This window comes from Monodelphis domestica, chromosome 4 (assembly GCF_027887165.1).
Source record: "Monodelphis domestica isolate mMonDom1 chromosome 4, mMonDom1.pri, whole genome shotgun sequence".
Lineage (NCBI taxonomy): Eukaryota > Metazoa > Chordata > Mammalia > Didelphimorphia > Didelphidae > Monodelphis > Monodelphis domestica.
The window spans coordinates 381,625,830-381,770,008 of NC_077230.1; the positions used below are offsets into that span (position 1 = coordinate 381,625,830).

At 40.9% G+C, this 144,179-nt stretch overlaps 4 protein-coding genes and 1 non-coding gene across 10 annotated transcripts; 3 read left to right on the plus strand and 2 right to left on the minus strand.

Annotated features, from left to right (window-relative positions):
- The first annotated feature begins 9,099 nt into the window (after positions 1-9,099).
- Positions 9,100-48,747, plus strand: LOC100013496 (RH-like protein). Of its 2 annotated transcripts, none has more exons than XM_016422091.2 (10): positions 9,100-9,329; positions 17,965-18,151; positions 19,998-20,148; positions 23,945-24,092; positions 30,655-30,821; positions 31,055-31,192; positions 32,188-32,321; positions 35,484-35,563; positions 41,475-41,548; positions 47,265-48,747. In XM_016422091.2, exons 1-10 carry the CDS (start codon positions 9,185-9,187, stop codon positions 47,289-47,291), a joined length of 1,251 nt encoding a protein of 416 aa, XP_016277577.1. In that variant the 5' UTR covers positions 9,100-9,184; the 3' UTR covers positions 47,292-48,747. The 2 variants fall into 2 exon arrangements, with proteins under 2 accessions (XP_016277577.1, XP_016277578.1); XM_016422092.2 differs by lacking the exon at positions 9,100-9,329 and adding an exon at positions 14,142-14,302.
- On the plus strand, positions 30,463-30,520 carry MIR7300 (microRNA mir-7300). The gene has a single exon (NR_127508.1). It is a non-coding gene; the product is annotated as a microRNA mir-7300 (primary transcript).
- A 1,876-nt stretch (positions 48,748-50,623) lies between the features above and the next one.
- Positions 50,624-81,678, minus strand: TMEM50A (transmembrane protein 50A). Of its 2 annotated transcripts, XM_001363014.5 has the most exons (7): positions 81,546-81,678; positions 75,762-75,876; positions 62,304-62,416; positions 60,017-60,084; positions 57,794-57,886; positions 56,249-56,309; positions 50,624-51,148 (listed from the first exon to the last, which is right to left on the minus strand). In XM_001363014.5, the coding sequence occupies exons 2-7, from the start codon at positions 75,852-75,854 to the stop codon at positions 51,103-51,105; spliced, it is 474 nt and encodes a 157-aa protein (XP_001363051.1). In that variant the 5' UTR covers positions 75,855-75,876; positions 81,546-81,678; the 3' UTR covers positions 50,624-51,102. The 2 variants fall into 2 exon arrangements, with proteins under 2 accessions (XP_001363051.1, XP_056651504.1); XM_056795526.1 differs by lacking the exons at positions 75,762-75,876; positions 81,546-81,678 and adding an exon at positions 69,187-69,373.
- Positions 81,679-81,784: 106 nt separating this feature from the next.
- Positions 81,785-88,010, plus strand: RSRP1 (arginine and serine rich protein 1). 4 transcript variants are annotated; one of them, XM_007491322.3, is made up of 5 exons: positions 81,785-81,909; positions 82,392-82,918; positions 85,066-85,220; positions 86,842-86,925; positions 87,502-88,010. In XM_007491322.3, exons 2-5 carry the CDS (start codon positions 82,402-82,404, stop codon positions 87,667-87,669), a joined length of 924 nt encoding a protein of 307 aa, XP_007491384.2. In that variant the 5' UTR covers positions 81,785-81,909; positions 82,392-82,401; the 3' UTR covers positions 87,670-88,010. The 4 variants fall into 4 exon arrangements, with proteins under 4 accessions (XP_007491384.2, XP_056651503.1, XP_007491383.3 ...); XM_007491321.3 differs by having other exon boundaries at positions 81,834-81,997; XM_001367762.3 differs by having other exon boundaries at positions 81,849-81,986.
- Positions 88,011-90,748: 2,738 nt separating this feature from the next.
- SYF2 (SYF2 pre-mRNA splicing factor) lies at positions 90,749-105,604 on the minus strand. The gene is made up of 7 exons (XM_016422090.2): positions 105,470-105,604; positions 105,164-105,343; positions 100,555-100,680; positions 98,163-98,280; positions 95,222-95,312; positions 94,175-94,273; positions 90,749-91,012 (listed from the first exon to the last, which is right to left on the minus strand). Exons 1-7 carry the CDS (start codon positions 105,491-105,493, stop codon positions 90,847-90,849), a joined length of 804 nt encoding a protein of 267 aa, XP_016277576.2. The 5' UTR covers positions 105,494-105,604; the 3' UTR covers positions 90,749-90,846.
- Between the last annotated feature and the right edge of the window lie 38,575 nt (positions 105,605-144,179).

A 144,179-nucleotide genomic window follows, 5' to 3' on the forward strand; every position in this document is an offset into this window, starting at 1 on the left:
AGAGAGAGAGAGAGAGAGAGAGAGAGAGAGAGAAGGAGAGGGAGAGAGAGAAGGAGAGGGAGAGAGAGAGAGAGAAGGAGAGGGAGAGAGAGAGAGAAGGAGAGGGCGAGGGAGAGAGAGAGAGAGAGAGAGAGAGAGAGAGAGAGAGAGAGAGAGAGAGAGAGAGAGAGAAATCGATCTTCATATATAGCTAAACTCAGAGGACCTGGGTTCAAATCCCACTACTGACATTTTCTTTCTACATGACCTTGAACAAATCTCCTTGGGTTTCAGTTTGTAAAATGAGGGGATTGGACTAGATAACCTCTGAGGACCCTATTGGGTCAACCTCTTAAAAAGAGCAGTTCTGAGGCATTTTGTCTGCTTGTCCATTTTGTCCAAGTAACAATTTAAGAATAAAAAGCCTTCCCATGTGTATGGAACACTTTGTAGCTTCCCAAGGGACTTTGCTATAATTCTTCTTCACTTGAAGAATTAGGAGGTTGATTATCAGTAAAGCAAGTTTCCAAGCTCATCACAAGGGACACGTGATGAAAAATGCTATCTACAGTCAAAGAAGGAGCTGTTGGAGTCTGATTGCTGATCAAAGCAGGCCATCTTTTACTTTATTTCCTTCATGAGTTTTTTATTGTATGTGTGATAATGTGTCTTCTGTCAAGGCATGAGCAATATGAAAATATGTAATGCATGAAAACACTGGTATAACCTATATCAGATTATTTACCACCTTGATGGGTGGGGGGAAGGGAGAGAATATGAATTGCAAAATGACAGAAAACAGTTGTAAAAAATTGTTTCTGCATGTAATTTTTAAAAAAACGTGAAAACAAAGAGAGGATAGGGATTTGTCCTAGGACCATTTCTGTCTCAACTCGCTTGAAAAAGATAGGAACAAAAGAGATAAGAAGAGATGTATTGGGAAATACAGGTGATATAAAAACAAAATATATCAATAAATTCATTTAAAGAAAAAAAAAGAATAAGGGGTTTAGGGGAGTAGCTAGGAAGTGTCTGAGGCCATAATTGAACCCAGGACCTCCTCTCTGAGCCAGGATCTCCATCCACTGAGATTTGAACTCAGGGCCTCCTATCTCTCTCTACACCTAGCACTCTTTCCACTGTTCTACCTAGCTGCCCTCTAACCCTCTTGTTGTCCCTCTTAAACCTTTACTTTCTTAGTATCAATTCTAAGACAGAAGAACAGTAAGGGCTAGGCAAAGAGGGTTAAGAGCACTTGCCCAGGGTCACACAGCTGGGAAGTGTCTGAGATCACATTTGAACCTAGGACCTCCCATCTCTGGACCTGGTTCTCAATCCACTGAGTTACTCAGCTGCCCCCATTGTGGTTTTTTGTTTTTTTTTTTTTTTGGCAGTATTTGGAGTATTAAACAATAAGGTTTAAGAAAAAAAATAAAGAGGTTAGACTGGATGACCCCCAAGGGGCCCTCCTGTGTTTTAGTAATTCTAGAGTTCTGATTTAGTAATTTAGAGTCCTAAATCCTGTGATCCTTATGACAGTTCTAGGAGGGAGGCTGGTCAGAGGCTCTTACATTTTACAAATAAAGAAACCAAATGGAATGACTTAGCTTGGGTCATTCAGGTAGCCAACAGAGGCAGTACTCAAAGCTAGACCATTTCCATCATGCCATTTGGCCTCCCTGGTGAGTGGTGATAGTGAAGATACCTTCCTCTGAACCACCCCTATTAGATGCAGACTCCTGGGCTCTTTTTGCCTTTTCTTTCTTTCTTGTTTAATTTCAAATTTTACAAAACTAAATGAAACAAGTATTTCCACATAAAAAGAAAAAGAACAGTACGCAAATGAAATCACAAATCTCCTATGTTCTTGGCTTACTTTCCTTTATATTTTAAAAATAAATCCTTTCTATTAGTAGCCCATCCCTCTCCCCACCTTCCCTGCCTCACAGAAGTTATCATCAAGGTGGCCAGCATGTACATATAAATTAAGTCTTTTATATTTCACTTTTCTGTTCACTTTCTGGAGGGAACATTTACAGTTTCTTCTTCCAGGCTTAATTCTGTGGCTGTGTATAATGTTCTCCTGGTTCTATTCATTTCACTATTCGTTATCTCTTGTAGTTCTTTCCCAGCTTTAAAAAATCAGCCTGTTCATTTCTTATGGTGTGGTAGTATTCCATCAGCATCATATACCACCATTTCTTCAGCCATTCTCCACTTAATGGGCATCCCCATAGTTTCCAATTCTTTGTCCCCATAAAGAGAGCTGTTCTAAATACTTTGGAACATGTGGGTTCTTTTCCTCTTTGCCTGATCTCCTTGGGAAATACACCCAGCAGTTTATAACTCTTTAGGTGTTCCAAACTGCTCTCCAAAATGTTTGGATCAGTTCACAGTGCATTTGTGTCCCCATCTTTCCACACCCCTCCAACATCTGCCACTTTGCCCTTCCATCATTTTAGTCAGTCTGGGTTCTTTGACCTATAACGTGGCCCAGGGAGGAGGAAAGGGAGGACTTCTCTTGTTCCTATGGACGTGACAGCAGAGACAGAGGGATGGGAATGAGTGGGTAGGGAAAATTCAGTGCAAACTAGTACTGGGCCCCCAAATCGAGGTTTCTCCCAGATCTGGGATAGTATGTATTCAGACTGGAGCAGTCCTAGGAACCCAGGATAAGTGTTTACCAGGAAGGGCAGGTTTTCAACTTTAGCCCTTTGAAGTTCATTTCTGCCTTCATCTCCAGCACCATGGACAATATCTTGTTCCTTCTCTCCTCCCTTCCAATGGGAATGCCCTCTATCTGTATCACATCTGCACTCCCCTCCCTGAAATAGTAGATTTAGAGTGAGAACAGGTCTTAAAGCTCATCTAGTCAGACTCTCTCATTTTACAGATATGGAAATGTAAGATTAGAGTGCTTGAGTGAGAAGTGACTTGCCCAAGATCATACCTTGGGAAGGCAAAGGAAGAAAAGGAAAAGGAAAAAAGAACTATTGGACCAAAAAATAAGACTAGGAGTTAATTCTATGGAAAAAAATTAAGTAGATAGAGCATTGGTTGATTTGATTTTTTAAAAAAGGGAATAAAATCACCAGTATCAAAAATGAAAACAGTAAATTTACCTCCAATGAAGGTGAAATAAAAGCAATCATTAGGAGCTATTTTGCCCAATTATATGGCACTAGATTTGACAATCTAGGTGAAATGGATGAATATTTGCAAAAATATTAATGGCCTAGACTAATAAAAGAGGAAATAGAATACTTAAACAATTCCACATCAGAAAAAGAAATTGAACAAGTCATCAGTGGACTCCCTAAGAAAAAAATCTCCAGGGCCAGATGGATTCACAAGTGAATTCTATCAGTCATTTAAAGAATAATTTATCCCAATAACTATATAAACTATTTGGAAAAATAAACAAAGAAGGAATCCTACCAAATTCTTTTTTATGACACAAATATGGTGCTGATACCTAAGCCAGGAAGACCAAAAACAGAGAAAGAAAATTACAGACCAATTTCCTTAATGAATGATGTAAAAATAATAAATAAAATACTAGCAAAGAGACCACAGCAATGTTTCATAAGGATTATTCACTATGGCCAGGTGGGATTTATACCAGTAATGAAGGGCAGATTTAATATTAGGAAAACATCAGCATGACTGACCATATCAATAATCAAACTAACAGAAATCACATGATTATCACAATCGATGCAGAAAAAGTCTCTGACAAAATAAAACACTCATTCCTATTAAAAATACTAGGAAGGAGGGCAGCTGGGTGGCTCTGTGGATTGAGAGCCAGGCCTAGAGACAGGAGTCCTGGGTTCAAATTTGACCTCAGACTCTTCCTTGTTGAGTGACCCTGGGAAAGTCACTTAACCCTCATTGCCTAGCTCTTACCATTCTTCTGCCTTGGAACTAATATGTAGAATTGATTCTAAGGTGGAAGGTGAGGTTTAAAAAAAAACACTAGGAAGTCCAAGGATAAAAAGTATCTTCTTTTAAAGTAATAAGTAGTATCTATCTAAAACAATCAGCAAATATCATCTGCAATGGAGGTAAGTTAGAAGCCTTCCCAATAAGATCAGGAGTGAAACAAGGATGCCCATTATCACCTCTGTTATTAAATATTGTACTAGAAATATTAACTTTAGCAATAAGAGAAGAAAAGGAATTGAAGGAGAGTTACGATAGGCAATAAAGTAACAAAACTATCACTCTTCGCAGACAATATGATGGTGTATTTAGAGAATTCCAGAGAATTGACTAAAAAACTTGTTGAAATAATAACTTTAGTAAAGCTGCAGGATACAAAATAAACCCACATAAATCATCAGCATTTCTATGTTTCCAACAAAGCCCAGCAGCAAGAGATAGAAAGAAAAACTCCATTTAAAATCATTCCAGACAATATAAAATATTTAAGAATCTATTTGCTAAGACAAACCCAGGAATTATATGAACATAATTACAAAACACTTTTCACACAAATAAAGTTAGATCTAAACAATTGTAAAAACACAAATTGCTCATGGGGAGGCTGAGCTAATATAATAAAAATGGTAATCATGCCTAAATTAATTTACTTATTCAGTGTCATATCGATCAAACTACCAAAAAAACTATATTATAGATATTAAAAATAACAAAATCCAGCTGGAAGAACAAAAGGTCGAGACAGATTATCAAGACAATCTGGTAGTGGCTAAGAAATAGAAGGTGGGTCAATGGAACAAACTAGGGGGAAATGACCTCAGTAAGACAATGTTTGATAAACCCAAAGATCCCAGCTTTGGGTCAAGAACTCACCATTTGACAGAAACTGCTGGGAAAATTGGAAAACAGTATGGGAGAGATCAGGTTTAGATCAATATCTCACACCCTACACCAAGATGAGGTCAAAATGCATATATGATTTAGATATAAAGGGTGACATAAGTAAATTAGGGGAGCATAGAACAGTTTACCTGCCAGATCTGTGGAGATGGGAAGAATTTATGACCAAACAAGAGATAAGGAATATTCTAAGGAGTAAAATGAATAATTTTGATTATATTAAATTAAAAAGGTTTTATACAAACAAAACCAGAGCAATCAAGATTAGAAGGGAAACAACAGAGGAAAAAGTTATGTAACAAATTTTCACTGATAAAGGTTTCATTTCTCAAATATATAGAGACTAAATTAAATTTATAAGCATACAAGTCATTCCCAATTGACAAATGGTCAAATGACATGAATAAGCAATTTTCAGATGAAGAAATCAAAGCTATCAATGATCATATGAAAAAAGAGTTCTACGTAATGGACTTCTCCATTAGTGGCGGTGTAATGTCCCTGAACAACTTGCAGGGATCCAGGAGAAAAAAACACCATTCATAAGCAAAGGATAAACTATGGGAGTGGAAACACCAAGAAAGGGCAACTGCCTGAATACAGAGGTTGAGGGGACATGACAGAGGAGAGACTCTAAATGAACACTCTAATGCAAATACTATCAACAAAGCAATGGGTTCAAATCAAGAAAACATCTAATGCCCAGTGGACTTACGCGTCGGCTATGGGGGGTGGGGGGGAGGAAAAGAAAATGATCTATGTCTTTAACGAATAATGCTTGGAAATGATCAAATAAAATATATTAAAAAAAAAAGAGTTCTAAATCGCTCTTGATTAGAGAAATTCAATTTAAAACAACTCTGAGGTACCACTTTACACCTACCAGACTGGCCAATATGGTAGCAAAGAAAAGTGACAAATGTTGGAAGGGATGTGGCAAAATTAGGTCACTAATGCACTGCTGGTGGTAAACTGATCCAACCATTCTGGAGGGCAATTGATTAAGTTTACTTGGTTGTTTTTTTTTTAACATCCCCCTTCACCAAAAGAAGAATTAGAAAATGAAAAATGAAAAACAAGACTCTTCCAACAAATATATAATCCAGCAAAACAAATTCTCATGTGAATTATGTTCAAAAATAGATGCTTCATTCTTATGGCTAAGTCCATCAGCTCATTGGCAGAAGGTGGGTGGTGTGAGTCATCCTAAGTCCTCTGGACTTGTGGTTTATGATTGCATTAATCAGAGCTTTAAAGCCTTTCGGAGTTGTTTTTCTTTATAATGTTATTGTCACTGTTTAAATAATATTCTCCTAGTTTTGCTCAGTTCACTCCACAGTAGATGATAGAGGTCTTTTCCAAATTTCCTCTTCAACCATCCATTTCACCATTTCTTACAGTGCTATAATATTCCATCATATTCATGTGCTATAATTTGTTCAGCCATTCCCCAAGAAGTGATCATTCCCATAGTTCTCAATTTGTTGTTACTACAAGAACTGAAATAAATATTTTTGTATAAATGGGTCCTTTTTCTTTTTTCTTTGATCTCTTTCAGATATAGACCTAGAAGTGGCATTACTGGGTCAAAAGATATATACAATTTAATAACATTTTAGGGCATAGTTGCAAATTGTTTTCTAGAATTACCAGACCATTTTATAGCTCCACCAATAATGTATCAGTATGCCTTGTTTTCTGGAGCCTCTCCAACATTTGTCATTTTCTTCTTTTGTCATTTTTGCCAACTGATAGATATGAAATAGAATCTCAGAACTGATCATTTTCATGTTTCTAATTATTAGTAATTTGGAACATGCACTTAGTATGGTTATTAATAGCTTAGATTTTTGACATTGAAAATATCTGCTGATATCCTTTAACCATTTACCTATTGGGGAAGGCCTCCAGACTTATAAATTTGAATTGATTCTTTCCATATCAATGATATGAGGTCTTTATCAGGGAAACTTGATACAAAGTCCCCACCTACCCCTTTTACCCTGTTTCCTTCTATTAATATTATTATTATTATAACATTATTATAATGTCTCTTTATAAGTGCTTTTCAATAAGCACTTTATTGTTTTTATACTTTTATTATTATATTACTTTATAAGTATACTTATTAATATTAAGTGTATTAGATTTGTGTGTGCAAACATTTAAAATTTTTTTATCATCAAAATTGTCCATTTTATTTGGAGGGATCTTCTCTATAGCTTGTTTAGTTACAAACTCTTCCCCAACCACAGATCTAAAATATTTTCTTCTTATTTCTATAATTAGTTTATGATGTTATAATTTATGTCTAAGTCAGGTATCTATTTGGAATTTTTCTTGGTAAATTGTGCAAGATGTTGGTCCATACTTGGTTTCTACTAAACCACTACTTTTTCTAACAGCTTTTGGTCAAATAGAATCTTTTCTCTTGAGATAGGTCTCCCCACCCATCTCAAAAGAAAAGATTCTATTGTTGTGGGTTTATTGAAAACCATGACCTGTGTTTGCTTGTTTGATTCCTTAGTTTTTTAAGTTAAGCATCTTATCATCTATAAAAACAATGATCTTGTTTTCTCTCTCTATGCTCATTTCTTCCATTTTTCTTTTTGTTACTGTTATAAATAGCATTTGTAGGACTAAATTAAATAGTAGTGTTGATCATAGGAATCTTTGCTTTACTTCAATCTCATTGGAAAGATCTGTAAGTTTTTCCCATCATATCTAATGTCTGCTTTTGTTTTAGATAAATCCTATTTAATATGTTATGGAAAGGTCCATTTATTACTATTTTTTCTACTTTTTTGTGTTTTTTTAAAGAAACTGATGTTGAATTTTGTCAAAAGCTTTCTTGCCCATAGCATCTAATGATATAATCATGTGGTTTAATTATGTATATTATTAACATGATTTATTATATACATAGTCACCCTTATGCTAAACCAATCCTAGTCACAAGTGTATAATCTTTCTAATGTGTTGGTATAGCTTATTCACTAATGTTTTATTTAAAATGTTTATAGACTATATTTACTTGTCATAAGGAGAGTTTCTATCTGGTGGTAATTAGTGGATAATGGTAGGCCTGCAAAAAAGCAAGAGAGAGAGACAGAGAGACAGAGACAGAGACAGAGAGACAGAGACAGAGACAGAGAGACAGAGAGACAGAGATAAAGGAAGGGGAGAGAGAGAAAGAAAGAAAGCCGAACCAATAACACATTTAAAAATTTCACAGAAAAAAACAAAAATAAATTCAGGAGACTTATAGAGCAATTTTGTAACTACTCTAAAAAATTTAACATATACTTTAAATACAAATTATGCATAACATAAACTCACAGTTTCATATACAACCCTCCTTTTTAATACTAAATATTTATATTTGTCGATGATTTTTTTTTTTAAACCCTTACCTTCAGTCTTGGAGTCAATCCTGTGTATTGGCTCCAAGGCAGAAGAGTGGTAAGGGCTAGGCAATGGGGGTCAAGTGACTTGCCCAGGGTCACACAGCTGGGAAGTGGCTGATGCCAGATTTGAACCTAGGACCTCCCATCTCTAGGCCTGGCTTTCAATCCACTGAGCCACCCAGCTGCCCCCTATTTGTCGATGATTTTAAAGTTTGCAATAAAATAGAAAAAAAAATCTTTCAAAGAAGACACTAATGAAGATAGACCTAGCTTACTCCAGAGCCCAAAAGAAACTGGATACAAAAGAAAGGACCAAAGTTAATATCCCAGGAGATCTCACTTTGGAAGAAGGTAAGACTATTGAAATTGACTCCAAGCTAGGTCTATGGTCCATTTTGCCCAGGATGTTGCATCTGGTGGAGTCTCCAACAGATGGTTGGAGGAATCTCCAACCATAGATCCTCTCTTTCTTCCAAGTCATTATAGTTTCTGCTCTGTTTCCTCTAGGGTCTACTTTGGTCTCAGAAGACTTTGACATCCATTCTAGTTTTTCATCTTTTTTTTTTTTAATCTTTGCCTTCTGGCTTAGAATCCATACTAAGTATTGGTTTCAAGGTAAAAGTGTGGTAAGGTCTAGACAATGGGGGTTAAGTGACTTGCCCAGGGTCATACAGCTAGGAAGTACCTGAGGCCAAATTTGAACCAATACATCCCTTCTTCGGATCTGACTCTCTGTCCACTGAGACACCTAGATGGCTCTCTAGTTTGTTATCTTAACTCAATGGAGACAGACTCATTGGTGGCCTGAGATAACAGAGCTAAAGGAGCTCAGGGCCTCACCAGATCTCTAGTCTTATCTCCTCCTCAAAATTATTGCCTTTTGAAAAAAGCGAGGATAAGCAGAGGAGGAGAAGAAAAAGTTATACCTCAGAAAAGTTCGACCTGGGGGCAGGATGGGCTCAAAATACCCCAAGTCCCTCAGGATATCCCTGCCTTTATGGGCCCTCATATTGGAAATCGTTTTTATTCTGGTTTTCTTCTTTTTTACATCTTATGAACAACCTTCCGAGAAGTCTGAGCTTCTGAAGACCTATCCAGGTAAGTGTTGTGAGCTATGCAACTGGCTTTTGTTGGCAAACGTGGATTACTCCACAGCCTGTGTACTCCCTCCCCAGCCTGATCCCCCACCTCCAGTCCCATAACATCACCACATGGATGGATGTCTGTTTTCTTCTGAAAGGTCTCAAGGACTTAAAGGTCTCCTCTCTCTTCTTCCCCCAAAGTTTATCTGAACAGTCAGAGACCATGAAGTAGCATTCTAAAAGTTGGAAGAGATCTTGAGAGAATTGTCAGAGGAACTTGGATCATAGAATGTTGGGACTAGAAGAAGCCTTGGGAGTCACCTACTTCAAACCTCTCATTTTTACAAATCAAGGAGTAGCCTGACTTGTCACAGACTATAAAGCGAATCAGTAAAGATGGGACTACATGTGGGCATCCTAAATCCTAGTTCTGAGTGTGTTCTAAGGGTCCTCCCAGCTCTGATATCCTCTATTATAAAGCCCCCTTCACTTCTAATATTCCATGTTCTAAGATTTCTCCCAGCTCTGACAGTCTCTGTTCTAAGATCCCTTCCAGCTCTGACAGTCTCTGTTCTAAGATCCTTTCCAGCTCTGACAGTCTCTGTTCTAAGATCCCTTCCAGCTCTGACAGTCTCTGTTCTAAGATCCCTTCCAGCTCTGACATTCTCTGTTCTAAGGTCTCTCCTAGCTCTGACATTCTCTATTCTAAGGTCCCTCCCAGCTCTGACATTCTCTGTTCCAAGAGTCCTCCCAGCTCTGACATTTTGGGTTCTAAGGACTCTCCCAGCCCTGACAAAATTCTCTGTTCTAAGGTCTCTCCCAGCTCTGACATTCTTTGTTCTAAAGTCTCTCCTAGCTCTGACATTCTCTGTTCTAAGGTCTCTCCCAGCTCTGACATTCTCTGTTCTAAGCTCTCTCCCAGCTCTGACATTCTCTGTTCTAAGTTCTTTCCCAGCTCTGACATTCTCTGTTCTAAGGTCTCTCCTAGCTCTGACATTCTCTGTTCTAAGGTCCCTCCCAGCTCTGACATTCTCTATTCTAAGGTCCCTCCCAGCTCTGACATTCTCTGTTCCAAGAGTCCTCCCAGCTCTGACATTTTGGGTTCTAAGGACTCTCCCAGCCCTGACAAGATTCTCTGTTCTAAGGTCTCTCCCAGCTCTGATATTCTATGCTCTAAGGACTCTCCCAGCTCTGACATTCTGTGTTCTAAGGTCTCTCCCAGCACTGACATTCCCTGTTCTAAGATCTCTCCCAGCTCTGACATTCTCTGTTCTAGAATCTCTCCCAGCTCTGACACTCTCTGTTCTAAGCTCTCTCCCAACTCTGACATTCTCTGTTCTAAGGTCCTCCCAACTCTGACATTTTGGGTTCTAAAGCCCCTTTCAACTTACTCATCTTCCATGATGTTTTCCTCGACATCCCTCAGCCTTAATGGTGATCCATTTTTCTTTTCAAAAGAACCTCTCTATTTTCCCTCTTTTAAGAACAAATCTTTCCTGGGTGAGAAGCCCATTCATTAGGAAGCTGCCATCAGGCTTTCTCAAATGAGAAAAGTGAAGCTGGGGGAAGTGAAATAACTTGCTCACTATCCAAGATAGAGGATTTGAAATTAGGTGCTCAGACTGCAGAGCCAAAGCTGTTCCCACTGCTTGGTTGGTTGGACCAGATGACCTTTGAAATCCCAGGAACCCTACCGTGGTATTAATGACTTCTCATGTTTATCTGATGTGCAGGAACTTAAGATGCAGCTTCGATTCTTCAGCTTCTGCATCTCATTTGACTCTCACATTCTCCACCCGAGGAGGGAGGTGGAGTATCTTTGCCCCCATTTAACAGAGAAGTAAACTAAGGTTCAGAGAGATGGAGAGGGAAGTGTCCCTCGTTGCAGTCAGTGAGAGGCCAAGCCAGCAGCCCAGGCTCAGCTCTCTGACTTTTAATCCAATGTTCTTTCCCCCCCTGAGATGCTGAGACTCTCTGAAGCAGTGTTATTACCCAGCAAAGAACAGTCCTCCAAGTGTAAGAACAGCAAAGTAAACGAGACAAATAGCTCCACTTTTCCTTATTGAGATGCATTTCAGGCTTCTCCCTATATTTATCTGATGTTTATGACAACAAAGGAGCCATTTGCCACTCTTCATGGAGAAAACCCAAGATTGGATTTGGTTAAATGTTTATACAAAAGTGATATTAATTTAATTGCTGCAGAGCTGGCGATGGGGTGATACCTCAGTCACGCTGGAAGGGTTGAGGGATGGGGAAGCAGGGAGGGAGACATAATTAGCCACCATTTCCAGGGCTCAGCTGCAGGCATGCAAAGTGTTTGCAGCAGGTGGTGTGAGGGAAAGAATGGGTTTCACAGAAAATCTGTATGCTTTGCTGATTTGGCCAGGTGCCAGAGCAAGGACACCTGGACCCAGAGGGTGGCAGGCCTAGGAACAATTAGGGCTTCTGAGCAGTCATCGGATATTTGAGATGGAAGGGATTTGAGAACCCACAATATCTGAACTCCGAATGCTTGGATTGGAAGAGGTCTTGCTTAGAACACAATGTTAGAATGTAGAACGTTAGAACAAAGAATGTTAGCGTTGGAAGGGACCTTGTTCCATAGAATATTGGAATATGGAATATTAAAAGAGGAAAAGAGCTTAGAATATAGAATGTCAGAGTTAGAAAGCACTGTTGAAGATAGAATTTTATAATATAAAATGTTAGAACACAGAATTTCAAAGGTTAAAAACTTAAAAGAATTTTATAATATAAAATGTTAGAACACAGAATTTCAAAGGTTAAAAACTTAAAATACAGTATGTCAGGACTGAGAAGGACCCTAGAACCCAGCATTAGAGATAGAAGATGTCTTAGAACATAGAATGTCACAGTTGGAAAAGATCTTAGACCATAGAATGCTAGAACATAAAATTTTACAATATAAAATGTTGGAGTGCAGAATTTTAAAAGTGGAGACAACCTTATAACTTAGAAGGTTAAAATATGAGCCTGAGAACCACCTTAGTAACACAACATTAGAGCAAGAAAGTGCCTTAAAATGTAGAATGTCAGTAGTAGAAGAAATTTTAGAATCTAGAACACTGGAACAATAATGTTAAAATATGGAAGATTAAAACATAGGTCAGAATTAACATTGACCTTAGACCATGGGAAAACAGAATTAGAAGGGATTTTGGAACACAATATGTCAGAATTAAAAGAGCCCTCAGAACAAAGAATGAAATAACTAAAAGGGACTTTAAAACATCAGACATTAGAGCTAGAAGGGAACCCAGGCCAAAAAAGCCCAACTGTCAAACCTGGGGAGAACTTAGAATATAGGATGACGTAAGAGCTGGAAGGTAGAGAATGAACTAAATGTCCTTTAAGGTCTCTTATACCTACAAATTTGTGAACCTTTGATCTCCATTAAAAATAGAAATCGCCAGAGCTAGAGAGGACTTAAGAACATAGGCTGTTAGACAGGAAAGGACCATTGGAGACCAACTTTGTCCAATTACCTGTTTAATACATGAGAAAAGTAAATCTCAGAGAGGTAAAAATAACCTGGTTATTGGCAGATCTAGGAAAGGAAACCACATGCCTTGCAGAATTCTCAGTATAGTGTTTTTTTTTTCCACTCTTAGTGGATGAGCCAGTTAGAGAAGCCAATCCCTTCTCCCACTCCCACTTGGGAAGAACAAAAGGAAGAGTCAGAGGGAAGGGGGTGAGAAATTAGGTATCACAGAAAGAATGACTATTCTATTAAATTTGGGAGAGAAGGAGAACAAGGAGGAAAACCATCCTTGTAAACAAAGTAGGAAGCTTCATTCTGGGTATATTTTGATGTTGTTCAGTCGTGCCAGTCCTTCCTGACTCTTAATAACTCCATTTGGGGTTTTCTTGGCAGAGATACTGGAGTGGTTTGTCATTTCCTTCTCCAGCTCGTTTTACAGATGAGGAAACTGAGGCAAACAGGGTGAAGTGACTTGCCCAGGGTCACACAGCAAAGATACTGAAATGGTTGGCCCTTTCCTTTTCCAGCTCATTTTACAGATGAGGAAACTAAGGCAACAGGGTGAAGTGACTTGCCCAGGGTCACCTGGCAAAGATACTGAAGTGGTTGGCCCTTTCCTTCTCCAGCTCATTTTACAGATGAGGAAACTGAGGCAACAGGGTGAAGTGACTTGCCCAGGGTCACACAGGTAGTAAAAGTCTGAGGCTGGACTTGAACTCAGGAAGATGAGTCTGACCCTAGAACCAGTACACTCTGTCCATTCTACTGGTTAAATGGCTCTATGCTGGGATTAGTACCTGCTCCTAAAGTCGGGTCCTGTCAACCTGCCTCAAGAAATCTCATTATTGTTTGGATTTAGGCATCAGGAAGTCTCATTTAAATGCATGTCATTCCTGATTGGGATTGAGGCAGGAAATTTGTGGATGAGGAAACCCCTTCTCCCCAGGGTCCGTGGGCACTTTCTCTGAAGTTTATAATCTGAGCGAGGGGGTCCAAAACACAGAAACGAAGCCCAAAAGGGTCTTAGGGAGGATTTGAATCCAGGTCTTCTTGGTCCAGATCCACTCCTCCACCCATTCCCCTGAGGCAGGCACAGCTAGGACGGGAAGCTTTACTCAGAAAACGAAGCGGCAGAACGAGGAAAAGAACCCTGGGCTCCTGACGCTTTGGGCCGCGCTGTAGGCTGTTGCTTCCAGACCCATTATCGCTCAGGAACACCTTAGAGCGGAGCCCATTATCAGCGGAACTGCCTATCTGCTGGGAAAGTAGGGCAGAGCGCTGAAGGAGGAGACCCGGAGTGGGTCCAATTTAATTAAGAGAAAGAAAGCAGGGGAGGGCAGAAGCCTGGGCGGCTGCCAGGAGATGGAGAGGACCCAGGCAGCCAGGGGGTGGCCTGAGGACTCGGAGGGCCCACTAGGGAGGCTGAAGAAGGCACCTGACGGACAGGGGCGGCTGGAGGAGAGGGAAACAAACTCCCTGCCCAGGTTCATAAAGGGCGGGCGGATGCTCTCGGAAACCACAGGAGCCTCCCCAACGGGGCTCCCACTCCCGGGCGGTCCCTCCCTCCCCCCTCCCCATCGTCCACCTCCCATCCCCCATCGTCCACCTCCCATCCCCCATTCCAGACTCTGGCCGGGCACCAGACTGGGTCTGCAGTGCTGTCAGCAGGACACTGGGGCGTCCTCATTGGCCAAACAGCTGAGAGCAGGGACAGCTGGGGAGGCGGATAAGTCTCTTCCCCTGCTGGGGCCGCCCTCCTCTTGGTCCTCCCCAGAATTGCTCCTGGAACTCCTCCACCTCTTGCTTATCCACCAGAGTTTACATAAACCTCTAAGAAGGGGTTCCTCTCCAAACTTATTTCTTCCCCCTTTCAATTTTCGTACCCACAGAGGGGTGTCAAAATTGGGAGTCGCAGCGTGGGCAGGGGCGGGAGGAAGCCTCTGAGATCGGCACATTTCTAATAGAATTATAGTTAGAGACTCCACGGATGGAGTGCCAGGTCTAGAGGTCCTGGGTTCTAATGTGACCTCAGACTTCCTTGCTGTGTGACCCTGGGGAAGTCACTTAACCCCCACTGCCTAGCTCTTGCCACTCTTCTGCCTTGGAATCAATACACAGTATTGTTAATTATTATTAATTAAAAATTATTTTAAATAAATTTAAACTAAATTAAAAAATAAACAATAAACATATATTTATATTTATCATATATTACAAATATATAAACATGAATTTATATTTATATCATTATATATTACTAATATACAAATATATTGCAAATATATAAACCTATTTGTATGTATATATAGTATGTTATAAATAAACATATTTATAAGCATATTTTATATAATATTTATATGTTATACTATATTTTGTATACTATATTTATATTGTATAACTATAATATAAGATAAATATAAAACAATTTAATATAATATAAATATATGATATATTTATATTTTGATAATTACATAAAATATATATTTTGATAATATAAAGTATGAATAATATTTAAAATATATTTAAGTATAATATAATAATAAAATATATTTTAAAAATACATGTAATTTTAAAATATATATAAAAACCATAGCATATGGACTGTTAGTTCTAATTAGGGACCTTAGAGCATTGAATGTCAGAACTGGAAGGAGTCTTGGAATATAAAAAAATAGAGGTGGGGGGCATCTGGGTAGCTGATTGAGAGCCAGACCTAGAGACAGGCTGTCCTAGGTTCAAATGTGGGCTCAGACACTTCCTAGCTGTGTGACCCTGGGCAAGTCCCTTAACTCCCATTGCCTAGCCCTTACCACTCTTTTGTCTTAGAACCAACACATAGTATTGATTCTAAGGCAGAAGGTGAGGGCTTAAAAATATATATAGAAGGGTACTTAAGACATAGAAGGTCAGAGCTGGAAAGAAACAGGATGCCAGAACTGAGAGGGTCTTTAGCACGAATTAGGTCAGAACCGGGAGGGACCTTAGAACTTAGAATGGCAGAGCTGGGAGGAACCCAAGACCATACATTTTCAGAGCTGGAAAGGCTCATTGTCAGAGCTATCATTTGACTGTGAGGTCCTTAAGATCAGGGACTACTTCCCCCCCCCCCCTTCTCACCAAACCCAAACATTTTTCTGTCACATATGACTTTTTGTGACCTCATTTGGGATTTTTTTTGCAAAGATACTGGAGTGTTTTGTCACTTCCTTTTCCCATTCATTTTACAGATGAGGAAACTAAGGCAAAAAGCGTTAAGTGACTTACACTGGGTCACACAGCTAGTGTCTGAGCCCACATTGGAATCCAGGCCTAGCATTCTATCTATCTACTGTGCCACCTATCTGCCTGCCTGGCACATAGTAGGTTCTTAATAAATGTGTATTGATTGACTTCCTAGAAAGGACCTTAAAAGATCATCTAGTTCTCATGTTTTTCTCATTAAAAAAAAACAAAACCTCACCTTCTGTCTTAGAATTAATACTAAGTATTGGTTCCAAGGTGGAGAAGTGGTAAGGGCTAGGCAATGGGGGTTAAGTGACTTGCCCAGGGTCACACAGCTAGGAAAGTCTAAGGTCAAATTTAAACCCAGGACCTTCTGAGACTGGCACTGAGTCATCTAACTGCCAGACAGTGAACTCTTAATAAATGCTTTCTTGATATATGACCTAGGCGAGTTAGCTTTACCATGCTTCTCCTTTGGAACCAGTACACAGTATGGATTCTAACACTGAAAGTAAGAGTTAAAAAAAAAAATAATTGCTTGTTGATAAATTACTTGCTTGCTTTGTCTACCTAGCCTCCCCGGATCAGTGCTGTTGAACTAAAGTAGAAACTGATCCCTGTCTTAGAAAATCACAAATTAACATTATCTTTATTTTATTGTTATTGTTATTTTATATATATTCACTACCTAGAATTTATGTTTATTATATAGAACTTATATGTATATTTATGTTTATTATAGAGAATATAGATGTTTATTATAGAGAACTTATATATGTATTTATTTTTATATATATTCATATGTTTATGTGGAAATTATATATGTATTTATATATTTATTTAAAAATAATATTTTAAGAAATATTTTAATATATTTTATATATATTCACTACTTAGAACTTATATGTGTGTTTATATATTTATTATAGAGAATTTATATATGTATTTATAGATTTATTATATAAAACATATATGTATTTGTGTTTATTATATAGAAATTATATATTCATATGTTTATTATATGGAGCTTATATATATTTATTTATTATATAAATAATATATAAATATTTTTATATATTTTACATATATTCACTACCTAGAACTTATATGTATATTTATATGCTTATTATAGAGGATATATATGTATTTATATATTTATTATATAGAACGTATATTTATATGTTTATTATATAGAAATTATATATTCATATGTTTGTTATATGGAATTTATATATATTTATTTATTATATAAATAATATATAAATATTTTTATATATTTTATATATATTCACTACTTAGAACTTATATGTGTGTTTATATATTTATTATAGAGAATTTATATATGTATTTATAGATTTATTATAGAAAACATATATGTATTTGTGTTTATTATATAGAAATTATATATTCATATGTTTATTATATGGATCTTATATATATTTATTTATTATATAAATAATATATAAATATTTTTATATATTTTACATATATTCACTACCTAGAATTTATATGTGTATTTATATGCTTATTATAGAGGATATATATGTATTTATATATTTATTATATAGAACGTATATCTATTTATATGTTTATTATATAGAAATTATATTTATATGTTTATCATATAGAACTTATATCTGTATTTATTTATTTGTTATATAAATATTTGTACTAAATCTTTTTATATATTTTAAATATATTTATTTTATTTTAACGCATTTTGTTAAACCTCTCCAGGACATTTTGATCTGGTTCAGTTGGTCCTCCAGGGCTGGGGGCAGTGGTTTGGCACTTCTGACTTAGATGAGAGTGTCTCTGGGTGTGAGGGAGGGATTGGGGAGGGGCCAAGTGAGAAAAGATGAACCAGGTAGATTCCCTCCTTCCTCTACCTTGTCTATCTCCCCTCCCCCCTTCCCCGGAGCAGCCTTCCAGGATATCAACGTCATGCTGGTGCTGGGCTTGGCCTTCTTCAAGGCCTCCTTGTGGAGATACACATGGAGCAGCGTGGCCTTCAACCTCTTCAGCCTGGCCGTCGGGGTGCAGTGGGCCATCATTCTGGATGGCTTCCTGTTCAACTTCTCCACAAGGAAGTTTGCCATCAACATTCACAGGTACCTGATCTGGGCCCGCCCCCGGGGGATGCTGGGAGGGACTGGGAGGTTCAGGCTCTGCTCAGCCGCCATCATTAAATCTCCTCATGTTCCTCTGACCCAGAACTGCCCAAATACTCAGTGCCGTCATGGCCTCATCCTAGAACTCGGAAGTGGGGTTGGTGAATGGGATAATGGATGGAGGGTTGGCCTTGAATCCAGGAGGATCTGAGTTTGAATCCTCATGATTTTTAGTTTATTGTTTATTTATTTTTATTCATCACTAGCTCTGTGACCCTGGGCAAGTCACTTAGTTGCTGTCTGCCCCAGTTTTCTAATGTGTAATTTAGGGATGATAATAACAACACTTAGCCCACAGGACTACTGTGAGAATCAAAGGAGATGATCTATTTAAACTGCCTTGCAAACTTTAAAAAGATATGTAAATGCAAGCTGTTATTATTATAGTTGGATGATTATATAGATATAATATCTTATATTATAATATATAATATCTTATAATATATATTATATATTATAGATATAATATCTTGTACTGGCTGAAAATCCTTTTTTAGTCCTAGGGAGCTGGGTTTCCCATGTCCATGGGATAACAAAAGCTTATCAAGGGAGTCTATTTGGCAAATAGTTATATTCTATTATCAAAATACTTTTAAAAAATCAAACTCTGATGTAAGCACGGGAAAATATTCTAAATAAAAAAGGGGAAAAGAAAAAGAAAAATCACAGGGTAAAAAAAAAACCCCAATTCTGAAATTAGGTCCAGTTAATGAAGTTAAAACATTATTGGTATATTCTTGAAGAAAATTGAATGGACTTAATTGATTTCTTATATGCATACATGTCAAAAATTCTAAGGGTTATCTCGTTTCATAATAAATAGATTTTAGGAAAATTTGCTTGTATAATCATGTCTGACTCTGCAACTCTTTGTGGGTTTTGTTTTGTTTTTTCAACCCTCACCTTCCATCTTAGAATCAATACTATGTATTAGTTCTAAGGCAGAAGAGCAGTAAGGGCTAGGCAATGGGGATGAAGTAACTTGCCCAGGGTCACACAGCTAGGAAGTGTCTGAGGTCACATTTGAACCCAGGACCTCCCTTCTCTGGGCCTGACTCTCAATCCACTGAGCCACCCAGCTGCTCCCATTGTGGGGATTTTTTGGCAGTGATACTGGAGTAGTTTGCCATTTCCTTCTCCAGCTCATTTAACAGATGAGGAAACTGAGGCAAGCAAGGTGCAGTAATTTACCCTGGGTCATATGGCAAAGATACTGGAGTGATTTGCCATTTCCTTCTCCAGCTTATTTTACAAATGAGAAAGCTGAGACAAATAGGGTTAAATGACTTGCCCAAAGTCTTTGAATTGTCAAATATCAGTTCTAAAACAGGAAAGCAGTAAGGGCTAGACTAAGGCTTAAGTAAGGAGGTTAAGTGACTTGCCCAGGGTCACACAGTTAGGAAGTGTCTGAGGACAGATTTGAATCCAGGACCTTCTAACTCCAGGTCTGGCTCTCAAACCACTGAGCAGCCCAGCTACCCGGAAGATAAGTGTTCTTGATTCAAAGCATGGCACTTTATCCACTTCCCCACCTAGCTACCTACCATGAGAAAGTTTACTGAAAAGCTAAGGAGCATGGGGACCATAAAAAGGTTGGGAACCCCTGAAATTCCAAACATTTTCAGAGTAATAGCTGGGTGAGTGTAGGCAACTGTGGAAGAATAGACTACTCCATAGTGGCCAGGAATAAAGGCAGCAGAGCTGAGATGGGCATCCTTTGTGTCATGTTTTGTCCTCCTATCTGACCCTTGACCACATCTCAATCGTCACTCTTTCTTTTCCTCAGCATCATAAAGGGTACCATGAGTACTATGGTTGTCCTCATCTCCTCAGGGGCCACCCTAGGTAAAATCAACTTGGTCCAACTTATAGTAATGACCTTGCTGGAAGTAACAGCATTCCAAGGAACCAAGAAGCTCATGCAAGAATTCCTTAAGGTATGGCACTGAATCCCAGAAAGTAGGAGCTGAAAAGTACTTTAAGGATTTCCTCTCTAATTTTAAGGATGAGGAAATGGAAGCCCCAAGAAGAGAAAAGAGGGAGTATGGTACAGTGGAGAAAGCACTGAACCTGGAAATCATTGGAGCCTTCGTTTTAGATCCTGCCTCCTAAACTTCCTATCTGTGTGACCAAAGATGAGTCACTTGACCTCTCTGAGCATCAATTTCCACATCTGAAATGAGGAGAATAATTCCTCTAGAATATTTACTTTCCAGGGTTGGTGTAAGTCTCCAATAAGATGATAAGGTACTTTGTAAACCTTAACATGACATCCTAAATATCAGTTAAATAACTGTTATCAAGCAATTTGACTGTTAGTTGCAGAATTGGTATTATTCAGTTTAATTTAAACAAACTTTTATTAAGTGCCTATCATGTTCTAGGCACTGTGCTAGGTATTGGAGATAGTACAAAGCCAAAAATGAAACAATCCCGTGCCTCAAGGAGGTTATATTCTGTAGCAGAGCCTAGCATCTTTCCCAACATTGGTTTGCTCTTTACAGGGTACCAGGCTCTCTACTAGTTAACTTGCTTATTCTTAGATCAAATGGGTTGGGGCAGCAAATGCATGTTGGCTAATCTATTAGGGGAATTGATTTATAGGTAGAGCTGAAGGATTTCCAATACCTTCCTTCTCATCTATCATAAGAATCATTTTGCTATAGTAGAAAAAACACCTAATTGGCAGACCTAGATTCTAATTAACTCTTATGTGCTCGGATAAGTCACTTCCTTTTCCTGGAATCTTAGTTTCCTCATCTGTATAATAAGGTCCTTGAGCTAAGCTCCAACATTCTATGTCTTTGAAATCTCTTTTCACTCTAGTGTTTGAGGTCTAAGTTTCCTTCCAATGCTGACATTTTGTGTTCTAAGGTTCCTTCCAGCACGAATACTTTCTGTTCCAGTATTCCATGTCCTAGTTTATGTCGAGCTCTTATACTCTGATTCTAACATTTTGTTCTGAGGTACCTTCCAACACCAACATTTTCTGTCCTAGCAGTTTATCTTCTATGTTTTTATTGTCATAGTTGAAATTAAGGTAAACTGGGGCACAAAGTTCTCAGCACATTCAATTTATTGGTAAGGCTAGCAGTTATCAATAAAAGGTGTCTTTGGATCTAGGAGAGCAGACGGATCATTTTTAGAAATGAAAGGAGAGGCTTCCAAAAGCTAGAAGGCAGCATCCTAGATGGGGAAAGCAATGTGACTGGTTACAGAACTAGAGCATCATAGGCATAGGAAGCAATAAGACTGACTGGAAATTGGGAATACTGAGCAAGTATCTTGTCACTATGGAAAGCTTATTGACGGTGTCCACCTGCAAGTTTAGTTAGTGTCACAGTGTGAACAGACCAGACTCTCTTGAAGGACAGCCAATGTTGCAGAGATAACAGACCAGGCTCCCTGGCATCCACCTGCATCCTTCAAGGATAACAGATTTCCTTGACACAAGAAGAGAACAGTGATTAGCAGGAAAATGGAACATCTAAACTTAGAGACGATGAGTGATTTATAGGATAAGTCCAACTTTTAAATTTAGAGACAAATGAAATGCGACTTAGGTAGGTACACAAAATATTGGTACCGACACAAAGTGAAATCAGTTATAGAATAGAGTTCATCTGATTTTCTCCACTTTCAATGTTCAATATTCTATGTTTCTGGCATTTGTTGTTCTAGAGTTCTTTCTAGATCTAACGTTTTCTGTTGTAGTATCTGATGTTCTAGGGTTCCTATAAGCTCTAATTTTCTATCTTTTAAGATCACTTCAAATTCTGATATTCTATGAAATTTAAAAGGTTCCATTAACCCAATTTTGAAATTGAGAATGAGCTGGCTTTGGTAAATGAAAATACTTTATATACTTTATTTCTACAGTGTAGGAAGTCAAATGGCAGAACTGAATGCTGAGGGAGGAAAGACCAAAGAAGCAGAGAAAGGGAATAGGAATGGGGGACTGGGAAGGGAGAGGAAGAAATAATTAAGAGGGCCTGTCCTTGAAGGGGAATAGCTATAGACTAGTACAGGGATGGTATGCCAGACCCATGGAGTCAGGAAGTCTCATCTTTGTGAGTTCAAAGTCAGTCTCAACACTTACTAGATGTATGACCTTGGAAAAGTCATTTAATCCTATTGACCTCAGTTTCTTTATCTGTAAAATGAGCTGGAAAAGAAATGGCAAACCATTCCAGTATCCCTGCCAAGAAAACACCAAATTGGATCATGAAGAATCAGACATAACTGAACAATTGAACAGGGATAGAGAAAGAGACATAGACAAAAAGGTAAAGGATGAAAAAATAATAATATTCATATAATGTTTTAAAGTTTATGAAGCACTTTCCTATTGGCCTCAAAACAAAACAGCCCTGTGAGGCAGGTGCTGTAAGTCTTACTTATCTTTTTATAGGTGAGGAAGTGGGCTCAAAGAGATTAAGAGATTTTTCTATGGACACATAGTCAGTGTCAGAGATGGGATTTGAACTCAGGTCTCCCAACACTAAACTTAATTCTACCCTGCAGAAGAGTAGAAAAGAGCTATGCAAGAGAGAGAGAGAGAGAGAGAGAGAGAGAGAGAGAGAGAGAGAGAGAGAGAGAGAGAGAGAGAGAGAGAGAGAGAGAGAGAGAGAGAGAGAGAGAGAGAGAGAGAGAGAGAGAGAGAGAGAGAGAGAGAGAGATGGGTTCTGAGGTCAGTCAAGACAGATATTACTCTTTTCTCTGATTTCTTTTGGGGGAGGTCAGTACAGGTGAAAGATATAAAGTCTGTTATTGATGTTGCTAGCACTTCACAGTTTGCAAATACTTAAATTATTTCTAATCTGTGTGATCACAGGCATGTCAGAATCCTACCAAGCCTCAGTTCCTTTATCTGTAAAATGAGGTAATCATAACTGAGGTCCTCGATCAGTTGAGGTTCACAATAGTCCCATGAGTAGAGACCTCAATTATTATTATTATCATCCCATTTTGCAGGTAAAGAAACTGAGGTCCAGCATGATTTGTGACATGCTCATGGTCCCATGAATGAGAGACATCTGAGGCAAGATTCAAAATAAAGTCTCCCTGACTCAAAGGCTAGGGTTCTAATGCCTGCCACACACCTGTACTAGCTTGTGTTCTTCTAGAATGTGACAATTTCCAAAATATTTTCCTCCTAACAATTCTATTAGAGAGGGAGTAAAAATGGGATTGTTACCTCCATTGTACAGAGTAGGAAATAGAGAGGGAAAGGGGCCAGTTTCCCACAGGTGGTGGTAGGCTGGAGATTTGAATGCTGGTCTTCTGATGTCCAGGATGGTATTCTTTCTTTCTACTTAATTGCATTTCCCCAGTTGCTCTTTATCCATAAAATCCCACTTCAACAATTCAAATGGGAGAACCATAAAACAGGAAAGAAATAATTACTTGTGTCAAAATTCCTTGTGTGCACCATAGGAAAGGAGAAGAGGAAGAAATTAAGGTGAGAGTGAGAGACTCAGGAGCACCACTCCTGGAACTGGGAGGTCCTGGCTTCAAATATGGTCTCAGATCCTTCTTAGCTGAGTGACCCTGGACAAGTCACTTAACTCCCATTGTCTAGCTCTTATGTCTCTTCTACCTTGGAATTGATCTGAAGTATTGATTCTAAGATGGAAAGTAAGGGTTAAAAAAAAAAACAAACAAAAACAATTGACCTGGAAATCCAGATACTTACCAGCCTGGTCTCTAAGAATGTCCTGAATTGAATTGCAGATGTATGAATATGAAAGCCTGATGCAAATCCATATATTTGGAGCCTACTTTGGCGTGGCTGCAGCCTGGCGCCTCTCAGAATCAGAACTGAATATGGCCAAGGAGAAGGAAAGGAGAGCTGTGGCTTCCAATCTGTTTACTGCTCTGGGTAAGGGGAAGGCTGTGGGTGGCCTCCATTCTGGGCTCTAGTGTACTTGGGAAAATCCTACCTAAAAAATACCTCACTCCCTACAGTTAATGTGGCTAAGCCATTCTTTCTGGATGAGCATTGACCAATAGGGGCACAAGTCCTAAGATGCACATACATCTGGGAAGGACCACAATTAAGTCCTTAGTTACCACTGATGCTTCACAGCTATTGAGAACAGAGGATCCCAAGTTCCCCAGAGCCCAAAGGTCAAAGGTGCTGGGGTGGGGGTGGAGGGCTTCCTAGAATATTAATGATAGAAACAATCTTAAAACATCAGTAAATGGGATATCAGATTTGGAAGGGGTCTTAAAAAATAATGTCAGAGCTGGGAGAGCTCCTAGAACCGAGAATGCCAGAGCTGGGAAGATCTTTAGAACAGAGAATGTCAGAACTGAGAGAGACTTTAGAACAGAGAATGTCAGAGCTGGGAGAGATCTTAGAATCATGTCAGAGCTGGGAGAGACCTTAGAATAGAGAATGTCAGAGCTGGGAGAGACCTTAGAACAGAGAATGTCAGAGCTGGGAGAGACCTTAGAACAGAGGATGTCAGAGCTGGGAGAGACCTTAGAATAGAGAATGTCAGAGCTGGGAGAGACCTTAGAACAGAGAATGTCAGAGCTGGGAGAGACCTTAGAACAGAGAATGTCAGAGCTGGGAGAGACCTTAGAACAGAGGATGTCAGAGCTGGGAGAGACCTTAGAAAAGGGAATGTCAGAGCTGGGAGAGACCTTAGAACAGAGAATGTCAGAGCTGGGAGAGAGCTTAGAACAGAGAAGGTCAGAGCTGGGAGAGACCTTAGAAAAGGGAATGTCAGAGCTGGGAGAGACCTTAGAACAGAGGATGTCAGAGCTAGGAGAGACCTTAGAACAGAGAATGTCAGAGCTGGGAGAGAGCTTAGAACAGAGAAGGTCAGAGCTGGGAGAGACCTTAGAAAAGGGAATGTCAGAGCTGGGAGAGAGCTTAGAACAGAGAATGTCAGAACTGGGGGGAGGGTCCTTAGAAAACTGGCTGTCAGAGCTGAAACAGCCCTTAGATTCTAGAATATAATACAGAATATGTCCACCCCTCTCATTTTACAGATGAATTAACTGAGTCACAGAGAGGTGAAGCTACCTACCCAAATGAGTTGTAGCAGAATCAGTATTAGAACCTGTGGCCTCCAAGTTCCATATCAAGTATTTTTTCCTTTTTCCTCTACGGGCTAACATATTGGTCTTGCCAGATAAACATGTGTGGGCTGTTCTTTTTAGTGTGTGGGCATGGAAGGCTCTCTATGTAGTTGTGTTAAATTGGTTATGCCCATTTATGCCACCTATCATCAGTTATGCCACCTATTACAAGATAGATCGGAGTGGAGTGAGAGGCCTGAACGCCTGGGTCCCAGGGACAACTATTTCTGACCTGCTCAGGGAAATACAGAAGAGAAGACTCAGTTGGGGCAGGCGCTGGGAGTGAACAACCCAGTTGGGTGACAGCCCCCACACACATTCTCGTTTTTATCTTTGTATACTCATTCCCTAGCACCATGTCTGGTACATGGTAGGTACTTTATAAATACTGGGTGACTGATTGATATAACTAGTTATATAAAGTAACTTGTGAAATCAATCAATAGTTACTGAGAAGCAGTGTGGTATAGTGGAAAGATCAATAGATTTTTGAGTCTGAAGAACTGAGTTCAAATTCCACCTCTGCCACTTAATTCCTCTAGACCTCATTTTCCTCATCTGCAAAATGAAGGGTTGAATTAGATGGTCATGAGGTACCTTCAAGCTCTGAGTTTATTGGGTTTCTACTAGGTGTCCAGGGCAGTTAGGTGGTGCCATAGTGCGAGTCAGAAAGACCAGAGTTCAAATATGGCCTCAAACACTTGCCAGCTGTGTGACCCTGGACAAGTCACTTAAATCTGTTTGCTTCAGTTTCCTCATCGGTCAGATGAACTAGAGAAGGGAATGGCAAACTATTCCAGAATCTTTCCCAAGAAAACCCCAAATGGGGTCATGAAGAGTTGGACGACTGAAACCACAGAACAATAAGGTGCCCATGAACTGCCCTAGGTGCTGAAGTCTAATTCCTATAAGAGTTTTAGCTAGAGAAGATGAGATTTTAGGGAGGAGGAATTAGTCTTGGGTTATTCAGCTCTAGAGAGTCTAACTAAAAGCAATCCAACAAGCATTTATTAAGCACCTGCAGTATTCCAGATGCTGTCCAAAGTTCTAGGGATTCAAAACAAAAAATGAATCAGTTCCTGACCTCAAGAAGCTTACTTTCTTAGAGTAATAGGTAGAAGTTGCAGGCAGGGAGATTTCAGGTCAGGATAAAGATCATTCCTGATGATTCCAGTTGTCCAAATCCCCCTCAAGAGGTAGTGAATTAACTATCTACCACTGACGATCTTCAGGTGGATACTGGGTGAACATTTATTGGATATATTGTAATGGGGATTCTTGTTTGGACGCTGGTTGGACTAGAAGCCCTCTGAGGTCACTTCTATCTCAAAGATTCTATGATCCTAATATTCTATGATGATGTAGCTTGGTGGGTTAATGGATTGAGAGCCAAGCCTGGAGACAAAAGATCCTGGGTTCAAATCTGGGTTCACTCTCTGGCTGCGTGACCCTGGGTAAATCACTTAACCCCAGTTTCCTAGTTCATGATCCTCTTCTGTCTTAGAACTGATACTAAGACAGAAGGTAAGGGTTTAATAACAAAACAAATAAAAAATCAATTTGCTCTTAGCGGCTGCCAACACCATCTGATGATCTGCCCGGACACCATGTTTTTGAGACTGCCTCCTTTTGCCATGCACATTCTCAAGCGGCCAGGCAGGGAGGGAGGCAGGTTACCTCTGGATTAATTTTGGAGTAAAGCCAGGATGCCAGATGCACCAGTGCCTGATAACAAATGGTCCCCTCATTCCTGATGTGGCCTTATCTACATTAAGCACTCAATAGGGCGGAGAGCTTGAGAGGCCAATGTTTTTCTATGGAAAGGGAACTGTATGCTAGTGAAAAGCGATAGTCCAAGAAGAAAGTGGGGATTCTGGAGCTGTTAATGACCATAATAGTAGTTATAGAATCCAACAAACTGCTGTAGTCAGATAAAACTGTTGCCTGTAACTGTCCAGACACAACAATGATTCATAACAATTTCAGAATCGGGCTTTAATTGATTTCACCAGACCAAAGACTTATAATCTCCAAACTACAGGGAGTAGTAATAGCCATTAATAACAGCTGGAATTTGCATCGTGCCTTAAAGTTCTTAAAGTGCTTTATATACATCTTCTAACTGGGTTCTCAAAACAACCTCATGATATAGATGGTATTATTATTCCTCTTTGGAGGATGGGGAAACTAATGGTCAACCCTCTACTTTGAGGTGGGATTTGAACTCAGGTCTTCCTGATTCCAATGCTGGTACCAGATCTATTGTATCACCTAACTTTTAAAATGGAAGCTGGGTAGCTCAGTGGATTGAGAGCCAGGCCTAGAGATGGGAGGTCCTAGGTTCAAATCTGGCCTCAGATACTTCCCAGTTGTGTGACCCTGGGGGCAAGTCAATTAACCCCATTGCCTAGCCCTTACCACTCTTCTGCCTTAGAACCAATACACAGTATTGAATATGGAAGGTAAGGGTTTAAAAAAAAATGCAGTGGGTGGAGGAGCTAGGTTGATCAGTTGATTGGGTCAGTTCTAGAGATGGGATTAAAATCTGGCCTCAGACACATTTTAGCTGTGTGACCCTGGGTAAGTCACTTAACCTCCATTGCTTACACCTTACCACTCTTCTGCTTTAGAACCAGTAGACAATCTTTATTCTAAGATGGAAGTTAAGGGTTTAAAAAACAGACCATCCCATGTGTCTACCAGTGGGGTATATGTTCCAAGATCTACCAGAGATGGCTGAAAATACAGATAAAAGCAAATCCTGGCTGACCCCCCTATATATGTCCTCCCTCTCCCTGCTCCTGCCATTTCTCTCCACTTCACCCCCAAGAAAAAACAGGGTAGGCTGCTCTTGCAAGCAGACCTCTGACACTTTAAAGCTAAAGAAAGTGAAACTGCCCTACCGTACAGGAAAATATGGAAGGAGGTTGAGGTCAATGTCCTCTCTATCATCCTGTCTGCTACTGTAATCATCCTAAATATTCCTTCTTGGGGCCTATGGAATATGAGGTTAGAGTCTGAATATAATTCAGCTCTAAAAAGCAAGTGTGTGGTAGTCTGCAGAGCCTTCCATGTAATCAGGATGATAGCAGGATAACAGCTTGTCCCAGGGCTGGTTTTATCTGAATCCATCAAAAGAGAGAGGAAGAGAATAAAAAAAAACAAACTAGCCTCTCTATGTGGTTTTATGGCTTAATTTGTGCATTCTCATATCTCATTCAATCATCACTAGAGCCCTCTGAAGTAAGCGAGGGCAGGAACTAGTGATCCCATTTTACAGATATAGAAATGGAGATTCCTAAAGAGGAAGATACTTGTGGGATGTCACAGGGCTAAACTGTGGGCAGAAATCGGGTCTCCTGGGCCTGGGAGCAGGGCTCTTTTCATTGTACTAACTGGGGCAAGTTACTGATGAAAATGATTTGAAGATCGTCCTCAGGGCAGGTGAGGGTCATAATGTCATAAAAAAGCACACCAGTTTTTAGGATCTTTTTGACCTCGGCCGCCTTGTAGGAACAAGACTGTCCAAACTTAGAGGATTTTCACTGGTTGTCCCCAATGCCTGGAATGAACTCTCTCTTTATTTCACCTCCTGGCTGTCTTGAAATGCCAGCCCAAATCCCATCTTTTACAGGAAGACTTTCCCAATCCCTCCAGTGCTACTGTCTTCCCTCTTTGGCCGTCCTTCATTGATCTTGTATATATCTTAATAGACAAAGTTGTTTGCATGTTGTCCACCTCCTCCTCTTCCCTTTGATGTGAACTCCTTGAGGACAGGGACTGTCTTTGACCTTTCTCTGTATCCCCAGGACTTAGCACAATGCCTGGCACACAGTGGGGTGGGGAGGGAGTGAACCTCCCCCTTTTAATTGTGTTTAGAAGCTGGGTCATCTCAGGGAGGGGAGTGTGCATGATGGAGGCAGAGGGAGAGCTTATTTCTAGGTGAGAAGGAACACTAATTGTGGCCATCTTCCAAGCTATTCTCTCCCACTTCAAGGCAAGTCCACATTGGAGGAAGAATCAACAGATTTAAAGGACTATTCGAATGCAGTGAAGAGAGCCCATACTAGGAGCCAGAAGACATAGGGTTGAGTTTAGGACAGTGACCATGAACATTTTAGAGACTATAATAATGCCCTTCCCCACCCCTGTGCCAGGCACACCTCCCCTTACCCCACACAAGGGAGGGAGTAAGTGCTTCCATTGGGCTGCTGGGCAGAGAGGTTAGTGATGTGAAAAAAATGTCAGGCACAATGGAGAGGGGGAAGGAAGCAGCTCCAAGTCCCTGTGTCTTTCTAATAATGAACTCTCAGGGAGTGGGGAATGGAGGTGACATGCATGCCTACAGAGTATGCTCTATGTGCCATCTTTGCCACCCGTGCCATAGGTTTGCCATCACTGGCTTAGGACATTGACTCTTTATCTTTCTGGATATTCTTGACTAAGCCACCTCATCTCTCTGCTTTCTTATCTGTAAAATAAGTAACTTGGACTAGAAGAATCCTAAGGTCTCTCTCCCAGCTCTGAAATTCTGTGTTCTAAGATTTCTCCCAGTTCTGACATTTTCTGTTCTAAGCTCCCTCCCAGCTCTGACATTCCCTGTTCTAAGCTCTCTCACAACTCTGACATTCCATGTTCTAAGCTCCCCCCCCTCCAGCTCTGACATTCTGAGTTCTAAGGGTCCTCCTAGGTCTCATATTATTTGTTCTAAGACCCCTCCTAGGTCTCATATTATTTGTTCTAAGACCCCTCCCAGTTCTGACATTTGTGTTCTAACACAGGGATCTCCAGATTTTTTTTTATCACTTACCTGGTCAGCCAAAATGTTTTGAGCATACATTTCTAACATATGTGTAATTATCTATTCATTTATAAATTGTGTATATTTACTATTTTTCCAAAGCAAAGCTGGGGAGGAGAGGGACTCTTGCTCTGGTTGGAGAGCAGAATCTATCCTTCAAGAGGTGTTTGCTTCCAACATGAGGTGACTTGGGGGCAGAGGGGACAGTTTTCCTAGTGGTGATCTGGGTGCCTGTCCAAGTGGTAGTTAAGTTCTAACTTTCTTGAGGCAAAAAACTTTAAGGAAGGGAATAGTAGAGGATGGATGGTGGGAAGGAGGCTGGGAGCTTGCATAACATTGATTTTCTGAGGTTCCTTAAGACTCCAATATCCTAAGGATATTGGGATTATACATATATCATAGGATATTGGAGTCTTAAAGAACCTTGGAAAAATGGCCTCTTGCACCTCTAACATTCCATATTCAAATGTGCCTAGTAGCCTGGGAGAATGAATTAACCTGTTTCTATAACAAGAGACTCTCTCTGTCCATCACCATCTCTGTCTCCCAGGTACCCTTTTCTTATGGATCTTCTGGCCAACCTTCAATTCTGTCCTATTAAACTCCCCTGGTGAGAAGGAAATTGCTATATACAACACATATTATGCCCTTGCTGTCAGTGCAGTGACTGCCATGTCGTTTTCAGCTGCCACTCACTCCAATGGGAAAATCAGTATGGTAAGAGGAGGGTATGTAAAGCCTGCCTCAGGGGAACTCCACCTCAAGACTTTTTCTCTTTGTCAGAACATCACCAAATGCTGTCCCCATATTTCCATTCCTTGCCTTAGTCCCAGCTGACTTGAGTAGCTAGAATAAATACAAGGGGTATTTGAACCTTGCCCATGCTTTGTGGCATGATGTTGGGTCTCCCTGTGCCTCAGTTTCCCCATGTGTGAATCATCTTTCCACAGACCCATGTCCACAGAGCAACACTGGCTGGAGGGGTTGCTATTGGAGTCAGCACGATCATCATCAAATCACCTTGGATTGCCATGGTGCTGGGGTTTTCTGCAGGCACGATCGCAGTAATAGGAGACAAGTATTTGCCGGTAATGGTGCTACAGGTTATGGACTTGAGATTGAATGTCCATGAAGGAATTGTTTGTTGATGTTTCCAGAATCTTAAAGTTAGTAGAGACCTCAGAGTCCAATCCCTTCTTTTGACATATGGGGAAACTGAGGCACAGGGAGGTTAATTACAGCATTAAAGATCACATAGGTAAGTACATTATTATAGATTTGGAAAGGCCATAAATGCCAATCTAAGAAACTTGCCTTTTCATTTTTGGGGTGCTTTAAGGTTTTTAGAAAATCAAATACAATTTTATGGCTACTACATTTCTCAGTGTATTCCATTCCCCTCCCCTTTCAAGGGAGCCATCTTTTATGACGGAGTTAAAAAGGTAGAAACAACAGTTCAGTGAAACCTACCATCATATAGAAAAAGTCTAACAGTGGAAGCATCCATGGTCCACTTCTGCAAATAGTATTGGGGAGCTGCCTTCCCATAGTTCCTCTTGGGACCAAGGTGGGCCATCATAATTTCTTAAAATATATTTGTTTTGTTGAATATTTCCCAATTACATGAAAAAAAACTAACACTCATTTTTTAAGAATTTGAGTTCCTAATTCTCTTCCTCCCTCTTGGCTCTCTCCCACACCTCGAGAAGGCAATCAGAATTTGAAATCATTGCAATAACCATGATTTCATTGTTTCCTCAATTTCCATTGCTATAGTCATCACTTGTACCATTTTCCAAGTTCTGTTCACTTTGCTCTGCATCAGGAGTTTGCCTCCTTAATGAAGTAGGCACTGGGGAGCCCTGGAAGGTGTTGGGACAGAGGAATGAGTGACATGATTCCACCTGTGCACCCAGAAAACCAATCTGGTTTTATGTCTAGGGCAGACCAGAGGGAGAAAGGACTGACTGTAGGCAGGATTCTGACTGGGAGGCTGGGCAGATCTGTGAGTCTAAGGACATGTGACCTGGCAGGGCAGGGCTCTCCACCTTTCCCAAGGATCTGATCTTTTCTCTCTTCCCAGAGATTCTTTAACCAGGTCATCAGGCTTCATGACACCTGCGGAGTTCATGCCACCTTTGGATTGCCAGCGCTGCTGGGACGGTTGATCTACATTCTGTTGATAGCTGGGCACAATGGCTGGACCAACTTGTCCGAGTAGGTCCTTTGGCTCTCCCTCACCCATGTGCCCCTTAGACCCCGAGGATGGCAACCATGCTGCAGATCTGGAAATCCTTTGTGGTTGTAGGATCAGAGAATCTGAGATTCTAGAGTGGGAAGGAAATTGATCCATCGGAGGCAGCCAGGGGAGGGGAGCAGATCAGGAAATCCCTCCTCCGACACTTACTAGTTGGGGGACGTGGGGCAAGTCATTTCCCCTCTCCTCAGGAAAACGAGGGGCTTACACACCCAGACACAGACACACACCTAGAGAATGAAACATAGACACACCCAGACACACACATACACAGGCACACACGCAGAGAAACAGAGACACCCAGACATAGATACACACTGAGAGAAAGAAACACAGAGACTCCCAGACACACACAAACACACACACATATACACACATACTCACACAGACACACACACACAAACACAGAGACACACACAGAGAAACAGACACACAGACATAGATACACACTGAGAGAAAGAAACACAGAGACTCTCAGACACACACATACACACACATACACACACTTACTCACACAGACACACACACACAGACACACACAGAGAAACAGAGACACCCAGACATAGATACACACTGAGAGAAAGAAACACAGAGAAACCCAGACACACATACACACACACATATACACACATACTCACTCAGACACACACACACAAACACAGAGACACACACAGAGAAACAGACACACAGACATAGATACACACTGAGAGAAAGAAACACAGAGAAACCCAGACACACATACACACACACATATACACACATACTCACTCAGACACACACACACAAACACAAAGACACACACAGAGAAACAGACACACAGACATAGATACACACTGAGAGAAAGAAACACAGAGAAACCCAGACACACATACACACACACATATACACACATACTCACTCAGACACACACACACAAACACAAAGACACACACAGAGAAACAGACACACAGACATAGATACACACTGAGAGAAAGAAACACAGAGAAACCCAGACACACATACACACACATATACACACATACTCACACAGACACACACACACAAACACAGAGACACACACAGAGAAACATAGACACTCAGACATAGATACACACTGAAAGAAACACAGAGAAACCCAGACACACATACACACACACATATGCACACATACTCACACAGACACACACACACAAACACAGAGACACACACAGAGAAACAGACACATAGACATAGATACACACTGAGAGAAAGAAACACAGAGACTCCCAGACACACACAGACACACACTTACTCACACAGACACACACACACACACAGACACACACAGAGAAACATAGACACACAGACATAGATACACACCGAGAGAAAGAAACACAGATAAACTCACACACACACACAAACACACACATACACACACTTACACAGACACACACACACAGACACACACGGAGAAACATAGACACCCAGACATAGATACACACTGAGAGAAAGAAACACAGAGACTCCCAGACACACACAAACACACACACATATACACACATACTCACACAGACACACACACACAAACACAGAGACACACACAGAGAAACAGACACACAGACATAGATACACACTGAGAGAAAGAAACACAGAGACTCTCAGACACACACATACACACACATACACACACTTACACAGACACACACACACAGACACACACAGAGAAACATAGACACCCAGACATAGATACACACTGAGAGAAAGAAACACAGAGAAACCCAGACACACATACACACACACATATACACACATACTCACACAGACACACACACACAAACACAGAGACACACACAGAGAAACAGACACACAGACATAGATACACACTGAGAGAAAGAAACACAGAGACTCCCAGACACACACATACACACACTTACTCACACAGACACACACACACAGACACACACAGAGAAACATAGACACACAGACATAGATACACACTGAGAGAAAGAAACACAGAGACTCTCAGACACACACATACACACACATATACACACTTACTCACACAGACACACATACACACAAACACACACAGAGAAACATAGACACCCAGACATAGATACACACTGAGAGAAAGAAACACAGAGAAACCCAGACACACATACACACACACATATACACACATACTCACACAGACACACACACACAAACACAGAGACACACACAGAGAAACAGACACACAGACATAGATACACACTGAGAGAAAGAAACACAGAGACTCCCAGACACACACATACACACACTTACTCACACAGACACACACACACAGACACACACAGAGAAACATAGACACACAGACATAGATACACACTGAGAGAAAGAAACACAGAGAAACTCAGACACACACACAAACACACACATACACACACGGAGAAACATAGACACACAGACATAGATACACACTGAGAGAAAGAAACAGAGACTCCCAGACACACACAAACACACACACATATACACACATACTCACACAGACACACACACACAAACACAGAGACACACACAGAGAAACAGACACACAGACATAGATACACACTGAGAGAAAGAAACACAGAGAAACCCAGACACACACACACAAACACACACATATACACACTTACTCACACAGACACACACACACAAACACAGAGAAACAGAGACACATAGACAGATACACACTGAAAGAAAGAAACAGAGACACCCAGACACACATATACACACACATACACAGGCACACACGCAGAGAGACATAGACACACAGATCCACAGGCACACAAAGACACACAGAGATACGGTCACACACAGACACACACAGATACACAGACTCAGACACAAATGCACACACACAGACACACAGGCACACAGATACACCCACAGAAAGTCTGTCTGGTAGTTGCCCTGATAGGAATCTCCCCTCCCTCCCCCTCTCCCCAAGTTCTGGTTGCTCTTGGCTTCTGGGATGGCAAATGTCCAGCCGCCAGCTCCCTTCTTAGCCCACACCTGGCCCCTAATCCTCCTGGGTCCTCCATGCATCACCAGCAGCAATGCCCCAGACTGGGTTTCGCTCGTCACTGAAGACACGTGAGGCTGCCTGAAACCCGAGTGTGAATGCATCTGTTTTGTCCCTTCAGGACTGGCAACAAGATTCTGATTTCAGCCGGCTATCTGGGCCTGCCCATGGCCATGGGGCTGGGAGGGGGTGTCCTGACAGGTCAGTATGACCCTCACTGGCTTTTTCCTTCTATTTTCCAAAAGATCCATTTGGTTTTGCCTTGTTCATGATTAAAGTGTGTTATGTTATAGAACGATATCATCACAATATACTGTTATTATTTTGGAAGATACTATGTTATTCTATTACTTCTATGATAATACGTTATTCTATTTTATATTTTATATATAACTATATAAATACAGAGAGAGCATCTCAAAAATCTTAGTACAGTTGTAAGCTTAGCAATCTTGAACACTTCCCACTGCACTAAAGCATTGCAGATGACTAAACTTGGGGGTAGCTGGGTGGACCAATAGTTAGAGCACCATGCTTGGAGTTGCGAGGTCCTGGGTCCCGATGTGGCCTCAGACCCTTCCTAGCTATGTGACCCTGGGCAAGTCACTTCACCCCTCCCCTTGCCTGGCCCTTACTGGACCAGTCACTTCACCCCGTTGCCTCAGTTTCCTCATTTGTAAAATGAGCTGGAGAAGGAAATAGCAAACCCCTCCAGTATCTCTCTGCCAAGAAAATCCCCAAATGGGACCATGTAGCATGGCAAGAACTGAACAAAGAAAGGAAGTGGTCCAAGCCTCCACTAGCCACCAGAACTAGAACCAGAAGGACAATTCCTCCCAGAGGAGGCTCTGCTAGACCCTGGGAGCAGCTCCCAGCTGTCTGCCACAGGCTGCAGAAGCCAGACCTTTGGAACACGGTGAGGCGAGTCTCTTTCTCAGAGTCATTTTGGGAGGTTTGGAGCCACCATCTGGGAATCCTGGCCCCTGAGAGGGCCTGTTGGAAAGGCTTCTGCCGCCCAGAGCCTTCACGGCTCGTTCGCTTCCTTCTCCTTTGTCTTCGCTCAGACGTGTGGGCTTAGTCAGACTGAGAGAGCGACCACCTACTAAGTGCATCCTGCCAGCTCAGCCTGTAGGAAGATGGGAGTTCTGAGAGGTGGAACGAGACCGAGCTTTGCTGCCCTCTTCCGGGAAGGGCCCCTTAGACAGGGGGGGCAGCAGGAGATGGGAAGTCCTGGGTTCCCATGTGACCTCAGACACTTCCTAGCTATGTGACTTGGGCACATCCCTTAACCCCGATTACCTAGCCCTTACCTCTCTTTTATCTTAGAAGTTACACCAAGACAGGAGTTAATGGTTTAAAAAAAACCATATGATTTTGATGGGGAGATAATAGTTATAATACTAAGAACAGCGGCAATAATACCGACAGCTGACACTGATTCCCACTACCGCAGAGTAGGGCGAATTGCCGTTATTTGATAATGCAACTATTATCCTGCTTTATTTGGATTTTTTATCTTTTAATTATTTTTTTAAAAATTAATATTTATTCATTATTTATTTGCTAACTTTATTTTTTGAAGTTTTTAAACCCTTACCTTCCACCTTAGAATCAATATTGTGTATTGGTTCCAAGGCAGAAGAGTGGTAAGGGCTAGGCAATGGGGGTCAAGTGACTTGCCCAGGGTCACCCAGCCAGGAAGTGTCTGAGGTCAAATTTGAACCGAGGACCTCCTGTCTCTAGTCCTGGCTCTCCATCCATAGAGCTACCCAGCTACCTCCCCCCCCCCCCCAAGGATTTTTTATTTTAGTAACAAATTTCCACACAGGTTCTCCAAAGTTATAGGGTCCCTATTTCTCATGATCCTACTTTAAAGGAAGGAAAATTAAACCCAGAAAAGAAAGGAAACAAGAAATTGGTTAAACACCTCTTATACCTTTGACCTCTATAACGATGATCCTGAAAGGCAGCGACTTACTCGTCATCACCATTTTATAGTTAAGGAAACCAAAAGAAAATTTGGTGGTTTGTCATATAGCTAGTAAGGGTCTGAGGCTGGATTTGAATTCAGTTCTTCTGCCCTCCAGGTCTGTGGCTCTCTCCAGCAATTAGGCATTAAGCGATGGGATTTCGAGTCAGAGGACCAGAGTTCCAGTTTTAGTTCTTGCTACCAGCACTTACATAGGACCTGGCACTTTGTGGAGGCTTCATAAAGCCTTATTGCCTTGAGTCACTGCCCCGGGTGACCTTAGGCCAGTCACTGGACGTACTGAAGTGTCAGTTTCCCCATCTCTAGCAGGAGGGGGTTAGATTCAGGGGGTCCATTACAGCAGCAAATACGTAAGTACCCACCGGTCCAGAGAAGTTCCTCAGACCAATATATATCTGCTGGCACAGAAGAAGCTCAGGGTGGGGGGAACCTGGGATCGGAGCTTCCATTCCAAGCAGGCATGTTAAGAAAGCCAGCAGCACTCCTGCCTGGGGAGGATCTGAAAAGGCGGGCGAGGAGGAGATCTCTGCCAGATCTCCATCCTAGAACCTGGCGGCTGGCCCAAGGTCACCAAAGCAGAAAACCTGAGAGCAGGGATGGAGAACTCAGGGCTCCTCCATATTCATTAAGATCCATATTCATTGTCCCACAGGCACCAGGGAAAGGCTAAAACTCTATTTGATAGTCTCTGACTTGTTGTTCAGTCCAGAGAGTGACCCCATTTGATGTTTTCTCAGCAGACACTGGGGTGATTTGCTATTTCCTTATCCAGTTCATTTGACAGATGAGGAAACTGAGGCAGCCAGGGTGAAGTGACTTGCCCAAGATCACCTGGCAAAGATACTGGAGTGGTTGGCCATTTCCTTCTCCTGCTCATTGACAGATGAGGAAACTGAGGCAGCCAGGGTGAAGTCACTTGCCCAAGATCACCTGGCAATGATACTGGAGCGGTTGGCCATTTCCTTCTCCCGTTCATTGGCAGATGAGGAAACTGAGGCAGCCAGGGTAAAGTCACTTGCTCAGGGTCACCTGGCAAAGATACTGGAGTGGTTGGCCATTTCCTTCTCCTGTTCATTGACAGATGAGGAAACTGAGGCAGCCAGGGTGAAGTGACTTGCTCAGGGTCACCTGGCAAAGATACTGGAGTGGTTGGCCATTTCCTTCTCCTGCTCATTGACAGATGAGGAAACTGAGGCAGCCAGGGTGAAGTGACTTGCCCAGGGTCACACAGCTAGTGCCTGGAATTAGATTGGAGCTCAGGAATATGAGTCTTCTTGACTTCAGGCAGGGCACTCCATCCACTAAACTGGCACAGTATCTGCCCAGGTACTTGAGACATACATTTTAGAAAGATTTCCTGCCCTAAATAGTTGAGACTACTTTGGGGGGAGGGGAGACAGGAAGGAAGATAGTTAGCACTGCTGAGCTTTGGTTACCTGGATTGTGAGTCCTCTGAGGACAGGGACCGTGGCTTGTCTGACTTATTTCCCCAGTGCTTGGCACAATGCCCTGTAAGACGCAGGCGCTTAATGTTTCTGTTTGCCAAATTTATTTCTTTTTTTTTTTAACTCTCACCTTCTGTCTTAGAATCAATACTATGTATTGGTTCCAAGGCAGAAGAGTGGTAAGGGCTAGGCAATGGGGGTCCAGTGACTTGCCCAGGGTCACACAGCTGGGAAGTGTCTGAGGTCAGATTTGAACCCAGGACCTCCCATCTCTGGGCCTGGCTCTCAATCCACTGAGCCACCCAGCTACCCTCTGCCAAATTCATTTCTGATGGAATAGCAACTCTGATATGCTATGCCATTTGTGGGATCCTTGCTAATGTGTTCAAAGATATTTGCCCCCTCAATGGGTAGCTAGGTGGTATAGTGGGGAGTCAGGAAGACCTGAGTTCAAATTTGACCTCAGACATTTACTAGCTGTACCACCCTGGGAAAATCACTTTGCACTTTTGGCCTCAGTTTCCTCTTCTGTAAAATGAGCTGGAGAAGGAACTGGCATTTGTGCACACTACTCCAATAAAAGCTATCACTTCAAATGAGGTCATTGAGAGTCTATGGAAACGACTGAACAACAAACATGCCTCTCATCCTGGCCTAGAGTAGACCAGTAGGCCAAGGACACGCCTGCCATGATGAATCTAATTAATTTGCACAATGGAACTAATTCATGTGAGAATGGTCATTGAGTTTCTGAGAAAATCAACAGGTTTTGGAAACCTGTGGAATGAAATAGCACTAACCAACCTGAGGCCAGGGCAGGGCAGGGCAGGAAGCAAGTTCTTTAGAAATCTCTCTCTCCTCATATAAGGTTTAAATGGAATCTCTGTAATTCAGGCTCCTGAAAACAAGTAGGCCAAAGGCTGCATTGGGTGATGGGATCCAGTAAAGTCTGGCAACTAGGCGGTGCAGGGGAGAGAGGGCCAGCCAGGAGTCAGGAAGACCCAAGTTCAAATCTGGCCTCAAATATCTATATTTATATACATGTATTATATATACATATGTTTATACACACATATATATACTTATAAGTATACTATACTCAGCTACTTATTAGCTGTGTGATCCTAAGGAAGTCACTTCACTCCTATTTACCTTGGTTTCCTCATGTGTAAAACAGGGATAATATTAGCACTGACCTCGCAGGATCACTGTGAAGATCAAATGAAAAAATATTTATAAAAGTGCTTGATATATAGTAGGTGCATAATAAATGTTTGATTGTTTCCTTGCTCCGTTAAAGAATTTTTACAGTGAACCCCTTAGACCAGTCCTGGTGAATCTTTTAGAGACTGCATGCCATGCCATGCTGTACCCCTCCCTCAAGTGCCTTACCCTAGAAAGGGAGGGAGAAAGTGCTCCCATTGGCTGCTGGGCAGAGAGGCAGGGGAAATGAGAAATGTCCTCAGGCACATGGATAAGGGGAGGGGAGCAGCTAGTAATGAACTCTGGCAGGTGACAGCACTTGGGCCCACAGAGAGGGCTCTGTATGCCATTTGTGGCATGAGTGCCATAGGTTTGCCACCGTAGCCTTAAACCATCATCATGAATCTGTTGGAGGTTTGTGAACCACTAAATGGGCACCACTATACTAGATGGCTCTAAGGTCCCTTTCAGCTCAAGAACTATGATCAAGTTAAACATTTATTAAGCACCTATTGTGTACCAGGTACTGCACTAATCATTGGGGATATATAAAGACAAAAAATAGGCCCTGCTCTCAAGGAGCTTCTAGTCTAATGCAAACAATATGTAGAAACAAGAGATCAGGCATGCCAAGTTAGAGATAATCAGCAGAAAGTAGGCACTGGAATGAAGAGATCTTAGAGAAGATGGGAGATTAGAAGGAAAGCTAGAAAGCTGAGAAGGTCCAAAGCCTAAGCTTTGGGATCATGTCCAGGAACCCTTCTAGCTCTGAATCCTAGGATCCTATGGCCTGATGATCAATGGAAAGATGGATGGCAGATGCAGAGGATCTGGCATTTTCCCTGTGGTGCCTTGCATCAGAGAAGTGGTGTAATTGATATTAGAGATGAGTATGACTGGGAAAGGAGGTGGCCCATCAGAAAGACAACAAGGAAGGGGCCTGGCGCTTCAGCAGTGCCCCTGAGGATCATAGAAAAGCCTCTGGAGGGGCAGGGAAGGGTGGCCTCTACAGAGCATTTACCAATAACAAGTATGCAAGAGCAGGATGAGAGGCGAGGGGAAGGTTTGGGGATCTCCACACCCATCAGCTCCAGGTTTCAGCAAGGCAGCCATGGAGAGAATAGCTTCATTGAAGTTTGTCTTGTCTCTTAAATGGGTCAACTTGTAAATGGTCCACCCTCTAAAGAGAACTTTTTATATCTTGTCCTTGGAAGGGTGTCAGATACATGATTTCCAAAACCCTTTGGGTGTAATTTGAACCCCTTGAGACAACAGCTTTTGCCAGTTTCTTTTAGAAAGAATTAACCTCAACCAAGTAAAAGCAGGGCTTTTCCCTGAACCAGCTGGTTGTAAGAGATGGAGCTCCCCACCAAGATGCCACCTAGGGGAATTTAATATTTTCATTGCTCTAGAGAGGATGGATATTAAACCACGTAGAAGTAATGTTTAATTTTTCATGACATGTTTTTAACAGGTTTAATTTTAAGTTTCAACATATGGAAGTCACCACATGAAGCAAAATACTTTGATGACCAGGCTTTTTGGGAGGTAAGGCCTTCAATGAACCTACTGTAAAAGTTGGAAACAGGGGAGGCCCTGTGCTTTCCATTTTGGGTACTCCAGTCACTTTCACTGGCCATTTGTGAAGTCTCAGGGTTGTTCTTCTGTGTTCTAAGGGCTCATCCAAATTTGAATTTTATTTCCTAAGTACCCTCCCAGCTCTGACTTTCCAAGTTTTAAGGATGCTCACAGCCCTGACATTCTGTGTTCTAAGGTCTCTCCCAGCTCTGACATTCTCTGTTCTAAGCTCCCTCCCAGCCCTGACATTCTGTGTTCTAAGGTCTCTCCCAGCTCTGACATTCTCTGTTCTAAGCTCCCTCCCAGCTCTGACATTCTGTGTTCTAAGCTCTCTCCCAGCTCTGACATTCTGTGTTCTAAGGTCTCTCCCAGCTCTGACATTCTCTGTTCTAAGCTCTCTACCAGCTCTGACATTCTCTGTTCTAAGGTCTCTCCCAGCTCTGACATTCTCTGTTCTAAGATCTCTCCCAGCTCTGACATTCTCTATTCTAAGGTCTCTCCCAGCTCTGACATTCTCTGTTCTAAGATCCCTCCCAGCTCTGACATTCTCTGTTCTAAGGTCTCTCCCAGCTCTGACATTCTCTATTCTAAGGTCTCTCCCAGCTCTGACATTCTCTGTTCTAAGATCCCTCCCAGCTCTGACATTCTCTGTTCTAAGGTCTCTCCCAGCTCTGACATTCTCTGTTCTAAGGTCTCTCTCAGTTCTGACATTCTGGGTTCTAAGGGCCCTGCTAGTTCCAACGTTCTATGGCCTATTTTGGGGGGCTAAAGCTTTCAGCTTTGACATTCTATATTCCAAGGTCCCTTCAAGCTAACATTATATCTCCTAAAGTATTTTCTAGCTTGAAACTTCACTTTTTCTTTTTTGTGCATTCTATGTTCTCAAGTCCTTTCCAGTTCTAAAATTCTTTCTAACATTCTTTGTTCTGAGGTTCCCCATTAACTTTAACTCCCAATTTGATAGCCCTTTATAATTACAAACTATATGAACAATCCATCCTCCATTCAGCCACTAAAGTGATTTTTCCTAAAGTTCACTATGATCACGTGCCCCCCCCCCCCTTCCCTCCCACTCAGTAAACTCCAGTGGCTCCCTATTGCCTCCAGGATTAAATACGAAACTTCCTGTGTGGTATTGGAAGCCCATCCTGACTTTTCCTGTCCCACCCTTTCAGTCTTCTTACACCTTATGCCCTACCACATTCTTCTTGGTCCAGGGACATTGGCCTCCTTGTAGCCCCAGGGCCTGCTCTGTCTGTCCCCCAGGCCTGGACTACTCTCCCTCCTCTGCCCTGCTCTGAGGACTTAAATCCCAGCTACAATCTCACTTTCTGCAGCAAGCTTTTCCCCAACCCCTCTTAATTCTAGTGCCTTCCCTCTGCTGATTATTTCCTATTTAATCCTGCATAGAGCTGCTTGTTGCTCGCATTTATTCACTTCTTGTCTGCATTAGATGGTGAGCTCCTCAAGGACAGAGATTGTCTTTTGCCTCTTTTTTGTCTTCCATAGCACTTACAGTGCCTGGCACACAGCAGGCACTTAATCAATGCTTATTGCTTGGTTGATTCTAAGGAATGCAGGGGTGATTAGTATTGAATGCTGGACTTGGGGTCTCAAAGACCCAGGTTCCAGTCCCTCCTCAGATAATTACTGGCGATGTATCCCTGGGCAAGTCACTTGATCTTCCCTGAGTCTCAGTTTCCTTGTCTGTAAAATGGGAATTGTGATAGATTCTCCCAGGGCTATTGTGGGGATCAAATAAGCTAGTATATGTAAATCATTTTGCAAATCTGAGAAGGAAACACACACCAGAGTACTAACATGCTGAGTGAAAAAAAGGCATTAGAGGCCTTTACTGTGTTCAACAAGATTTCTGGGCAAGCAAAAAAGGGATCGAGCACTGACCTTGAAGGCCCTTTCCACTTTGAAATCCTATGATTTTTTTAACTCTAATCTTTTAATCTCCTTCCAAGGGAGGGTTTCATTTAGCCAGATGAATGAGATTGGAGGCAGCAGAGCACTGTGGGAAATTATGGCCTTGGAGTTAGGAGGTCTAGGTTTGAATCTTGCTTCTTTGGGTAAATAATGATAACAATAGCTAGCTTTATAATGTGCTTTCAATTTCAAAGTATTACCTTATTTATTATTACCAAATTTGCCATTTATTATTATCAAATTATTATTAAATTTCAAATGTTACCTGATTTGATGGGGAAACTGAGGCAGGTAGAGGCGACATGATTGGCAGAGGCAGGATTTGAATTCAGACCTTCCTGACCCCAGGCCCAGTGTTCTATCCATTACCTGCCCTCACTGCCTTCTCAGTTTCCTCACCTGTAAAATCCATATATCCATACTATCTACCCTAGAATTGCATTGAGATGAGGGGGCTCATTGGATAGAATGTTAGGCCTGGAGTCAGGAAGACTTGGGTTCAAATCTGACCTCAGATACTTTCTAGCTCTGTGACCCTGGGCAAGTCACTTAACCCCAATCACCTAGCTCTTGCCTTTCTGTCTTAGAGCTATTACTAAGACAGAAAGTAAGAGTTTTAAAAAAAATTATAGTGAGAGAAGTTTTATAAACTTTAAAGCACTCTACAAATAATAATAACTAGCATTTATATAGCACTTTAAGGTTTGCAAAGCACTTCACAACTATTTTATCCTCACAATAACCCATGGGTGCTATCATTATCCCCATTTTGCTGATGTGGAAACTGAGGTACAAGTCTTTAGTGACTTGCCCAGGGTCACATAGCTAGTAAATGTCTGAATTTGAGCCTAGGTCTTCCCCACTTTGTAAGCTATTGTTATTTACAAATATGGCCTCATTTGATCCTTACAGCAGCCCCAGGAAGTGGAAGCTATTATTATTCCTATTCAGCAGTTGAGGAAACTGAGACAGTTGAGGAAACTGAGGTTCTGTGAGCTGTTTAAGTGCATGAGGCCAGATTTCAATTCTGTAGAGCACTTTGCATGGTGCCTGGAACATTTTTATTGTTCAGTTGTTTCAGTTGTGTCCCATTCTTCATGATCCCATTTTGGGGTTTTCTTGGCAAATATACTGGAGTGGTTTGCCATATCCTTCTCCTGTTCATTTGACAGATGAGGAAACTGAGGCAAACATGGTTAAATGACTTGACTACAGTCTAACAACTGGCGTCTGAGGCCAGGTTTGAACTCGGGAAGATGAGTTTTCCTGATTCTAAGCCTAATGCTCTACTCATCGCACCACCTAGAACACAGGAGATACTTAATATTTATTTCCTTCTCCTCCCTCCCTCCTATTTCTCCTATTTCAATAGCCTTTGTAATAGGTTCCTCTTGGCCACCAGTCTCTTCCCCCTCTAATCCATCTGAGTCTCACTCAGTCATTGGTGATGTTCCTGAAACCCAGGTCTGACCAGAGCATGTCAATAAACTTCAGTGGCTCCCATCAAATCTTCTCTTTGGTATTCAGAGCCCTTCCTGCCTCTCCAATCCTTCTATCACTTGACCCCTCTGTCCACTCCTTTCCTCTTCTGTCCTGTGACACTGGCCTCCTTTGCTGATCCTTAAGACGCTCCATCTCTGATGGTCCCCAGGTCTGGACTTTATTCTCAGCTCTACCTTTTTGCTTCCTTCACATCTCTGCTGAAATCTTGCCTTCTGCAACGTTTCTCCTGGTCCCCGAGTCTTCCAAATAGTTTTTGCATGAAGTCTTCCCCATGAGCTCCTTGAGGGGAGAGACTCTCTTTGGCATCTCTTTGTCTTCTCAGTGCCTGGCACATAGTAGGTGCTTAATAGATGTGGACTTATCTAGATAGAGGCAGGGGGCAGAGATGGATGGTTAGAACTGGAAGGGCCCCAGTTCTAATTAATCTATTCCAACACTCTTTTTTTTTTAAATAGATGAGGAAAGGAAGGCCCAGAGGGTTTACCTCCCTAAAGCTATGCTACATGGCTGGGATTTACTACCTGGTCCCAGCCTCCAGAGTTCTTTTCCCATTCCATCGTGGTTTGGGCGGGGGTGGTAATGGTGGTGGTGGTGTTGTCCTCACCAACTTTCCTCAGTGGGACAGAATGGGATCGGACCAGTCCAGAATATCACATCTTAAAATTCTATGGAAGAATCACAGCCTTCTGCAGCTTCTGAATATGCATGTGCAGTTTATTTGGAAACATTGTTCATGCTAAGGAATATAAATAACTGCTCCTACTCTGGCATGAAAACAGAACGTGGCTGAGATCTTGTTGCTCTTCCATGTACTGCCAGCTCTCACAATGTGGCTTCCATGGAAAACCTGAATGTTAGAACAACCAAATAAGGCCACTATCCAGGAAATGGAAAATGGTACCTCCTTGAGACTCCCAGTACTGTTTTTTCACTCTGTTGGAAGTGGGGAGATTCAGGGCAAAGCTCATTGTTCTTGAAGGAGGGGGTGTCCAAGAGAGGTTTTCCCATGAACAGGCTGTTTAATTAGGATTTTCTCCCCCAGACTCTAAATCCCAGCTTCCCATGTTCCCTCTCACATTACATGCTAACATAGGGAGGATATAAGTTTTGTGTAGCTCTGCTCCTCACTCTCTTTTCCCCTAATCACAGCTGGGAAAGCAGGCTTTTTGCCAGGCAGAAGAATCTACCCACAGAGGCTTACTTTTTGTTAGACAATTAGGTTTGAACTTCTATTTTGTTTAGTTTATTTTCTTTCTACTTCAAGTGATTATTAATAAACTTTATAAAATATAATACTTGGAGTTATTGGATATTAATTTAAATCTTACATTTGTTGGCGACCACGAAGATACTTTTGGCCAACTCACTTCCCCTGTGGGCCTTACTTTCCTCATCTGTAAAATGAAGAGTGAAAATAAATACAGAAAATACAGTCATTCTAGATCAGAGGTCCTTAACCTGAGGTTCATGATTTTTTTAAACATCCTGATCTTCTGTCTTAGTATCAATTTTAAGATAAAAGAGCTGTATGGGCTAAGCAATGGGGGTTAAGTGATTTGCCCAGTCACACAGCTAGAAAATGTCTGAGGACAGATTTGAATCCACATCTTTCTAACTCCGAGGCCTGGCTCTCTATCCATTGAGCAACCTAGCTGCCCCTGCCCCCACCCCACCCCCTGCCCCACAATATATATTTTTTAATTTCAATAACTGTATTTTCATATAGTTGGTTTTCTTTATAATCTTCTGTATATGTATATATATATATATATATTTTTTTTAACTTGTTTAAAACATGATGCTGACAAAGGAGTCCATGGAATTTACCAGACACTGCCTATGGGAGCCAGGACCCAAAAAAGGTTAAGAACCTCTAGGTTAGAGATATTCTAAGGTTCCAGGTAGCTCTAATTCTGTCTTCTAACATCCCTTCCAGGCCTGATATCACATTCTAAAGACCCTGTGGGATTTGTCAGCCCTGGATACTATGTACCCTGATAATCCCTCTCTTCAGCCTGACACCCCTCATTCCAGACTAGTTGGAGGCTGACTGGGGCAGTTTGAGGGGCGCAGTGGAGAGAGCTGGTCATCATCTAATAATACCAATCTGAGACAGCAGGCATTTGGCTAGAAAAAGGTCACTTCATTTAGGGCACTATAAATCCAGATAGATCTAACTGCCAGCATCACACACCTACATCTGTAGGAAGGAAAAAAAAACCCATTAACTTTTTTCTTTCCTTTACAGTTTCCCCATTTAGCTGTTGGATTTTAAGTTGAAGAATTCAAGAAATAGATGGACAGTTTGGAGCTAAAGAAAACCACCATTATTCCATCTTTCTTCCAGGAATCTAGACCTTTTCATGATCTTACTTGGTGATTCTAGGCCAGTCATTCTAGCTCTCAAATTTCCTTTTCTGTAAAATGAGGGACGTTAGACTAGATGATCCTGGAGGTCCTTTTTGCCTCTGTTGTTCTCTTCTTGTCTAGTAGTTTTCTAACAAATGCATGAAGAAACATAGTTGGATACATTTTTGATGTTAATAAAACTAAAAACTCTAGTATGCTGAACCAATAATAATTTATGAAAAATCTGGTTAGCTTTATTCAAGATGATAGAATATATTCTTCCACGGAATGTGAAATGCCACATTATAACCTTTTTGTAGTGTTTCATTAATATGATTATTTACTAGTGAGATGTGCTTTAGGGCCTTTACATTACATGCTCAAAAAAGGACTCCATAGTCTAGATTATCCATTTCATCAGAGCAGCAAGGTGAAATAGGGGATAATTCAAAAATCCTTTATATTTAGCTCTTGAATACATTATTTTGTTCCTAGTGGTTTTACTTAATTAGGTATAATGTGGGCTATTAAAATTGATTTATATTTAAGACTTTACCCTGGCCAAGAGGACTGAGAGGGAGAAAGAAGAATGGCTGGGGATATTAATGGGTGGGATGATAAATTAGGTCAGGATTTAAAACTGAAATTAAAAAATATGTACATAGCTCACAAAAAGTTGCCTTTAAAAGGTGGTCCTTTTTTTAATGGCCTTGAGAAACAAAGCGTTCTACTAGGATGCAATATTTGGGAGATCGAGTCCTGATCGTGCCGTCTCCTTATTGTGTAACTATAGACCAGCTCCTGTTTCTCTCTGGGTCTTTTGGTTTGCCTCTTCTATAAAATGAGGGAATTGTACTAGGTGATCTCTGAGGTCCCCTCCAGTTCTAAAGCTCCATCTTTGAATGTCTCTTTCAGTTTTGACGTGCTCTAAGGTCCCTTCCACTAGGATGTTCTATGTTCTAATATTCTAGATTTTACAGAGTAGTTCCTAGGACAATCAGACTGTGAAACTTACCTAGAATTATAGTTGGCATCTCAGTGATTCTGTCTTCATCAAAGCAAAAGGAAATGAAACAGATTCCGATTCTGTTGCTAAGCAAGAGTCCATTTAGCCTGGATTAGGATTCTAAGATCTATTTTCCCCCCCATTTCTGCTAGGATACGTTTGGAGTCCTTCAGACTTCTACCACTTACTGGTCACATGGATGAGTTGGTTCTTCCTTTTTAAACAGCGGCAACATGATAATACATGTACATATCCCAGCTCTAGGAGCGGGGAGAGAAGGGAGGAAGGGAGACAATTTGGATTGTACAACTTTGGAAAGTTTATGTGGAAATTGTTATTACATATAACTGATAAAAATAAATGAAATGAAATGAAATAGCTGCGAAAGTGAAGTAAGTGGTAAAGTAGGAGTGTGAAGAGTCACGTTGGTGGCTGCCTATAGCCAGTCCTCTCCCCTTTCCATTCCTTGGCCATGCTAAGAGGGGGAGGTGGGATGGGTCATCCCTGCTGCTGGGAGGCTGAAGTAGGCGGAAGGAGTGAGTTTGGGAATTCTGAGCTGCAGGTGCAGCACCAATATGGTGAGTGAGCAGCCTGCCTAGAGGCTCATGGAGGGGCCAATCTTCTCAGGCTCGAAAAACAGAACAGGTTCTATTGGGATGGGCCTCGGGATTGTTGCTGACCTGCCTGGGTGAGATGCAGACACCCTGTCTTGATAATTCTAAAGGTGGAAATTTGCATGCAAAATCCCTTTGAATGGATCAATAAGAGTCTGAAAGACAGTGTAGTATTGCAGAAAAGGTGATGCCCTTGGAGTCTAAAGCCCGGCTTAGGTTCAAGTCCCAGCTTGAATGCTACTAACCCTGCCACCTTCAGCACATTTCTGACCTCAGTTTCCCCTCATGAAAGATAAGGTGAGGGACAGGGGGATAGGGAAGATGGTGGCATGGCATGAGCAAAGACCTGAGACTATAGTTGGAGGGCCTGGATTCACATCCCACCTGATTCTTACTCTCTGGCAAATCACTTAAACTCTTCTGAGCCTCAGCTAAAAATGGGGGAGAGGGTAGATTAGACAGATGCTGAGATCTTGTCCAGTTCTAAATCTAAGATCCTAGAACACGGCAGGGGAGGGGTGGGGAGAGGGGTCCCTTCCCATTCCTGCAGCCTACATTCTAGGGCAGTGATGGCAAACCTTTTAGGGGCCCTGTGCTATGCTCCCCACTCATGTTTGGGGGAAGAGTGGGGGTCCTAGCTGGCTTGCAGGAAGAGGCACCTCCTGCAGCCACAGGGACCTGCAGAGAGATGCAACCCCAGTGCCTTTTGGGTTGCTTATATTTGCGTCACAATGGTGCTGGGAGTGGGGCTGCCCATTGGGCTCCAACTCCCATGGGAAGCAGGGGACAGAGGGAGCACAGTGAGCCTTTGTGGGGGAGGGTCAACCCCCCCCCCCAGCCTGGTGACTGAAGTGGATGTTTTTGGGGGATGGAGCCAGACCCCCTGCAGCCCCTAGACCCAGACAGGGAAGGGAGAAAAGGGAGGGGCATGGCCTGAGGGCCAGGGTCAGGGAGCAGCTTCTCTGGCATACCTGTCCACAAGAGAGGGCTCTGTGTGCCATCTTTGGTATGTATGCTATAGTTCTGCCATCATGGTTTTAGGGCAGTGATAGCGAACTTATGGCATGGGTGCCAAAGATGGTATGCAGAGCTCTCTCCGTGGGCATGAGGCTGCCACCTCCCACTTCCCCAGTTTGTTACTAGAAAGGCAGAGAAACTTGGGCAGAGTTGCTCCCCTCCCCCTCTCCATGGCATCTGAAGACACTTTTTCACATCCCCGCCCCTCTGCCCAGCAGCCAATGGGAGCACACAGTGGGGATGAGGTGGGTGGCTCATAGGCAGCGGAGCTGGAGGGCGGAGTGGAGTACTTGGCGCCCCCCCCCTCCCCCTTTACACTCCTTGAGGATATTCCTCACTTCATCCACCCCTCTGGCCAGCAGCCCAATAGGAGCATTTCCTCCTTCCCTTGTGTAGGGTAAAGGTGGGTGTGGGGGTGCACCTGGTACTCCGTGGGTGTGGAGGGGCATAGCACATGGTCTGGGGTGGGGTAGGGTGGGGGCAGGGCCTGGCATTCCATCTCTAAAAGGTTCTCCATCACAGGTCTAGGGCATGTTCTCTTTCTATTATTTTTACACATTAAGCTCTAACCTTCAAAAATTCAAACACAAACTACATTGAGAAAGAGTTCTGACCACCAGATAGTTTTATAAAACAAGGAAATGTTTATATATATTTAGCTTAATATTTGACACAGAAGAAACCACATTTAAATAAATATATTAAATCTTTTAAAGCACTTTTAATTGCAATTTTGGACCTTAGACATGATGCCAAATACATATGCACTCATGATTATTTCCCTAGATTGTTCTTTCATTTACTTTTATATCATGACAGCTTGACCAAAGTCACTTTGGTGAAATATTTTCCATGAACACTTCATAAATGAATCAAGTACTTACTTGACAGAATAATATAACTCCCTCCCCCCATAAGTTCATGATTTTAGAGTGTTCTATACCTTTCTGAGTTTTCTTGTAACTTAAAGAGTTTTCACTTTTCACCAGAGGATATTCAGCAAAGTTTATAAAATGGTGTTACAAAAGACTGGGAGTGAGCTATAAAAACAAAACACAACACAAGAGCCAAGCAGGGCTTCTGAAGGAAATCAGGCCTCTTCATTGCCATAAGTCTTCAGTGCGGCCAAACTTAAAGACCAGGCCTCTGTAAACAGAAGAAAAAACCATGACTGAACGCAGAAGAGCCAGAGTATTGGAGATAGAAAGATTCTCTACTTGTGATCCAAATTCTTAAGTAAGCATCAATGGCAACCGTTATCACTTCTGGTGGAGGTCAGAGCATGTCCCTTTAAAAGAAAGGTAGTTAAGAGGCAACTAGATGGCTCAGTGGATAAAGAGCCAGGCCTGGAAACTGGGAAGTTCTGGATTCAAATTTGGCTTCAGGCACTTCTTAGCTATGTGACTTTAGAGAAGTCACTTAACCCCTTACTGCTCTTCCACCTTGTAATGTATATTTAGTATCTATTTTAAGACAGAAGGTAAAGATTTAAATAAAAAGGAAAAAAAGAAAAGTCTTTCAATTATTGAAATGTGATCCTAATTTTATTTATTCTGTTCAGACAGCTTCAGTTCCACAAACATATTATTTTGCTTATTATGTGCTAAACCTCATGCTAGGCACTGGGGAAACAAAGATATCTAAGATATGGTTCTTATCTTCAAGGAGCTCACAGTCAGCAGGGCGCATGTGTTTACAATAGGTACACTGACCTATATCAATGTGTCCATCTTATAATCAGTGATTGAAAAATACCAAGTTTGCTTTCTAAGGAGGGTCCTTAGTTTTTAAGTTAGGATAAGATTTCTCCCAGTGAGTGGGTGATCTTGCCAACTCCCTTGGAACTTCTTGTGAAAAGAGGAAGGTATCTCTGATAGGTAAAAGACTTGTTCTCTGCTCTTATTATTATTAGGTCTGTCCTGAAAATACTAAGGTCCAATTCTGATAGTGAACCTAAAAGTAACATGGTGGAGAATGCTCTATACTTTTATGAGCAAAACATGGAAGTAAACTAATCTGTGGCCACTAGTTTTTGGCTTTTCTTTTGTTTGTTTTGTGTTGTTTTGGCTCAAGAGTGATCCAGAAGGTTCCTTCATACTCCAACTGTCATCCGGTCACTTGGGTAGTTGCAGCTATCTCAAATTTTTGAAGTGGGAGCTACAAAGTTATTTTTGAACCTTCTTTTACATTTCAGAATGCTATGCAATATGAACTAGTGTTAAGAGAGCAATGCAGAGTAATGTCAATTTCTCCCTTTGCAATTACTTGGTGGCATGCTCCCAAAGCCTGCTTAGTGCCTCTGGAGTTCATAAGCTCAACAGTGGCTAATGGGAAAACAACCAAATGGTTTCTAATAAATACAAACTCATTCATTCGGTGAACTTAGGACAACAATATGCAAATGATTTGATCTTTTTAATATGTTTAGGGGATGGCAGTTCTGGGTTTGGAATTAGGAGAAATGGTTTTTTTAGTCTTGGCTTTGCCACTAATTGGCTATGTGACTTCAAGCAAATTATTTCATTTCTTCTAATTTTGGTCTTGCTTTTCTCTTGATAAAAGAGAGGAGTGGATTAGATTATTTGTAAGGTCCATTAAAGTTCTAACTTTTTAACAGGTAACGTTAAAATTAAGAGACTAGATTGCTGCTTGGAAAGGAATGAAGAAAGGTTCACTGGCACACAGTCCTCTACCCTCAACTAGCTGCTTCTTGACTGTACTTCCCCCATAAGGCTAGATGGTTACTAAATAGAAATTAAGTTTTAGGATTCATCAGAGTTCCTAAGATTTTAAGAGTAAGAAGGGACCTAGAAAACAAGTCTAATCTCATCTTACGCGGGAAAACTGGGACCTATTGAGGTTAAATAATTTGTCCAAGATAATCCAAATTCATTGCTCTTCCCACTAACTCATGGTTACCTAGTAGGGAGCTGAGAGTATTAATCTAATGTTGGAGGACAGCTATCTAATACTCTTTCCCTAAAATTAAAGATATTTAAGCCTCTACTACAGAATTTCAAATGAAGAGAAGTCACAAATATAAACATTTGCCAATTAGTTCCCAGCATGCTCCCTCCCCCTACCCCTCTTCCCAGTTATGGAAGGAGGCTGAAAATAACCCAAGTTTAACGTTTGGAAAATCATTCCAAAAAGAAGGTTTCTAGAATGGCTTATACCAACAGTGACAAACAGGGCTTTTTATAATAATTTTTTCAAAGATGATCATGTTTTATCAGTAATGGAGTGACAATTCTAGTTCTAATCAACTGAGTAGAGATAATACTTTTGCAGACAGGCAGGAGAGGGTTGGACTTGAGTCAGAAGACCTGGTTCTAGGGCTGCCCTTCACACAGATTGGTATCCCATGATGGACACAATGAGGGCAATGGATTTACCCTATGGGCCTGTGGTGAGGATTAGTGAGCTCATGCCTGTAAATTGCAATGTGAATGTCAATAATGATGATTATTGAACTTCAATAAATTCTACTCAGATCTGGGGTTTCCACAGCCATAAAAGCCACAGCTACTCTTTAGATGGAGGAGTGGTGGAATTCTCCATTTGTTTGGAAATCTCTGCAAAAGGCTCAGGAAAAGGCTGTTTCACATCTTGCTTCAATCTGGGGTCCTAGGTTTTTTAATGGCAAAGGCAGACTGTATTAAAAATGCTCAAATGCCTGAAGGCATGAATGAAATAGGCCTGAGTAGTAGATTGCTATTCCAGAGCAACCAAACAGTATTTTATATAGGTTCCAAGTGGCTTTAGAAATTCTCTCTTATTCAAGGATCTCAAATCTAAAGGCAGCATATTTTTGTTTTGATTCATTTTATTTTTTGACTCATTTATTTTTGAGGATTGAGAGCACATAAGCAACTAGCATTTTAAAGTGCTTAAGGACCAAACTGAGTCAAACTGACATTTTTTATTAAAAGCCTTGGTGTTTTGTGAAGACTAATGTTATCTTCTCTTACTAACTGGTGTGCCTATCAAAAAAAAAAAAATACCAGAACAGGGCTCTCCTCTCCCCAGCTTTTCCTATCATTTTGGGTCTAGTGAAATTATCATTGCATCAAAACACAAAAACATACCCAGAAACTATTCTTTTATTATATTCTTTCATTATTGATAGTCTTTCAATCAAAGGAGCTTAAGTGTCCTCTATATCAGTGGTCTCCAACTTAGGGAGTGAAAGAGGTGTCATCTTTCCTCCCAAGAGGGATAAGGATGGGTCTCATCTTCTCCTCCTTATGAAAGCCACCTCAGGTGGCCCTTCAGAAGGCTCTGATAGCACTAAGTTAAAAAGCCTGCCTCACTCTTATTCTCATTTTCAATTTGGATGGGACAAAGTGAGTCTCATAGAACAAACAGGCAATATAGATGGTTTATAATATGCATTATGGAACTCATCATACCTTTCCCCTCCTCTAACTCACCCTTCATCATACCTTCTAATTTCTATCAAGGGTTATCACCCTTTATTCGGGCTCCTGATCCAAAATCTTGGTGCCATCTTGAGTCCTCACTCCCATTTCACTCTGTCCTCACCCTGCTTATCCAGTCAGTAGCCACATCACCGTGCTTATGCTCTCCCTCGTCTTCACTCACACAATTATGATCCAGGTGCAAGCTTTCACCTAGACTACTGAATTAGCATTCCCTGTTCTCTCTGCCTCAAGACTCTCCCTATTCCAATCTGTCTCCCCATATAGTGGCAAATGCCAGAGGCCATCATCAGCTGACAGGTCATGGTCTGAGGAAATGACCCCAGAATTAGGGCCCCCTGCTGATCCCCCTCTGTGACTTCTCTCCCCAAATTTTCCCCACTAATGGACTTTCTATGATTATTATTCTCTCCCCAATACAGGAGAAATAATATGAGAGCAAATACTTATAGGATCAAGAATCACTTTAATCCCCCTAGATTAGTACTTCCAAAAGATTGCAATTACAGAATTAAAGTCCAAAGATTACTGCCCATGACCCCTCCTTTCTCAAGCCCAAGATATGCTTCAAGGCCCTACAATAAACACTGATCAAAAACTTGAGTACTATAATGAATCTTTCCCTACAGTTACCAAACTCCAATGAATTTATTGAAACAGAAGCCAAGCAGCATTGCTAGGCACTTCAAAGTCACACAAGAAAAACAATTGAGGAAAACCCCAAAACTGGTCTGCCTTAAGTCCTCACACCTAGATATGAAGATGTTTTGTTGTTCATCTCCCAAGCAATTATGATCGATAGTGAAAGCTGACCAAAAGCACAATGATCATCTCAGCAGGTCAAGAGGTACTAACCTACAAATGGCTTTATTCACATTAATCGTATCTATTACAGAGTGTTGTAAAAACCTAGTAAATGATCACAGAATTCTTTGTTGTAGTAACATCACAAGAGTGTTGTTTAGGTGATTTGATAATATCCAATCAAAATGTAGAATGTCACATACATAAAAGATTGATTGTGTGTCGAAGCATGTACCAAAAAACCTATATAATAAATGAACCATGGTACTATGGCAGAGCACTGTGTGTGATGCCTGCATACGTGGGTTGAATGCACAGTGTGTCTTATCTCCTTATTCCGACCATGACGTCATATCTGGGCAGAGAAACCTTGGATCCTCAGAGAGGCTGCTGGATGGACCTCTATAGGCAAATTTGATTTTTCTAGGGTGTGAGTCAGATGTCACTTTCCTTCTCTTGTGTTTTCTTGTTGCCTCTAGCATCAAAACTTTTTTTCATTTGTATTGTATAGTTTTAGTTTCTTTCCTAATATGAGTTTTTTTAACATATACAATGATTAGTATAGTAAAATATGTATATAAATCATATGTAAGAAAACATACACATATTGGGGATGCCTGTTCAAAAATTTTTTACTGATACAAGCTGTCCAATCTACATAGATTAGAATGCCATGAAAGGTGAACTGGATTGTTATCCCTCAGCAAATGAAGTAAGAATTCATATAATCAGTTTAATGAACATTTCCTGAAGCCTCCTATAAGCAAAATACCATGCTTGGTGCTGAAAAGGCTCTATGCAATGATCAAGGCTGTCCTGGAGGACAAAGTGTATAAGACAGGCTTGCCAAATTGTTAAATGGAATGGCTGTATACAGCATCGCCTTCCCCTAGGGCTCTCATTTTCTCAGGAGAGTAAATTAGGGAAGCAATTATAATACATGGCATAATATAGACATTCTAAAAAGACAGAAGGAATAAACAATAAGACATAGACTTACCCAAAAAAGATAAATGCATTCTGGAAAAAAACAGCAATTCCAGGGTACACTATTGGTTTTTCTGATTTGAAAAGAAAATAATTTATAATTAATTCCTCGTAGTTTAATTCTTAACTAGCTATAGTTTCTGATCTATTAGAAATGCCAGGTTTCTTGCAATTATATGGCTTGACCTTTCCTGGTTTTTCAACTGAATTTCCCTAAGGTTTCACCTTGACATGCTTTCAGTAGTTATCTCCTAATTGCCATATTTATAGAAAAGAAAAGAGAATGACTACATAGAAGCTCAGATACCAAATCTAGTCTGAAGAATAATTTTCAGTCTATCTAATTGGAAGCCACTTTATTAAAAGAGTAGTGGGTGGACTGGACCTGCTCACAGTCTAGGTTCAGTCAGGAATAGTAAAATAGCTACATAAAGAAGGGCCTTTAGACTCGCTGACCTGCTGCTCTCATGAGAGTTCAACTTTATGCCAACAGTTGTGAAAACACAACACTGTGCTTCCTGGGTCTGAAACGGTTTACAAGAATTTTCTAGAGTTCTCTAAGTTAAGGAGAGAAGAAAAGACTATGGTAAAGAAAATGAAATAGGGCATTCAGAACTCAAAACATAAGGAATTCTCACTTGAAAATGAGGCAAAAAGGATTCAAATAAACCCTGTGCTTTTAAGCATATGGCAAGAAATATACCAAACTCAATCTTTAAAAAAAGGAATTGCCAACAGGCACAGTGCATATCCAAGGTGCTGAGGATACAAAGAAAAAACAAACAATCCTTGTCCTCAAAAAGCTGAAAGGAAAGGCAGTTAGCTTAAAAGACATTAAGCCCTGCCTCTGACACAAGCTGTCTATGGGACCCACAGTCACTCTTTGTCTCAGTGCATGAAGGCAACTCAAAAGTTAGAAACTTACACATCCCCACCCCCCCATCTTTTTCCAAAGAAGAGCTATATTAATAAAAGACATTTTTGCTTTTTTTTGGATTTTGGAAAATGTTTTGGGGGAAGAAACTATAGGGACATTAGACTGAGGTTTGGGACAGATGTGTAGTATGTTCACATAAAGATGAAAGAGGGATAGGGATGGGGAGAGGGGAATAAGATGATTTTCCCTGTTGTTCTGAAGCCCTTCTGGAAGAACCTTTAGGAATTATTTGGTTACATCCTTCATGCACATTAGGATGAATTTCAACTTGCAGGTTGTACAAACTCTGTGTGTATGTGTGTGTGTGTGTATTTGTTTGATTCAGTGACACAGAGTCTGAGGAGTTAGAGGGAAGCAAGATCCAGGGTGGGGGAGATTTTTGGTCCTATGTTCTTTGGTTCTATGTTCTATGGCTCATTCTGAAAATGTTCTTTTAGATAAAAAGGTTTAACTACCTTTTCAAAGCTTCGCAAACAAAACACCCTGAAAGAAATGCTGAAGTCCAACAGCTTACAGGAAATTTTTATATGAAAACAAAACACTTGGTCCAAATTTGAAGAGAAATCCCACTCTACTATAACTCTGCTTCTAAATAAATTATACCAAAATGTTTTCTTTTACCTTTAACGACATAGCCTCCAAAGAGAATCCACAAAGATGCAATCAGAGATCCAAAGGCCAACATAAATCCAATCAAAAGCCAAATTCGAGCACCTAAAAAAAAAAAAACCGTAACTGACTACTTATATTATTTATGGTCTGATCACAAATGCTAGCAGTGGGAAAAGAAGAAGGGGAGGGAAGAAGTCCACCAGTTGTCAAAGGCTTTGAGAAAACATACTAAATATCTAAAATGGATGCAGAAACTGCAGGACCTCAGAACTAGAGTTTCAATTCTATAACTCTTGTCAGCTGTCATTGCTTTCTTGCCCACTCCAAGGTCCAAATGTATCTTTAATTTCCCAAACTCACTTCAACCTCATCCTAACCTTGCTCATAAAATATCAAGTGTGAACAATGTTTAACAAAAGATGCTGTCGCATGCATTCTTTCAGGCTGGCCAGGAGATAATTTCTTTTAATAATTCAATGTAGTAAGATAGAATTTAAATTTCTTTTGCAAGGAAACTGTCTAGTAGGCAACTTTCCCTCATTCTCCCCCATAATAAATCTGCCCTCATTGATGAGTTAATCTAAAAACTATCATCTTTTACTTTTAGGATAGTGAAATGAATCCAAATTGGGTAGTATTGGATGACATTTAAGAATGTCGCATTATAATTATACTAACAAATGAAGACAATCAACTTTTAAGTCACAATTATGTAATATTTATGAATATTTGCTATACTTTATTACAAAGTAAAATAAATTGAATCATTTGACTAGCTGAAATGAATTCAGAGATAAATTAGTTTCTTGACTTAATTAGCTGAGATATTTAATAAAAGTAGTGCCCCTGAGTATCACAGCTCAATTAAGCATAACAAGATATGATAGGTTATAGATTCATTCTTGGCTTTCTGCTCAAAATATAAAATTCTAGGTGGGAATTAATAAGCCATTATTCATGAAATGTGATTTCCAGACTGATTACCGATCAGACCTTACCCAGAGCTGTGCCCTAAAATCTAGTGAACATTCTTCTATCTATGGATAAAAATCCATCTCAAATTTCTACATCACCAATTTTAGCATGATTTTATACTATTATGGTTGCAATAAATAAGAAGTAGTAGAACTGGGGGATTTATGGGAAAAAAATATGCTCCAGAATGAGAAAATTTTCCCAATTTTAAGAGCATGTTTTAAGCTATTCTTTTTTCTACTTTCAACAACCACTAATTAATTAATTAGCCTTGCCATTTGGCAAAATTTTTCTTCTTAAGGTGATTGATGTGGTTTAAAAATCTCTACCATTACCATCAAGAAGCACTGGTGCTGACCACCTTAATAAAAAAAGCTCTCCTATACATGAATGAAGTCCTTGAGGCCTATGATGGTACTTTGTTTAAAGCTTAATATAAAACATTAAACAGACTAACAGTAATACTGCCTAACTTTTGGGAAATGCAAAGGCAGATTGCCCATTATAATTTAATTATAACAAAATAATTCTACAAATGTGAGTTGAGATGAAAAAAGTAGTTGTTTCACAGCCTCTTGGGAAGGCAGTACAGGAATTCCACTCCTCCTGTTTCACTAGAGCAAATAGGGCCAAAAATAAAGGGTGATTGGCCTCTGGTCACAAGGAGGTTCAGGCAGAGCTAGACCCTGAACTCAGGTCTTCTGACTCCTGATGTCTAAATCAGTCTAGAAACATTTACCTAAAGCCAGTAATGATTTTTAAAAAATAATTGGGGGCAGCTAAGTGGCTGAGTGGATTGAGATCCACACCCAGTGATGGGAGGTCCCAGGTTCAAATCTGGCCTTAGATAATTCCTAGCTGTGTGATCCTGGGCAAGTCACTTGACCCCCATTGCCTAGCCCTTACCACTCTTCTGCCTTGGAACCAATACACAGTATTGTTTCCAAGATGGAAGGTAAAAAAAAAATAATAAGCATCACCTCCATCTTTAGCCTGTGATGGCTGAGGAGCTGCTGACTCTTCTTCCTGATCCTCTGTGTCAGAACCCCTGCTTTCTGTAGCTCTCAGGTATTGACCTCATGTACTCAACTACTTGTGCATATGCCAGAACTTCCCTACTGTGCTGGAGACTTCTTGAAGGCAGGTACTCTGTATTATTCCTCCTTGTATCTCCTTCTGTGCCTTGCACAGTGTTTTTGTTTTCTTAAACTTGAAAGGACCTTAAAACATGCTAGATAATTTGCACTAGATGCTTACCTGTTTGACCGAGGCACCCTTCGCTATAGCTATCTCCATGGACTTGTCCATTGGACACTGCATTAATCCTGTGTGAATAAAATAAACATAATATAGTCTGGCATGGCTAAGCAGAGTTTATAAAAGCACTTTGAATCCATTTTTATATTGGGGATGTAAAATACTGTTATATTCTCAACTGTGTTAATGAGGGACGTGTGTATGTGCTTATGTTTCTTCATGAAAGGGGAGATAAATGAACCCACACAATGAACAAAGTTCTTTATTTTGGGGTAGCTAAATCACATAGTAAAGAAAACCCCAGGCTTGGAGTCAGGAAGACCTGAGTTCAAATCTGGATTTAGACACTTACTACCCTGTTTGCCTCTATTTCCTTATCTGCAGAAGAAAATAGCCAACTACTCCAGTATCTTTGTAAAGAAAATCCCAAATGGGGTCATGAAGAGTTAGAAATAACTGAAAGGGATGAATAACATTTCTATATCTGTATATGAATGATAACTGATGTTCTATGAAATCTTAATAATTCCAATAAAATAATAAAGCCATGTGTTGAAGGCTAACCCAGGAAAATTAGGTGGTTGGCTCTCACATAGTACTAGGTGTCTAATTCCCTTATAAGATTATAAATTCCATGAGGGCTGGGCCTTTGTTTTCTCTAAACTCTGTGTCTAACTTAGTCCCTACTCCAATGTTTGCAATCAGTGGAGGCTTAGAAATCTTGCCAGATTGTCTAGTTTGATGTCCTGAGTTTCATAGCTGAGGAAAAACTGAAGCAGGATTGGGCTAGGTGGTCAGTGATAATGTGGGTCAGAGCCCTTGCCCCAAATCTAAGGCTCCTTCCATTCTATTCTCTGCCTTCACTAATGTATGCTGAATGAACAAGTGGTCTCAATTTTGGATTCAATATTTATGCCATGCCGGAGCAGACAAAGTCTTTAGGCTTAGATTGTACATTAGGCTGTCATCTCATTTCTGATGATGTGATGTAGTTCTGGTTCTGCTATGATCTGTGTGAAAACTGGGCAAATGTCTTAATGTAATAACTACTTAACTGCTTTGAGCCCATTTCCTTTTATGTAAATTGGTGAGGGTTGGACTTGATGATTTCTAAGGTCCTGTCCCTAGCTTAAGTCCTACAATCCTATAAATTCTTCTACATTGGAGAACAAAATAATTATGTGTACAGTTGGGTTCAAAACTATATTAGGATGGTTAAGAAAAGGAGCAGTGAATAGTGTTAACTAAAGAGGCAAGTCAAACAGATTAGATGGTAATTTAGTAAAATATGCCCTGCTAATCCACTAGAAAGGTGATGGGCCATTAGAAGTATGGCAGGATGTTGTAATTAAACCAAGGAGTCCAAGGTATAGGAATGTTTTCCTTCACTCTTTTGTAGTGCTGCTGTTTCTTAAGGATACCAGTTATGTGACCTGGGCAACTCTCAATTGGGCCCCAGTTTCTTTATAATAGCATCTGCATCACAGGGTTATTGTAAAGATCAACTGAGATAACAAATAAAGCATTATAAATGCTAGCTGCTATTGTCAACATCATACAAAAAATTTCTGAAGGAAAGATGAAAGTCCTTAAAAATAATATTAATTTGGGGAGGAGGGTAGACCTCCAATTTCATCAGTACATGGAGTTCTTGGTAAGGAATTGCCTGTGTACAATACAAATCAGGCTATGATCTGAAGTTTATAATCTTAGCCAGTCTGAGGGCCCTAAGGGGTTCAGTGATTAGTCCAGGGTCATACATATCAGCACAAATGAGAGATGGGTCTTAGATTCCTGGCTCAGAGGCCATATCTCTATCTCCTAGGCATGATGATCCTATACTATGAAAACAAAACTCACAAATATGGAATTGGTGAAATTTTCCATTTAATAAAATGCATTCTAAGCTGGTTTCATTGTAGAATAATTGAAACAAGGCCCTAAGTATTTGAGATGCCTGCTGGGCTTTGTAAAAAAGTTAGTAACACTTGGATATTTTACTCAGTTTTTAAAGGATGACTCATTTTTTTTTAATGGGGTAATTATCATTGGTCTAAGCAGTAGGTTTATTCCAGCCCCTGCTGGCCAAATGGATTCTAACATCCTTAGGTGTCCTGAGCTAGTACAACTAGCTTTATCTATAATCACATATGTGTGTAAAAATTCTTTCATATTTTGAACCAAGAGAATTAGGCATGTGGACATTCTTTGAAAACTTAATCCAGAGGTGTCTAGAAAGTGTTTATAATTTAAATCAAGAAGGTAGTATTATGAAAGTGATGTTTACATGAGGAAGGCAAGAGTTGCTATTACTCCACAGGCATGGTAGGAATGGTTGAAATCTTCCATAGAGGGATAAATAACAGCTGCATCTATGATGATCCACCAACCTGTAAAAAACTATTAAAAATCAACATGTTATCTTAGGTGACAAAGGAAGGAATTTTCAGTTTAATGAGAATAAAAATTTCATTTCTACTTATTTAACATTTCATTTAAATATTACAAAATTTTAGCCAGGAGTAGTAGTGCTATATCCATAATCCCTGCTACTGGGTAAAGCCAAGGCTAACAGATCATGTAAGTTTGGGAGTTCTTAGCTGTGGTATGGCTAACAGACAATCAGATGTCCATAAGTCCTGCATAAATTCAATTCAATTTAACTCACTTAGCATTTAAGTATCTATTATGTGCCAGACACTGTGCTTAGTGATAAAAATACAAATAAGAGAAAGAAAGACAATCCCTTCAGTGGAGGAGTTTATAATCTAATAGAAGACAAAAAGGAAGCTGGTTGGGTTTGGAAGCAGGGGAAAAGAATGGAACAGATACCAGATAGCATCATGTTCCATGGAGCTCAAACCAAGGAGGGATGCAGATGGAGAGGTGAGTTAGTTTGAAAGTCAGACTACCTCTATAAAGGAAAGCTTTGGAAGGAATTTGTTGTGGTGTCCCGTCCTCCAGGTCCTCCAATCAGAAGGGAGAATAGGAGAGAGTAGAGTTGCTAAATATCCAAGGCTCAGTTAACATCATCATCAAGGTGAAATCCCAAGTGGTAACCAACAAGTTGCCCAAGGTGAGGCAAACTTGACCAGATTGGAAAAGGAACAGTTCAAAGCCTCCTTGTTGATCAACAGTGGGTTTAGTCCAAAGAGTGGCTGCTGTACTTTTAGCTCAAGTGGGATTTTTTTTGACCCAAGCTAAAAACAATTATCCAAAAACCAAAACAAAACAAAATAATTCAAATTTACTATAAAATATTAACTAAGGCAAGGTGGACAAACCCAAAGGAATATTGTCCAATTTGATATAATATGCCCATTTCTAATGAACTGAGAAATTCTTTAATATTTCAACACAGCATGCTACTCTGAAGAAAAAGGGATCTTTGTTGGCCAACTAACGTTTAAGGGTAATAAATTTTCAATGTTAAAATACACTTTCTTAGTAGGAAGAGTACTGGATTTGAAATCACAATACATGGTATTCAAATCCAGATGTCATATAAAAGTTAACCAAGTCATTTACCATTCTGAGCCTCAGTTTTACATCTCTAAAAAAAGTGTAATATAGACAAACATCCACATTATTTGTCTATATGAATTACTATTTTCATGGGCATATTAATGAAAATCTGAAAGTTACCCGAGATCTAGCAACAATCTGCTACAATTACAATATCATCTAAAAGGGAAAAGGATGGAGAGCAACTCAGCATATTAACTCACTAAAAAAGTAGCATATTAGTGATATACTATTGCAGCCTTTAGGAAGAATTCTGAGCTGCCCAAATGTAAAAGTATTCAAATTCAACAAATTCTTACGGAATGTGTATTACGTACATAGCAGTGTTGGACCCCTGGGAGATTCAGATATACATAGGAGAGTTCCTGATTTCATGGAACTCACATAATGGGAGAAATGGCATATTTACAAATAACTTCACCACAAAATAGAATATGCTAAACATGCAAGAAAAACAAAAATAAAATGCTGCTTTTAAGTCCAAGGGAAAAAAAGTAATGCCTTCTTGAGGAATCACAGGAGGCTTCATAAAGGAGATGGATCTGAAAGGGGTGATGAAAGTGAGCAGGGGGAGGGAGGAAGAAAATCCTAGGAAAAGGGGTCAAGGTGGTTAAGTATAGGGCATGGGCTCAAAGCACAAGTCCCACACAGATACCGGACATTTCTGTGATAGATATGTTTTATGGTCTTATGTTATTCTTTTTTTTTTTTAATTACCTTCCATCTTGGAATCAATACTGTGTATTGGTTCTAAGGCAGAAGAGTGGTAAGGGCTAGGCAATGGGGGTCAAGTGACTTGCCCAGGGTCACCCAGCTGGGAAGTATCTGAGGCCAGATTTGAATCTAGGACCTCCTGTCTCTAGGCCTGGCAGCTGTCCCCTTATGTTATTCTTTTTTTTTTTTAAACCCTTACCTTCCATCTTGGAGTCAATACTGTGTATTGGCTCCAAGGCAGAAGAGTGGTAAGGGCTAGGCAATGGGGGTCAAGTGACTTGCCCAGGGTCACACAGCTGGGAAGTGTCTGAGGCCAGATTTGAACCTAGGACCTCCCGTCTCTAGGGCTAGCTCTCAATCCACTGAGCTACCCAGCTGCCCCCCCCCCATGTTATTCTTAAAGAAAGATCAAAGCAGAAGATATTTTTGGAAGAGAAAGTTTTTACAGGTTAATACCTGAACTTATGTACTTTATGCCCTATGAAATGAGTCAAGGATGACATGTAGTAAGGGCCCTCCTTTGTTATTCCTGACACTCCCTTAAACCAGGGGTCCCGTGGGCCACAGGTGGCCCCCTGAGGCCATGTATCTGGTCCCCACTGCACTTTCGGAAGGGGCACCTCTTTCGCTGGTGGTCAGTGAGAGGAGCACTGTACTGTACTGTATGTGGTTGCACAATGGAAGACGTCAGCATGGTGAGCGAAGATCTGGGGGAGAGGATTCCGCACTGTGTATACTGCACAAATTTAGGGTTAGGGTTAGGTCCAGCCCTCCAACAGTCTGAGGGACAGTGAACTGGCCCCCTGTGTAAAAAGTTTGGGGACCCCTGCCCTAAGACCTTGAACTATGGAAAAACTGATGTTAGTAACCATGGGTAGAGTAAGGGAGTAAAGTCTGAGTGTGGTGGTGCAGTGGGCCCTATTTCTGTCCTCATATGTGTAAAAGAGTGTTTGTAGGCTGAGTGCTACATACCAAAGTCTCAAACTTGTGTGAGGAAAAACAGCTCCACCCCTCCACAGCATAGCTAATGGCCTGGTGTCCCCTGGCATCAGCCTGAACTTCAAAGTGCAACGTTGACACACAGAGAGGAGCTAAGGGGGTATAGAAGGCCAGCAAGGAAAGCAAGAGGGTCTCTAGACTTCCCTCTTTAGGAGAAGGGTTCCCTGTGCTGTTTTAGGAGGAATTTAGCTAGCTAAATGGAGACTCTATAATCAGGTTAATCCTTCCTTAAGAAAAATCTACCTCTACCTTCTCTCTCATCTTTCACCTTCTCACTTTATTAATAAAACACTTAAAACTCTGGCCAGGTCCCCCATTTTTATCATAACAAATTATAACCCCAGGAGCTCTAGCTAGCTAATGTGCTTAGACAAACTTTGGGAGTTATCAAAGGAAGCATCTGAAAGCAAAAACCATAATATATTATGTATTAGTAAATCAACAAAGATGGAGTCAACTAAAGGGAGGGAAAATGGGAGAGAAAAGGGGACAGAAGAAAGGGAGAGAGAAGAGAAAGTTGATATTCCATAGAAGATGGATACAACTAATCAAAGAGTATTTTCTCTGTAAAATCAGGGTGTTAACTTATTTCATCTTTGGACAAATGCATTTTCTATACTCCCATGTTTGTGTACCACCTGGCCCTTTCTTTCAAATATTTATTTGTAAACTAGTATTTCTGGCTTTTCCCTTCTTTATTCTAAGGCCCTTATGGGATTTGGGGATGAATCTCCACTTACTCTATAGTGGAGTATATACTCTAATCATATAGCCATATGATTAGTCTCTCCATTCTATTTCTGGCTTTTCTGGGAGTCCAATTATTCTTAAATTTTCTCTTCTCCCTCTATTTTCCAGATCTATCACCTTGTTGGTGAGATATTTTATGTTCTCTTCTAATTTCTTGGTGTTTTGGCTTTGCTTTATTAGTTCTTGCTTTAAAGCCTGGTTTTCTTTTACAGTTTGGTCAAACTGGTTTTGTAGATGCATGAATTTCTTTTGCATTATTTCCCACTTTTCCTCCCAGAGGGCTTCCATCTTTTTGGTCATTTCTGATTCAAATTCTTCATGGGTTTGTGTAGAGTTTCTATTTCCTTTGGAAGATTTTGGAGAATTTTCTTGTGTATCTTCTTCTATCTGCTCTGTATTTTGTATTTTGGCTCCATAGAATGTGTCCAAAGTCGCCCCTTTCTTCTTATTTTTCTTGGTATTTTGGGGCTTCTGTGCTTCTGTGGAGTTTGTCATCTCTGAATGTGGAGGATTAGCTTTTCTTATCTCTGTGTGGTGATCAGAGGCTTTAGTCCGGGGCAGATGTTGGTTCTATGAGCTTTCCCTGGGTTAAACTGAATATGCCTCACTGGAACTGGAATGGAAGGGTCGGACCACGAGGCCACACTCTCCCCCCGGCTCGCTTTCCGGAAGTTGCCTTCAGAATCGCTGGCCGTGAGGCTATTTCCTCGGCCTGCGGGGGGATGGGCTGCAGCTTTCCCAAGCTCCGAGGGCAAGGACTTTCACTGAGACTTGGATAGCAGGATCCAGCCCCTGAGGCTGTCTTGACCCGCTCTCTGCAGAGGAAGCCCCAGGCAGTAACTTTCACCGGGACTCGGATAGAAGGCCCTGGAGGCCGGGCTGTGGCTTCCGGGAGCCTTGGACTCTGCGCTCCTACCCCTGAGGTCCGAGTGATCTCGGGTTCTGGCTTTTGAGGGGAGCCGTACCTTTTGAACCGGGTCCAGGTCCAGGAGGAGGGTTCCCAGGGTCTGTGCTGTTGATCGTTTTGAATTTCGGCGCCTTAGGAGCTTTTGGTTTGAGATCGGTAGGGAAGGGTTTTCCGGAGATCTGAACTTTAGCTTTCTCTAAGCCGCCATCTTAACCGGAAGTCCAGTCTCTCCATTCTAGAAACAATATTGTAAAGGTGTTTTCTGGCATTGGTCCTCAGAAGCTACTACCATTTATCTACAATCTGATGACCATAAAGAGTGAATTTCTTTCTGGTAGGTATGAAGAATTTGTTTAGCTATGGGTGTAATGGAAGACAACTGGACTGAGAGGTTAGGAAATTCGAGTACCCATCCTAGTTCTACCACTTACTTACTGTGTGACTTTCTCAAATGCCTCAGCTTCCTTGTTTCTAAAATGAATAGGATTAGGGGGCAGCTGGGTAGCTCAGTGGATTGAGAGCTAGGCCTAGAGACAGGAGGTCCTGGGTTCAAATCTGACCTCAGACACTTCCCAGCTGTTAGACCTTGGGCAAGTCACTTAACTCCCATTGCCTAGCCCTTACCATTCTTCTGCCTTGGAACCAACACACAGTATTGATTCTAAGACAGATGGTAAGGGTTTAAAAAATAAAATAAAATGAATAGGATTAGATGATCTTGTGCTATGATTTGAAGAAATATTACTGCCATCTATTCTATCATTCATGTCAATTCTAATCCTTTCTCCAATATTAAAATATATTAGAAAATATTTATATAGTTAGGCATGAACAGACAAATGTATTACATTCTAAAATGTAATATAACACAAGTATCAATAATTTAGTATGTAATCATGGCTATTAAATATTCTTCAATGGGTCTATGACTCCAATGGTGTAGATACTTTTACTACCAATGTAGATGGCAACACTTCTTTAAGTAGCTTGTTATAAGCTATTATAGCCAAATTAAGAATTGTATCCAGGAAGGAGAGGGGGGAGGGGAAGGGAGCATAAAAATGGAGGGGCTAGAAAGGGAAGCATCTCAAGGGAGGGGACTAGGGGGACTGACCTAAAGTAAATCACTGGTTCAAAAGGAGAAAGCTAAAGAAGAAAGGTCAGAACTAGGGGAAGATATCAAAATGCCAGTGAATCCACAAATGACAATCATAACTTTGAACGTGAATGGGATGAACTCACCCATAAAAGGTAGACAAATAGCAGATTGGATTAGAACCCAAAACCCTACCATATGTTGTCTTCAAGAAACACATATAAGACGGGTTGACACTCACAAGGTTAGAATTAAAGGTTGGAGTAAGACCTTTTGGGCCTCAACTGATAGAAAGAAGGCAGGAGTTGCAATCATGATATCTGACAAAGTCAAAGCACAAATAGACCTGATCAAAAGGGATAGGGAAGGTAAATATATTCTGCTAAAAGGGAGTATAGACAATGAGGAAATATCACTAATCAACATGTATGCAACAAATGGTATAGCATCCAAATTTTTAATAGAGAAACTAGGAGAATTGAAGGAGGAAATAGATAGAAAAATGAAGAGTTAATAGACATATGGAGAAAATAAATAGGGACAAAAAAGAATACACCTTCTTTTCAGCACCACATGGCACATTCACAAAAATAGATCATACACTAGGTCATAGAAACATGGCACTCAAATGCAGAAAAGCAGAAATAATAACTGCAGCCTTTTCAGATCACAAGGCAATTAAAATATTGATCGGCAAGAGTACATGGAGAGCCAAATCAAAAATTAATTGGAAATTAAATAACATGATACTCCAAAATTGGATAGAGAAGAAATCATAGAAACAATTAATAATTTCATTGAAGAAAATGACAATGGCAAAACATCCTTTCAAACCTTATGGGATGCAGCCAAGGCAGTACTTAGAGGAAAATTCATATCCCTGAGTGCATATATTAACAAATTAGGGAGGACAGAGATCAAGGAATTGGAAATGCAAATCAAAAAACTTGAGAATGAACAAATTAAAAACCCCCAGAAGAAAACCATACTAGAGATCCTAAAAATTAAGGGAGAAATTAATAAAATAGAAAGTGACAGAACTATTAAGCTAATAAACAAGACTAGAAGCTGGTACTTTGAAAAAACAGACAAAATAGACAAAGTACTGGTCAATCTAATTAAAAAAAGGAAAGAAGAAAGGCAAATTAACAGCATCAAGGATGAAAAGGGGGATCTTACCTCCAATGAAGAGGAAATTAAGGCAATCATTAAAAACTACTTTGCCCAACTATATGGCAATAAATATACCAATCTAGGTGATATGGATGAATATTTACAAAAATATAAATTGCCTAGACTAACAGAAGAAGAAATAGTTTCCTTAAATAATCCCACATCAGAAAATGAAATCCAACAGGCCATCAAAGAACTTCCTAAGAAAAAAATCCCCAGGGCCTGACGGATTCACCAGTGAATTCTATCAAACATTCTGTAAACCTCTCCTTTTATGACACAAACATGGTACTAATTCCAAAGCCAGGCAGACCAAAAACAGAGAAAGAAAATTATATACCAATCTCCCTAATGAATATAGATGCAAAAATCTTAAATAGGATACTAGCAAAAAGACTCCAGCAAGTGATCAGAAGGGTCATCCACCATGATCAAGTAGGATTTATACCAGGGAAGCAGGGCTGGTTCAAAATTAGGAAAACTATCCACATAATTGACCACATCAACAAGCAAACCAACAAGAACCACATGATTATCTCAATAGATGCAGAAAAAGCCTTTGATAAAATACAACACCCATTCCTACTAAAAACACTAGAAAGCATAGGAATAGAAGGGTCATTCCTAAAAATAATAAACAGTATATATCTAAAACCAGCAACTAATATCATCTGCAATCGGATAAACTAAATCCATTCCCATTAAGATCAGGAGTGAAACAAGGATGCCCATTATCACCTCTATTATTTGACATTGTATTAGAAACACTAGCAGTAGCAATTAGAGAAGAAAAAGAAATTGAAGGCATTAAAATAGGCAAGGAGGAGACCAAATTATCGCTCTTTGCAGATGACATGATGGTCTACTTAAAGAATCCTAGAGATTCAACCAAAAAGCTAATCGAAATAATCAACAACTTTAGCAAAGTTGCAGGATACAAAATAAACCCACATAAGTCATCAGCATTTCTATATAATTCCAACACAGCTCAGCAGCAAGAACTAGAAAGAGAAACCCCATTCAAAATTACCTTAGACAAAATAAAATACTTAGGAATCTATCTCCCGAGACAAACATAGGATCTATATGAACACAACTACAAAACACTTTCCACACAACTAAAACTAGACTTGAACAATTGGAAGAACATTAACTGCTCATGGGTAGGACGAGCCAGTATAATAAAAATGACCATCCTACCCAAACTCATCTATCTATTTAGTGCCATGCCCATGGAACTTCCAAAAATTTTTTTTTACTGACTTAGAAAAAACCATAACAAAGTTCATTTGGAAGAACAAAAGATCAAGGATATCCAGGGAAATAATGAAAAAAAATACAAAGGAAGGGGGTCTTGCAGTCCCAGATCTCAGACTATATTATAAAGCAGCGGTCATCAAAACAATTTGGTACTGGCTAAGAGACAGAAAGGAGGATCAGTGGAATAGACTGGGGGTAAGCAATCTTAGCAAGACAGTATATGACAAACCCAAAGATCCCAGCTTTTGGGACAAAAATCCACTATTTCATAAAAACTGCTGGGAAAATTGGAGGACAGTGTGGGAAAGATTAGGTTTAGATCAACACCTCACACCTTACACCAAGATAAATTCAAAATGGGTGAATGACTTGAACATAAAGAAGGAAACTATAAGAAAATTAGGCGAACACAGAATAGTATACATGTCAGACCTTTGGGAAGGGAAAGACTTCAAAACCAACCAAGAATTAGAAAGAGTTACAAAATGCAAAATAAATAATCTGGATTATATCAAATTAAAAAGTTTTTGACAAACAAAACCAATGTAACCAAAATCAGAAGGGTAGCAACAAATTGGGAAACAATCTTCATAAAAACCTCTGACAAAGGTTTAATTACTCAAATTTATAAAGAACTAAATCAATTGTACAAAAAATCAAGCCATTCTCCAATTGACAAATGGGCAAGGGACATGAAGAGGCAGTTCGCAGCCAAAGAAATCAAAACTATTAATAAGCACATGAAAAAGTGCTCTACATCTCTTATAATCAGAGAGATGCAAATCAAAATAACTCTGAGGTATCACCTTACACCTAGCAGACTGGCTAACATGACAGCTTTGGAAAGTAATGAATGCTGGAGGGGATGTGGCAAAGTGGGGACATTAATTCATTGCTGGTGGAGTTGTGAATTGATCCAACCATTCTGGAGGGCAATTTGGAACTATGCCCAAAGGGTGATAAAAGACTGTCTGCCCTTTGATCCAGCTATAGCACTGCTGGGTTTGTACCCCAAAGAGATAATAAGGAAAAAGACTTGTACAAGAATATTCATAGCTGCACTCTTTGTGGTGGCCAAAAATTGGAAAACGAGGGGATGCCCGTCAATTGGGGAATGGCTGAACAAATTGTGGTATATGTTGGTGATGGAATACTGTTGTGCTAAAAGGAGTAATAAAGTAGAGGAATTCCATGGAGACTGGAACAACCTCCAGGAAGTGATGCAGAGCGAGAGGAGCAGAACCAGGAAAACATTGTACACAGAGACTGATACATTGTGGTACAATCGAATGTAATGGACTTCTCCATTAGTGGCAATGCGATGTCCCTGAACAATCTGTAGGGATCTAAAAAATACTATCCACAAGCAGAGGATAAACTGTGGGAGTAAAAACACCGATGAAAAGCAACTGCTTGACTACAGGGTTAGAGGAGATAAGACTGAGGAGAGACTCTAAATGAACACTATAATGCAAATTCTAACAACAGGGAAATGGGTTCGAGTCAAGAACACGTGATAACCAGAGGAATCTTGCGTCGGCTATGGGAGAGGGAAAGGTGGGGGGGGAGAGGGGGAAAAGAAAATGATCTTTGTTTCCAGTGAATAATGTATGGAAACGACCAAATAAAATAAAGTTTAAAAATTAAAAAAAAAACTGGAAAAAAAAGAATTGTATCCAGGGAATCAATCTTCTGGAGATGATTTTTTTGAAGTGAGAGTTGGGTTAGTTCTTGGTCCATCTGCAGGCTTATACTGTAGTAGTATAACTAGTAGGGCTTACATGCCACTAACAAAGACTTTGAAAACCTAGGATTGAGACAGCTAGGTAGTACAGTGGAAGAGCACCAGGCCTAGAGTTGGGAGGACATGGGTTCAAATCTGGTTTCGGATTCTTCCTAGCTGTGTGACCCTGGGCAAGTCACTTGACCCTGATTAGCCATTACTACCCTTCTGCCCAAGACAGAAGGTAAGGGTTTAAAGGGGGAAAAACAGAAAGAAAATCTGGGGTTATTACCATGTCACAGTGAGGCAGTGAATAGCAGTTTTAAGTATATTAAGATTCTGTCATTTCAGTGTGGGAACTCCCTCTCTGGGACAGAAGTCACAATCTCAAAAACTATTTATAGCTTTAGAGTTAACTGAGACTGTAGGAGGTTAAATGACAGGCTGTTCGTGGTCATACACCCAGCAAGTATGACCCAAATTGAAGCATGGAAAGCTGGGCCAGACCTCAGGACCATCTCTATCCCAACCTCCTTTTTTTAGATGGTTTCAGTTATAACATTCAACTACAGCATAAATTAAAATTTTACTTTTGGTGAATTTGGTTCTAGACACCATCAAGTATAAAATATACAGAGAAGGAAGAAAAAACTTAACAGAAATAATTGGTGTAAACACTTGGTTTAAGAGTGATTGGTCATCTCTACCAATACAAACTTTCTCAAAATTCTACAAGTTCAGGATGCCATGAAGCTTCTTCTATTATCAAAGCAGAAAGTTCTCCATAAAAACAAAACAAAACATTTTAATCACACTTACAAGAAGAATTTTCAGGAATCTGTAACTATGTATTTCTCTATTACACACGTACATATTACTCTATGTAGCCATTAATCACTCAACTAATGGTTCCCCTTCACAGAGAGGTGAACTGGAGCTCTCAGAGGCTCCTCAAAGGACAAGATGTTGCCAGTTCTACTAAACTGGAAATATACTGTATATGGGCTTAGAAACAGACTGTTTGCTGACAAGGACAAAGTTAGTCAAGCCCAGAGAAGTTTATTACCAGGTTGACAACCTAGTGATTTTTTTTCCTTCTAGTAATTCATGAAGACCATCTACTAAGGCATTGAGGAATTATGACTGAAACCAGTAGAGGGAGTACCCACACTAACATTTTGAAGAATGTCCACACACACGTATACATGTAGGTGTAAAGTGATGTTTAGAAAGCAAAATTTATAAATATACTTCATCTATTACATACTAGAGTCATAAAATAGACATGAATTTTATAATTAGCACTTTTTTGGTTAGTCCCAGGAATTGTACTCTTAAGATTAATCACAATTTGAAGACAATAGTTCAGAAATAAAAAGCACTTCTGACTGAAATTCATCATTTTCATTTGTCAGGTTTCAGATGTATCTGTAGTCAGTGTAGCTATATAGTAGCAATTTTTCACTGGCTGCTATAATTATAGTTTCATTTTGGTAGTCACAGCTCACTGTAGGCAATAATTCTACTTCAGAGACCAAAATATAAAATTTTCTGATGTATTTATCAGTGCAGTATATTTTTACAGTACCAATAAGTTTTACTTGTACCATTTCTTTGGGAAATATAGGCTAGTTATTTTTATTAATTGCATATATTCAGAGAATGGACTATAGAATGTCCAAATATAGGTTTTTGAGAGGAGGCAATATAGCATACTACAAAAAAAAAACTGGATTAGGACTTGAGAAAATTGAATTATGGTTCCTGCTCTGTTGATGACAAGGTGTGTGATCAATGCAGTCCTATCTGACAGGCATTTACTAAGCAGTTACTGTGTGCAAGGCCCTGTCTAAAGCACTTGGAACACTAAAATAGAATGAACCAATTGAGAATTGCACATAACCAATGGCGTTGTGGGGAATACGACACAGGCAAGTCTCTTTCCCCTTTTGATTCTTAGTTTCCTTCTAGACAATGAAGAGGAACTTCCTTCCAACTCTTGACATTTCAAGATGTCAAATTTTGGCTATTCTTTTTTAAAAGACTTTGGGACATGCCACACCAACAAAACTAGCAAAAAAAATGAGACATATGCCCTCAGGGACATGCGACACAAACAAGGATTGTGTCCTATAAGTTTCCTCTAAAACTCTCCGTCAATGAGCTCTCTAAGGTATTATGGCTGAAGTCAGTCAGTTCCCAATGAGTCAATTCCCATTTCCTGATTGGCTTGGCTTCTGGCATCTTTCTGGGGTTATCTGCTCAGACTCTACATCTCCAGTGATTATGAGGAAGCTTATGTTACATTCAATGGGTAAGTCTATATTAAATGTATGATGTTTCATACCAGGAACTTTTGGAAAGGGAACCCTTGTTGAGAATTAGAGGGTACTTTGGTAAAAAATGTCAAAACTTGAGTTTTGTATTTTTTAAGTAGGTTTTTATTGATGTCTTCAGTTTCTTACAACACCATAGTTATTTCCAGTATCTCCCCACTACTTCTCCCAGAGAGCCATCTCATATGACAAATATTTCTTAAAAAGTCATCATAATTGATCAACACATTGAAAAATATCCAAAAACTATGCAATGTAGAACATCAATACATGTCCGTACTCCCATGAAGGGGTGGACTGGAGATGTCCTCTCATGTCTTTTTAGTCAAGATCTGCTTGAATTTAGTTCTAATTCTGTTTTGCTGACTTTGGATTTTGGGGTGTGAAGCTGTCCTTTCCACGTTTATTTCTGTAATCACTGCATATTGCTTTCTTGGTCTGCTTCTTTCACTCTACATCAGTTTATGTAAAGCCTTCCAGGATTCTCTGTGTTCATCACACATAATTTCTTATAGCACAGTATATTCATGTACCATAATTTGTTTAGCTATTCCCCAAACAATGGGCATCTACTTAATTTCTAATTTTAACCATCACAAAAAAGGAAGCTGTAAATATTTGGGTCTATATAGGGACTTTCTTTTTATTGATGGCTTTCTTGGGGTACAAGCAAAACTTGAATTAATCAAAGAGTAGTGACTGTAAATGAGAGGTTGTCTTTATCTTCCCCAGCTTCTGGAATAAGGAAGGTGATATTCAAAACATGACACAACAATACTTTTCTGGGTTGAGCAGATTATATTATTGCTGGTACTGCAAAATAAATTGCTTTTAAAAAGAGATTTTATTTTACTAATTACATGTAATTTTCACATAAGTTTTCTGAAGTTTTATTATCCAAATGTCTTCCTTCCTCCTTTCCCTCTCTCTTCTCTTGGAGCTGGCAAGCAATTTTACATATTATCATTTAACAAAGGCAAAGATAAAATTCTGACAATTCAAGTCACATGGAGACAGGCATACCAAAAAATGGATGCTAAAATCATAGAAATATACATATTAGGGGGAGGTTAGGTGGCTCAGTGGATAGAGAGCCAGGCTGGAGATAGGACCTGGATTTCAATGTGACCTCAGACAACTCCTAGATGTGTGACCCTGGGCAAGTCACTTAACCCCAGTTGTCCATCCCTTACTGCTCTTCAGTCCTTGGAACCAATACTTTAGTATCTAAGGGCTTATTTTTAAAAAAGAAACATACATACCAGGAATCCAGCTACAATAGATGCAATAGTATTACGCTTTTCTCCCCAATCAATGCATTCTGAACATCGAAGGCCTTCCAGAAATCCAGACATCTTTCAGGTTCCTAGGAAAAAACTTAAAACAAAAGCATTCATTTATTTTCTTCAAACTAAAGAAAAAATGATATATGATTCTTGTCATATATATGTATATATATGTATACACACACACACACACTATTATGAAGAAATTATTTGCAAAATTGTGAATGTTTTTGGTTCCACTCATCTCATAACAGAGAATATCTGTGCATTTTGGCCTTCACTAAAGGCCTACTCCTATGTCTCATCGTGGAATGGAAGTGGCCCTAGGCTTTTTTCCCCCTTTTTTTAAAAAACCCTTACCTTCCACGTTAGAATCAATACTATGTATTAGTTACAAGGCAGGACCTCCCATCTCTAGGGCTGGTTTTCAATTCACTGAGCTATCTAGGTGCCCCTGGCTTTGGGTTTTTAAAAGTTATACCCATGCACTAGCACTACAAACTTTGGCAGGTTCTATCTAAGTTGAAAAGGCCTGGAATTCATTACCAATGAAGGGACAGTGCCTGGTATAAGAGGACTAACCTAATAAGGGATGGAGAACTTCATCATAAGTAGCACAGTCATGAGATAATGGCTTGGACACAGTAAATCATGAAACAAAGAATGATTTAAAAGTTATCTTCAATCCTATGCAGCTACCTTCCATTGCTTCAGGAGCAGAGTAGCAAAAAGGATACTAACGATCAGTTTTTGGACCTTGAATACAGATTTAATTAAATGATACAATGATGAATGAGTTGACATGGTAATAGAACAAGTTAAAACTTCTAAATTAACATCTTCTCTAGAAACCAAACCAGAAGATATAAGGAAGCTAAATCCAAGGCTTCTCTCTCAGGTTTTCCTTAGAGAGGTAAATAAAGGAATTGGCTTCCCCCTCTACTCAGAGGAAATCAGAATTTCTTGATCATCCTGTCTTGCAGTGTTCTTGATAAGCATAAGAAAAAAATAATGGTGGATAACTACAGCTCATGCAGCAATATCTGATAAAGGATGAGGAAATGCAGAGATTATATCAACTTGATAAGATCAACCAAAGCAAAACATTGCTTAACAAAGCTCTCAGTGACTCCAATATAAAGGGCATAAAGAAGCCAGGCAAAAATCAATTTGGAAAATATGTCTCAGGACAAAGAAATGAAAGTGAATTATAGAATCTTAGAGGTCATCTAGTTCAACTGATACTGGAACAAAAATATTCTCTAGAATATAGCTGACAATTGTTTATCTATCTTTTGCTAAGAGACTACCAAATTCCTGTAAAAGGCAGCTCACTTCCCTTCAGAGAGTTCTTTCTACTCATTAGGAAATTTTCCTGATCTCAAGCCTAAATTTGCTTCTCTGCTTCTACCCATTGAACCTGTTTACTTTCTGAAGAAAAGAGAGGAATTATGGTGATGATGGCTAGCATTTATATAGCTTTTAAATATTATTTCATCCTCACAACAACACCTGGAGGTAAGCATTACTTTCTTTAAAATTTATTTTATCTTAATTAATTTATTTAATGTTTTCCCATGGTTACATGATTCATATTCTTCCTCTCCCCTCCTCTCCCCCCCCTCCCCCCCCAGCCAAAGAGCAATTCCACTGGGTTTTACATGAGGCATTGTTGTAAACCTATTTCCATATTATTTGCTTATAGAGTGATAAGTTAAAAGTCGACATCCCCAATAATATCCCCATTGAACCATGTGATCAAGCAGTTGTTTTTCTTCTGCATTTCTACTCCCACAGTTCTTTCTCTGGATGTGGATAGTGTTCTTTCTCATAAATCTCTTAGAATTATCCTGGGTTAACTGCATTGCTGCTAGTAGAGAAGTCCATTACATTCGATTTTGCCACAGTGTAATAGTCTCTGTGTACAATGTTGTTCTGGTTCTGCTCCTTTCACTCTGTATCAATTCCTGGAGGTCATTCCAGTTCACATGGAATTCCTCCAGTTCATTATTCCTTTCGGCACACTATTTGGAGGTAAGTGTTATTGTTATGCTCATTTTTCAGATGAGGAAACTTGAGGCAGGCAGAAGCTAAATGACTTGCCTACAGTAACACAGCTAGTGTCTGAGGCTGGATTTGAATCCAGGTCTTCTTGATTCAACATCTCATGGCTTTTACTACACCAGCCTTTTCTATATGATGCTCCTTCAAATACTGGAGGACAATCATCACTTCCCCTAAGTTTTTTCTTCTTCAGGCTAATCATCTTTCAATTCCTTCAACTTACTCTTGGATAGCTTGAACTTAAAACGTTTACTGTATAGGTAGTCTTACTCTATAGATACTACCCAGCACATCAATTGCAAGTGGAGCTATGAACTCACTAATCTGGGAGTTTTTCCAACAATGCATATCACAAGCACGCCATGCTTGACTCCTTGGCCCCCTACATTGTCCTTTCCAAACTCTGCTATCCAAGTTGAGTTAAAGGATCTCCTTACTTCTTGAGATCAGTAGAGCACACTGCCCATCCCTCTGTTATCTTTCTTCTAGCTAAGATGAGTGGTCACTTATTCTGTATGCTATTGTGGGGTTCTTTTTTTTTTTTTTAATCCTTACCCCTGATGTCTTAGAATCAATACTGTATTGGTTCTAAGGCAGAAGAGTGGTAAGGGCTAGACAATGGGGGTTAAGTGACTTGCCCAAGGTCACACAGCTAGGAAGTGTCTGAGACCACATTTGAACCTAGGACCTACTGTCTCTAGGCCTGGCTCTTAATCCACTAAGCCACCTCGCTGCCCAGTTTTTAGTTTTAAGGGCAATAGTGAGACACGTAGTGAGTACAAGTAGGTTGTAGGATATTCTCAATGATGACTTACATACAAAAAGTGGTCTAAAGATACCACAAAGGAAATATTTGATTGGAAGATGGGCTGATCATGTAGAGAGTTGGGGTTAACAGATCAATAGCCTGGATACTGTCCTGGTACCGATAGAAAAGTTAACAGACCAAAAGAAAGGACAGAGTACACTGGGTAAACTCTATGAAGGATTCATGGGAGGATATGAACAAGATGAAAAGCCACAGAGAGGTTGCAAATTGCAGAAAAGGAAGCAGATAACCTATGTTATTGAAATCATAGATTCACAGAAATACCGAGAAAGCATTTGAATGATTTTAATTTTGAGAAACAAAAGATTTCTTCATATGTATACGTATGTATGCCTCTGAGAGCCCTTCTAGTTCTAAACCTAAAATATATTTCACTTAAAGAATGATTTTGAAATAGTTATGCAATGTTATGTAGGTTCTTGCCCTAATAGTAAAAATGTTTTCTACCTACTGATTAGATACTTCTTGAAAGCTGATGGCTTATGTTCTAGATCTAGTCAGCTGTTTGACTAGTTTTAAATTATTATTTTAACAATAGTCTGTTTTAACACAAACATTTTAGAAGTCAAAAGGAATTGAGATAATTTTATAAGTCAGAATATCAGTTTATAACAAAATTTCCTTATTGTCAATGGCAGTATCAATTGTACCAGAGAAAAACAGTGGAATAACTAACCTCATTTCCTTTGACAAGACTACAAAACAAGTAGATTAGGGGATATGATGTAGTTTACCCAGATCCAAGTTAAGAACCTGATGGTCTCTCATGCTAATCATGGGGACTAGAGGCAAAGGCATGGCTTACTTGATAATCCAAGGAATAAATGGGTTACTCAGCAAGCATTTCATAAGAGGTTCCCATGTGCAAGAGACTGTGTTGGGAATAAGAGAAAGGCAAGAACAATGCCTCTCTTAAAATAGTTATTAATGCTCAATGTTATTTGGAACATCTCCAGTAGAACACTCCATGGATCTGAAGTCACATTTAGAGGGACATCATGTTCGGAATGAGAAGTGATATTGCCAGAATCGAAGCACATCTGGGTTTGAAGTTTGGTTTTGGGCTACACATTTCAAGAAGAATAATGACAAGCTACAGCAGGGATTCTTATCCTTTTTTTGGGTCATGGACCCCTTTTTGAGGTCTGTTGAAGCCTATGGACTCTCTCTCAGAATATTGTTTTTAAATATATAAAATACATAGGATAACAAAGGAAACCAATTATAATGAAATAGTTATCAAAATATTTTAAAAAACAAGTTTATGAATCCCAGAAAAATCTTTGAGTTAGAAGGCATCCAGAGCAGGGCCAGAAGGGCAATTACAAGCTTTGAATTCATGTCACATGAGGATCATTTGAAGGAACTTGAGATGTTTAGTTTGGGGAAGAGAAATTTTAGGGAGACATGAAAGCTGCTTTCAAACATCTGAAGAACTGTTATCTGTAGAGAATAAACTTGTTTTCCTAAACCTCAAAGGACAGGAGGAAAGGGAAGTGGCAGAGGAGACTATTTTGGCTTGATATAGGAAAAGATTCCCTTCCAATCAAGTGAGTTCAGTGCAAAGACCCATCTTTGGAGAAAATGAAGCTCTGTTCTTGCCCTGGTTGGAAGTCTTCCATCAATGGCTGTACTGATTTATCAAGTAAGATGCAGAGGGCATTTGTGGTAAGCTCTGGGTTAGACTAGATAGCTTCTGAGGACCCTTCCAAATCTGAGATTTGAGGTTCTATATTTCAGGTATTTAAGGAAATTTTCTTTCAGGAAATATTTTCTTATAGTTTATTATGTTACTTTAAACCTTTTTTGTTACAGCTATTATATTTCTTCAAACTTCTTAGTTCCTTAATAGTTTGACAATTTATTGCACAGTATTTTTCTCCATCCATATCACTTTCAGCTTTCTTCTACTTGCTCCACCTAAACATCCTGTCTCATCATTGTTTACTTCCTGTTTTTTTTCTTTCACTTCTAAAAACCATACATAGTGAGATGGGGATGGGCTAAGTGACTTATCCAGGACACAATTACTATGTGACTGAGTCAAGATTCAACTCAGGTCTTCCTGTCTCCAGATCCAGTGCACTACACACTTTGTACCTCCAGTATCCAGGGACTACCCTTTTACAAAGTATTCTGCCAAGCTACTCTGTGATACCAAATACTCACTTGTCCAAAACCCTAATGGAAGGAAAAGAAGAGCAGGGAATTCTGCTTCCCCCAGCTTGGGATGTTAATTCTTTGATCCCTGATGAGTTTTTAGAATTATGTTTGACTATTTGCAAGTTCAAAGAAGGATGTACGGAGATTTGAAACAACCAGCTTCTTCTATGCAGTAGGGTCTGTGTTTGTCTAGCCATAACACCACTTGTTCCTGGTTCAAGCTATATGCATTCTGGGATAGTTATTATTCAACATCTCCTAGTTTCCTAGGAAGGGGCTGTCTCCTTTCCGTTCATGGATCCTGGTGCCCAGAGCTCGGTCCAGACTGGGCGGGGTTCAGCAAAGTCTCGGGGAATTCCCAGGCCAAGGAGGGGGGATGCTTTGGGAGGAGGGTGACGGGTGACCCCAACAGCCCCTCCCCCCCGACCCAAGACTGTCTCCTCCCCCAGCGACAGGGAGCTGGGGAGGAGGGATGGGGAGGCTGCTGGGGTCTGGGCTGGAGAAGATGAGACCCGGGTTCGAATGTCGCCTCCGGCACCCAGAATAGACCTGACTGTGGGAGCTACAGTTTCCTCGTCGGTAAAGACGGAGGCACCTCTGGTACCAGCTGTCGCGACAGTCTAAGGCGTTCCCGGGTCAAGCCAAGCTCCGGGGGCGCCTCCCCTTCCCGACCCCCGAACTCTGGCGGCCAGCCCGGCACTTACCACTCCCCAGCCCTTAGCAGCGGTGCCGACCTGGCGTCCGTCAGTCCGACAGTCCTTCGGTTAGTCTTTCTGTCAGGGCCACAGACTAGCTTCGACTCCTCCGCCTAGAAAAGCCTCCACAGACCCGCCCGATACCCCCAGAAACAACTACAGGACCTGCCGGAAGCCCGGATGTGGGAGTTGTGGGATGCGCACGCGCATCCCGATGGCCTGTCTGTGCGGGGCGGAGGCTGGATTGTAGAGGGGTGAGGACCAGCCCCACCCTCGCCCTGTCTGCCGTCATCGCGCATGCGCGCCAGGGCGGGTTTCTGGTACTTTCGCAGGCTCCTGGGCAGAAGGCGGAGACGACTGTTGGGTGCGGAAGGTGAGAATTTTCGAGCAACTTCTCGGTTGGACGGAGGAGACGACCAGGGGCCGTTGTTCTCTTGCTGTACTTTAGGTGTACGTTTCACGTAAGTCCGTGTTCTTAGGCAGGGTTCTGGCCTTTCAGTTTCCTTAGCCTGAGCTGGTGAAGGAGAGCGGATGTGGCGGTGGCGGGGAGAAATGCGCGTGCACACTAGGCCTGCCCGTCCTGCCTGTGGGAGAGGAGGACGGAGGATTGAGGGCGAGCGCTTAGGCCGGGGGCTGGTTGGTCAAGGGGTCGAGGTGCGCGTGCGCGGATCTGAGCGCGCTCCCGGACTAGCGGTTAGGAAGCGGGCAGAGGCTGGGGAGTCACACCCGGATTGCCGGGGACTCCATTCGGCTCCTCCGGGGGTGACCTAACCCCGAGAGGGAGCGAAGCGGGGTCGGTTGTGACCAGGCTCCTTTTCCGGCCGAGCTGACTGACCGCTTCCGGTGTCCTTGCAGGAGCAGAACGATGACGAGCTATGTGAACGACATGTGGCCCGGGTCACCCCAGGGCAAGGACTCCCCTTCGGGCTCCAGGACGGGCCGTTCCAGTCGGCTCTCGTCTAGGTCTCGCAGCAACTCGTCCTCTGCCAGTTCTCGGTCCCGCTCGAGCCTGTCCTCTCGCTCATCTTCGTCTCGCAGTCGCAGCAGGTCGAGGTCTCAGTCCCGCCGGCGCCACCAGCGCAAGTACCGCCGCTACTCGCGCTCCTATTCCCGGAGCCGATCAAGGTCCCGCAGCCGCCGGTATCGGGAGAGGCCCCAGCCTCGGGCTTACCGGAGGTATTACCGATCGCCCTCGAGAGGCAGGTCCCGTAGCCGGTCCAGGTCCCGCGGAAGGTCCTACTACAGGAGAGCTTACGTGGGATCCCGGGGGCGAAGGTACTATGGCTTCGGCCGAACGGTCTATCCAGAGGCACACAAGAGCTGGAGGAACAGGTCTCGGTCCAGATCCCGAAGCCGAACTCCCCTGCGTTTAAGTGAAAAAGGTAGGTCGATTTTCTGAGTCGAAGAACCGGGCGAAAATAGCAAAACAAAACAAGTATTTAAAATCTTTACTTTCTTTTCTAGTAACAACTCCTAGGACCAACGGGCAAGGGCTAAGCAAGTAGGGTTCATTGACTTGCCCAGGTTTACACAACTAGGAAGTGTCCGAGGCTAAATTCGAACTCGGTGCTTCCCCTCTCCAGGCCTGACTTATTCACTGAGTCACCTTCTTGGGAGCACTTAATTAGGTACTGTAGTCTTGACATTAAAAATGGTTTTTGAGAGTTGAAGTGCATCTTTATTAAAATTGAATTTTCCAAAGTTAGTACTGGTACTCTTAATTTTTACTTAAACTTAGGGAAGTACTCGTTGCTTACCTTAGATTTAATGACAGCTTGCAGGAATCTGTGTCATTTTAAAGATTTATTCAGCCATTAAATGCAATCTATTTTAAGTGGACTTAAAGGGATCCTTTTAGAAGCATAAATTGGCTCCCATAAGGAGGTGGCAGCCAGTTTGGGGATAATGATCTTGGTCATCTACTTGACTACTTGGAAAATAATTTTTTCCCTCATTACTGTCCAGTGCTTTGGAGAGCCTTTAAAAGGCTAATTAATACTTTGAAAACTAACTAGTGCTCTCTTGGGCTCAGGAGTTAATTACTGAGTATGGTGACAGATTTTCTACACTTCAGCCCTTGCTTGCTAAGGCTCCTTCCTCTTTGCCCTGTTTCCCTTTGTTTCTTTTCAGTTGCTTTTCATTCCATTTTTTAAAACTGACTAGTAGCATGAAACTAAATTCAAATCAAGTTTGTCTTAACATGACTTGGATTTATTAAATGAAGTTTTGTAAGATTATCTCTTAATTCTTAAAAAAAACTGGGGATCCTCCATTGAGTCCTCCCTCACCCCACAGTTTTCTGTGGCCTTCTGCAAAGAAGGAAAACTTTTGTGTCTTAGCACTAGGGAATTCTGTATTCATAATTCATCTTTGGAAATGAAGTTCAGTTGTCAGAAGAATCTTTGTGACTCCATTTTGGGGTTTTCTTAGCAAAGATACTGGAGTGGTTTCCCACTTCCTTCTCCATTTTATAGATGAGGAACTGAGGCAAATAGGGGTTAAGTGACTTGCCAAAAATTACACAACTAGTTAAGCATCTGAGACTGAATTTGAATTCAAATTTTCCTGACTTTGGAATAGAAACGTTTTAATACTGAATACTGAGGCGGTGTTGAAGATTTCTCACTTGGCCAGCCTTGGGTCTCAACTGAATAAATAAACCAAACTGGCTATAGAACAGAGATTTTGCCTTGAGTACATCTTTAAAATGTTCGTTTAGTTACTGTGTATTTGTCCAAATTCCATATGTAACAAATGTGGCTCAAAATTACTTCGCATTTGACCATGCCCAGAAGTCTAGTGCTTTATTGGGAAGTGTTTTTAACAGTGCTGTTAAAAGTTTCAGAGTGGCTAGCTTTTAAAAATGAGTTTTTATTTCCTTTTTACTAAATAGTTGTATTTTTCAGAGGCAGCGAAATCAGCAAGGCACAGGAATGCAACAAGGCTCCGTTTGTGAAATATAATATTAATGGTCTATTGGGAGAGACCTGGGCTCAAACTTTTACCCTTGACGTTTAAAAGGCACTTAATTTATACTTTTGCCACATCTGCAAAATGAAGGTGGCTGATAATATTTACACGGCTATTGAAAAACTCAAAAACCTATATAAATGCCATCTATTTATCAAAGGAGTGAACCTGAAGGGGAGAAAAGGATAAGTTTTTTGTTTGTTTGTTTGTTTGTTTTTCAGAAGAGGTGTGTTTGGTCCTTGCATGCTGCTGATAATACATGATTCCCTTGATAGAAAATAGTTTAGAGGCAGCTGGGTGATTCAGTAGATAGAAAACCAGGTCTAGAAATGGGAGGTCCCAGGCTCACATCTGATCTCAGACCCTTCCTAGCTGTGTGTCCCTGGGCAAGAACTCCCATTGATTAGCCCTTGTCTTGGAACCAATACACATTATTGATTCTAAGAAGGTAAGAGGTGTTTGGTTTTTGTTGTTGTTGTTTGTTTGTTTGTTTGTTTAAAGAAAAGAAATGGCTATGCTTTTAGGCATTAGTAATTATTTTGGTTTTTTTCTCTTCCAGATAGGATGGAACTTTTAGAAATAGCAAAGGCTAATGCAGCCAAGGCTTTAGGAACAGCCAATATTGACTTGCCAGCTAGTCTCAGAACTGGTCCACTATCTAAAGACACAAACTATGGAAAACAAATACAAGGTGATGCTACAAAACTCATTGAGGTAAGTATTATCAGGTGTTTTTAATTTCTTCATTTAAACAAAGAACACTTCAGAAACAAACTACTTCCAAGATGAACTTAAAGTATGTAGTTACTTAATTTCAAATGCCTTAGTTTACATTCTTTGAAAAGCTGAATTCAAATTTGTATTTCCAGTGAAGATGGGAAAGTAATGATCTTGTTTTGGGGGAAATGCTCTACAAATCAGGGAAAATGTTAATTGGTTTTTAATAGTTCCAAACTCTTTTAAAAGCGTCATAGCTGGTGCCTCATCAAGCACTTCTATATAGTTATCAAGAATGTTTATTTAACACTTGATTGATTTAGATTAATAAATACTGTACAGGCTATTCATTAACTTTCATTTGCAACAAATTATGTTCCCACAAATTCTGTACTCCCAACATTCAGTACAGTTCACTTGCTTTATTTCTGTCTTATAGAAATCATGAATGTGGTCTCCAGACATTGATGAAGAAAATCTCTTGGTAATTGATACATGGGCTAAAGCTGCTGTGAGAGAGGTTTAAATAACTTGAAAGTTAACTTTCACAAATTGGAAAACTTAGTTTTGTGATGGTAGAATATCTGCATGTTAGAATTTGAACAGGTGCAAACTTAGGCTACTCCTCAGATACAATACCTAAAATTGCATTTCAAGACACTTTGTGGTTGGGGGGCATCTGTGTTATAGATGTCCCTTTCATAATGTATGCAATATATTCCAGATGTTTGAGAGATCACAGAAGAAGAGGCCTGCATCACTTGCAGATAAGTTTATTGTCATTCTCCAGAGCTGTGCAGGATGTTTGCATTTGAATCAGTCAAATGCAATGTGTTTTATTTTCCCATTACATAAAATTCAAAACTTTTTACATTCCTTAGCTTTTTTGTTTAAGAAAATAGGGGTGGTTATGACTTAGCAGTTAGACTTTGGGATTTAATAGAAAACTTGGTTATTGTCTAGTTTTTTATATAAATGAATAAAAGTATTTGAATGTTGCTAATACTTAAATTCTTTAACTCATGTCTGATTTAAAAGAAGAAAAGATTCTGCCTCAGTGTTTTATACTATTTAAAGAGGTTTCTATAATACAGGTGAGAAATGCCATCCAGGGTGGTCTTAGAACCTGTTTAGGCATGTGTTAACTACTTGGTGACATAACTATCATAGTTTAGCTGTTTTTAATGCAGATCTAATAGATGATCAAACTTAAGATATTCATGCTTCCTTAATTCTTGGTGAAGAATGATGGGAAACAGTGAATTTAAGCTTGAGGTTTTCATTCAACCTGGTATGGCGTTTTCTATATCCACTTGGATCTAGTTATAGTTGAATTTATTGTAATCTTTTTGCCTCAGTGGGGTTGTAAGTAAAAAGAGCCCTGCATTAAGTTCTTAAGTTTACCAAATTTAAGTCTGACATTGAGTTAATTTTTTTAGGGTAGGTCCTCAACAGACCATCTGTTGTTGGTCCTGATGTTACTAACTCTTTGAGTAGATACAAATTGTTCATAAAAATTTACAACCAAGTTTGTATACTAATGAACTCTGTTTTATAGAATAGTCATCAATTGGTTGACTGTTTTTAAAAATATTTTTTTTCTTACCCATTTTTCTAGCCATCAGGAAGATTAAATGAGAATGTGTTTAAAACCTCAAATGAAAGTTCTTCCCAGCAGAGAAGCCTAGCTTTCAGCTCTGGTGTAAGTGTATATATGTATGTATGTATGTATGTATGTATGTGTGTGTGTGTGTGTGTGTGTGTGTGTGTGTGAGAGAGAGAGAGAGAGAGAGAGAGAGAGAGAGAGAGAGAGAGAGAGAGAGAGAGAGAGAGAGTGAGAGTGAGAAAGATTGTGTTTGGTTGGGTTTGGCTTTGGTTCCTTGGTGCAGTGTGGGTTGTGGAAGGAATATTGGAACAAACGCTAGAAAATTTGTGTTCTGATCCAGTTTCCTGGTCTGCTTTGCAGTGACTTGGGAACTCTGGGTTGGTTTCCTTTCTTTGAAATTAAGTGTTAGACCAAATGACCTATACAACAGAATAGTTCCTAGTCTGGTATTTTAAAATCATTTGCCAAAGTAATCGTTAACATACACTTTTCAAACATGTGAAATGCTTTTAAACTCAAGTTTTATGCAAATGACAGCTTTTGGAATTGGACACTAATTTGTAGATCATAGGATTTTGATACTTATTTCAAAAGTTGTTTTGCAGGAAGTTTTCAGGATTTACTGTCCCCTGATTTTGAAGATTGCCTCACTGCTTGCTTTTCTTGTTACAGAACTCTGTAGCAAAGCCAGTACTTCAGAAACCAACTGAAGAGAGTGCAAGACCCCCTAAAGAAGATGAGAGAAGCCAAAGTGCATATGGACAGTGGATTCCTATCAAGAAAGAGGAAAATAGTTTACTTTTAAGTTCTCCTAAAACAGCACTATCTTTCAAATTCTAGTAGGTTTAGTATTATTCCTTTCTCATGAGCCATCAGTAACAGAAATTGTATTTAGCTATTAAAGACAGTTTCAAATCCTGGTATGAAAAAATTAAGTACTTTAATGTATTATATCTTAGGTTTCTTTTCCAGATAAGTGAAATGAGCACAAATGGACCAGAAATCACAGGTGGGATTTTTGTTCATGTATGTAGATATTTGTAAATATTTGTGTAATATTGAAATGGGTTAAATATAGCCATTGCTAACTTAAAAAAAATTCAGTAACTGAACAGCTGCATGTTGACATTGTATATATTTCCATTTGTTAATAAACTAATTTTAGTTGTTTTTTTTCCAAATCTGACTCTTTGTTGCCTCCTTACTACTGAAGTGTGATATGAACAAGGGTGGGGGGCTACTGATGTTTCCTTAAGATACTCACCTCAAGGACGTCCTTGGTACTTGGAGACAATTTTCTCAGTCTGAGGCCTGGACATACTCAAAGCCTCTTTATAATTATCATCTCAACTGCTTGAAGGTGTTGTGGGACCTGTTTACTGAAATAATTCCCAAACTCATGACAGGATAGTGTGAAAAGGATTGTTTTTAGAGTAGAGCTGTCTTTGAGGCCCTATATACAGCCTTCCATGCTACTTCCTCTTCTTCTTTAACTTTATATTATTTCTATTAGCCCCACTATCTTAGGAATGCAATGAACATGGTGTCAGTAGATTTGATGTTTGGAAAGTTACGAACCTAACACCTGATTAAAATTTTAAACATACTGCTCCTTAGTATGAAGCAAGCGAAGCCAGGAAAACAATCTATGCTGTGATTAATAAAAATGGATAGATAGATCAATGGCCCTATCCTCCCTGATTTTTTTTTTTGACACTACACATTCTTTGCAGCCAGGAGGGACTATGGGTATGATACATTTATGCTAGATTGGTAGCATTTAAAATGCTTTTGTTAATTAGAGGCAGGGTTAGTAAACAGTAATTAGTGTGGGGAATAAGTGGAAAACAAGGTTAGGCCAAGAAAACAATGTATGGGGATACCTTTGCCATCCAAAAATCTAAGTAATTGACTTTATTAGAATTTTCGGTTTAAATCTTGAAAGAAACTGGGCTGTGACTTTTCTGCTTTTCAAAATCATTTAGGTGACTAATTCCACTCTAGTATTGGGAGTAATTCTTGTGTGCATATAAATACAATATATATCAGAACCTCTAGTCCTAACCCTAATTCTGAGGTCCGCAATGCCATCTCTACCTTAATTAATGTTAGGAATACAAAGGAGTCTGGCTAAAGTAAGTGTTCATTAATAAAAAGAGAAGAGAGAGACTATTTTTCCATTAGGAAAATATTGGCCTGAATAGATTTCATTCTCCATTTAGTTGGCTACGGTCTTATACTCACTGCAGGTGCAGGGCAGCTACTCTTATCTAAGTGCCAAAGTGAAGAGCCCTCCTCTTGCACTAGCTCCTCTCTCTGTGGCATCACTGCACATTGAGGCCAGAGGATGCCAGGACAATAGATATATTAGTGGGATGGGGATATTTTCCATCACATTAGGATGTGTGAAGATTGAATTCAGCTCTTCCCCAGAGTGTAACAGTGAAGGTACTTGGGTCTTCCTTGATTGTGAAGATTGAATTGTAATCTTCTATTTGTTGATTTAATCCCCAGAAATGTAAGCACAGTACTTGAAGTTGAGTGGGAAGATCTGCCCATGTTAGATCTGACCACCAAGGGTGTAAATCTTCCACTTAATCATGAGATAGGAGGTCTGTGACCCACGTGTGGGATAGTGGGTAACGAATTAGAATCTACTAATTGCCTTCTGGGCAGTCCTAGAGCAGAGCGTCTGAGGTGATTGGTAGCCATGAAATTTAGGGGAGGTGACAAGAGAAAAAGATCTTTAAAAAGAGGACCAGAGGCCGGAAGAAGATATATTTGATTCAAGTTGGATGGAAGAACTCTTGACTCTGAGTAAAGACTGGAGGAGAGACTGGAAGAGGAACTCTTGCTTTAGTGAGTAAAAGGCTGACTCTGTGACCCCGCCTTTCTGGAGGCATGAAGCCTCCAGTTAAGGCCTTTTGTCCTGAGACTTTTTTCCCCTGGCTGGGGCTTAGAATTTCTAATTGGTATCAGGAAGCGAGATCTCAATCTCTCCCCTTTTCTCTCATTCCTTAATATCTTCCCTCTATTGTAAATAAACTACCATAAATTCCATTTACTTTAGTAATTTATTTTGGGATTTAGAAATTAAATCCCTGGTGACCACCAAAATATCCAGAGTCCAACCATAATTAAATTTAACAGATGAATAAATGGAAATTTAGCATGTCACCAATGACATGGATCCCAGCTCTAAATGAGGGTGTGGGGTGATGCTATTTAGTATTTTAAAGAAAGCCAAAATTTAGCTTTGTCTTCTGACTTGGTTTATATTCCCCACTTCTGGAATGCACCTCTACCTATTGAATTATCTTTGCAATGCTTCCCACTTATTAGTGATTTGTACTTAGTAACCTGTAATTTGAATGCTTGGTACTAATGTAGGAAGTGAAACACTTTGAACTATTAAGCTGTGTATAAACAAAACCCAGACAAGCCTTAGCTGCATAAAAGATCACTTAGACACATGGGAGCCCAAATAAATGATCTGACAAAATAATCTTCCTGAATCTTAGAGCAAAGGCTGGATGACCACTGGGGATGTTGGAGTAAGGAGATAAATGTAGTCCCAGGGGAGACACATGCCCCCCCAACATCTCACAGTACGTAGAAAACAACTGACCCATAGCAATTATATAGGTTAACAAAGCATCTTCAATACATTCTCATTTTAGCCTCACAACAGCCCTGTGAGGTAGGAACTAGTTCATTATCCCCATTTTTACAATTAGAAATATAGGTGTAAAATGATTTTGTCCATGGTAGCCCAGCTGGTAAGTATCAGAGATGAGGAAAAGTTTCCTTACCAAGACTGGTCAAATGCATACAAGTTAAAATTTTTCTTAAAATAGTTTCTTCCTAAAATAACCAGCATTACTTTGAAGTATGAAAAATACACAGACTTATAAATGCATTTGGGTGTTGAATACAAGAGTATAAATCCTTTATTTCTACAGTTCACTGATAGCAATTTATTTCAAATTTACTACCATGTTCAATGTTCCCTGAAGTTTAAACAGCAGTTCCTCTCTCCAAATTTTGTTTGATTTCAGCTGTATATTTCCCATAGAATCTCTCTGCCTTTTTGTTGAACTTGGCATTTCTTTCATTAATATAGTCAATATCAGAGTCATCATTATAAGGACGTCTCCGACTGTATTTTTCTCGTTTTTCAATTCTAAAAAAAAAAAAAATTAAATTTTTTTGTCTTCTGGAAATAAAAATTACTTAGGAATGAAAATAGTCAATTTAGAAAAACACAAAAAGGAAAATTATGGGGGCAGCTGGGCAGCTCAATGGATTGAGAGCCAGGCCTAGAGACCGAAGGTCCTAGGTTCAAATCTGGCCTCTGACACTTTCCAGTTGTATGACTCTGGGCAAGTCCCTTAACCCCCATTGCTTACCCCTCACTATTCTTCTGCCTCAGAAACAATACACAGTAGTGATACTAAGATGGAAGGTAAAGGTTAAAAAAGGAAAATTACAAGTTTCCATTTGACAATTGTCTTTGGAAACTTGTAATGACAATCGTCATTCTCGGTCACTGAGAGACTACCACTACGTCTCCATTTAGAAAGTCTAAACCTTGAAAGAATTATGGAACTTCAAGACCAAGAAGTCTGAAGTTTCCTTATAGCTTGATTCCAAAATTTGTTCTTTCTGTCAGTGACCTCCAAACTTGCCACCCTTCAGTTCTTTCCCAGGCCTTCGCACTTGCACTGGCTATACTCTCCTCCCCCATCTTGAGCCCCTGGTAAACCAGTTCAACTCAACACTGTCCTTTCGAGTACTGAATCTCCCTATTTTGCCTTCCCAAGCCTTCCTAAGCCTTGAATCACTCCTATCATCTACTGTCTTTGCTAACACTGATGTGCAGCTGAATGAAGCTGGAGAAAATAATGAAATTACACCAACTGGACTGATATATATTTTTCTTTTACATCTTCTCAACTGATCCTGATTATTTCACCACCTGTATATCCACCACAGTGACTTTTCTAAACTGTTACATCCTTCTTCAAACACCCTATCCTAGCCGAGAACCTTTACCTCATATTTCACTGAAAAAATTGAGACCTTTTCCTGAGAGTTCCCTAACTCCCTCTTATCTCACAATACTGTTCCTTCTACCCCATTTTGGGCAATACTCTCTACAGGCCCAAATGATGTCATTCCATCTCATCTGCAGCAAACTGCCCCAATCTGTTAGCCTTATTCTCACAAATCTTCAATTTCTCCCTTGGTACTGGATGTTTCTCTCTACAAAAATTCTTCCATCTGTCCATCCCTACTAGCTATCTTTTTATTTCACTCCCAATTCCAGGTTAAATTCATTGAGCAGGTCATCTACAACAGATGCTTCCCATTTCTTTTCCTTTCACTTTCCTTAACTGCGTTCTGGCTTGATTATTCCACTGAAACTGCTCTTTCCAAAGAAACCAATGATCTCTCAATCACACCTAATGGCCTTTTCTTAATCTTCATCTTTATTGATCTTTCTAGAGCCCCATGACATTATCAAATCATCCTCTTCTTGATACTCTTCTGTTTTCAGGATTCTCTCTTGGTTTTCCTATCTGTCTGACCACTCCTCCTTAGATTGCTTTGCAGGACCCTCATTCAGGTCCATAGCACTTGATGGGCCAGCCTGTTTTTCTTCTCCCTCTATATGGTTTTGCTTGATCTCATCTGTTCCTATGGAATCAATTACCTATTGATGCAGATGATTCTGATTCATTTGTCCAAGCACACACACACTCTCACACTCTCCCCCTCCCTTCCTTCTCTCCCTCCCTCTCTCTTTCTCTCTGTCCCTCTCCCTCTGACACTGCCACCTACCTGGTACAGGCCCTCATCACCTCCCACCAGGACCATTGCAATAACTTGCTGGTGGGTTTCCTCGTCTCAACTCTCTCCCCTCTACAGTCTGTCTTCCTAAAGTTACCCCCAATTCAATAAATTCCAATAGCTCTTACTCCAGGATTAAATGTAAAAAACTGCTTAGCTTTTAAAGTCCTTCAAAACCTGGTCCTCCCCTAATTTTTCATTCATAACTACTCCCCCCTCCCCCCCATGCCACACACACACACACAGTGACCCAGTGAGCTAGCCTACTTGATACTTTCCCACTAAAACCAGTCCCAGGCCCTAGATATGTCATGTCTGTACATGATTATTTGTAGGTTGTGTCCCCCTTTGAGAATAGTACAGGCTATCTACATGTGCTTAGTGCAATGTGCCATGTGCTTATTATTAGTAAATGCTTGACTACCAGCAGATAGGTGGCTCCTTGGCTAGAGAGCTAAGCTTAGAGATGGCAGATCCTGGGTTCAAATCTCCTCCCTGGTCTCAGACACTTCCTGTGTGATCCTGGACAAGTCACTTATCCCCCACTGCCTAGAGCTTACCACTATTCTGCCATGGAACCAATACTAAGTATTGGTTTTAAGATCAATGCCTCTAAACCCTACTACCTCTCAAATGAAATGACTAACCCTTAACTGGAAAAATTAATTCTATCATCAACACTTGATTTCTTCTTTACTAGATTCTCAATGCCTTGCACTTAAAACAGGAGGCCCTAGAAATATCTGTTGTGGTAAATTTTCACTCCCAATTCTTTCTGATAACTTTTCCATAATAATTTAATAAAATAAGCAATTTAGCTCAAATACAATCCCCCCCACCAACCTACAATTCAGGTATGGCCTCAATTTACTGTGATGTTACAAAGTAAAAAATGGAAATGATTTAATTTGGAATTTTTTTTTAACCCTCACCTTCCATCTTAGAATCAATACTGTGTTTTGGTTCCAAGGCAGAAGGGTGGTAAGAGCTAGGCAATGGGGGATTAGTGACTTGCCCAGGGCCACATAGATAGGAAGTACCTGAGGCCAAATTTGAACCTAGGACCTTCCTTCTTTAGGCCTGACTCTCAATCCATTAAGGCATCTAGTTGTCCTTTGGAACATTCTCTTCCAATAACTACAATAGTTTCATCAACACTCTGCTTTGTTTTTTAAAAATACTACTGAAATCCAACTTCATTACAATCTCTCATCTACTGTGAAGGGTTTATAACATTTCACAGAAATAACAAGGGCAAAATCAAGAGAAAGATGCTCATCATGTTTGGTGGACACTGTTCTACAAGTTTACAGGAGGACAAGAACCAGTTTACCAGTGGGATTAGACTGCTGTCTGTACCAATGGAAGGAATAACTGCTGTATGGAGATTGAAATGGCACTGAGGGGAAGCTAAGACACTGTAAGAAGTTGGGATAAATTTTGGTAGTCTGCATGAAAATGCTAAAATCCAAGACTTGTGAGAAGTACTTACTGTTTTTCTAGATCTATAACCATTCTATCAACTTCCTCTGTAGAAGGTACATGTGTTCCATGAAGAAGACTATTGGATGTTGGGTAGAACTCTTCTCCACTGCATAAGATCAAAATAGTAACATTACAAATACATATTTGGAAAATACATATTTGGTACATACTATGTACCAGGTACTATACTAAGCACCATAAAAAATATCTCATTTGATCCTCACAACAATCCTGGGAGATAAGCATTAGTTTCATCTTATAGATTAGGAAATGGAGGCAGAGAGGTAATGTCTTGCCCACAGCCACATAGCTAAGTAAGGTTGGGTGCAAACTTAGATTTTCCTGATTCCAGGCCATCTATGTGCAGCAGAACCCACTCAGAGAAATGGGTACGCCCTCACAGACAACTGAGGTGTACCCAAAGCTTTGTCAAGTAAGGGTTGGATGACCACTGTCATTATTTTGTAGAGTGGATTCCTCTTCCTTTTTACAAGTTGGACTAGAGCAGAGGTCTTAAACATGTACCCAACAACATTGTATCTGAACCAGATTTGTTTATGAAGCAACAGGTTCCCTTTAATTGTACCATTCATATTGGTAGGGAGTTCCCCCTTCACTTTGCCCCTCTAATTCTTATTCATGGATCTTCATTTCTGCCCTCTGGAGCCTGGCAGAATAACTTCTCATCTTGCTGCTAGCCCTCAGACTTTATTCTTGGCTTCCAAAGCTTTCTCAACCCTGTGCCTTGAGCCATACTATTTACCCTTCTACCCTGAAATATCTGTGTTCTTCCACACTGCTGGGTTTGGCCTCCTGTTATACCCCCCCTACCCCCCCAATACTATCTAGATTGTTAAACCAAACTGGATGCCAACCACCCACCACATACTTTTGAGAGCAATGGTTCTTAAATAATGGCTCCAGTTACTAGTGGAAACAGAGCTTCCTCCTGGGGACTTAAGGGCATCCTTGAGTAGTGTATAGCACTAGGGGCAGCACAGACTCTAAAAATGTAGTATAAACAGTTTGTGTTAGGAAAGGCCCCATCACTTACTGTTTCTCTCTCAGTTTTTCATACGTTTCCATATCAGGTTTGATCTGCTTGGTCAACCGATGATACTGGCGTAACTGAGCAGCTGCATAGTCTTTGAAATAAAATGAGAATCGCTTGGTTATAGAGATGGTTGGTAAGTACTCATTTCTCTTTCAGAGTAGCAACAGGAGCCTACACATCCACAGGATAATGGCACACCACTATAGATGGAAACTCCCTCATGCCTTAGGAAATTATCTTCATCAGGTGCTTTGGACAAAAAATAGCCATTGAACCAGGGACCCTATATCCTCAGAGAGCACATTCCAAGACCTATTGTGGATGGCTAAAACCATATAAGCAAACACTTGCTGATTCCCTCCCACCCCATTGCTGCCCCCCACTACCAAAAGCCTAAAATAAGTGGAAGCAGAGGAGGTTGCTGCCATGGGCAGACCACTGCTGCAGAACTCTTCAGACTGACCACAGATAAATGAAACCAAGGAAACTAAAAATCAGAGATAGGGGCATGCTATTATACTTAGTGGCCAACAGGCCTCAGAGGGCAAAAGTGGAAGCATTGGATAGAAGCTACACAGAAGTACATTTTGGTTGGACGTAAGAAAAAAAAGCCTAACAGACTTGAGTTATCCCAAAGTGGAATGGGCTACTAAGAAAGTTAGGAGTCAGGGTTCTTCCTTACTAGCAATCTTCAAGCAAAGATTGATTTCAAGCATAGGCCTGGCACATGGTATGTGCATAATAAATACTTTTTGAATGACTGATTGATTAGAAGACCCCTTATCAGGTATATTGTAGAGGTTTTTTGTTTAGGATAAGTTGGACTAGATGGTCTGTAAGATCCTTTCCATATCTGAGATTCAGTGAAGAATTTACAGGCCCAAGAAGAAACAGGGTAGGTAGGGATAATGGCAAACAGTGGAGGAGTTACATAGGATAAATCATTATTCTGCTCAGGTTGTAGTGTATTTCTTGAACCTGCTCTGTAGATATTTTTAGCTTTGGACTTTTTAGATTATGCCTACAAAATTATTCTGACTGTAACCCCTTGGATTTGGTTATCCTAAGAATTCTGGTTTGACCAGTACTGTGATGGTGTGGAAATAAGAAAATGGAAAAGCCTGCAGCAGAGATGCAACTGTTGAGACTGCTGAACTGTCACTCAAAGGAGAACATTCTATTTGGAATGATGTCCAGAAAAGACTGTTGAGAAAGGATCAGAACAAACTGAAACTGGCTCTCTTTGCTAGGGAGACCAAAGGAAGTCTGGGGTCTTTGGCTTTGAAGACAGAAAGAAGTCTGTTGTCTTTTTTGGCTTTAGCCTTGAAGACAGAAAGGAGAAGGGCCTCTTGGCTTGGGGACAGAAGAAAGAAGGACAAAATCCAGCTCTCTCTGATTTTCTCTGCTGTGATAGTGACTGAATTTCCAGAACTGTCAGACCATTTTCTCAAATTGAACTATATCCCACCATCCTCCAACCTAAGACTTATTCTAGTATTAGGGAAATCTTAAACCCTCTTTCCTTCCTTTTCTTATCTTTCCTTTCTTCCCCAATAAACCCCTTACTCAATTTAGAGAAGAGGAGTATTTTATTTGAGACATCATAAAACTCACCGAGTTGATTTAAAGAAACCAATAGAAGAATCATCAGGAAGAGGAAGGGAAAAAGGGAGGGTGAAGGGAGGAAAGAAGTGAGAAAGGGGGAGAAAGAAGGGAGGAAGGAAGAAGATTAATAGCCTTGATTTTCGATGATCATTTACCATACAAATAATCCCTTATTGCAGTTATGAGGAGGGGCAGAACACTCTAGTCATTTTTATGGATTAAGAGCTCTCTGTTATTAGCCCTTTTAATTGTCCTCAATCAACAGGATGGGATAAAGTAGATTAAAGAACTAAAGAGAAGTCAAAAGGAGATGGCCTGGCTAATGAGTTTCTCTATACTCAGATAAGTGAAGTCTTTCAAGATTAGTAGAGATATCAAATAATTTGAACTCTGTTGATTATATAACCAGGCTCACTACCATACCATAATAAAGTTATTTTAGTTAGGGGGAGGGGAGAGGTGAGGTAATCACCAATCAGGTAAAAACTCAAAGCTTTCCAATAAGAGATATCTGAAAATGACAGCATTCTGTCCCTATCCTTAGGAAACTGCCGGATAGAAGCTTTAATGAATTTTTGGCCACAAAGAGTAATACCCTCCACGAAGCCAAACTAAGAAACAATAAGCTCAAGGCTACATAAATGTTGGCAGTTTTTACAGTGGCCTGGATTACGTTTCAGTTATTATAGATGGCTTTTCAACAATCCCAAGCTGTTCTTACATACACATCATCTTTCCGACAGCAATGCTCTTCTGATTATGCTATCTGACTTCAATCCATAGAACACAATTTTACTGATAAATCAAAACTGTGGGTGATGCAAGGGCTGATGGAGAGACATATGGTAAAAATAAACAGGAGCAGCTAGGTGGCTCAGTAGATAGAGATCCTGGGTTCAAATGGCCCTAGGCAACTCCAACTGCCTAGCTCTTACCACTTCTTTGGCTTGGAACTGATTCTAAGACAGAAGGTAAAGGTTTTAAAAAAACAAACAAGACAACCCACATGAAAGGTAGTGAAGAAGGAATCTGTTGAAGAAAGAAGGATCTGATCTACAAGAGAGGAGGGTGGGCTATGTGGTGGCAGCCAAAAATAGTCTTCATGCTGTACTGGCAACTCAGAAGGAAAAGAGCCATGGTAGATGGATACCCTTGAAGAAGTTGATTAGATACTTTACAGAGAATTTGCAGAAGGTGATTAGAATGCTAGGATGGGATGTAAGCTTCACAGGCATGAATGTGAATGAGAGTCTAAGGTATAACGCTCTGAGGATATACCTCACCATTAATCAATGGAAATTTTCTACAGCAAATCTATTTAATAAAAAGAATTTACCTGAAAAGCCCAGATCTGGATTCTTCCTCTTCTTCTTCCTTTCCCATCTTTCTGCATCCTCAGCACTAATCTCCAGTAGCTTCACTCGTTCATAGTCTTCCCCCCTTGCAGCACACTCCTACAAGATCAAAGTTTTTAAAAATTAAAAAAAATTAATAAAAAGTTGACTTTGTATCTCTGTAGTATTTTCAATAACAAGAGGGTTTTAACCCAGGATATTATTATCTGATCTTTACAACAATCCCCAAAACAAAACCCAATTGTAACAACTGGGGGCAAATAGAAGGGATAGAGTGAGAGTCTTTGACTGATAAGGAAAAAGACCACAGATAGTGATCTACCTGGGAGTCACACAACTAGGAAGTATCAGAGGTGGGATTGGAGCTCAGGCTTTCCTGCCTCCAGATCCAGCACTCTAATCACTAATACTATACTGCCCCTCCCTAGGGCAAATATGATTATCCCATTCTGCATATGAGGTACCCAAGGATCCATGATGCAAGCCAGCATCATGCAATTACTCAATAATAAAGATGACACCCAAACACCGAAGTTTTCAGTGCTTTACTCTTTCTTTCTGTGCCTCCCCTGAGTTCCAATCCCACATCACCAATTGCCTGCTGGACATTTTAAACAGAATATCCTTTAGGAATAAAACTTCAACATGTTCAAAACAGAGCTCATTATCTTTCCGCCCCCAAGCCCAGTCTACATCTAGACTTTACTTTCAATGTAAAGCACCATACTTCACATACTATCACTCACCTACTTCTACAACACGTGTCATTCTTCACTCTTTACCCTTTATCCCAATACCTACCCAGTTGCCAGATCATTATCTAAACATCTCTCACAACCATCCCCAGTTCATTACTCAAACAACCATAATTGTCTTTTATGATCACCTAACTTTAAGCCTGTCTTCATCCCAATACATCTTCCCCAGAAGTACTAAAGTGATTTTCCTAAAGTATAATTCCAAATATTTGACTGTCTTCTTTCACTTTAAGCCTCTCCCAGCCAATATCTTAGGATCACATGACCTGGAGTTTGTGAAAAAGAATTCTTTACTCTATTGTTTATCTTGAGTTAACACTAACTTAAGTACCCCTACTTAGTACCTCACTAGACTAAAGACAAGATTAATTCCTCCTTTGTCTACTTTTGACTTGAATCAACAAAAGCTTAAACACCCTACTTGGTACTAGGTGGAAGAGTTCTCCACCCTTTCAGCTCAATCAGCCAGGAAATGAAAATTCACACCTCAGTCAGCCAGGAATCTAAACTCTTTTGATAAGTATTCACCTATTCAGAAGGTGAGATTTAGGAAATTCACACCCTTAGATGAGAACTTAACCTTCAGAAGGTGAGAACTTAGCCCTCAGAAGGTGAGAAGTCAATCCCACAGACACTGTCCCCAGGCAGTGCTAGACAATTTGGAAACTGTGACTGGCCTTTGTGAAGAGGGGAAGGGACAAGAATTCACCATAAAAGCAAGCCCTTCATAAAAGCAACTCCCTCAGAGGAGATTGTCTTGGAGAAGATAGTCTGAAGAGATTGTCTTCTGACCAAGGAGAGTCTTCTAGGGAGCTTGGCTGGAGACTTTGGCTTGGAGTTTGGCTTCAACTTAAGACTCTGACTCCTGAACTACTTCAGTGCATGAGTGAAAGATTGACTCCTTTCCTAGTTTCCTAAGAGACTAGCTTCCATCTTGGAGGAGGCCTCCTGTTTACTCACTACCAGCCTTCCTGGTTGAGAGCTAATTAATCTCTGCCTGGATTAAGCAGATCTGGAGTAAAACAGTTAGGTTGATAGGATAGATAACCACTCTAACCTCTTCACATTTCTCTATTTTTTCCTCTCCATTTTGTAAATATTTGTAAATAAATTTCTGACTAGAGATATAATAAATACTGGTGACCACATAATTTCATAAAACTATTGTCTAACCATTAAATTTAATCCTTACAATTTGGAGTCCCCCTTTTTCTGTGTCTTAAGCACTAGTCACTTCCTTCCCTGGGTCTAATGTGTCCCCTCTGTAAAACCATAGTGTTAGATAAGATCACCTCTAAGATGCTTTCCAGCTCTAAAACCTATGATTTAATGACCTGATTTTAAAAATGGCCCAATACATTTCCACAGTGCTTTTTCATAGTAGCTGCTGCTTTAAGATTTAAGAATCAGCTTTGAAAAGAAATCCAGTTCCACAAGAAAAATCACAGGCTTAGAGCTGACATTGATTGGAGACCATCTAGTCTAGTAATCTCATTTAACAACTGAAGAAAAAAAGAGAATATCTGGTCACCCACAGTTCACCTGACTCTGAGTTCAATCTTCTTTCCCTGATGCCACAATCAGGTCACTTAGAAGTGGATATGGATGTATTTACCTTTTTCTTTTCTTCGACTTGCAATTCCCATTCCAAACGAGCCTTCTTAGCTTCCCAGTTTGCCGGCAGCTTAAGTCTTTTATCTTCCTCCACAACCTCTTGATGATTTAATTTCCGGGCTTCATTCTAAAACCATGAGAAGAATGTGTCAGGCACTGAAACCAGCATTATTAATTACCTGGAATGTGAAAAATCATGCCTAAACACACTGATGAATCTGGAGTCCCATGGCCAAGAATATCTCTGCAGATTCTCTTGGAATCTCTTACTAATAATAAAAAAAATGACTGATAGGCAAATCTTAGATATACATCTTTTTATATGACTTTACCAAATGGTTACTAAGAGCTAGACACAGATAAGTAAGAGGAAAATAGGAAAAGATATAGTATTAGTCTAGTGGAAAGAAGACTTAGAGATGGAAGAGTATTGAAGAGGTCACTTAGTTCAACTCCATGAAGAAAGAGAGGCTCAAAGAGGTTTTCAATGATTTGTCCAAGGCCACAGGAGTATAAGATTTAAAATAGTTGTCTGCCACAAACTGTGGCAGTTAAAAGAGTGGGAGCCATAAACTGTTATAATTAAAATGGTTGATGTTGTAAACTGTAGTGAGTTAAAAAGGTGGAAGATATAAATTATGATAGATATAAGAGAGGGTGAGTAAATTTGACCGCAGAAAATATGTTTCACTACAGTGTCTTGTTTTTAAATCAATATATAAGGTGGTCGCCAGGGAAATATTCCCAATTATTCAATATACCCAAGTCAACTGGGTTTTATAGAGATTTTAATTAATAATACAATGAGTAATTAAAGGAAAGAGAGAAAAAGGAAATAAGTATGAAGGGCCTTAAGCCAACATGGCCTAGACCTGAGTCTTACGAGAGAGATCAGTCAGTCAGTCTTTTATCACTCACCACAAGGTTTGTCTTAAGTAAGGATGTCTGGGAAAAGAGTCTCCCCAGAGGGAGTTCAAGCCAGAGTCAGCCTCCCAAGGGACTTCTTCTCAAGAGATCTTCAAAGGGCCTCCTCCAAAAGGATCTATCTCCAAGGAACCTATCTCCAAGCCTCTCTTGCTCAAGAGATTCCTTTTCTTATATAGGGGTTTTTTTTTTCCTATGTCACCTCCCCTAAGTTCTTCTATCTACCAATCACCGTAGATGTTTTCTAAAAGATAGCCCATCTGAATTCCAGCTAAGTCGACTAATCCCCTCAGTAAGTCTGAACCAGAGAAAACACAGCTGAGTCGTCTAATCCCATCAAGAGAAAACCTGCCTGACCTTTTTAGGTACCTAGCATCCCATTGTATCAATTCTAAAAACAGGCATGGCTCAAAGAACTCCCTGCCTCATCATAAGCATGGGTCCAAGTACTTTCATTGTTTAGCAAGGAGTTTTCTCCCCTAAAGCAGTCTTAAGTATGGATGAAGTAGGGGTCCTCCCATTTCTGATCCTGGCGAGTTCTCACATCAAAATGGGGAATGTTTCCAGTAGGGAATTTGTTCCAATGGAGGATTCCTCAATGTGGAAATTTTTAACATTCACAAGTCTGAGAAATTTCAAGATTTACAGGAGCTGGGCTAGAGATTAAAAACTGGACCTGGAATCAGGCAGATCTACATTTTAATTCCAAATAACTGGAAGAATAATGAGATCACTGATATTAATAGGGATGCTACAAAGAAGGGCAAGTACACAGGGAAGAAGATCAGAGTCATTTTCGTCAGGTTGAGTTTGAGGTGATAAGAGATTTGAAAGTGTAGATAATACCATAGGAAGTTGGAAATGCCAGAACTGCTAACAGCAGCTCTGACAGTCAACAAGCTTTTATTACATGCTCCTCTGTGCTAGGTGCTAGGAACATACATGCTTACAAAGTTAACTTTCTGAATATACTTGGAAACCAATATAAAGACATTTTTTGTTTGCTATTGGGAAGCACTAAGTTATGAGTAGGGGGATGGGGAAAGGTCCAATGTAAAAGATGACATTTTAAGCTGAATAAATAACCTAGCTCGTATACTCTTGGGTTGTTTTTTTTAAACCCTTACCTTCTGTATTGGAATCAATACTGTGTATTGGTTCCAAGGCTGAAGAGTGGTAAGGACAAGGCAATGGGGGTTAAGTGACCTGCCCAGGTTCACAGAGCTAGGAAGTGCCTGAGGCCACATTTGAACCCAGGACCTCCCATCTCTAGGCCTGGCTCTCAATCCACTGAGCTATCAAGCTGCCCCTTACTTTTGGGTTTTAAACTCTCTAAATTGCATTGGCAGATGCTATTCTTATGACTATCTGGTGATGGTAGGCATTTACTTTGCTCACTGAATTAAGTCAAAGGGACAAGGAAGGGGGGGGGGGGGAATGTGTCCTTTCCCCATTAGACTTGAGTTCTGGTTACAATACTACCACCAGATAGTTGTGTGATTTAGAACATGTCATTGCCTTTCTTGAGACTCAAGTATCCTCATTTGAAATCCAAGTATGAACCAGGTTACTTCTGTGGTGCTGCCTATTGCTAAAATACTGTTCCAAGGTCTCAATTTGATAGTCTCAGGTCCCTCTCCAAGATTAAGAGTCTATGACCCTCCTGGCTATGAAATTCCACATTATGAGCTCTTTCCCATTTCTCACATCCTATTTCAGAAAATCTCAAAAAGACCCAATGTCTCCCTACTGCCTTTAGAATACCTACCTTTCAAGGCTGATTATACATTTCTACTTTCTAGCCCCACTGGTTTGCTGGAAGAGCCAGGTCTCAGGATGGGAGATCTTGGATTCAAATCTAGCCTCAGACATTTGCTTAGCTGTGTGACCCTGGGCAAGTCACTTAACCCCCTTTAACTACCCCTTCCTACCGTGGGCTCTCTATTCCAGGAGCCACCTGGTTGCCCCATATCTTACCCTCTTAATTTAACTGCCCTCCCCCAACTAGCCATTTGTAAATAAGTAACAAATCAAGATACAGATGTTCCCTGACATTATAAAATTCTTCAAAAACACAATTCAGATGCCATTCAAATACTTATTAAGCACCTACCAGGTGCCAGACATTAAGACCTTTTCTAATGCCCAGGACCTGGTGCTTTCCCTTCCTACACAAAATTTATTTTGTATACATTTTGAATTTACCCATGTTATTTATTACAAGAAGCTTATTACTTATTACAAAGAAAAGCTGGTATCCTTTTTTGCACAGCAATGTCCACTAGACCAAAGGAAATAGTACCTTTATAAATAAGTGGAAATGCATTTATTAAGCACCTACTAAATGCTTTATTGGAGAGGATAAAAAAGTGACAACTTTCTAAAATATAGAAGTCCTCTGATTTTTTTTTTTTTGGGTAGTCATAAAGCAATTAGGACAGGCAATATAGAAGGAAAAAGATATTTTGTTTTTAAGCTGTCCCTAAAGTACAAGCTTTTGACATTTCATAACAAGAAATGACAAATACAGAACAAAACATGGTTACAGCAACTCTTAATAGGACGTTTTTAGTTCTTAAAAAAAATATTCATTCAACAATAAACAAGTCACTTAACTTTTGTCTGCTTCAAAACCCATCTCAGAAAGAGAAATTGAACAAGCCATCAATGAACTCCCTAAGAAAAAATCTCGAGCCAGATGGATTCACAAGTGAATTCAAACATTTAAAGAACAATTAATCCCAATACTATATAAGTCCTACCAAATTCTTTTTATGATACAAATAAGGTGCTGATACCCAAGCCTGAAAGACCAAGAGAAAGAAAATTTCCTTAATGAATATTGATGCAAAAATCTTAAATAAAATACCAGCAAAGTGACTACAATACAACAATATATCACAAAGATTATTCACTATGACCAGATGGGATTTATACCAAGAATATGTGTGTATGTATATATGAATATGATCATTATTAATAGGATCATAGATTTGGAAGAAGGGCCCTCAAATGCCATCCAGTCCAACCTCTCTTTACTTGACAGAGGAGGAAAACGGAGAATCAGAGAAGTTAAGCCACTAGTCTAGGGTGACGCAGTAAGTTTCAGGCAGGATCTGAAGCTAGGTTTTCTTGACTTTAATCATCACACCGGGCTGCCTCTTCCTTAAACTACTTGTAAATGGATTACTGTCGTTGAGAAATTTTTTTTTTAAACCCTTACCATCCGTCTTGGAATCAATACTGTGATCGGTTCCAAGGCAGAAGAGTGGTAAGGGCTAGGCAATGGGTGTTAAGTGACTTGCCCAGGGTCACAGCTTCTGAGGCCAGATTTGAACCTAGGACCTCCCATCTCTAGGTCTGGCTCTCAATCCACTGAGCCTACCCAGCTGTCCCCGTGAATATGTTTTAACCCATATTTTCTTCTTAGAATTAATACCGTGTAATGATTCCACGGTGCTATAATTATCTCCATTTTACAAAGGAGGAAAATGAGGCTGACGGTGGTGCTACAGATAGTAAATATCCCGGGTAGATCCGAGCTCCCGTACGTCCAGGGTTCTATCCACTAGTCCCTTTAGTTGATAAAAGGCCGTCCCAGCCAGGTGGATCTGGGTCAGTGCCCCCCACACCCTAATGTCTCCCGCTCCATCCACTCCCTCCCATATCCCCCAGGCCTGACTGACCCTTTTCAGGTGCAGCTCCCGGAACTTCCTCAATCTCTCCTCCCGCTTCTGGGCAGCCAGCACCTCGGCCGCTGTCAAGGGCCGCTCCTCCTCCTCCTCTTCTTCTTCCTCCTCCTCCTCCTCCTCTTCTTCTTCTTCTTCCTCCTCCTCCTCCTTGTCCTCCGGGGTCTCCGTGCGGGCCTGTGCCAGGGAAGGAACGGTCAGTCAGCCCCGGCCTCCCTCCGCGCAGACACCTCCGCGCTTATGGTCACCTCACCACCCAGGGCCCCTGGCCTCCCCGAGCTCCACTTCGAGCATTCTCACTACCTCAGCCTCTACTCCAGACGCCATTGCTGCGAATTTAGCTCCCTTGCCGGCTTCCGGAAAAACACGGAAACAGCTCGTACAACATCCGGTCTGCCGCACTTCTTTAAGTTAAGCATTTCCGGAAACAAGTGCCCTCCCCTTCTGGAGACCCCGCCCCTTAGAGACTCCGCCCCTGACAAGAACCTACACTAGGAAGAAAAAGTGGGAGAGGATGGGAAAGGGAGGAGACAAGAAGAGAGCTTTGCCCAGGCACAGAGATAATTGACAAGTCCTAAGGGAGGGAGCGGGGAAGTGATTTTGAAGGGATCGAAACTAAAATAAAGCGTAGTAGAAAAGGTTACTAAAACCAATTAATAAAAAAAACCTCACAGAACCATAGGTTAGTGTTAGATGGGACTTGAGAACATAAAATGAATTAAAAAGCATTTGTTAGGCAATCATTGTACAGCATATCTTGTTCATACATAGTTGTTTGCATGTCCTCCATTAGATTGTAAATTCGGTGAGAACTATCTTTTGCTTTTCTTTGGATCCTCAGCATTTAGCAGAACAAGTCCTCTTCACATGTCTTCTGAGGTCTCTGCAAAAATCATCATCCCTTCCCAGACAATCCTGTCCAGAGCTCCTTTTTATATCTACTTCCAACTTCATGATTATTTCTTGGTACCCACTGTAAAGTTATTCTCCAATTTCTTCAAGATGTTAATTAGCTTGAATGTGTTCATTGTAAAGCCATTGTAAAGCTATTCAACATTCTGTCTCCAACTTTGTAAAAAAGTTATAATCCTTTCTGGGAGACTTGATTACATCAGAATTCTCCTATAAATAAGGAATTTTTCTGTGAATTTTTGGGCAATTGTCTTAGGTCTATGATTTGAGGCAGTCCCTCTCTCAATAAAGCATTATATTTTAAATGGTGGATTTCCCAGGTCATATTGTTTAATAGTTGTTAAAGAGGGGGAACTTAATATTTTCAAGGTCCCCTAAATTTCTACTCCACACGCCTGTATTGTGGTAAAACATGTAACAAGGAAGGTGAGTAGATCTAAGTGAGTAAACTAAGTAGATCATGGAAAAGAGCAAAGGAATTATCAAATTGATTATGGTTCCAGAAATGGGAAGGTCAGGATATATGTCTAGGGTAGCTGGAGAGAAGATCTCTGGGCAAGGAGTGTAAAGTGATATGGAGCCACCTGAGGGACTCACCAATCAGTACAGAATGTTACAACATGGAATGCTAGACAGAAAAGGCTCTAGAATTAGAATGTGAGGGCCTCCTCCATTCTAGAGGGTATATTTCACTTATATCTTTGAACTCCTAGCACCTAGCTATGTCCAGCCTGTAATAGACAATAAATGTCTGTTGATTGATAAAGGACAGGAAATAATTTGACAGATGAAGAAGAGGATATCCTAGTATGGTGGAAAGATTCACAATAGCCGATTTGAAATACCAATTCAGGTCCTGAGTAATTGTGTGATCTCCTGTAAGGCATCACCTTTTCCCTCATTTGTAAAATGAATGTGTAAGGAATAATTGCCAAGGGCCATTCGAGTTCCCTCTGGGGAGGGAGGGCATTCCAGGCATTGAGATTAGTGGGATCAGTGACTTAGAGGTTGTCAGTCTGGGGACAGTATTGATGGGTTTCATAGAAGTGTAGAGTGCCAGCTCTGGCTGGGAAGGATGATCACAGATTGTGGAGGATCTTGGATGTCAAAGTAGTCTAAAATCCTCAGCAGGCAAGGGGGAGGCACTAAAACCAAATGTAAATGCCAAATTCTGAGTCTGCTGTTGCAGAGTGATTGGGAATAATTTATGTGTCAGCTTCTTTCTGAAATTCCCCCAACTTCACCCTTAACTTTGTGCATCCAACTTGCCTCTCTTGAAATCTCACTTTAACAGTTATTGACTATATAGACCACTTTGATTTCTTTAACTTGGCTGTTGTATTAAAAAAAAAACAACAACAATCTGGAGTTTTTCTTCTGCTATAAGTAGAATTTTCTAAACAATGTTACCACTCACCAGATGATGAAGGAAACAAAATTAGAGTTAGAGTTTAGGTTACAGTTTAGAGGGATAAGACCTTAAATTTCTAGGCAGAAATGTTGGGATTTGAGACTAATGAAATTGTGTGTTCTTATGTAGGAAAGTAACATGAATCTTTATTTGTTGTGGTTATGTGGCATATATGGGAAGAAAGGAAGGACTAATACCATCTCTGGGACTAATGTAGCTATCCAGGAAAAAAAATGGTGAAGTAGCCCCAAAAGGGCTAAAGATGGAAAAATTAAAAGGAGATAAAGCAGATAGGCCCCTGTCAGCATTTTTAGGGAACAGACCTGGCTTCTCTCCCCCAGGAGATCAAGCTGTTTATGCAGATAACAAACTAGTCTCTACTCAGCTTGGAGGGCAGGAGACAAAGAGGGATTTCAGGAATATCAAAGGGTCAGCGAACTAACATCTGGCTAAGTGAAGATAAACACTCCTTAGATAACAACCCCAGTAGATCTCAGGATTGTCTTCTCGTCTTCAACATCACATTACTGTGTTAAAGTTTGTTTGTTGCCAGATAAGAACCTGTGATAACTTGTATCTTGTAACCCTATATAATCTGTTCCTTAATGTCAAACCAGCACAGTTTTCCATTAGGGAATTCTGTCCCAGCTGGTCGATTCTTTATTTCTCTCTTTTATTAATAAATTATGGTTCCAATAATTGAAATTCTAGGTGTTTGAACTCATTTGTGAAGTGTACCAATTCAGTTGGAGGCCCCAGCGAGATCTTGAGCCCCAGGACCAGGAGGTAAGTACTTCAGAGAGGGCTGCTGTAAGAGTGTGTGCTTGCATGGGAGACAGGTCTCTGGGGCCACAGCATATGGCTGAATGGCTGGGGTTGTAACCCAATTATACTTGGGCAGCTTTTGCTAAGCCAGGGCCTGTGAAGAACACTTGAACCCTTATCCCCTTCCGGGATGTTTCTGAGTGTGGACTTGGAAAGTATACAGTTTCCAACTCCCGCGAGGGACGGGGTCAGAAATCCAAGGAAGTGAATGGTGTCCTCTCCGGAGCCCACCCCTGGTTCTGGTATTTGAGATTTCGAACAAAATTTAGGCTGATTTTGGAAACATCTGTTCTGTTCTGTTCTGGTAAGTTAGCTCTGGTTCGCTAGAGTCCTGTTTTATTTTGCCCCAGAGTCCGTTTTACTCTAGGAGTCTGCTTGCTTGAAGGCTCGGTCTTGAAGTTCTGTTTGGGCCCTAGTTACTCTAGGAGTCTGTTTGCTTCAAGGTTTGGTCTTGAAGTTCTGTTTGGGCCCTAGAGTCCGGTTTTTGCCCTGGTGTACTGTTTGGCTTTATAGTTCTGTTCTGTTCTGTTCTGTTCTGGGTATCTGGATCCAGAAGAGGCTGTTGGGTTGCTGGACGCAGCTTTAATCCCACAGTCAGGTCCGAGAAGAGATGTCTTCTGGAACTGCAGGAAAATCTTAGGGGTTGGGTGTATGAGTGTGTGATTAAGTGTGTGTCCTGTGGATTTTTGTTGTCTTTGTTTTGTTTTTGTGCATTTTTTCATAATGGGTCAGTCCTCATCATCAAATTTGGGAACTCCATTATCATGTGTCCTTAAGAATTTCCGGCATTTTAAAAAGGCAGCTGCCGATTATGGAATTCATGTTTCCCCTGGCACCTTCTGCATTTTATGTGAATTGGAGTGGCCTACTCTGGGGGTCTGATGGCCCCCAGAGGGGACTACAGATCTTTCTGTGTCCTATGTGGTCTGGAGAGTAATATCTGGGAAATCAGGGCACTCTGATCAGATTCCATATATTGATGTTTGGATAAATCTACTTACTGACACTCAAAAGAAATTGAAGGCTTGCCTTTCAGGGCAAAATTACTCTGCTAAAACAGAGGCTGCTTTGTTAACTCATTCACTCTCCCAAGAAGGGAAGAGCAAGCCTTCCAGAGAGGGAAAGAAAATTCCTCCCTCTGTGTTCCAAGGGGACCCTGAGGAGCCACCTCCCTATGTCAATAGGGAATCCTTATTACCACAACCACTACCCTTATCCCCTTCATCATCTCTGTCCCCACCGTTGGCACCCCTGGCACCCCCTTTGGGTTCTCTCTACCCCGCTCTTCCTTCAGAGCCTACACCCATGACCAGTCCACCTCATACATGACTGGGTACCCCCCTATCATTGTACTCAAAATTCAGGACAGTCTAGAGTAAAGATTGTTGCTAAATCCCAGCTGCCTTTACTTCAGGCAGGACCTGGGACTGGGGAAGATCCACAGCCTTTCCTGGTTTATGCCCCCTTTTCTTCCACAGACCTCTATAACTGGAAGAATCAGAATCCTTCCTTCTCTAATAAACCCCAAGGGCTGATTTCTTTGCTTGAAACAGTTTTCTTTACCCATAATCCCATTTGGGATGATTGTCAGCAGCTGTTACAGGTTCTGTTCACCTTTGAGGAATGGGATAGGATCAAGTGGGAGGCTGTTAAAACTATCCTGGGGTGGGATGGCCAACTGACTGCCGACCAGCACCGCATAGAGCCTGTCTTTCCGTCCAGTAGGCCAGACTAGGATTTTAATTCTGACCAAGGTAAGGAGGCTCGATTGGAATTGCCAGACTCTACTAAGGGGACTCCGGGCTGCAGCCAGGAGGCCAACCAATCTCTCTAAAGTAAGTGAGATAACCCAGGGTCCAGATGAGTCACCCTCAGCATTCCTTGAATGCCTCATGGAGGCCTATAAAACCTTCACCCCAGTGGAACCCGAGGCTCCTGAAAATCACAGGGCAGTAAATATAGCTTTTGTAGCCCAGTCAGCCCCAGATATATGCAGAAAATTACAGAAACTGGAGGGATTTGGGGGAAAACTGCTATCTGAGCTCATGGAAGTAGCTCAAAAAGTGTTCAATACTAGTGATGGGACTGATAACCAAAATACTAAAAAGGCAGCGAGGGCATTTCTAGCAGCATTAGGTGATGAGAGAACCCTCCAGCCTAATAAGGTATGGGTTGGGAGGAAGAGAAGCAGTGGAGATGACAGAAGGAGGGGGAGGGGTGATGTTGAGAAACAAATGCCCCGATTGCAAAGAGATCAACATGCTTATTGTAAGGAAAAGGGCCATTGGAAAAATGAGTGCCCAAGAAGAGCAACAGGCAGGGAGGTTGTCCCTCAGCTGCTGGGTTGACGGGGCCAGGGCTCAGCCAGCCCCTGAGAGCCCATGGTTAAATTAAAGGTGGGGGGCAAGATGGTGGACTTCTTGGTCGATACAGGGGCCACCTATTCTGCTTTGCGCACTGATCCCGGTCCATATTCTTCCTGGAATACCTTCATTCAAGGTGCTAATGGCCACATTGAATCCTACCCCTGGACTACATCATGCACTGTCGATCTTGGGACAGGGATAGTGACGCACTCCTTCTTGGTCTTGCCCGATTGCCCCTACCCCCTTCTTGGTAGGGACTTACTGCACAAACTGAAAGCCACCATCTCCTTCAAGGGAGGGGCGACTAAACTCTACTTTGCAGACACACCTCAGACCCTCCTCCTGTCCTGTACACTCTCAGAGGAATATCTATTGACCGCACAGGCCAGCTGACCAGAACTATCCTCATTACTGCAGGAGTTTCAGACCAGAGTTCCCAGGGGCTGGGCAGAGTCTAATCCCCCTGGCCTGGTCGCCCACCAGCCAGCAGTGGTGGTGCAGCTTCTCAGCTCTGCTATGCCTGTCTGGGTAAGACAGTACAGCATCAGCAAGCAGGCCAGAGAAGGAATTAGCATTCATATACAGACTTTTGGAGGCTGGAATCCTGGTTCCTTGCCAGTCCCCTTGGAATACCCCTCTGTTACCTGTGCAAAAACCTGGCACCCTGGACTATCGCCCCCTTCAAGATCTCAGGGAAGTTAATAAGAGGATTGAAACTACCCATCCTACAGTACCAAACCCATATACCCTGTTAAGCCAGCTTCCACCAGAGCATACCTTTTATACTGTCTTGGATCTCAAAGATGCGTTCTTCTCCATCCCCCTGACCCCCATTAGTCAGCAAATCTTTGCTTTTGAGGACCCCATGGAGGTAAAGGGGGGTCAGTTAACCTGGTCTTAAATTCTACAAGGGTTCAAAAATTTCCCAAGCCTTTTTGGGGAGGCCCTGGGGAGGGATTTATCGGCATTCAGAGAAAGCCATTCTGATGTCATCTTGCTCCAGTATGTAGATGATTTGCTTCTGGCCACCCCGAGTGCTGAGGCTTGTAGGACTGCTACTTTCCACTTGTTGGAATTGTTGAGCACCCTGGATTATAGGGTTTCAGTCAAGAAAGCACAGCTCTGCATCACCTCTGTCACCTATCTGGGCTACGAGCTGGAAGGGGGTGTGAGGAAACTCTCCTGTGCCCAGATCCAGACGATCCTCAATATCCCTGTGCCCATGACCAAGTGGCAGGTATGGGAATTTTGGGGGACAGTGGGGTACTTCAGGCTGTGGATTCCAGGATTTGCTGAGATTGCTAAACCACTGTATGCAGCTACGGCTGGCAAGCTGGAAAACCTGGATTGGATAGAGGACTGTCAGTGGGCCTTCAATCAACTGAAAGCAGCCTTGGTGAGTGCCCCTGCCCTCGGGCGCCCAAACCTGTCTAAACCTTTTCACCTCTTCATTGGACCATGGTGGAGGCCTGTGGCCTATATGTCTAAGAAGCTGGACCCTGTGGCAGCAGGATGACCTAATTGTCTCCGGGCTGTGGCTGCCACTGCACTCTTGGTCAGGGAGGCTTCCAAACTCACCTTTGGCCAGGATGTGGTAGTGACAGCACCATACTCAGTGGAATCCCTGCTTAGAAGTCCTCCACAGAGATGGCTTTCTAGGCAATTTATGTTTTTGTAAATATTCATCCATATCACCTAGGTTGGTATATTTATTGCCATATAGATGGGCAAAGTAGTTTTTGATGATTGCCTTAATTTCCTCTTCATTGGAGGTGAGATCCCCCTTTTCATCCTTGATGCTGTTAATTTGCCTTTCTTCTTTCCTTTTTTTAATTAGATTAACCAGTACTTTGTCTATTTTGTCTGTTTTTTCAAAGTACCAGCTTCTAGTCTTGTTTATTAGCTTAATAGTTCTGTCACTTTCTATTTTATTAATTTCTCCCTTAATTTTTAGGATCTCTAGTATGGTTTTCTTCTGGGGGTTTTTAATTTGTTCATTCTCAAGTTTTTTGATTTGCATTTCCAATTCCTTGGTCTCTGTCCTCCCTAATTTGTTAATATATGCACTCAGGGATATGAATTTTCCTCTAAGTACTGCCTTGGCTGCATCCCATAAGGTTTGAAAGGATGTTTTGCCGTTGTCATTTTCTTCAATGAAATTATTAATTGTTTCTATGATTTCTTCTCTATCCAATTTTGGAGTATCATGTTATTTAATTTCCAATTAATTTTTGATTTGGGTCTCCATGTACCCTTGCCGATCAATATTTTAATTGCCTTGTGATCTGAAAAGGCTGCAGTTATTATTTCTGCTTTTCTGCATTTGAGTGCCATGTTTCTATGACCTAGTATACGATCTATTTTTGTGAATGTGCCATGTGGTGCTGAAAAGAAGGTGTATTCTTTTTTGTCCCTATTTATTTTTCTCCATATGTCTATTAACTCTAATTTTTCTAAGATTTCATTCACCTCTTTTACTTCTTTCTTGTTTATTTTTTGGTTTGATTTATCTAAATTTGATAGTGGTTGGTTCAAGTCTCCCACTAATATGGTTTTACTGTCTATTTCCTCCTTCAATTCTCCTAGTTTCTCTATTAAAAATTTGGATGCTATACCATTTGGTGCATACATGTTGATTAGTGATATTTCCTCATTGTCTATACTCCCTTTTAGCAGAATATATTTACCTTCCCTATCCCTTTTGATCAGGTCTATTTGTGCTTTGGCTTTGTCAGATATCATGATTGCAACTCCTGCCTTCTTTCTATCAGTTGAGGCCCAAAAGGTCTTACTCCAACCTTTAATTCTAACCTTGTGAGTGTCAACCCGTCTCATATGTGTTTCTTGAAGACAACATATGGTAGGGTTTTGGGTTCTAATCCAATCTGCTATTTGTCTACCTTTTATGGGTGAGTTCATCCCATTCACGTTCAAAGTTATGATTGTCATTTGTGGATTCGCTGGCATTTTGATATCTTCCCCTAGTTCTGACCTTTCTTCTTTAGCTTTCTCCTTTTGAACCAGTGATTTACTTTAGGTCAGTCCCCCTAGTCCCCTCCCTTGAGATGCTACCCTTTCTAGCCCCTCCCTTTTTATGCTCCCTTCCCCTCCCGCCTCTCCTTCCCTCCCTTTTTGTACTCTCTCCCCCCACCCCCTCCTTAATTTTCCTTTCTTTCTTGCCCTAATGGATAAGATAGAATTCAGGATCCCACTAGATCTAGATGTTCTTCCCTCTCAGATTTGATTTTACTGAGAGTAAGGTTTTAGTAATTCCACTTCACGCTCTCTTCCTCTCCTTCTCATATGAGAGTTCTTCCCCTCCCCTTCCCATGTGTATCTTTATATGGGAAAGATTATTCTATTGATTCCCCCCCTATTTCTTGAAGTTATTCTTAGTATTATCGACGGTTCCCCCCTCCCTTTTCCTTTTTTTGCCCCCACTTTCCCCAAATCTTCTTAATGCCCCAATCTTTCCCTATGCATGTTTCTTCTAACTACTCTTATGATGATACAATTTATAAGAGTTACACAAAACATTTTCCCCACATATTAATATATATAATTTGATGTAAATGTAGTCCTTATAGAAGAGAGTTTGACTTAAAGAAAAAGATAAGATTTATCTCCTTTTCCCTTTCTTTCATATTTATTTTCATATTTCTTTTCATATTTTCATATTTCTTTTCATATTTTCTTGCTTTTTGTGCTTGGATATCGAACTTTCCACAGAGCTCTGGTCTTTTCTTAGCAAATGCTTGGAAATCTTCTATTTTGTTGAATGCCCATACTTTCCCCTGGAAGTATATAGTCAGTTTTGCTGGGTAGTTGATTCTTGGTTGGAGACCCAGCTCTCTTGCCTTTCTAAATATCGTGTTCCATGCTTTGCGGTCTCTTAGTGTGTTAGCCGCTAAGTCGTGTGTGATCCTTATGGGAGCCCCCTTATATCTGAAGCTCTTCTTCTTGGCTTCTTGTAGGATTTTCTCCTTTACTTGGAAGCTCTTGAATTTGGAAATTACATTCCTAGGGGTTGTCTTTTGGGGATTTAGTATAGAAGGTGTGCTATGAATCCTTTCTATTTCTATTTTGCCCCCTTGCTCCAGAACGTGAGGGCAATTTTCTTTTATAATCTCCTGTAGAATAATATCGAGTTTATTGTTTATCTCTGGTTTTTCTGGGAGACCGATAATTCGGAGATTTTCTCGTCTCCCTCTGTTTTCCAGATCTGTGACCTTCTCAGTGAGATATTTTATGTTTTCTTCTAATTCATTAATTTTTTGGGTTTGCTTTATTGATTCTTGCTGTTTTATCATCTCACTTTCTTCGAGGTGCTTAATTCTGGTCATTAGGGACTGGTTTTGCTTTTCAGCCTTTTCTGCCCTTCTATTGGATGCTTCGAGTTCTTTTTCCAATTGAGCATTCTTATCTGTCAGACAGCTGATCTCTTTCTCCCATTTTTCTTTCCAGGTTTCCATCTTTTGGATAAGTTCCAGTTTGAGATCTTCCAGAGCTTGTTGATAGTTTCCATTTTGGGAGGCATGTTTTTTGGATTTCCTCCTCATTCTCCTCTTTTCCTTGGGTACTTCCACCATAAAAGTTTTCAATAGTCACTTTTTCCCCTTTCTTCCTGGAGGCTTGATTTTGGGCCATGTGAGCCATCCCTTTGGTGGTTTTATTCCCCTTTCCTTTTTGGTCTGGGATCTGGGTTATATGGGCGGTTTTTCTGTGAATTTAGGTTGCTTCAGACTAGTTCTTCCCAGCCTCCGAGGTTTCTTAGAGCCCTGGGTCCCTGATCACAGCCACACTGCCCAGGTGTTCAGCTCCGCCCAGATAATCAGCGTGTGGTCCGCCCCTGTTGTTTAGCTCCTTGGAGATGTTCAGCGCAGCCCGCCCCAAGTACAGCTCCGCACTGGATTCTCCAGTGAAACCACCCTGAGATGTTTTTTCCTGGCAGTCCCCAGATCCCAAGGACCCTGGAGTTCCCCCCCCCCCCAGACAGAGACGTTCCCCACTCACTCGTTGTCCCGGTGAGCGCTCAGGTAGCTCACGCTGGTTTAGTGGGGGAGGTGGGGTGGGGGAAGGGTGGCTCAGTTCACTTTTCTGTGCAAGCTTTTCCTCCTTATTATAGTGTGGAAATGTTCAAATCCCATGTACCTTCACTTTGGTGGAGTACTGGGAGTACTGGGGTGTCCTTCTGTTCCTCCAAAAGTTATTTTTATGCTCCTTTGATGTAGTCTATTTCGTTCGGTGCCGGGGAGAGGAAGCGTGTGGTGTCTAGATTGCAGCCATGATTACCCGGAAGTCCGAGAGATGGCTTTCTAATGCCCACATTACACAGTATCAGGCCCTCCTGCTCAATCCCCCTACAGTGACTTTTTCTAAGACTGAAACTTTAAATCCAGCCACCCTCCTCCCAGAGACAGGAAAGGAGGCAGTAGTTACTCATGACTGCTTGCAAATCTTGGATTCCCTGACCAGTCTGCACCCTGATTTGACTGATGTTCCCCTGCCTATGGCTGCCCACACCCTCTTTGTGGATGGTAGAAGTTTTGTACAGAATGGGATACGCTATGCTGGAGCTGCAGTGGTAGAGCCCCCGAGGGTGATCTGGGCACAGTCCCTGGGACATGGGACCTCGGCCCAACGAGCAGAACTGATCGCATTAACACAGGCTTTATGATGGGGAGCAGGGAAGTCTGTTAACATTTATACAGACAACCGATATGCATTTGCCACTGCCCATGTCCATGGAGCACTGTACCAGGAACGGGGATTCCTCACTGAGGGTGGCAAAGATATCAAGAATGGGCCTGAGATGCTAGCCCTTGTGAATCTTAAAACTGCTCAGACTCTACTTCAAAAGATTTGATTAAGCTATTCCCCATTTTTAACAATGGAGGTACTTGGTCAGGAATGTATTGAGAACTTTTAAAATTACTCCACCCTACTCAGAAAGTGCCTTAGGGGAAGATAAAGTTGAAAACTCCTGTTTGAATAATGAAAAGTCCCTAACTCATACTTATAGTGAAGCTAAGACCTTAAGCTAGGTCTATTTTTAGATCTAATACAAAAAGGTGCTAAGTACATATAAAGGTTAAATTAATCATTAAAAGGTCAAGCAACTTACAAAAGGCAAGCTTAACAAAAGAGGTGTAAAGTTTTAATCTAATCAGAGAAGGTGAGAACCAAAGAAGATGAGAACTAAGAATGGGCAGTCCTGGGAAAAAACATCTACTGAGCGGAGGTGACATAAGAGAACATTTCTTTAAAAGGAGAATTCAGTTCAGTTTGGAATTAGTTCAGTTTGGAAGTTGAATTGGAGTTGGAGTTCAGAGTTGAAGTAAGGACATTTTGAATAGGGTTTGCAATTGAACCCAGCTTGGAGACGATCTTGTGGTGAGTGATAAAGATTGACTTGCTTTCCCTTAGGCTCAGGCCTAGACCAAAATGGCCTAGGCCTTTTATACTGTTTGGCTCACCCTGAGCCAGAGCAATTAATTCTCTCTCTCTCTCTCTCTCTCTCTCTCTCTCTCTCTCTCTCTCTCTCTCTCTCTCTCTCTCTCTCTCTCTCTCTCCTTCCCTTAATTCCTCCATTTATATTAATTCAAATCTCCATAAATCCCAGCTGACTTGGGTATTTTCATATTTGGGGAATTTCCCATGGTGACCACTTATTTTAGATTTTAAGTCAAAACACTAAAATTATCTTTACAGTTTGGCCAAAACCTTTACTGAGTTTGGCATTTACAGTTTTGGCAATTCACAGTCTTGGCAAGCCACATTTTCATGGTTACACCCTTCTGGAGGCTATGTGGCTCCCCTCTCACCTTGCCATCATCCATTCAAAGGACACAAAAAAGGTGATTCCCCTGAAGCTGTAGGTAATCGCCTGGCTGACAAGACAGCAAGGGCTATGGCCTTGCAGCCTGTGTCTCCCATTCAAGCCTTGCCTATGGGTGTGCTACCAGATCCTAAAGTCCTTCATTACTCTCCTGACGACTTAGACCAAGGTAAGAGACTGGGTGCCACCTTGAATTCAGATGCATGCCTGGTCCTGCCAGATGGCAGGACTCTCTTGCCAGAAGCAGTAGGGAGACAGCTAGCAAAAAGAATACATGACACTACACATATGGGAGGCACAAAACTGAGTGATATGCTGGACAGAGACTTTTCCTTTCACAATATGTACCAAATCTGCAAAGACATCACTTCAAGATGTGAAACATGCACGCAGGTTAATCAAAAGGGGGAACCGAAGGAACCAGGGGGCACCAGGTTAAGAGGGCTGGAGCCAGGAGAACAGTGGGAGATAGATTTTATAGACATTAAGCCAGGGAAATATGGGTACAGGTATCTTTTAGTCCTGGTAGACACTTTTTCAGGATGGGTAGAAGCATATCCAACAAAACATGAAACTGTCTCAGTGGCAGTTAAGAAATTAATATTAGAGATCATTCCTAGGTTCAGGCTTCCACTGGGAATAGGGTCAGATAATGGGCCTGCTTTTGTAGCTAGGGTGACTCAGCAATTGGCTAAGACCCTGGGCATAAATTGGAAATTACATTGTGCATTCCGGCCTCAGAGTTCAGGACAGGTCGAGCGCATGAATTGAACACTGAAGGAGACCCTGACAAAATTGGTCCTAGAGTCTGGCGAGAACTGGGTAAGCCTCCTCCCCTTTGCCCTCCTGAGGACCCAATGCACACCATATGTACAAGGTATTACCCCATTTGAAATTCTGCTTGGTCGACCACCTCCCCTCCTTCCTAAATTGGGACTAGAAAACTTGACTGAATGTGATAATCAATATCTGTTCTCTTCCCTGAAGGCTTTGGATAAGCTCAGAAAAACTATCACTCAAACTGTCCGAGCTGCCCATTCCTCACCCCCCGAACATGACCTGCCCCCTTTTACAGGTGACCCAGGAGATCTTGTGTGGGTTTGGAAGATTCCTACAGGGACTCTCGAACCATGGTGGACTGAACCTTATGTGATAATACTGACCACCCCTAGAGCTGTAAAGGTTGCAGGAAAGAAACACTGGATACACATGTCTCAACTGAAACCTGTTAAACCAAGAGCAGCAGCTCAAGCAGAGCAGTGGAAGGTCATCAAAACCTTGGATCCCTTAAAGATCAAGATTCATAAACATTGAACACTATGGGAAAGGGAGGATGGGGTGGAGCTATGCTTGGACTTGTACTCTTGGGATTTTTGGAAATTAGTCTACCCTTCCAGGTAATTCAACACTGATGGGTAATCAGTAGGACAAGGGATTAATCAGTGACAGACCAACCTGGGAGGAGAAAGCCCCCCAAATCCTTTTTTATTTGTGCGATTTACTTGGGAGTGAATGGATAGATCCCTCACATACCCTTTCAAGTGCAACCCCATCAGGGACTCTGTATCTATCAGAAGCCCCTATCTATGCTTACCCATCTACAGGGCCACCATCATGTAAATCAGGAGGAGAATTCTATTGTGCAGCCTGGGGATGTGAAACCATCGCCCCATGGTGGCAGGAGGACCCTGATATCACACTACAAAGGGAGCGAAGCAGAGTCTGGGACGTCCCCCTCCATTCCAGAAATCCCCTTTCCCTGACTATTAAAAACCCAGAGGATAAAGGATGGCTACCAGGCCGGACGAGGGGACTTAGGCTAGATGTGGGGAGGCCAGGACCCAGGGATAGAATTCACGATACAACGAATAGCTGACAAAATGCAACCCTCACCAGTCGTCCAGAGCAGAGAGGTCATTATAGGATTTGGCCTGGAACCCACCCCCACTGTCTCCGCACTTGGGCAACCAGTTAAGACTGCCATAAAGCGTCCTCACAGAGAGCAATTCCTCCTCACCATGCTTACAATTGTCTTTTCCTTCTTAAATGCCAGCGCCTCCCAGACTACATAGGACTCTTGGCTCTGTTTGAACCCTCAACCTCCATATTATGTTGGTATTGGGGCCCAGGGGGTCCTATCTCCCTCTGTCTCCCCAAATGCTTTGTATATCACCACGATCCCTGATGCTGAGGCCAAAGTCCAATGCAAGTGGGGACAGGAACCAATTTTTACCTTAGGGGACTTGCAAGGAAATGGCACTTGTTTCATGAAGTGTGGGGTAGATCTAAGTCATTCGTTTCTTGCTCCCCACTGCGTCAGCAGTGTCACAGCACCAGATGCTGACTCTTCTGAGAGTTGGTACTAGAAATCCGCCCCCCCCCAACACGGTTTTCCTGTACTTCAGGTCTCATGCCGTTTTTATCTCCTCATACCTTAAGAACAAAGGATGCTGCAGGGAACCCTGTATTTTGCATCCTAGTGCATATTATTCCCCAGGTTTACTATTATTCAGGGGAGGGAGCACTTTGAAGGGATGCAGACCAGTGAATACCTGACGGGCCTTATTAGACGCTGTAGTGTGCCAATTCTCATCCCTATCCTAGGAGGGCTAGGGATAGAGGGAACTACAGCCTTAAGTACTGCTACTCTGATTCAGGGAAACCAGAATTTCCAGTCTCTCTCTAACCAGATTGATTCAGACTTTAGTGGATTAGAAACTTCTATTAATTTCCTGGAAAAGTCACTGTCCTCTCCGACAGAAATGGCTCTCCAAAATAGATGGGGACTCGGCTTCCTTTTCTTTAAGCAGGGGGAGGAGGGGCTCTGTGTGGCATTGGGAGAATTCTGTTGTTTTTATGCTAATCATTCTGGGATTATACAGGAATCTCTAGCCCTGCTCTGGGAAAGGATCCAAGAGAGGACTCTGGCTAATGCTCAATCCAGCAACTGGTATTCTAATCTTTTCTCTTGGTCTCCTTGGCTGACTACCTTGATCACAGCCGTGGCAGGACCACTCATATTAGTAATGGTAGGCCTCATGATAGGACCTTGCCTGATCAACTGTCTTATGACATATCTGTCAGCATCTTCAGGCTATTAAGCTTTTGGCCTTAAGATCACATTATTCTCCTCTGTCTGATGAGTCAAGGGTTTGACTCCCCCAATGGAAAAAGGAGGGAATGAAGTAGCCCCAAAAGGGCTAAAGATGGAAAAATTAAAAGGAGATAAAGCAGATAGGCCTCTGTCAGCATTTTTAGGGAACAGACCTGGCTTCTCTCCCCCAGGAGATCAAGCTGTTTATGCAGATAACAAACTGGTCTCTACTCAGCTTGGAGGGCAGGAGACAAAGAGGGATTTCAGGAATATCAAAGGGTCAGCGAACTAACATCTGGCTAAGTGAAGATAAACACTCCTTAGATAACAACCCCAGTAGATCTCAGGATCGTCTTCTCATCTTCGACCTCACATTCCTGTGTTAAAGTTTGTTGGTTGCCAGAAAAGAACCTGTGATAACTTGTATCTTGTAACCCTATATAATCTGTTCCTTAATGTCAAACCAGCACAGTTTTCCATTAGGGAATTCTGTCCCAGCTGGTCGATTCTTTATTTCTCTCTTTTATTAATAAATTATGGTTCCAATAATTGATATTCTAGGTGTTTGAACTCACTTGTGAAGTGTACCACTTCAATGGCATAGTCTTTAACACTCACAAGGACTCACACTCAAATAGTGCCTTTACAGTGTGCTATGGAACAAGACTCATCTGTTGCATTTTGAGGTCTCAGGTGTAGTGAGAGTTTGTCCCCTATTGTGGGATGTCCTTGTATAGCTCAAAGGGAGGCAGAGTAGACATCTCTAGCTTCTTCTTCCCACCCCCTCCACCACCTTCTCCAAGGAACACTTTTCATTCCTACCAGAAGTGGAAACAGGAGGTTGGGGCTAGAGGCCAGAGATGGGGGTACCAGGCTAGAAGTATATCTATATGCTCCCATAAGTATTATTAGCCTAAGTTATATGATCAGGTTCAGGCTAACTATTGATTTCTATTATTGTGGGGAGTGAGTCCCCAAGTTATTTATCTTTTCCCACCAAATATAAGTTCCACAATGAACTTACACCTTACTCCCCTCTATGTACCTTATGACCCAGGGATATACCAGCCTCCTTGCTCTTCCTTCCATTCATACATCATTCAACTCTACTTATTTTCACTGACCACCTTCCATGCCTGAAATTCTCTCCCTTTTGACTTTCCTGGATTCCTTTAAGTCCAGCTTTTCTGATTTTTTTTTTTACTTTAAATGATGCATAATAAATCCTGCTCCAGATTTTTACCTTGAATCTCTGTGTCACTCTGTCTCAAACGTGTTTCTTGTAAACAACATATAGTAGAATTCTGATTTTTAATGCACTCTGCTTCCATTTTATGGGTGAGTTTATTTCATTCACATCCGTGTTATGATTACAAACTGTGTATTGCCCTCCATAACATTATCCCCTTTAGATTCTATTCTATTCCCTTTCACTCTCTTCCTCCTCACCAGTATTTTGCTTTTTGTTGCCCCACCCCCTTTCCTCCTCCCTTCAATTACTCCCTCCTTCCGTTGTCTTATTCCCTTTCTACTTCTCTGTAGGGTAAGATAGAATTCTATAACCCCATTGAGTATACTTGTTTTTCCCTCTCTGAGCCAGTTAAGATGAGAGTAAAGTTTAAGCATTGCCCATTACCACCCTTATCCTCCCCTCTCTGTAATGATTTTTCATATCTCTTTATGTTATATAAGTTACCCCATTCTGTCTCTCCCTTCCCTTTTCTCTTTTTTACCCCCTGATTTTTTTTACATATCATTCATATGCATACATGCTATATATACATATCATTTCATATCATCACATTTACATACATATCACTTCATCCTATATTATCATATACATCATATCATCATAATCAGCTTACTTTTGTAACAAACAGGAATAGCCCAGAATGTTAATGGTAGTAATGTTCCAATAGGAACAGCTAAGAATGTTAAGAGGGGACAACTGGGATACAGTATCTCCTTTATTGCTTCTAATAGATTGGGCAGGTGTGCAAGGATAACTGCTAGAGACAGATATAAAAAAAAATCTCTAATAACTATTAAATGTTAAGGAAAGTAAACAAAAGTTTTGAGGATTAGGATTCCCTAATCTAAAAAGGGTCTAAGCTTTTTCCCAGTCCCACTGGTCCTCACAGATCTTCTTCCTGCTCAGGGAAGCCTCCTTAAACTCCTTATCTAGCACTAAAAAAATCCCCAAACTATACTAAATAACCTTATGCTAATTACTAATCCTCTAATTATATATTTACTATCCCTGTAAATCTCCTTCAGCTTTGAATCAATTGATAGTCCTCTTACTCTCTGCCCACTGCCAGACCTTCCGGGCCTACCTAGGCTTTTAAAGCCTGACCAGGCCACAAAACGGCCTGGCTCTCTCAGCAGCCACCCAGAGGAAAAAAAAATCTCTTTTTCATTTCTGTTAATTTCCCCCACAAACTCATTACAGATACTCTCACCTGTTCTCCTCCTTCTCCTGCCACTGGGCTTTTCAGTGTTCCAGGGAAGAGAAAAACCAGGATTCTTCTAGGCCAAAAATCACCAGGAGCCTGTTGGCAATTGGAAAACACCAACTGACTCCTGCTACCCAGAATTCCAACAGCCACAATTTCCAAGATTCTGTCTGGTCTTAAAGAAACCTTACCCACTATTCTTTACCCTGTCCTTAGCTGCTAATTAATCCTAATACTTTAATCCTCTGTCAGTTTTTGGTTCACCTTTTTCAATTGGTCTGTTTCTTCTTGCATCACTTTCATTTCTCCTTGTATCACTTTCATTTCTCTTTCCCACTTTTCTTCTGACTCTCTTAATCAGTTGTTGAAGTCTTTTTTTGAGTTCTTCTAGAATCTGGGTCCAATACATATTTTTCTTTTGGACTTTGCATATGTTTCCTTTGCTTTCATTATCCCCATCTGTGTCTGTACCTAGACTAGCTTCCATCTTCACTGGAGTGCTTCCTTGCACCAATAATACTTGTTGGATTGGATAGTTTGGATCAAGCTTGGATTAGATAGTTTGGATCGAACCAATCATTCAGGCTTGTTGCTCCTTCTTGTCCAAGAGAACTAGCTAGAAGATAAAGAGATGCCCTTTTGTGCTCTTACATTTACTCTCTGGTTTTGAAGAAAAATATATGGGGGACTCAATTGGCTCTTGCCTCTATTTTCCTTTTGGAATGGGTATATTTAGTCAATAATGCTCAAGTTGAAGCTCTCCAGCAAATACATCCAGTTTGTCTTTGTAAGATGGATTTTCTAGTTATCTGGAATCAAGAAGACCTGAGTGTAAATCTTGCCTCAAATACTTATTAGTTATGTGACTCTGGGCAAATCTTTGAACTTCTCTCTCAGCCTCAGTTTCCTTTATTATAAAAATGGAGATTGATTAATAATAACATCTATCTCACAGGATATTGGGAGGATCAAATTAAATTATATATGTAAAGTTTTTTTTTGTAAATTTTAAGTGTTATTTAAATACTAATTTTGTGTGTGTGTGTGTGTATCTGGCCCTTTAAGATCTCATTTGGAGGTTTTCTTCGCAAATGTATTGGAGTGGTTTCCTTCTCTAGATCATTTTATAGATGAGGAAACTGAGGTAAACAGGATTAAGTGACTTTCCCAGTCACACAGCAAGTATCTGAGGCTAGTTTTGAATTCAGGTCTTCCTGACTACAGGTCTGGCACTCTATCCACTGTGACACTTACCTGTTAGCTATTATTATTATTATTTTATTTTTATTAGAAACCAGATTTAAAGTGGGAAAAATTCTATCATTTGTTCAACTCTTCCCCAATTAATGAACAATTGCTTTGTTTCCAGTTCTTGCTACAATAAAAAATTCTGCTATGAATTTGTTACTATATAGGTCCTTTCTCTGTCTTTGACTTTTTTGGGTTACATTTTTAATGGTGTTTTAGTATAGTAGTAGTCTCTCGGTAACTGAGGATGATGATTGTCTTTGTGCGCTTTCATCTATGATAGATGAGTGTGCACAAAGACACTTGTGCATGAAGGAGATTTAAGTGCAAAAGTTGATGCACAGAGACAGTCCCACTCTCTCAGCGTTGGAAGCCTGGGTCCAGTGGCACGAAAAGTCGTTACACTTGGAGGCTTCCTCAGCTGCATTGGATGGCCGTGTTGTCCTTTGTGCTCCAACACACCCTAAGCACTCCACAGTGCTTTGCTGCGTCGCCATCTCAGCCGTTGAACCTTCTTATTAGTTTCTTCCATCTGTTCAGCCGAAACAGTCTTCACATGCTGGGTGAGCAAAGCCCTGGTTCACCAGGGGTCAGTGACCCGATGGCTACCCTCACAAGGTTTAGCCGGCCTGTCCAAGCTGTTGCCCGGGGTGTGGCCGCTGCTGCATGCTAGCAGCTACTGGGAGCCACAAGTGAGAGCTGGGTGTCAGGTGGGGGTCAGAAGCTGGAGAGCTGCCCTAGAAGTGCATGACAAGCCCTCCATACCAGAGATACTACCCCTCCCTGAGCACCCCATACACCCCCTTAATGGTGGTATCACTGATTCAAAGGACATACACAGTTTCATAACTTTTGGAAATAGCTTCAAATTGCTTTCCAGAATGGTTAAACCAAATTAATGCTTCACTGACAATATCTATCTTCCCCATAGTCCCTCCAACAATCTCTATTTCCCCCTTTTTGTCACCTTTTCAATCTGATAAGTATGAGGTAGGACCTCAGACTTGCTTTAATGTTCATTTCAGTGATTATTTTGGACATTGTACATTTTTTAAATGTCCATCTATAGTTTGCTTTTCTTCTTTTGAAAATTGTCTATTCTATTACCGATTAGAGAAATGTATATCTGAGATATTATATACTTTTCAGACTGGCTAAAATGATAAAAGGCAAAAATGACAAATGTTGGAGCTGATATGGAAAAATGGGGAAATCAATACACTCTAAACTGATCCAACCATTTTGGAGAGCAATGGAATTGTGCCCAAAGAGTTGTAAGATCACGTATACCCTTTGACTCTGCAATACCACTGTTAGGTCTGTTTCCCAAGGTGATCTAGGAAAAATAGGAAAAGAACCTATGTTTTAAAAATTGATAGCATGGGTATATGATTTGGGGTTTGCGTTTTTAAAGCTTATTATGAAAATGAATAATATGGAAATAGGTTTTGACTGATAATGTATGTATAACCCAGTGGACTTTCTTGTCAACTCTGGGAGGGGGGGATCATGTAAACCAGAAAAAAAAATTTAAAATAATAAAATATTGATAGCAGCTTTCTTTGTGGTGGCAAAGAACTGGAAAGGAATGTCAAAACAAATTGTTGTGTATGATTGTAATGGAATGCTACTATCCAGGAAGAAATGATGAGCAGGTTGTTTTTTGTTTTTTTTAACCCTATAAATTTTTGTTCTAGAATTCCCTACTAAGTATCAGTTCCAAGGCAGAAGAGTGGTAAAAGCTAGACAATTGGGATTAAGTGACATATCTAGGGTCTTATAGATAGGAAGTATCTAACATCAAATTTGAACCCAGGACTTCCTGTATCCAGACCTATCTCTCTTTCAATTGAGCATCCTACCTACCTTAGTCAAGTTAAAATTTTAAAAATATGGAAAGACCTAAATGAAATTGTGAAGATTGAGAGAAGTAAAACCAAGAAAACATTATATACAACAGAAATATTGTTTGAAGAATAATTGTGAATGTCTACTTCCAGAGAAAGAACTGATAAATAGAAACATGCAAGACAGATTTATGTATATACATATACTTTTTTGGGGTCAAATGATACCTTCTTTAGTGCAGGAAGGAGATGGAGGGAGGGAGTTACCTGGGAACTTAAGTGTAACAAACAAATTAATTAATTAAAACAGAAAAATTGCCTAGTCATAACCTTTGTATTTTTGGTTAATTGGGAATTATTTTGGATATCTGATTTTTACCATAGAAATTTGCCTCAAAGTATTTTTTTCCTAGTTAACTGTTTTTCTTCTAATTTTGATTGCATTGATTTTGCTTGTGTCGATAATGTTTCCTCTCTTTGAATCTTTTTCCAATCATTCTTCCTGGTGTTTAGAAGTATCTTTTCCTTATTCCTCTCCCCAAATCCTTTTCCACTTGGGCCCCAGATTTTAAGCTAGCCACTGTGAAATAAGATTTCATTGCAGCATGTGCTATAAAAGTGTTTGCCAGTTTTCTTTCCGTAAATTGTCTTGGTAGAGCATCTGTCTTTATACCTGTCAATCTGATACTCCAAAGAGAACTAAGTTCTCTAGCTTTTAAGCCTATTAGAGAATTCAACAGCCAAGTTGCCCCTGGACAGTAGTCAATCAGGCACCAGCAGCTGCATGATACATTACAACGCCAAGGGCTTGTCCCATTGGGAATAATCGGCACTTAGCAGTTAGGGCAGGATTAATTCAAGTCCCTCTCTGGAATTCTTCTCCATTCAAAAAGAGTTAGATTCAAAATCTGACTTCTGAAGCAGAGGCGTCAATAGATGAATATCGATAAGAAAAATAAAAATAAATTTTGGTCTTCCGCTTGCCAATTCCGTATGAAAGAACTCATTTTTTTTTTACATGTTCCATGTGAATGAATGCTGCAGCCCCCAGCTAAACTGTGTGGAAAACTGGAAAGTGCTTTGAAATATCTGGTCTTGCTGACCCCAACATCTTCCTGGAAACTCAGCTTCTCAAACTGATGAGACACAGTGGGGAGGTAGCTGGCCCTTAGTCTGAGAGCCAGGAGTGCCCTAGTGGACTAAGTCCTGGACATAGATCTAGCCAGGGAAGAACTGGGTTCAAGTCTTGCCTCTGACATAGAGCCTTAGCCTTATGACTTAGGGCAGTGTCCCCAGATATTCCCTAGTTGTGTGACCCTGGGCAAGTCACTTAACCCTGTTTGCCTCTGTTTTCTCATCTGTCAAATGAGCAGGCGAAAGAAATGGCAAACCACTGCAGTATCTTTGCTTAGAAAAGCCCAAAGGGGGTCATGAAGAGTGAAACACAATTGAAAACGATCTGAACAAGATGACCTGGGACAGGTCCAATAGCCTCTCCAAGCTTCAGGTTCCACATCTGTAAAATGGGGATAACAGCGCTTGCCTCATAAGTTTATGGGAAGGATGAAATGAAATGATGAGTGGAAGGCACTGTACAGACTTTGAAACCTGAGGCAAACATCAGCCAATCTTTCTTCTCTTAGTATAGTCAAAAATTGCTGATCTCTGACCCTGGTGGGTGATACTGAGCCTCTTTCTCTCCTGGTCCCTAAATTCAGAAATTGATCCTACATGGTTGTTTGTAGGGGGTCTCCCCATTAGATGGTGCACTCCTTGAAGGCAGGAAATGCTTTTTTACCTTTATTTGTATCACCTGGCATATGCCAGACCCTTAGTAAATACTTATTGATGTGACTTGAGATATACTGTGGTTCCCTAGCCTTTGTTTGCAGTCCCCTAATGAGGGAGAGCCCACTCCCTTCCAAGGAAGTCCATTTTGCTTTTAGGCTTTTTCCCCTTGGCACTTGGGACAATGCCTGGCACATAATATTGTTCAGTTGTATTTGTCACTATGGGACCCCATAGATTGTTTGTCCATGGGGTTTTCTTGGCAAAGATATTGGAGTAGGTTGCCATTTCCTTCTCCAGTGTATCCCCATTTTATAAATGAGCAACTAAGGCAAACTAGATTAAATGACTTGTCTAGGGTCACACAGCTAGGAAGTATCTGAGGTCAGATTTGAACTCAGGTCTTTCTAACTCCAGGCTTGGAGCTCTATCCACTGTACCAACTAGCTGTCACATGGTAGGATGCTTAATAACATACTGAATGATTGTCATTCAGCCCTTGTCACAGTTTGTAAATGACAGATTCTAACATCCATAGCTTTTAAAAATTTCTCTCTTCTGTTGCTATGCACAAGGACCAGTAGTACATGCTTTCCAAAGTTTTTATTTACAAAGGAAAAGAGGAATAGAGAAAAATATTAAGAATAGAGTTATTGTGTGACCCTGGGCAAGTCACTTATCCCTCATTGCATAGGCTTTAGAACCAATTGAAAAAAAATAAAAGATTACAGGTAAAGCAAAGTGTATAGAAAAGAAACTGTCCATTGTAAAGGTCTATAGCACACTTAACGATGGAAAGAACACTGGCTCTGGAGTTAGAGGACCTGGGTTTAAATCCTACCTGTTAATCAGGGTGAAAGCCCCAATAGATTTTTTCCTTTTTTTTTTAACACCCTTACCTTCTATCTTAGAATCAATACTGTATATTGGTTCAGAGTTCTCCCAGATTGCCCAAGAAGTGGTGAACCAGTCTGGGTTGGGAAAACCAAGCAGATCAAAATATGGCACCTCTTTAGACAACCTGGTGGCCTCTGCTCCTGGTGACAGATGGAGTGTGGACACCAAATTTAGTCCTTCTGCTGTTCAGAACTCCCCAGATCCAGATCCACAAATCTCAGCCCCCTTCAGCTGCCAGGATTCCACTCATGGGCCTCCATTCCAGTCCTCCAGCCCCAATAACATACACATTTTCAAGGGACATACAGTATTCCAATGGAGAGAATTTTCAAAGAGGAAAGAATAGAGTTGGCTGCATTTTATGCCTCCATATTGAGGCTTGTATTGCATTTGGATGGATGACTAAGAAGGAAGATGGGACCGAGATCTGGCAGTCATCCATCACTGACCAGTGGTGATCCAGCCTGAAACATGGCGCCCTTTTCTCTCCCTGTACCTGAGAGAAGCGCAAGAGGACAATTCTGGGTGAAAGAAGACAAGGGAGCAAGGCTTCTGGGGCAGAGCGTGACCCAAGGGAGAGTGTCAGAAAACCAGGTTTAGGGAAAATATAATGAAGGGAGCTACATTTAAATAACTCGCCAATGGCGTGTTGACAGCTCTCCTTGGAGTGATGGTAGGTGGTAAGATGGCAGGGGTTTGGACGCCCCCTTGTGGTACTCTGCGGGTACAGCACTTAATCAGAAGGTTCCAGATACCCATTACTTGGAGCATCTCCAGCTGGGTCGTGTCATGGATAGGGCTCTGAGCTGGCGTCAGGAAGGCTTGAGTACGAATCCTGAATGAACATTTACTAACTGGGTGGCCCCAGGTCAGTCACCTAATGTCTCTGATTTCACGCCTGTAGTATTTTTCTATCTCTCACGCTACTCATGCTGATAAAGCTAAGTCTCTTTTATGGCAATGTTAACTATTGATAAAATGAACTAAAAGACCAAAAGATTAAAAAAAAGCAGGGGGGTCTCTGAGTCCCCTTCCTCATCCATGAAATGGGGACACGATAGTAGCATCTTTCTCATAGGCTTTCTGTGAAGATCAAATGAAATAATGTATGTTCAAGGTCTTTGAAATTCTTTTTTTTTTTAAACCTTCACCTTCCATCTTATAATCAATACTGTGCATTGATTCTAAGGCAGAAGAGTGGTAAGGGCTAGGCAACGGGGGTTAAGTGACTTGCCCAGGGTCACACAGCTGGGAAGTGTCTGAGGCCACATTTGAACCCAGGACCTTCCCTCTCTAGGCCTGGCTCTCAATCCACTGAGCCACCAAGTTTTCCCCAAAGTCTTTAATATTCTTAAAGAGTTATTATGTCCATACTAGTTATTATTATTATTACCTTGTGTCACTTGGTTTCAAAATGAGTTCAGCAAAAAGCTCATATAGTAAAGAGGCTTATAAATCAAGCAACCAAGAAAATAACTCTTTGTGAAGGGCACCTTCATAATGGTGTCTCTTTTTTCTTCTTTTAGGCAATGGGGGTTAAGTGACTAGGAAGTATCTGAGGCCAGATTTGAACCCAGGACATTCTCATCTCAAAGTCTGGGTCTCTATTCAATGAGGTTCTTGATATCTTTTAAAAGCCTGGGAATGGGGTTCGAGGTTAGGTAACTCACTGGATAGAGAACCAGACCTGAAGTTAGAAAGACTTGGCCTCAAGAAGCTTTTTAGCTGTGTGACCCTGGACAGGTCATTTAACCTGATTGCTGTTGTGAGAATTAGCTTTTAGCAAAAGCAAGAAGCAGGAGATCCCACAGGGCAAAGACTGGGTCAACATTCTGAGAGCACTGAGGAGCTGAGAGGCAGGTGAGACTGACTGTTGCTCTCTGGGAAGAAGACAGAGAGAGAGAGTGAAGTTGGCTCTCTGAAGGGAAGACTTTGAAGCTGCCAGGAAATTGGACCATCTCAAGGAGTGGTTGAGTGACCGATTACCTCACAATGGTGGACAGTGTGTGTGTGTTAATCATCATCCCCTTCTTGATCTTGTGTGGACCTGCAGAGCTACTCTTCTTACTGGGATTTCAGCTCAGCCCAAGAGGACTCCGGTTGTCAGTGCCCAAGGTGGCTAACATTGCAAGTGGTATAGTAGGTACCCATCCATGGTGGTATAGACATTTTCTTCAATGGGATTTCTCTGTTCTAAGGTCTCTCCCAGCTCTGACAGTCTCTGTTCTAAGGTCCTCCCAGCTCTGACATTCTCTATTCTAAGGTCCTCCCAGCTCTGACATTCTCTGTTCTAAGGTCTCTCCCAGCTCTGACAGTCTCTGTTCTAAGATCTCTCCCAGCTCTGACATTGTCTGTGTAGCATCCCAAGCATATTCACATCTATGAAATATAGATGACTGTATTACTACTGTGTCTCCAAGCATGAGGCTTTACCGATAAGCTTTGTGAAGGTAACCTTGACCTGATCACGAGACCTATTGCCCAACACAAGTCCATTAACATGTTCAGAGACTTGCCCGGGAAAATGAGGATAATGGAATACAAGGTGGTTGAGGAGATTAAGATAGAGAATGCAGGCTGAGATGGTTCCAGCCTCGGGGAAGGAGAAGGTCAAGAAGAGAGAGACATAGTCATAGAGGAGCCCAGTGGAGCTCCATGGAAGGGAGAAAGGCCAAGAGGAAGTTCATGGGATTGTACTTTTAACACTCTAATCCTGAGCAATGAAGGTGCCAATATTTCTCTTGAAATGTACCCAACAGCATCAGATTACAAGAATGTGACAGCAATTGTTAAAGTTGCAGGTGACTATCCTGGGAAACCATCACTGATTGCATAAAAAGGGAATGCAGAGGACACCTCAATGGGCCGGATAGCCAAAGCCACACACACAAGCATATATTCCATAAGAGATGGATATATGTGGGCTGCTGAGGTTGGAGGTACTGGGACACGGTGCTTGACACCCTCATTCATAGGTGGCTCAGGTATCAAAATCCAACCATATTGCCATGTGGCAGGCATCTAGGCGGGTGTATCCCTAAAATGCATAATCAGTACAAGGGAGAAAAAGGAAATTCCCCTTCACATCCAGATGCAGTCATCTTTTATCTTGCTACAAAAGCACTGGCAACTTCTTGTAATCCTAACTGTGTGTGGGCAATAATCTAATGCACCTATCCTATGTTCTATGGTACTACTACCTCAATAATTCAGGACAATCAGAGTGAAAACTATTTTCTCAATACTTTTGTCATTATTTTCAATCATTTATGAAAAATTTTTCATTTTTGATTTTGATTGTTTAGTATTAAGAACACATTTTATCTTTGCAATAATCTTTATGAGCAAAGAGGAAGATTTTATTATTGATAATCACAATTACCTTTTTCAGCCAAAGTTTTGGCAATATTTATTGAATATCTATTTTTAATCACTTGAAGCATCAATTGGTGATGCTACATGATTTTTATATTTTTAATTTTGGTCACATTTCTATATCAACCACCTTTCATTAAAAAAAAAAAGGGGGATATGTAGCATCCCAAGCATATTCACATCTATGAAATATAGATGACTGTATTACTACTGTGTCTCCAAGCATGAGGCTTTACCGATAAGCTTTGTGAAGGTAACCTTGACCTGATCACGAGACCTATTGCCCAACACAAGTCCATTAACATGTTCGGAGACTTGCCCGGGAAAGTGTGGTTATGTCCTACACGCCCAAAAGGTGTTCCCTCCACCTTGCCACCCAATCTTAATTGTCTATACTTTGTGATGTGGTTACTACGTCCTTGGGAGTACCGCCCAAGAAGGACATGAATAAATTCAGAGGCAATCCCATGAACTTCCTCTTGGCCTTTCTCCCTTCCATGGAGCTCCACTGGGCTCCTCTATGACTATGTCTCTCTCTTCTTGACCTTCTCCTTCCCCGAGGCTGTGACCATCTCGGCCTGCATTCTCTATCTTAATCTCCTCAACCACCTTGTATTCCATTATCCTCATTTTCCGCCTTAAGGAAAATCATAGGGATTGCCTGCCCTATCCAATCACTGATTTGTCCGTGTCTTTCATTCTCCACCCTGGTTCTCGGTTCCTACCTCTCCTCGGGTCCCATCACAAAGGTGAGCCCCTTCCCTTGTGGGACCCTGCTGGTCAGGGAAGTCCATTAAGGAAAACCCCACAGTCTGTTCTAAGCTCTCTCCCAGCTCTGACATTGTCTGTTCTCAGTCCCCTCCCAGCTCTGACATTCTCTGTTCTAAGCTCTCTCCCAGCTCTGACATTCTCTGTTCTAAGGTCTCTCCCAGCTCTGACAGTCTCTGTTCTAAGGTCTCTCCCAGCTCTGACATTGTCTGTTCTAAGGTCTCTCCCAGCTCTGACATTCTCTGTTCTCAGTCCCCTCCCAGCTCTGACATTCTATGTTCTAAGGTCCCTCCCAGCTCTGACATTCTCTGTTCTAAGGTCTCTCCCAGCTCTGACAGTCTCTGTTCTAAGGTCTCTCCCAGCTCTGACAGTCTCTGTTCTAAGGTCTCTCCCAGCTCTGACATTCTCTGTTCTCAGTCCCCTCCCTGCTCTGACATTCTATGTTCTAAGGTCTCTCCCAGCTCTGACATTCTCTGTTCTAAGCTCTCTCCCAGCTCTGACATTCTCTGTTCTCAGTCCCCTCCCAGCTCTGACATTCTATGTTGTAAGGTCTCTCCCAGCTCTGACATTCTCTGTTCTCAGTCCCCTCCCAGCTCTGACATTCTATGTTGTAAGGTCTCTCCCAGCTCTGACATTCTCTGTTCTCAGTCCCCTCCCAGCTCTGACATTCTATGTTGTAAGGTCTCTCCCAGCTCTGACATTCTCTGTTCTCAGTCCCCTCCCAGCTCTGACATTCTATGTTGTAAGGTCTCTCCCAGCTCTGACATTCTCTGTTCTCAGTCCCCTCCCAGCTCTGACATTCTATGTTGTAAGGTCTCTCCCAGCTCTGACATTCTCTGTTCTCAGTCCCCTCCCAGTTCTGACATTCTGTGTTCTAAGCTCTCTCCCAGCTCTGACATTCTCTGTTCTAAGGTCTCTCCCAGCTCTGACATTCTCTGTTCTCAGTCCCCTCCCAGCTCTGACATTCTCTGTTCTAAGGTCTCTCCCAGCTCTGACATTCTGTGTTCTAAGCTCTCTCCCAGCTCTGACATTCTGTGTTCTAAGCTCTCTCCCAGCTCTGACATTCTCTGTTCTAAGCTCTCTCCCAGCTCTGACATTCTGTGTTCTAAGCTCTCTCCCAGCTCTGACATTCTCTGTTCTAAGGTCTCTCCCAGCTCTGACATTCTGTGTTCTAAGCTCTCTCCCAGCTCTGACATTCTCTGTTCTAAGGTCTCTCCCAGCTCTGACATTCTCTGTTCTAAGCTCTCTCCCAGCTCTGACATTCTGTGTTCTAAGCTCTCTCCCAGCTCTGACATTCTCTGTTCTAAGGTCTCTCCCAGCTCTGACATTCTGTGTTCTAAGCTCTCTCCCAGCTCTGACATTCTCTGTTCTAAGGTCTCTCCCAGCTCTGACATTCTGTGTTCTAAGCTCTCTCCCAGCTCTGACATTCTGTGTTCTAAGCTCTCTCCCAGCTCTGACATTCTCTGTTCTAAGGTCTCTCCCAGCTCTGACATTCCGTATTCTAAGGTCTCTCCCAGTTCTCACATTCTGTTTTCTAAGGTTCCTTTCAGTTCTGAAATTCTGGAATCTAGGATCTCTGACATTGTGTCCCAAGATGGCTCCCAGCTCTGACATTCTAAATTTAAGGCTCCTTCTAGTGCTGATATTCTATTCAGGAAAGACCTTTTCTATACTGTTGATAGAGTAGTGGAGAGTAGACTAGCCTTAGAGCCAAGAAGACTTGGGTTCCAGTCCTGCCTCGGGTAGGTGCTATGTAGGGTTAGCACTTTCTCAGTGCTCCTGACCACCTTCTAACACCAGGTTACAGCTAAACTGTTGACCTGTACCAGTAGAGGGAATTTCCATACCATGAATTCCTCAAACTGATGAAAATCACAAATCTCAGCCAAACAAAGAAGGCCCTTATCATTCGGACAATCTGGTTCTATGAGATAGCTAAAGGTGGGAGGGAAGATTTGGGGGTGGGGAGAGCACTGCAATGATTGGGAAGCCCTAATTGCCTCAAATGGTGGAATGTTTCACTTTAACTTCGGGAGTGGAAGTTAAAAGATTTTACTAAAAGAATATGATGGAAGACCCGAGTTCAAAACTTACCTCTGACACTTCCTGTGTGACATTAGGGAAGTCACTCTTCCATTCCCTCGGCCTCAGTTTCCTCAACTCTAAAATGAAGGGCTTTCACCAGATGCCCTGTGATGTCCCTTTCAGCTCCACCCCTAAAAACTTTAGGCTGGGAAAAACGACAGTGACCGAACACCAACAGCAGGTGGCGCCAGACAAGTTTAAATTAGATGCTCAACATACTGTAAGATATCAGTGCTGCGAGTCCTCTGGTCACTGAGGTCCCGGAGCTGGAGTGGGGGGGGGGGGGGTCCAGTCTGAGGGTTTTTTCCCCCTTTAAATCTTTACTTTCTGTCTTAGAACCGATACTAAATAGACTTTCTAAGGCAGCAAGGACTAGGCATGTGGTGTTAAAAGACACATAGCTAGGGAGTATCTGAAGCTAGATTTGAACCCAGGACATTCTGTCTTCAGGTCTGGCTCTCTATGTAATGAACCTCCTAGATCTGAGGTCCACAAATCTTTGGATAATCTCAGGAAGTCTATGAATTTGGTTGGAAATAAATGACATCTTTTTTTAATAATCTTTAACTAAAATTAAGCATGTCCTAATAATTATAATTAATTATATTATAATTATATAGTTTAATTATTATATTAAAACATATTATAATATAATATAATTATAATATAATACAATAAAGGCAATATAAGATTAATTATATTAAAATTAATTAATAATTAATTAGAAATGCAGGATATATAATTATAAATATAATTATACTTCCTATACAACTACAGTTACTGTAGATTATGAAAGGAAGCATTGGCAAAAGGCTCAGCATCAGGAACTGATAGGATTTCTCCTTGGTGGCTTTAAAGGAGAGACATTCCTATCTGCTTTGCTAAAGACCATGGGAATTTTCCTTATAACTTGCGGCTGAAAATTTACTCTTCCCCCAACATACATTGTCTCTCCCATTAGGATGTGAGCTCCTCAAGAGCAAGGGCTGCTTCTCAAAAATTTGTACCTTTAGTGCTTTGCACACTGGAAATACTCAATAAGTGCTTTTCTCATTTATTCAAGCATTCAAGTTATTGTTGTTCAGTTGTTTCAGGTTCTCTCTGACCTCATTTAGAATTTTCTTGGCAGAGATATTGGAGTGGCTTGTTATTTCCTTCTCCAACTCATTTTATGGATGAGGAAACTGAGGCCAACAAGTTAAAGTGACTTGCCCAGGGTCATACAGCTTATATGTGTCCAAAGCTGGATTTGAACTCAGGCAGATGAGTCTTCCTTATTCCAGGTCCGGTCATGTATCCATTGCATTACTTAGCTGCCATAAGTGGCTATCCAGACCTCCAAGGTGGGGTCAAGGGAAGAGCCACTACCTCTGGAAGGCGCCCATCCCCCTTTTGGACAGCTTTCATGTTTAGCAAGCTTTCTCTAACAGCAAAACTAAATGGATTCTTTTGTAACTTCCACATTTGAGGGACAGAGGGGCTATTTTCACTTTTATCTTTATTTTCCCAGAATGCCCAGGAATGAGCCCCTGGTCCATTGTAGGCTCTTAATAAATAAACAAATAAATAAACATATATATTTGTATATATATTATTTATATATATTTGATTGGTTTTTCCAGTAGTTAGGATATGAGTGTTGAGCCCTGTCATAAGTCTGAATTTCTATAATTTTGTGATACGGTCATTTTTTTTTCAGACCTGCAAACTCAATTATTTAAAAGTATTTTTTAATTAATAATTAAAAAAATAAAGTCAAACTTCAAATCCCATTTCTCAATAATGTCAGGGAGAGTACTAGCCTTTTTGACATACACTCATGCACTTCAAGAAGTTATTTGGGTAGCTGAGCATTAGAACACGAATGACTATCCCCGCCTCTAATTTCTGGAGAAGAATCTGCTGCTCGATCTCATGTATAAACGTGGAGGAATCCCTCTTCCCTGACAAGTATTTGCAAGGTCTATAAGATGCTACTGTAAGGCTGACATCTTATTCCTGCCCGATTGACCTTACTAAAATGTAGTGTAAAGGAAACACAGAGAATTTTGAGTTCTTAGATGTAGGTTCGATTCCTGTTGTTCTAGAAATAAGGGCATTTAAACCCATATAATTTATCCTATCAAGATCATTCTTTTGTCAGACATATTTCTTATATTTGTGGTGGGATGCTTGATAGTGCAGTAGGGATGGAGATGAATCATAAACAAAGTGTGAGGGTAATTGGTGGGAAATTTTTTCATAATAAATATATTTTCATAATAAAGAAATATAAATATATGAAAACAAATTTTCATAATCCACAGAATCATGGATATGATGCTTGAATTCATAAGAAAGCTGCTGTTAGGAGCATTGTTTTAATTATAAAAGTTGTTGTATTTAGATAGGGGAAATTATAATTCGAGGGTGAGCCTAGGAATAGAAGGGTTGTTATGGCATTTATTGTGAAAATGTTGGCCTATTCTGCAAAAAAAAAAAATATGGTAAATGGTCCTGCAGCATAGTCTACATTGAAGCCCCATACGAGTTCTGATTCTTCTTCTGTTAAATCAAATGGAGCCTGATTTGTTTTGGCTAGTGTGGAAATATATCACATTATAGCTAAAGGTCATGTTGTGATAAAGCATATGGGAGGGCCAGTGATCTGGGCACTATGGTGCCACCTAGGTGTCCAGGGAGGATTAGCACCTCTTAGTGGGAGGGCCAGTGATCTGGGCACTATGGCAACACCTAGGTATCCAGGGAGGACCAGCAGCTCTGGTGGGTGGTCTTGTTGAGCCTGTCTTAGGTTTGCTTTCATCCTTTGGGGTCCACCTGCCACCCAGCTCTCACGTGTGGCTCCAAGAAGCTGTGGCATGCCCACCTTCTGGTAACTCATCTCAATAGGAAGGCTAATCCAGGTTGAGGGTACCCGATAGGTCTCAAAGCCATCAGTGAGTTAGAAGGGTATCTATCTACCCCATACATATGCAGACTCCCTGATGGAAGGGGCAGATGAGAACAATTTGTTCCAATGGACATGGAACTAGCAACAGCAGCAGCAGCAGCAGCAGCAGCAGCAGCAGCAGCAGCAGCAGCAGACATTGTGGAGGGTTTAGAGCTCAGTCAGACATCAAAGAAGCCCCAAGGTCATCCCCCGCACCCCAGGACACCACAAGTCATCCTGACTCTTGTCTTGCCACTAGATTTTGATGACTTTGGTAGAAAGAGGTCTCTGAGGACTTTGTGCAACTCTGCCTCACTTAAAGCCAATTTATGCACCAGGCAAAAGCCATCAACACGGATGACATTTGTGTCTTCATTGGGTACAAAGGTTCACAACCATCACCACCAGCTCAATCCAGAGAATCATGGATCTCACCTAAGGGAAGACTTGAGAAGAGAGACATGTTGGAGATGGCTTGTTTCCTCTCATGTCTTTCCAGTTTTTTCCTTTAGTAATTCTTTGGGGTTGACCTCTTCAGTCTTCTATCTTGAAATTGGAAACTAACTGGACCTTACATTTATTTGGAGTCCCAAAGGATGACTGGCAAAGAATTTAAGTCCTCACCTCTCAACAACTCTGAGGCACTTATCTCCATCTATAAGGAGAGTTCATTGCCAATGGGCTTTGGGACAGGGAACTACATTCAGAATAGAGATACCAGAATAGAGAGCCAGGAGAAGGAAAGATTGAAGATGAGAGAGAAAGAAGGAATGATGGATGGAGCTATGACTCTAAGAGCTAATAGTTCATTTAAGGCCACAACAATTAAAGGAAAGAGCTTTCCATATATGAATTCATTTGATCTTCCAACACCTCTGTAAGATGAATTCTATTATGATACACTTTTATGGATGAAGAGATTCAGGGAAGATATATGACTTGCTTAAGGACCCACAACTAGTATTTGAAATAATTTTCAAATCTGGGTTTTCTTGACTCCAAGTCCAGGGCTTAGTGGATCAGTTGTTAGATTTGGAAACAAAGTTATGTTGCATCAGACACTTTATAGTTGGGAGCCTTTAGGTCACTGAACTTTTCTGTGCCCCATTTTTCTCAACTGGAAAGAGAGGATTAGACTATATAACCTCCAACCTTCCTTCCAACTCCAGGTCTATAATATTGTCATTGAAGAGTTGGTTTTGTCCAGGAGGTGGGGGGGATCACCATCTCATCCTTGTAAGACCCAGATCTAGGAGAAGGGGTTGAATGAGGCTATATATTTATATATAATAATGTTTTCTCAGAAGAGGAGATGAAAGGGCTCTACTGATTGCCTCAGGCTTCCTAGACTAAATACATCCCAAGGTAACCTATGGTTACTATACTGGGGATCTGGTTGCTCTAAAACAAATTTTCAGAGACTGGTGGGATCTCTTGTCATCTTGACTCTTCTCTTAAGCGTTTTTGATTATTGATTATTTATTTTAGACCAGAGGGTAAAAAAGGGAAATCAAGAGGCATAATTTATTAAGAGTTTTGAAAAACTTTTGAGAAGACTCCATGGCAAATGCTCTTAAAGATGGATTTGCTCCCAGTTTCAGAGGAAGCACGCTGCTGTTATTGATAGAAAATAAATAAGCCTAACAGAATTTCCTATCTTCCCACCTCCTCTTTCCCTTGCCAGAGACAGGCAATATCAGCCCCTCTCTCCCACTGTCTCCATCATCCCCATATACCATCTTTTGCTCAAACCTGAACCAGCCTCTTCTTTCATCTCCCTAATGCTTCCTTCCCTTCCAAGGACCCTAGACACCTGGCAACCAGAGACTAACCCAGCAATTGTTTCATGAGAATGATATGGCTTAACCTTCTTCTTTGGTCTGGCCTCCAAGGAGCAGTGTTCTCCCACTCTCTTGCCTCTCCCCACAACCCACTACAACGCACAAATCAGTGCTGGGATTAGACTTTAGAGTGGAACTAATTTCAAGCTCACAGTCTTGTTCCTTTTTAAAAACAATTAATTAAAAGCTTTCTTTTTCCAGATTACATTGGTATACTTTTCAATAATCACTTTTTTATATTTTATGATCTATGTTCTCTCCCTCCCTCCTAGCCCTCCCCATTCCCAAAGATAGCAGGTAAGATGGTATAGGCTGTATATGTTTTATCATACGATACGTATTTCCATATTCATCATGTTGTGAAAGAAGACATATATTGCTTACACTAGAGAAAAATTCATGGAGGAAATAAAGGGAAGAATGGCACGCTTCAATCTGCATTCAGACTCCATCAGTTCCTTCTTTGGCGTTGGGTAGCATTTTACATCATGAGCAACTTGGAGTTTTCCTGGATCCTTGCATCGTTGATAAGTCATTCACAATTGAGCTTCTGTGAACAACCTTCTCCTGGTTCTGCTCACTCCACTAGTCCTCCTGTTCCTGAAGGAACTACTGTTTACAAGAAAGAAAGCAATGAGGACAGATAGCATGGACACAGGCACAGTGGTGGGGCAGAAAGGAGATGATAGAGCTAGCTATAACACTTTATTAGGACATAGAAGGTATGAAAGAGTATTAGATGTATTAGATACATTTGGGAAGGTAAGTTTTAAAAATCTTGTTTCTATGCTTTTTCATTGATTTAAATTGACCTTCATCCTGATTAATCCATAAAAAATTATGGGGAGCATCATTGTCATAAAAGACCCCTAAAATATGTTTTTTCATATATGGATCCTCTGGAAAATCCCATTTGGATGCCTGTTGGATTCTGGAGACACTGGGTTCTTAAAGGCTATGCCACATGAGTACAAGTACTGGCAGGTATGTCAAGATGATTGTTTTGGCCACATATTAAATCTACTTTCTCAGTTTAAGTCTTGCTAAATAGAAAGTGTTATGACCAGGAGGTTGGCCTTTTGGCAATGAATTCTTTGGCTATGGTAATCCGTATATACAAGCACTGTTAGATCATACATTCTGATACAAAAGAAATCTGCACCAAGTTCATTTTGGGGTGCTCTCATTAAACTGAATTATAGAATTGTAAAGACTTCCCTGGCTCTGTCAGGGCCCTTTTCTCTTTTCTTTCTTCATTCTTTTTCTCAGTAATCTCATTGGCTCCTATGTGTTCCATTCTCATCTTTATATAGATAACTCCCAAACCCATGTAGCTTTTGAGGTCCTAATGCCAACTCTTACTCCCACTGACAAACTGAGTCTGCACAGAATGTTTTGTTTTGTTTTGTTTTTCCCTGCCATCCTGGCCCTTTAGGGTCCTAGAGACCTCCTGGAAGATTTGGGACTTTGTTTGTCCTCTCTCCCTCTATTTTTCTCTCCTTTCCTTCCTTCCTTCCTTCCTTCCTTCCTTCCTTCCTTCCTTCCTTCCTTCCTTCCTTCCTTCCTTCCTTCCTTCCTTCCTTCCTTCCTTCCTTCCTTCCTTCCTTCCTTCCTCCCTCCCTCCCTCCATCTCTCTCCCTCTCCCTCCTTTTCTCTTTTCTCTCTCTCCCTCCCTTTCTCTCTTCTCTCTCTCTCCCTCTCCCTCCTTATCTCTCTCTCTGTCTCTTTCTGTCTCTCTCTGTCTCTCTGTCTCTGTCTCTCTGTGTCTCTCTCTGTCTCTCTGTGTCTCTCTGTGTCTCTGTGTCTCTGTCTCTGTGTCTCTGTCTCTGTCTCTCTGTCTCTGTCTCTGTATCTGTCTCTCTCTCTCTGTCTCTGTCTCTCTCTCTCTGTCTCTCTGTCTCTCTCTCTCTCTCTCTGTCTCTCTGTCTCTCTGTCTCTGTCTCTCTCTCTGTCTCTGTCTCTCTCTCTCTCTCTCTCTCTCTCTCTCTCTCTCTCTCTCTCTCTCTCTCTCTCTCTCTCTCTGTCTCTCTCTCTCTCTCTCTCTCTCTCTCTCTCTCTCTCTCCCTCTCCCTTACATGCCTCTATGGCCAACAAACTCTAGTATGGATTCAGTTTCTGAACCTTTCAAGTTCTCATGGGGTTGCATAATTTTCTGTTCTATAGCCAACCTTCATTCCCCTAAGAGCAAGAAAGAACAAGGGCAAAAAGAGTGAGTCCCCTCCAACACCTGGAGGTCCACAGCAATTCATCTCCCACACTTGAATGCAGCTGGGGAAGGAAAAAAGGGACCCCTTTGCCTGGTTGGCATTCTTGTGTAAGCTCACTCTTTCTTGGCTCGGCAGATATCCAAAGGACCTTTTCTTTACCATGTGGCAACCTATCATATATCTGTGAATCTCTGAATTCCTGAGAGAATTTGAATCAGGGACAGCACACTATGGATGTTCATCAGGAACAGGAGTTCACTGGTCCAGTCCTCTGTTCCACTAATCTATGTAGCCCAAATCTCTTTTAAATTCCTATATGATGGGTCTTTTTTTTTTTTTAAACCCTTACTTTTCTGTCTTAAAATCAATACTGTGTGTTGGTTCTAAGGCAGAAGAGCAACAAGGGCTAGGCAATGGAGGTTAAGTGACTTATTCAGGGACACACAGTTAGGAAGTATCTGAGGCCATATTTGAACTGAGGACCTTCGATCTGTAGGTCTGGCTCTCAATCTGCTGAGCCATCCAACTGCCCCTGGTGATGGGTCCTTTTTAAAGAATTACATGATAGATTCAGTGCCTACTAGTTTGGTTTACTTTGATGCCCTAGAAGTATTTCAAACTTCACATGTTCAAAATGAACTTGTAGTGTTTCCTGTAAAACTCATCCGTCTTTCAAACTTTTCCAGTCTGTTGACAGCACTACCATGTTTGTAGTCCCCTAATTTTGCTACCTTGGAGTTGTCTTTGACCCTTTTCCTTCCTCAGTGCCCATTTCCAGGCAGTTTTCAAGTCTTGACAATTCTTCTACCACAACATCCCCTTGAATAAGTTCTTATCTCTCCGTTCACACAAACTATACATTAGTCTGAGCTTTCATCACCTCTTGTCTGGAGTCACCTCCTTAGTGGTCTTCCTGCTTCCAATTTCTCCCCTTTCCCATCCTTCTTCCATATGGCTTCCCAATTGGTATTTCCAAATTGTGTATCTGGCCATGTCATCTCCCTACTTATTGCTCTAGGATGAAATACAAATTCCTTGTTCTGGCATTTAAAGCCGTCCACAATCTGATCCCCACCTGCTTTTCTAGTCTCATTTAATATTACTTCCCTTCATGGACTTTACATTTCAAACTATCTGCTAGCTTTTCTCTAAACCTGACATTCTCTTCTGCTTTCTTTCTTTTTTTTTTTAAACTCTCACCTTCCATCTTGGAGTCAATACTGTGTATTGGCTCCAAGGCAGAAGAGTGGTAAGGGCTAGGCAATGGGGGTCAAGTGACTTGCCCAGGGTCACACAGCTGGGAAGTGTCTGAGGCCAGATTTGAACCTAGGACCTCCGGTTTCTAGGGCGTCTCTTCTGCTTTCTTGCTTTTGCCCAAGTGAGCATGTGTAGAATATATTCCCTCCTCACTTCTACTTTGTAGACTTTCTAGCATCTTTCAAAGTATAGTTCAGATGCCTCCTCCACAAGAAGCCTTTCTTGATTCGTTACCATTTTCCTCCTTGAAATGACTTCCTCCTTCCCCCTTGTAGTTTCATTAATATAGAAAATTCCTGGTGAGGAAATTGTCTCTACAAATGCATTTTGACAACTGTATTACAATTTTCAATTAGAAGGTGGCCCAAGGCACTGAGAGTTTGGATGATTTCTCTGGGGTATATAGCCAGTTTGTATTTGAGGTAGGAGTTGGACCTTGTCTTCCTGATTTAAAGGCCACCTCACTCTCCATCCATGACTATACTCTTAGGGATCATGACTTATTTTTGCAGTACTTTATATTTGTTTAGATACATGTTGAATCCTGTTCCTTTCCTCCCAGTAGAATGTAAGCTCTTTGAGGTATAAGGGTTAAAATAGGGGGTTTGACAAAATAAGAGAGTAACTTTTAATAATTTAAGTTTTAATAAGAATATAGTAGAGTTGTAAATTAATATTATCCCTTTAAGCCAGAGAAAAGAAAACTTCTAATAGCTTTTAACAATTAACAATTTAGTTTAATTAAAATAGAGATAGTAAAAGAATATAGTAAAGTGAATATAGTAAAGGAGAGAAATATGGGAAAGAAGTAGAGAAAGAAAATTTCCTAATGTCTATACTAGTTATCCTATAATTAACTATAATATAAA

What these genes read in the sequence shown, in the direction of transcription:
- LOC100013496 (XM_016422091.2), top strand. Translation starts at nt 9,185, where the DNA reads ATGGGCTCAAAATACCCCAAGTCCCTCAGGATATCCCTGCCTTTATGG. An exon ending in TTTGCCATCAACATTCACAG is followed by an intron (nt 18,152 to 19,997) that starts GTACCTGATCTG and finishes TCTTTTCCTCAG; the next exon opens with CATCATAAAGGGTACCATGA. An exon ending in TAGGAGACAAGTATTTGCCG is followed by an intron (nt 31,193 to 32,187) that starts GTAATGGTGCTA and finishes CTCTCTTCCCAG; the next exon opens with AGATTCTTTAACCAGGTCAT.
- TMEM50A (XM_001363014.5), bottom strand. Translation starts at nt 75,854, where the DNA reads ATGTCTGGATTTCTGGAAGGCCTTCGATGTTCAGAATGCATTGATTGG. An exon ending in AGGGTGCCTCGGTCAAACAG is followed by an intron (nt 57,887 to 60,016) that starts GTAAGCATCTAG and finishes TTTTTTTTTTAG; the next exon opens with GTGCTCGAATTTGGCTTTTG. An exon ending in TGGAGGCTATGTCGTTAAAG is followed by an intron (nt 56,310 to 57,793) that starts GTAAAAGAAAAC and finishes TTTTCAAATCAG; the next exon opens with AAAAACCAATAGTGTACCCT.
- RSRP1 (XM_007491321.3), top strand. Translation starts at nt 81,834, where the DNA reads ATGCGCGCCAGGGCGGGTTTCTGGTACTTTCGCAGGCTCCTGGGCAGA. An exon ending in ACTTTAGGTGTACGTTTCAC is followed by an intron (nt 81,998 to 82,391) that starts GTAAGTCCGTGT and finishes GTGTCCTTGCAG; the next exon opens with GAGCAGAACGATGACGAGCT. An exon ending in CCTGCGTTTAAGTGAAAAAG is followed by an intron (nt 82,919 to 85,065) that starts GTAGGTCGATTT and finishes TTTCTCTTCCAG; the next exon opens with ATAGGATGGAACTTTTAGAA.
- SYF2 (XM_016422090.2), bottom strand. Translation starts at nt 105,493, where the DNA reads ATGGCGTCTGGAGTAGAGGCTGAG. An exon ending in AAGTCGAAGAAAAGAAAAAG is followed by an intron (nt 98,281 to 100,554) that starts GTAAATACATCC and finishes TTGATCTTGTAG; the next exon opens with GAGTGTGCTGCAAGGGGGGA. An exon ending in GAAAAACTGAGAGAGAAACA is followed by an intron (nt 94,274 to 95,221) that starts GTAAGTGATGGG and finishes GATCTTATGCAG; the next exon opens with TGGAGAAGAGTTCTACCCAA.